General features: G+C 43.2%; 1 protein-coding gene across 6 annotated transcripts; it reads right to left on the bottom strand.

Moving 5' to 3' along the window:
- Nucleotides 1-9,451: 9,451 nt before the first annotated feature.
- Nucleotides 9,452-114,466, bottom strand: DENND5B (DENN domain containing 5B). 6 transcript variants are annotated; one of them, XM_039708166.1, is made up of 24 exons: nucleotides 114,314-114,466; nucleotides 70,158-70,223; nucleotides 65,863-65,972; nucleotides 60,146-60,812; nucleotides 49,593-49,780; nucleotides 45,878-46,411; nucleotides 44,322-44,553; nucleotides 43,421-43,507; nucleotides 42,107-42,257; nucleotides 33,298-33,391; nucleotides 32,181-32,291; nucleotides 29,890-30,021; nucleotides 28,760-28,912; nucleotides 28,213-28,291; nucleotides 26,940-27,021; nucleotides 22,201-22,329; nucleotides 21,436-21,557; nucleotides 19,324-19,469; nucleotides 17,551-17,669; nucleotides 16,312-16,499; nucleotides 15,576-15,658; nucleotides 15,305-15,431; nucleotides 14,216-14,390; nucleotides 9,452-13,368 (listed from the first exon to the last, which is right to left on the bottom strand). In XM_039708166.1, exons 1-24 carry the CDS (start codon nucleotides 114,423-114,425, stop codon nucleotides 13,185-13,187), a joined length of 4,071 nt encoding a protein of 1,356 aa, XP_039564100.1. In that variant the 5' UTR covers nucleotides 114,426-114,466; the 3' UTR covers nucleotides 9,452-13,184. The 6 variants fall into 6 exon arrangements, with proteins under 6 accessions (XP_039564100.1, XP_039564101.1, XP_039564102.1 ...); XM_039708167.1 differs by lacking the exon at nucleotides 70,158-70,223; XM_039708168.1 differs by lacking the exon at nucleotides 43,421-43,507.
- Between the last annotated feature and the right edge of the window lie 12,947 nt (nucleotides 114,467-127,413).

Below are 127,413 nucleotides of genomic sequence, written 5' to 3' on the forward strand. Positions count from 1 at the left end.
AGTTTGAATGGACTAAATTCCTCCTGCTTGGACGAAATGCTTCATGGTGAGCAAAAGAGTTTGAGGTCCCAGGTAATTTCCTCTGTGCCACCTTGTACCAGCCACAGTCCCAGACAGACCCCAGACTGCAGGTCTGGCCAGGAAATTGTTCCTTCTACTTCTAGACCCTCAAGCTCTTCCAAAACAGAGAATCTTGACAATTCAGCCACACAAAAAAGGCAAGGAGGGACTCAGCTGCCACCCTCAGGAGCAAGGGTGCCCATCTAGCAGATGTGTGCGAGGTGGGAATGTCCAGGTCTTTCCCACTTGTGTGTGTAAGTGTTCAAATGCTTCTCACTTACACATTCAGGCCAAACTCACCCTCTTATAAAACCCATCCTGTGGTAAATTAGAATAAGTAGCCATTCATAGAAGGTCTGCAAAACAGGAGGGGTTTTGTTTGTGCCATTCTTCAAGGCAGCAGCAGCCCCTTAAAGCCTCTTTTATAAGCTGTGGTAAATGGGCTCCCAGCATGCTCCTTACACTGAGTCAGCATGTAAATCCTGACTGGGGCACTGGAAACAACATTCTCAGGGTGTCCTGGCAGAGAGATACCAATGACTAAGCTCAGAAGTCAACTTCAAATCAATGGCACTTATTTATCTATCCCTATACAGACTAAAATGTCTGATGTGTACCTGGTGCAGGCACTCAGCTTCTTGGGGGCTGAGTGAAACAGGTCAGTGCCACAGCCCCCTTTCCTTAGGAACCCTCTGCACAGGTGCCCTGCCCATAGCAGCAGAGCCCTGAGCTCTGGCAAACATGGTGTGGGTTTGCAATCTGTGTGCTGTGACAGTCCCCTCCATGGCCATGACTCCCAAGAACCCTCTGCACAGGTGCCCTGCCCATGGCAGCAGAGCCCTGAGCTCTGGCAATCTGTGTGCTGTGACAGTCCCCTCCATGGCCATGACTCCCAACACTCCTTGCCTTGAGCCTGAGGTGCTCCTGTGCTGGCTTCTGCTTCCATCCCACCTCTGGGGACAGCAGGACCCAGTGATGCCTGCACTGCTGTTTCCTTCCAGGTATTTTGGTGTGTCTTCACGCTGGCCAGTTTCTGCTCTGCAACAGCAGCCCTCCCTGCTAGGTTTTTGTAATCTGCCATCCTCACTGCTTCCTGCTCCACCGTTTTTAATACTTTGAAGGCAGAGGAAGACTCAAGACTTCCCTCCAACAGGTAGCTGCAGTCATGCTTCAGGCAAGTCATTCTCTAAATGATCCAGGACCATTTTGAGGCAGCAGTTATCATAGCAGTTACTCATTTTCCATTCACCAAGACTGTAGTGGTTGGTAGACCATCTGCGTGTGTGAAATTCACATACAGCCCTCACAAAAACACTGAGAGTAGCTGGCTGTAGCATCTTAACTACATTTCTCAGAGAAATTTAGGCTGAGTGGCTGGAGTGCAACCTGTTACCATCAATGGGGGAAGCCCTGCTAAGGAATTAGTTGGATGTGGTGGGGTGTGACAGCTGCTTTAGACTTGAAAACATCCAAAAACTTCTTGAGGAAGCATGACATGTTCCCTTCAGTGCTAGTTCTCTGCTGGCACTAAGGGCTTATAAAACTCACCTGTTCTATGTGTGGTCCTGGCACTTCCCTCTCCTTAAACAGGAAATGAGAGTAACTAATTTCTTTGAGGTAGTCAATAACCTGTTGCTGGAAATCTCGTGTTTCTCTCAGCTAGGATCAATAATGCCCAGAACAGCAGTCACAGCCCCTCAGCACTCAGCATTAACCAGTTGCAAAGTACAGGTACCATAAAGTGATCTTACAACAAAGGACCATCCAAAGTGTTCATCAAGAGACAGCATCCATTCCACACAGATGTCTCAAAAAGACACAGGGCTACCCATGGTGTGTGAAGCAGAGTGGAGTCTTCTGTCCTGGGAAAATAAACTGCACCACTGTGTCCAGCTAAGAAATTAATCTAGTCTCTTACCAGAAAGCTGGGGCTGGCACAGAGACCATCCCTTGTCCTCAGGTTATGAGGTGTCTCTGACCAGCATGAACACATCTAGGGGGCCAAAGGCAACAGGGATTAGCTTCTGGAAGGCAGAAGGAAGCAGTACCTGGATGTGCAGACTGGCTCTAGTGCACAGCTAGCCAAACATACTCCAGTTATTCTCTTTTCAGGAAGTGGAGGCTGCTGTGACTGGATAAAAACCACCTGATCTAGATTGTATCAGATGAACCTTAGTAAGAAGGTCATAAAAAAACCTGTCAGCTTTCATGTCTCATACTGCTCACCAACACAGGATGCCCAGGGTGAGACAGAAAGTGAGAGTGATAGAAAGAATAAATCAAACTGGTAACTACTACCTGATAATTTCTTCCAGACTGTGCAGCTTGTAGGTCCAAGAGCAGTTTAGTCTGTATGGACCCGTGTTAGCTGCGCAAATTCTGGGTACTAAACAAGGCTGGATTCTGACATAAAGCAACATCTTGGAACAAAGTTTTTCACTAGACACAGAGACACAATCTTCTCCCAAAACTAAAACAAGAGAGGAACTGTGATTTTTGGTTTGAACAAAGCCTACAATGATATTTTTGATCCTAGTCTGCTTGCAAGATGGCAAACATTGACTCAGTGGGGCATTTGTGCCTGTAGATCTGGTTCTTTGGGACAAGTAACTTAAACTGAGATTACAGAATGAGATGAACTCCTACACAATTCAAAGAAAATACATTTTCAAACCTCCGTTCTCATCTGGAACTTTTACAAACCCTTTATGTATTGTTTCTAAAGCCCTGCTAACTCTACTATAATAGTGGTGGCAGGACCTTTTAGTGAATGGGAAATGTTTTGTTTCTGCATTAAGGCAGAAGCACTTCTCCAAATGTCTCCATATTTCAAGAAACAGGTATTTAGGATGGCTCATTCTGTCTGCTTTGCAAGGCTACAATATGCACTTGGTTTTACATGCTCTTGTAATCCCAGAGGTCTTAGTTTAGTTGTCTTTAGAGGTTTTATATATTCAGATTAGAGTGCTCAAAAATTGGATCAAATTCTTTCAAGCTAGTCTGGCATTGGCACAGCTGAAGAATTAAATCAGGTCTGTTCCATAGCATCTTTATCAGGTGCAAGGAGCAAGTAAGGAGTTTCATTTACTCACTTTTGCATCAAGGGTTCATTCTGTGAATGAAATATGCTTGGATTTTGATAGAAATGTGCATACACAGGAGCTGTGTCTAATATTGGACTTGACTTTATTCCTGGCTACACACAAGGAGTTTCCCTCATTTGCTTTTGCACCAAGAGTTCATTCTGGTTCATTCTGTGAATGAAATACGCTTGGATTTTGATAGAAATGTGAATACACAGGAGCTGTGTCTAATATTGGACTTGACTTTATTCCTGGCTACACATTCGTGGGTTTTTCCCCTTTATTTTACACTACAGCAGATCTGCTGTAGCAGAGATTCAAGAACACTCTCTTGTCTCATCAAAACTTTTTTCTCCTGCTTTGATGTATGGGTTTTTCCCCTTTATTTTACATTACAGCAGATCTGCTCTTGAACAGGCATTGTGCATTTAGACAGAGATTCAAGAACACTCTCTTGTCTCATCAAAACTTTTTTCTCCTGCTTTGATGTGTTTTGCCTTCCTGTTACCTTGCTCCTTGTGCTAAGAACACAATGCCCTTGGAGAAATCTTGTTTCACTGCATATTCCACACTCTGTATATCTGTGCTAACTCTAGAGATGGGCAAAGCACAATGCAAAGGTGTTCAGAGTGCTTTGGCCCCTGCCTGCTGTTTGCCCTCTGAATTTCATGCATTTTTAATTATACACACTTCTGTCTCCAGATTAATGCTTTCATGAAGAAAGCCTGGTATTCACTTGATTTGCAGCTATCCACTTCTTCACAAGCAAAGTCCTGTTTCATAACAGCCTTTCTGTAACTTGGGTGCTGGTTATACCACAGAACAATGTTTTAATAAATGTTATTTACATTTTTCAGGGTAGCTAGAGGGGTTTTGGTTTTAATTAGCTGAGTAAGAGAGTCATGAGTTGTTATACAGACACAAAAAGAGCTGCTACCATCATCTCCTTACCCATGGCTCCTGTGCCAACAAAGGGAAAAACAGTACAGGCCCTTGCAGGCAAGTATTTTTTGGGAAGAGGGGGAAAGGGGAAATTGATGAAGATATTACAGTGGTATTGTGCCTGGAGTCCTCAGTAGTTTTCCCTTACCTGATTAACTGCCTAAGCCAGAAGTAGAAAGTCACTTCGACATTTGGGAGGAGCAAAGGGAGTGCAAGCCCTCCTGCCATCCTCCCCCACGCAGTGCTTTGCTGGGGGGAAGTCAGAGAGGTGCTTGCATGGGAACACTGCCTGCTGAGAATGAATTCAAATGAATTATGGACTCCCTCCTCCCCCCTCTTGCTGCTGCTTCCTTCTCTTTCCTTCTCCTTCCCTTCCTTATCCTCAGCACAAAAGTCTCTCAGAATCCCCCTGCTTATGAAACTTGGAAGGAGCAAGGTCCAAGGGACAGAGGGGCATCCCAGGGGTCCTGTAAGGAGGATCTTGCTCAGCAGCTCAGCTTATGATATCTCCAGGAACATGGCCAGCTTGGATGATGAACCAGACAAGGCATGAGGCTTACAGTACTTGGCAAAATGCACTGCACTTTGGTAGCCCTGCACCAATTTTTGATGAAAACTTCCCAACACTTTGGATGCTTGCAGGAGCTGATCCCATTACAAACAGATTTAATTTCCAACGTCAAAAGAAAACTTAATTTTGTTACAGGCCAAGTGCAGGTGAAAGATGTGTGCATCCTGCTGAAAAACGTTCCTGAAAACAAGAGCCTGGAGAGGCTGTGGAGGGGACAAAAGGGACATGCCTGTCCTCTACGGCCAGTCCCTGCTCTGCCCCGGGGAATGAGGGCTCAGATTTGCCCCCACTTGCTGAGGGGGATCTATCTAGAACATCCTGCACTTTGTGATAAGACAAACCATGCTGCTCACGGCTCTGCCCAGAGTCCACACCAGCAGCCTTCACCGTCAGTGTCCTGCTTGTCACACCCTGTGTCCTGCCACTGCTCTCTCCCGGGCTCTCTGAACTGCAGAGATCAACACGAGGCTGTACAATATCTTCCTTAGCACAAGCCTGGCCCTTCACAGAGATAACTATTTGTGCTTAAAATGCTGAGATCACCCAGAAGCCAACTCTTACGTGGAAGGCTGGGACTGTGCTAATAAACATTGTGCATTGAAAGCAGCAGCAACAACAGTCATTTTTTAATTTTCCCAAAAGAGGGTCGCTTCCCTTCTGTGCACAAACTAATAGGTTTTTCAGACTACATTGTTCATGAATGCCTGTCTAAACTCATCAGTTTTAGGAACTTTGACTTCAGCAAGCCATGGTGGATCAGCTTGTATTTGCACTTCCAGGACACACATTTGAATTGAAGATCAGCTAGTTCATTCCTCACTTTTTAGCATTGTGCCAGTTAAACACAAATGACTAAGCCCAGAGCAGCTATCCTATTTCTCACTGAACACAGCTACCCACACTACCCCTGTCTAGCACAAATTCCTGCTGACATCTGAAATTCTCTTCTAACAAAGTCCATCCCGAGGATGAACGAAATAGCTTCTCTGGCCTGCAAGTTTTTCCTAGTTCTCTCGTATTCCTGTTACCATGAATGGAAACTTTTCCCACAGCTTTAGGAACATGAAAGCTGGGCAGAGGCATAGGGTGATGTTTCCACTTACATTCCCTGAATGCAGTTTTTCTTTAAGCCATTTTATGGGTTGGGGGAGAATATCCTGTGCACCACACCCACTTCTAGCCAGCTTCACACTATTTATACAGTCAGGAACCACAAACCATCTGCAAGAAGTTCAGATCTCAGGCAAGCCAGCAGCCACACTGATTCTGAGCTGGAGGGCTCATATTGCATGGTCCAGCTTAGAGCACATTCTGTTGATCTCATGGGGTAATGACAATCCAAAAGCTGAACGTGTGCAAGCAGACAAACTCAGGTGAGAGCACTGAGCATGAGAAACAGGCTAAGGAGACTTCATGGAAGAGTTCACACTAGCTCAGGTACAGAAGCACAGAGTCTTTGGGACGACTTCCCAGTTCATTTGAAATTGGATCCACGCCTTTAAAAAAACCTCACAACCAAACAACAGCACCAAAGATGGTTCTGTCATACTGACCACTTCTGATTGGAAATTTCTCCCTAGCACTTCACAGCCCTTGCACCTTGCATTTTCTGGTACGGGTGTGGGGGACCTGGTATGATCTATTTGGGCTTGCAATGAGCAGGGACAGGCTGTGGGGCAGAGAGAGGACAAGATTAACTCGATGTTAATGAATGTCTGTACCTCCTACAAGAGCTATGGACTCAAGATGAAAAGCCATGGAAAGGTTCTTTTGCAATATATTTTTCCTCCCTTTTGGTAGGTAATCACTGCCATCCCCACACAACAGCCAAGTAAGGATTTTCATGAATTTCTGCAGTGCTTAATCACATTGCTGATAGCAACCATAATTCCTGTATGGTAGCTAAGTAGGAAGAAAGCCTATTCTTCTGTCTGGACAACTACAAAACTTTCCAACCACACACAGCCTGACAGACTTGCAAGCCCAGAACACCACGAATCAACAGGTTTCACCAATGCCTTTAAACTGGATTTAACCACAGGTGAGACCTCAGGGCACTTCTGTCACAGCAGCACTGAAAAGCAGCTCTCAGTCACACACCAGTGGATGCTGCAGGGGCAGCTGCTGACCCCAAGCATGAACAATCTTTCTTGGTGAGGCAGAACTGCCTGCAAGAAAGTCCCCCCACTCTGTACATCAGCTCCCTACCTGCAAGATGGGATATGACACAAGCAAATTGCTTAAAGCTCTTGGGGCAAGTCAGGGAGACTTAGAAATCAAAGCCACATTTTCTGGTCTCTACTGTGTGCCTCTGTAAGAAAAATAAGGAATTTGTCTTCTAAAATTGATATCTAAATTATCAATATATTGTAAAAAAACCCCAAACTGCCCGAGTCCATCACATCTAGATTTCACTCTTGCAAACAGTTTATTTTTGCGATGTGTAAATGTATCACAATGTATCACTTGGGTGCCTTTGAAGGAATGAACTCTGTATGGGAGGACAGAGCTGGTGGCAAGATTCATAAAGATTAATGCTTGCACAGCCTCCAAGGGCAAGCTGCCTCTGTTGGACTTCTTTAGGCGTAATTAAAAGCAGCTAGGTGAGGTTTCTCCTTGCAAGGCCTGCTGAAGGAGCCCATCTCTTCCCACTGGCTGCAGGGACAGGGTAAGGCAAATGGCTTTCCCAGGCTAGCACCAACCTTTTTGGAAACCTCTCTTTGAAAGCAGGAGAATGCAAGGATAGCAGAGCACCAAATACAACATCTCGCTGCTATTGAGTTTAATTTTAGTTTAGACTTGTATAAGCTGGCCATGGGAGCAGGTGAAACTGAATGTCCTGTGTGAAGCTGGGGACATCTCTTACAGATTATTCTACTACTCAGTGACTGGTGTGAACACCTGAGTCTCTCTTATACAAACCACAGCTATTTTACATTTATGGACCCCACTGAATCCATTACTGAATGGTGACAAGGTTGTCATTAGACCATCTAGCAGTGAGCTCCTTTTCAGCATGAAAAATACACCGTGGGTAAAGATCAGGGGTGCTGGCTGTGTTCCCTCCTAAGGCTTTTCCCTCCCTCCCTCCCTCCCTGCCTCCCTGCCTCCCCTCAGGACTAATTGAGGCTTGGTTCAAGGCAAAAATAATTGGCCTGGTCACATTCTGACAGAGGAAGTTCGTTCAGAGGATCTGAGATGCCCTGTGAGGTCTCCAGGGAATGCAGATGGGCCCTGTGGAGTGTCAAGCCTTCCTGCAGAGCCACTGCAGCTCCCCACTGACAAATCAGCTCTGCAGCAGCTTCAGCAGAGAGTTTACCACAACCAGCCACCAGATAGCAGACCCGTACAGGAATTTCCCCATTCCCCTCACACCCTGTGCTGGGCTCCAAACAGCTCATGATAGATGGCTGACAGAATAGCAGGAGAGAGATCAGGAATGTCAGCAATGAAATGCTCCCTGACTGCAGCCACAGGAACCTCAGCCTCTGGAGCTGATGGGGTGACAGACAGAGAAGCAGTTTCACACACCATTTCACTGAACACTATTTATTTTTTTTTAATTGAACAGGCTTACCCGAAATGCTGGAAAGGAACAAACCAGGCTGACGAGCTACTTCAACTCCTAGCCATGTCTGTTTTCTCAGTTTTCTTCTATTCCTCCTTTGCAGAAAACACTGCAGTGCTCCCAGACTGCATCAATGACAGCACAGTGGAGAGCAAGTTATTTGCACTTGCTCACCTGGACGAGCTCAGTTCTGCCCTACTTAAGTACTGACTGCCTTTAAGATGTCAGACCTCAATATCTCTAATTTACACACATTTAGTAAGGAGGTGTAAAGGTATGGCCACCCACTGATATTTGGCAATAAGCAGCTCTATAGATTTTATTCACATCTATAATGTTGATAAGCACCAGTATCTCACACAATATATTTTAGGATTCACACATATATGGTCCCAAGCTCTGAGACTTTCAGTCCTTTCCAGAGATTCTCTGCCTCTCTAAACAAAGTTCAAGCAAATGAACAGACATGCTGCACCTCAGACACACCATGTACACACTCATGCAAGGCTCTGCATTTCAAACTACCAAAGGTTCCAAAAATTCTCCTATTCTTGCCAATTCCAGCATATCTGAAGCTGGGAGGGACATGGGGAAAATTTCTGAAAATCTAGTCCAACTTAGAATAGAGGGAATGTCACTATTTTTTCTTTTTTTTTTTTTTTTTTAATTTGCACCTTTTTTGTTGTAGGCACCCATCTCTCTCTCATCCATCAACCCTCCACCTTCCACAACATGCTGCCTGACAGACTGGAGAGCACGAGCTTCATCCCAGCATTGTAACCCTGAGTTCAAATATCAGAGCAACTCAGGCCAAGAGAGGAAAGAGACCCTTTGCTACAAGTTAATCCCATCCTCCTTCTCCCCACTCCTCCAGATACCGAGGGCAAAGCAATCCCAGTTGCCAAGCAAACGCCACCCTGGTAAGAGCTAGGCTTCACTGTGATCCCATTTCTTCCCAGTCACATTTTCCACCCAAGCCTTGGAAAAAAGAGCTTCTTGGGCTCAGCATGGCCTCTGCCTCCCGTTGTGTCGGGGAGGCAGAAGGGCTGGTTTTGGGAACAGTCCCTCACACCCCCTTCTCCCCAGCTTTGCTCCAGCAAGTTCCCAGTACCAGAGTCACCACCAGCTGGATCATTGTTTGGTTTGCTCCCTCCAGGTTCAGATCAGCTCCTCAGCTTGAGACCCAAATCTCTTGGTTCCTCTGCAAGGAGAAAGTGACACCAACCATTATTCTCACAGTTTTATTTGTAAAGGACATAGCATGAAAAGCTGTATTTCAATGTACTTCAAAACCTGAAAAACCCATGTCGGTCTGTGGTGTGTATGTTAAAGTGCTTGATATAACAATACTATTACTAATGTTGTCTTGAAAATAATCCAGTTCTTATTCCGTTAGTAGTAATGTAAAGACAAAATATACTTAATGGAGACATTTAGGGATCATTTTTAAGCTATACAGGGTACATTTGTACATTTCAAGTGTAACACACAACGTTTCCCCCTCACGATGCGCACCTTCATTTGATTGAAAGAAGGAATTCTCCCAAACCTGCCGCGCAACTACCCTAAAAACACGTTTTTGAACAATGATAGCTAATTTCACAAACCAACTTGGAATAAACATGAGTAGATTATTCACTAAACAGTACAACTTCATTTATTTCAGAGAATTATAAATACACATTTTGTACACAGTGAGGCATTAGATTCCCTGACTCCCTCAAGTTATCATGCTGGCTGTTAGTACAACTGGACTATGCAAACTCAGACATCTGCAGATGGGCATTGGATAGGAATTTTTTTGTTTTTTTACAAAGCAGATACCAGAGAGCTTTGGTCTTTTCCAAGATTCCCTTTCTCAACCAAAGAAGGTGCTTTAACACTGAAGTAAAAGCTGTGTTAGCTTAGAAGAATCCTGATGAGCTTCTCACCATTCTAGTGGGTAGAATGATTTCTGTAAACCTTACAGAAAAAAACCTCACAGTTTCCAATCAACAAAAGTAGTCTACTAAAAAAAACCAAAACATACATGGTAGAATAAAAATTCACTATGAAGAACCATTCTCCCAAGGTTGTCAAATAACTACTCTAGGAATCTGAGGCACTCAGCTGTGCCCCTTTCAACATATCTTGGGGTGGTTTATTGCCTACAAGGAAACATGAGACATACATAATTTTTAATGTATTATTATTAATATGATGTGAAACCTGACAAAACCAAACAAGTCAACACTTGCTGAAAAAGCTGAGGTGAAGTTGTGTTAAGTGCTAAAGGTTTCTTAATGTAGTCTGATATGGGGAAAGGCCCTGATCTGAATTTCAAAAATTCTCACGTTTTGACTCCTTTTAACTTAAGAAAGACTTAATGTAGTTATTGCCTTTTTTCTCTGTATGTGGTTTATTCATTTAAATGAATGACATTTCTCCTTTATCCTGCTTGCACTTAACCCTTGCCATGTCAGATGAATGCTACAACTGTGCCAGACATACGTAGCCTTTGGAGAAGTCTGCAGCAATGTACTTTGGGAAGCATCCATCCTGCAAATGCAGATGATGCTGTGAAGAAATCTAAGGACTAAAGAGGTGGTTATTTCAGTAAAATGAAAGCCACTTAGACTGGGCTGGGCGTGAAAAAATCCTGTACAGCAGTCATTAGACATGAAAGGCCTGAGCTGTAATAGAAATCAAAACATCCTAAGCAGTCATTACCAAATAATGCTGCCACATGGTTTCTGGTGCTAAATGTATAATTCATTGATAGAGTTAAGTACAGGGACACATTTTCAATTGCTGCTGAAGGGCTGTCATGCTTCGTCTGCTGACTTTAAGCAGACACGCCTGGCCACACAGAAAATCCTAACACCCCAAATTTCACATTTCTGGAAATGTAAGAGATGTCACACAACTGTGGGCTCTAGCTACTAACTCCAGACAACATTCACAGCCTTTACATTAATTATTCACACCCACAGCAGAGACATGGCAGTGGTGCCTGCAGTATTTGGGATGAGTTCAGTCAGCTTAAGGAAGCACAAGCTCAGGAGGAAAGAATGGTTACTGAAAGCTGGAACCCTCATTAAAAGTGGAAGGCTCCTTGACAGTGTTATTTTACTTCTTTCCTAGAAACAAAACAACTTCTATAACATAAAACTCTCCAATGAAACAAAGTTACACGACGAGTTTTCTTCTGGCTGGGAGTCTGACATGAAAGTTTGACACTGAAGTGAGTCCTGTTCTAAAAATCGAGCAGCAGAAGGACCACAGGAAAGTAGAGAAGCTTGACAAAAGGCAGGTGAGAAAGCAAATCCTAATTTTCATCCTCTTTCTTTGTCCTTATCTCCCATCCCTCTTTCCACCATGTGCACGCTATGCCAAGACCCGGCCACCATTGCCAAGCCCCACTTGAGAGCACAAGGTGCAAGGCAACACTTACAGAACCAGTCAGAGGCCCTTCCCAACCTCAGCTGACAGTGAGACTCCAAAGAATCCACTGACCAAAGGCCCAAGATTGTGGGGAATAAACAAGTGAAAACAAAAACCTGTATTTAAACTAACTTCCAAAAATTAAAATCAGGTGAAGCTAACTGCGTCATCAGACCCTTCCAACTCCTATCCACAACAATGGAAAATACACTCTGTACTTGCTGCATGGCATTCACAAGGTGATTTTGATATAATCTCTTGTTCAATTTGTATCATACAGTTGCTTCCAGCTCCTCATCAAGAACTGTATCTCCATATATGCACTGTATTAGTAACATATTAACTGGAAAGTGTAGGAGAGAAGCCTCAAAATACCAACGTGAGATCATTTTTCCTCCTTTTGCTGAATTTCTTTAATTCCTTTTCTTTTTGTAGCTGGATAATTATTTAAAAAAAAAAAAAGTCATCCAAGATAAGATCCTGTACTCCCCTAGGAGCACTCATTCTGCAGGATAAAGGAAGACTCATAACCTGTCAGCATTTCAAAACCAGCTGATAGAGTTTGGTAGCACAGCAACAGCAGCGTCTGTTGCTCTACAGCAATGATTCTTCTCAAGTACAGCAAGAATTTGGCATAAACCAAATTCCTCATCAGGAGAAAAAAAAAAAAAGGTCATCCACAACACAAAGTGGCTGAGGGTGAGGGTGAATCATGAGAACATCTAGACAGGGAAGGGAGATGCTGAGCGAGCCAAGCAAGCCACCATTCCCCATCTCAGGCTGCAGCAGCAGGGCTTCAACAGGTGTCTCATCCTCTCAGGCTGACAGCAGTCCTTCTCTCCAGTGTTGAAGCATTCCAACACTTGTTTCCCCTTTTGGAAATCAACAGGAGTGACACAAAAGACCTTACAGGAAAAAAAAAAAGCAACTCACTACTTCCATGCATGGGAAGGTGAATCTTTGAACAATAAACTAAGAGAGACCATGTACAGCAGGGTAGACCAGCATATGCTTACAGCATTTCCAAGAGCGACACGATCACAATGGCTACATAAGGATATTTGCTGTATTAATTTGCAATACCTGAAAAAAGCCCTGCTGAGTTTGCGCTGTATTTACACGTTGATTGGCTTCTTCCTTGCAAGCAAGTAGAGACATCCCTTCCCACCTTGGTCCTTCCCTCCCTCCCCCAAGTCCTTCCCCTGGGTTTAAGCTACTCATAGTCAGAACAAGAACATTCACTCTAAGAAAAATTTCTTAGAGTAATATAATTTCTTAAAGAAAGATAGCATATTTACACACATCTAACACATGAAAATACTCTATTTTTTGTACTAAATTTCTGTTTCAAATAAACTACAATACTGCAGCTTTAGAGGCCAGTCCCCATCGGGCACAAACTGGGTTTCCCAATCCTGCTTTCACCAGCAGCTTTGCATTACAGTGGTGCACTACCATGGCATTCAAGTCCTGACAGGTCTCCAATTGTGGTTTGCTTGTTTGGGAAAGGAGTAATGAAGTTCTCAGCAAAGCCATGCTAAACATCCACTCCTTTAATGAGCGATCCTTCTAGGATGATGTTGAAGTCTTGCAATGTCTGCAGCACTCGGATAAGGGAGTTGACAGTCATGCGGTCCCGGAGGAGAGCGTTCTCCTCGTACATCCTCGTGATGGGCGGGCACTCCGCCAGCAGCGGGATCCACTGAGGCAGCAAGTGGTCCCTGAAAAGGGCAGGACAGGAACTGCTTTAGCACCAAGCACCACAGATATCACACTGGAATTCCTCCCCAAGAGCACAGCCCAAAACATGCAGCCCCTTTTGGTGAGCGGTGGGTGTTGTTTGCACGTACAAGTTTGCTGTGCAATCGCAACCATTGATTTGGTTATTAAAATACTACCTACTGTAGAAATGAAAATTTAAAGGTATTAGCAGAATTGGACATTTGTAAGAATTCAGGAACATTTTCAGATCAGGAACAGGGAAAGTAAAACTCAAGGAAAATCTGACAGACTATTTGCCAACTGGTTTTCCAAGTACCCAGACAGATAAAGACAAAAAAGGTACTTACTTCTAGATATACCAACTTCTACCCTCCAAAATAAAACTAGGTCCCACCCCCATCCCCAAGTGCAAGACAGAAAGCACCCTATTAGGAAAGAAAGGTTCATTTTGAACAGCTCTGTCAAAATTATAACAGGCACCCCATTTTCACAAGTAATTGAATGAGGATTTAGAAATTCATCAGCTCCTGAAAAGGAACTCTGCATTCTCAAAGTCAGTACTTCATCAAAAATAGCATTTCAAGACAGATTTCATACACATGACTGTCAAGCTAACAGCTATAAAAAAGCTCAAAACATTTTTAGCAGTTTAGACACTAGCCATGTATTATTAGTGCTTCTTTGCTCCAATTTTTGACATAGTACTAAAGCTGCCTAAAATAGGCACTGGATAATAGATAGGTGTGAGATGTCTTAAAATGGAAAACTAAAGGTAATAACAACGGTGGAAAAATATTCTTCTAGTCTATTGCCAGAGGACACACATAATGAAGAGCAGTTGGGTACCTTGTTCCCAGGCAAACCAGGATTTGGAATTTGCCATCCTTTCCAATGTTCCTAGGAGCTGTATTGATGGCACTGACATAATGACAGAAGGTTTTGCATGAAGATCTCTGAAGCAAAAGGGCCTCCTCGTTGTCTCCAATCTGATCACTGGTTTCAAAGTAAGCAACAGCTTTCTCTGTGGTAGGGAGAACATCAGAACCCAGTGAGAAGAAGCACTCCATTGTGACATGGAATCACACAAGGGAATCCTTAAAAAACCAACCTGCTGAGAGCTATTCCACAGTTTATCTATGAATTCCCGACTCTGAAGACCACAGGTAGGTGGTCACCTCCACCTTTGCCATGGCATAGCACTGGTCAGTCTGGTTGATGTCTAACACAGGCAACACCAAGCAGCAGCACTAGAGCACCCTCAATGGTTTCACTCTAAGTGATACCATCAGCATTGATTTTTCATGTTTTCCAACTAAGCACGTCCCTTCAGGCTGAGCATCTCTGCCTGCAAGCCTGTTTTAAGGGAGGAAGTACATCTTAAATACAGGCAACACCAAGGAGCAGCACCAGAGCACCCCTCAATGGTTTCACTGGAAGTGATACCATCAGCATTGATTTTTCACAGTTTCCAAGTAAGCACTTTCCCTCAGGCTGAGCATCTCTGCCTGCAAGCCTGTTTTAAGGGAGGAAGTACATCTTAAATTACCCCTACACAGCCTACAGGTTAGGATCACCAGTGCAATGACTAGGAGAGTTCTCATAAACCAGGAATCCAAACCTTTCACTCCCTGCCCTTTCGTAGTTCTCCCCCTAACACTGATTGTGCTCCTTTACTCCAACATCCATCTTACCTTGTTTCTCTCAGAAAAGCAGCTGTTTGGACTAGGAACTCTTAAATTTCTGTGCAGACTTACACTCTTCTCTTACACAGAGTTTAGTACTTCTCATCTGCCATCAGGTTTCTCATTGACTTTAAGCAACCTGGAGTAGGTGCTTGGCAAGAGAAATGGCACCCTAGCTGATGAGGATCCAATGTCTGCATGTGAGGAGTTATTTTGCCCTAAACCACCTCCTCCTAATCATCTACCAGCTTACCTATGAAATCCCAGATGAAGACATTCTTATGAAAAATGCGAGCTGATTTGAATCCATGGTGGAAGACCTGCTCCAGTGCTGCAACCAGACCATTCTCTCCACACAACAGAATGGTAAGGCTCCCTCTCTGTGGGAAAGAGGAGCAGGTAAGTACAACTCGCCTTGTTTGGATGCCAGAAACTTCAGATCTAAAGGCAGTACATCTACTGGTACTTCAGTGCCATTTCTGTTTATAAAAATTTGCAGGCAAGTAATGAAAAGTAGGAATTACCTCTTTCTCTGGCTTGTGGAAGTGTTTCACAATGTTGTTCACAGCTTCCCCGATTCCCTCTTGGATCTGCCCCGCATTAGGCTCTGTGAAATGATGGAGAGCAGACTAGCTGAAGGTTAATCTTTGCTTGCTTGACACGTCAGCACTCATGTCCTCTAATTTTACAGGAGCTGGACAGATGTATGAACAGGACCTACACTGTCCCATCTCTGTGCTTTAGCAGAGAATGCCCCCTGTGACCCTCACAGTCCCGTGTCCTGTTGCAGCCAAGTGCAGTTACTCATAAAAGCTAATTTTAGGGATGTGAGGTCGATGTGCCCTAGGGTCCCTGCAGAGATAAGCTTTGCCAGAAGGCAGCTCACAGCAGCCACACCAAGCTCTGAGCTGCCCTCAGAGAGGCCTGTCTTCCCACAGACTGCAAAGTGAGCTGGGAGGCTGAGCAGCATCAGCTACTGCAAATTCTGCTGCCTCCTCCTCCCTCATCTCATATCTCCATGCTCCAAAGAAAGAGATTATTATCTCTCAACAGTCAAAAGGGGACATTGAAAGAGGCAACATGTACGTCACAGAGCAAACACCAACCAGGGAAGGCAGGAAAAGCTCATCGGCTTGCAGCTGCTGCTCTGCACCAAACCCTGCTTCAGGATGAACACATCCTGCTCACAGAAGCATTTTTCCCCAGCAGTTGGCAGCTGACCCCTTCCCTACAGCCCTGGGGAGGAAGGCAAGGACTTACTGGTGTTCCTCCCTGTGAGGGAAGTGATGCTCAGGCGCCGAGTCACAGTGGGAGACTTCTGCTGGGGCGGGGTGCGGCACTGCTTCCCCAGCTCCTCGTCAGAGGTGGAGGACACCAGCTCTCCAATGAGGATTCGCTCCAGACTGCCATCATCCACGCCTTTTCCCAGCCACCGCCCACAGGGGAACCTGCAGCGCACCCAGGACAAGCACAGCTCAGCCACACACACAGCACAGCCTGGTCTCAAAGCTGGGGGACAGCTGGCACCCAACCAACACTGCTAACAGGCAGGGAATACTTGGCTCCCAGAAAATTCTCACCAAGCAGAGCTCTGCGGGAGCAGCCCCTGCATCACAACTGAGCATCCTTAGAAATAGGGAAATATGCGAAGCTTGTGTTACATGTGTTTTATGGTCTGCATCTTGTTTTCTGCAGAGTTATTTTGCACTTGCAGCCACAACTATATGCAGCCTTTAAGAGCATTGTGATGATTAACAACCAAATCCCCACAGAATTTCCACCCAGCTGAGGCTGTGACATCTCCTCATACTCAGACCTCACCTCACATTTTACTGCTGTACCTTGGGATCCCATACACAACCCTAATGAAATCCACGCACACATCCATACCCAGTCATTATATCCCATGTTCTCCTACTTTCCCTTATACACCGTGGCCACTTTGAGATCTGGAGCTCACCTCTCTGAATTGCAGCTTTCTGAGTCCACATTTTTTAAAAAAAACTTTGTCTGCTTAGCCACGTTTTGTAAAACCAGTGGTGAATTAGGAGACCATTTTGACACATAGGAATGTGCTCAATGTAAGATTAAGAAATCATCAAAACTTATTTTCTTAATATTTCCCCCAGACCGTCATTTCAGTTCTTGGAGTTTCAAGAGTTAATTTGTGCACAAATTTACCACACTACTTTAAATCAAGAGATCTAATTATTAGACACAAACACACAAATCACTTCAAAAGTATCCATACTATCTGTCCTGTCTCAGAAAGAGGCAAAGAAAATCCTGCATTCAAATCTCATTAAATATTTATCCAGATTATCTGACTTCAACTAGGGCTACTGAAATGACAGAAGCAGGGGGGTGGGGGAGACCAACCCAACCCTATCAGGGACCCAAATCAGCTGCAATCAGAGTTAGGGAGAAGGTGAATGCCTTCTTGCTTCCTCTAAACTCAACAGGAATTTCAGACAAGGAAAATTACGACTTGTTGCTTACTTGTACGTGTGTCCTGTTATTTCATTCCTGACCATGACACAATCAACTAGCCACTTGGCCAGCAGCCCTGAGTTGTCATGACCAATCTGAACAGTCGTCAGCTTCCCCAAGTTCTGGCACTGAAATGAGTAACAGTTTTTGCTTCATTTAAAAAAGAACAGACAACACACACCCCCACCACATGCACACAATATGGTCAAATATAGGCTTTTATTCAGTTTTCTAGTTCTTTGATTTATAGAACAAGTATTTTCAACCAAACACACACAGTATTTGCAAAAGCAGCATAATTATTTTAAGACAAGAGAAAAGAAATAAAACTGTTAAAAGCTTGTGGAGAGATTACATTCTTTGTTGGGAGCACTCACTCTGGATATTTCTGAGAAGTATTAATTACACATTTCTGAGTAAGGTGATAAAAAGGTGTGTGTTTGCAGAAGAAATAGGTCTTCAATACAAACAGCTTTTCAAAAATCCATTTGGAGCATACTGACCTCCAGCTGACTCACTCCACACTACGCAGCAGTCCCTAGATACTTTATTATTTTCTAAGAATGATTTGCTTATTGTTGGCCCAAACAAAAATCACTAACATGAGACTCAGCATCACAAAGACAGAGAAGAAGGCACTGTGAATTCCAGTGCAAGATACAATTGTAGGTGGGGCTGGCAACAACATCTGTTAACTTCACCTAAACCCTTCCCTTGAAATACCTTGGTTTTCACTGCTTCAGATGCTGCCAAACAAGCAGCTTGGGCTGACATTTTCTACGAGTGGGTGGCTACCCAAGTTGGTATTTTAGGAAAGCTTCAGCCAAAGGAATAATCCAGAACAGAATCAATATGGTGCTTAGAAATATCTAAATATGTCATTTTGCCTGTTAGAAGCCTGGAGATCTTTTCTATAAAACAGTAATATCTGAATGAGACGTGGGCATTTATCTCAAAAATATCCTCTCTTTGTCAAAACTGACCTGCATTTGGTAAGAGGCTTTTTTTTTGCTATTGCTGTTGAAGATCAGTCTGCATATGCCCAGTGGATGCAACCTCAATTTCAGTAGCAGATTTTCCTACAAAATGACTTCTTAATGGATGTGGTACAGCCCAGAGCTAGAGGAGCTTGATGGGGCTTTCCCTGCAATTCCCTCCACCAGCTGCTTTGGCATGGCACCGAGCCAGCCTGTAATTGCTGGGTGGGAAAGCAGAGGGGAAAGCAAAGAGAAAACCCCAGCAAGCCCAGGGGAGAGAGCCCAGTGGGGATAGCAGCTCCTGGTGTGCCATGGACAGCACCTGAGGCTGGGATGTTGAAGAGCAATGCCAGAAAATGGTCTCAGAAGAAATTTGGGACTGGCCAGAGGTCAAAAGGGACCTGGGTGGTGGTTAGTGGAAAGACAGAGTGAAAGAAGGGAAAAGAAACTTGGAAGGGAGATGAGGAGTTGGAAATAATAGCACTGAAATAGCATTGAAAGGGAAAATTAGGCAAGGAGGTGTGGAAGGGAATGAGATGTAGGAATAAATAGGCAAGGTGAGGAATTCTGGGCTGGACAAAGACAGCAGTAAGGTCTGTGGTTAAAAGCAGTGCGTGCTCACAGGAAACCTTCATGTCACACAAGGAGGGGCAGGCTATTTTCCTGTACATATTTGAACCTACAGTGATGCTGAAAATCAGGACAGAATCTGAAATGCTGTGCTCTTAAAAACCTCTTAACAAATAAATATTAATTTGGAAGCATGTTTCAAATTGTAAGGAAAATGCGAAGAGCACGTACTCACCTCAAACGTCATTTCTAGGTGGTTTTTAGGAATCTGCATGACGCCACTGTCTCCCAGTTCTCCTGACACACATATCCACGGGTTTGATGTGGTTATTGCATTGCTGAGTTTTTTGATGGGAATTATCACTGACCTGTAAGGGATCACTGAGAACAGGCAGAGGGGGAAGCGCGTTAGTCTTGACATATATATATATATATTTTTATTTTTTTTTCCTTCCAGTAATCGCAAATTCTGGGGTAAACTGTGCCTTTCCCTCGCAGGCCAGGGCTGCGGGCGGGCGGGGGCAGCGGAGCCGCACGGTGGAGCTGCAGCCCCGCGGCACAGCCGGCACGGAGCCGCCCACGGGAGGACGGGGCAGGGCACGGCAAAGGAGGGGCACAGCCGTTCAACAGCTGCTCTGGAAGGAGCCTTTAGAGGCCATCTAGTCCTGCAGTGAGCAGGACCATCTTCAACCAGAGCAGGACCATCTTCAACCAGAGCCCTGTCCAAGCCGACTGTGAACACTCCCAGGGATGGGGCATCCCACCCCATCCCCTCCAACAGCATCTCACTACCCAAAACGTAAAAACAACCCTTATATCTAGCCTAAATTGACCCCCTTTTACTGCTCGCAGCACCGTCCAAGCTGACTGTGAACACTCCCAGGGATGGGGCATCCCACCCCATCCCCTCCGACAGCATCTCACTACCCAAAACGTAAAAACAACCCTTGTATCCAGCCTGAATTGACCCCCTTTTAGTTTAAAAGAATGACTCCATGTCCTACCGCAACAGGTAAAATGTTTGTTCCCATCTTTTATATAGGCCCCTTCAAGTACTGAAAGGCTGCAACAGGAAATGCTGGCATGGCTGATATCTAGCCTAAATTGACCCCCTTTTAGTTTAAAAGAATCACCCCATATCCTACTGCATTTTATCATTTATCTACAGGTAAATGATAAAATGTTTGTTCCCACCTTTTATATAGGCCCCTTCAAGTACTGAAAGGCTGCAACAGGAAATGCTGGCATGGCTGCTAACACCACAGCCAGTCTCTCAGGTCTGGTCTGTCCCTGTGGACATCGCCTTCTTTATTTGTATTCCTGTTCTTATTCTCTTACTCTTCTGCTTTTCAATCTGTACCACCCATCCATGCTGAAGACAAGGACTGCCACCCAGCCCAATTTCGATTTGACTCTGACACTGCACCTCCAGCACTGCAAGACCCACTCTTCACGTATGTTTCACAAGCTGCCTTTTGGACTGGGGAAGCTAAGCCAGCCTCTTTTACTTTTGTGTGCCAGCCAATCATACTGAACTCAAAAAATACCCTCAAATTCCAAGCACTTGTCCTACAGAAGAAAGCTGTAAAGCTGGATGCCCCACAGAAATAAGGTAATCAAGGATGAATAAATCTCTTTGTGCTGTGGTAGTTATGAGGGATTTTTTGCTTTAAGAGGAGAAAAAGTAGAATGAGTGCCTGTTTTGACAGCCATGTAAAACTTGCTTCACTTCACTCTGAACAGGCAGGAAAATTAAAAATAATGGCTGCCCAGGTGAATCCAAATAATTAGGTCATCTAATGGGATTTTGCTTTTTCTGCATTGTCTAGTACTGGAGAGACAAAGACTAATTTCCAGATATCAATCCAATCTCTGCTCTTCTCCTTAGAAGAGAGAGTGAGAAAGGGAATCCTTCTGGCATTTAAGAAGAGACAAAAAGAGATTTAAGATACAAAGAAGAGCACAAAGTATTTCATCCTCCAATCTTCCATCTCCTCCTCAGTCTGAGGAGAGCAGACTGCTAGGATGCACACTTAATGAGGGCCAGAAAGAAGCATTAGGAGACAGAGAACTTGTCTGGGAGGGAAGCTGAAAGGAACTGCACAGAGAGCAGCACTCCCTGCTGATTATTCTCCTTTGTGCAATGCTCTTATCCAGAGCACTCCCACACAACCTTGGCTCCCCAGCTGGTTTCCCAGAGCAACACCCAGCACCCAGGAGCCCTGCAGCAACAACCAAGGCTCCAGATAAGGGCTCAGCTACTCAGGCACCAGCAACATCATCTCTTACAAACCATGACAGCAACTAATTTTTAGTCAGGGGGAAAAAAATTGATTCTCCAACTCACTGATTGTAGTGAAGACACTTGTGAAGCAGAAGTAATCCACAGCATTGAGTGAGAGCAGGTGATACAGAAACTGCTCCCGTTCCTCTTCACAGCGCAGGAAAGCGTAACGCTTGTAAAGTTTCCTGGGAGAAACAAGCACATGGCATTTTTGTTGTTGCTGTTGAAAAAGCACCAAGTATCTTAAAATATGTTTGAATCTCAAAACACCAAATGAAGGCTCTTAATGGGAGGTATGACTCCCCAACAACAGAAGCCACTGGAAACCCACAGAGGACATGTAAATGTGCTACAGATGTTTTACAGAGCACTCTTGGCTCCACACTCCCACAGCAAGGCTGCTGAGTTAATCTCAGTTTGGGATTTGCTGCAAAGCACAGGTAAAAACTAACACTACTCACAGCAGCAGATCTGAACCAACATACAGCAACCTCATTTCTTCCCCATACCTTCTCACTGTGGAATGGTCTCATCTAATAACCACATCTTCCTGCTGCTCCCTACTGTGACAGAAAACCAGCAGAATGTACCAAGCAGCAGCTCCCACCACTCTGTCAGCTCAAGATCTGCAGGGCTGCAGTGTGGCTTGGATCAGTGCAGGGATCTGACCAAGATCTGCCTCCTTCCCGAAATCTGTGACGTGCTTCCATGCAGGTGAGCAGACTTCTGCCCTGCTGGGTGGACAGTGCACCTCTCCCAAGCAGCAGCACCTTGAGACACCACCTTCAGAACATGAAAGTGAAGGTTTGAAGAAATGAGCTGGCTTACTTTGCAAGTGCCTGGTTGGAAAGCAGCTGCTTCAGGTGCTGAGACAAAAGCTTCTTCTCCAGAGAAAGTCTTATCCAGGCTCGGGCGCGCCCCACATCAGTCTTTATCTCACTCATGTTCTGAACGTGCCTGAAATGTGTGGGGAAGAAAATAAATAGATGAATCATAAAAATTCTGCATGCTTCAAATGGCAACACCCAGTGTGATGATGCAAAAAAGTGAACTGAAAATGTCTTCTGACATAATTTCTGGAGAGCTCCCCAGCAGGGCCCCCAGAACCCTGCACTGAGATCCCTGGCAGCCCCAGGCTGGCACGAGCACACGTGGCAGCTTTTCCTGGGCATGTCCAGTGTGATGATGAAAAAAAGTGAACCGGAAAATGTCTTCTGACAAAATTTCTGGAGAGCTCCCCAGCAGGGCCCCCAGAACCCTGCACTGAGATCCCTGGCAGCCCCAGGCTGGCACGAGCACACGTGGCAGCTTTTCCTGGGCATGGCAGCCCATAGGAGCTGCTCTGTGGCTGCCTGGCCAAGGTGAGGAGGGGTAAACCTGTTTACCCCTGCATTGCCTGTGGTAGGACTTAAAAAAAGCAGGCACCTTGTGAGACCCAGTTACATCTCAGCTGCCACCTCAAGCTGCTGACTTGAACGAGTGTGTCTGGGAGGGCAGAGGACAAACACTTGTCCTGAGAGTTTCTCCAAGCCACAGTGGCTCTGAAGGTTCTAACAAAACCCCTTGAGAGCAGCAGCAATGGCACAACTGAGAAAAGGAGGACTGCTGAGACAAAAACAGCAGCAGGAAGCTGCAAGCAGAATCACATTTTTAGGGATATAAGAAGCCTTCCTGTAAGTGATAATTTGAACAGCCCTCCATATGTTTCATCTGTAGGAAAGTAGAACTGTTCCATAGGGGCTTTCTTCTACAGTTATGCTTTTCTTTTTTTCTTTTTAAGCTTCACACATTTCAGTTTGGAGAATGCCAAAAACTCTAGCTTCAGAGCACAGGGAGTTTTAGAAGAGGAAGAGAACTGCCATGGCAGGACAAAGTTGCTTCCAAAAACTCCCCACTTGGTTGAAAAAAAAAAACCCCAAGAAAAATTAGTAACAGTTTTCAGCAAGGGAAAGAAAAGGCTCAAATTTCTTAATTTTCATGCATTCTGCATGTTAAGTGCACAGGCAATTCAGCCCTCCGAATCTCCATGGCAGGCTCCAATCAGCTGAAGTCTGAACTAATCCCAGTTGCAATTTACTGTCCAACTCCTGCAACTTCCTTGACAGCCCTCCACGCATTGCTGAGTGTTGTGGAATATTTACTCCAAAGGAAATCCAACAAAGTCGTGCTGTGACTGATGCTTTTTACATTGACTGCTATAGTCTCGTGCTTTCCCCCATCTGTTACACCCAAGTGTGTGCTTTGTGTTATATTTAGTCCCTGCACTATTTGAGAAAATTACTCTCTTGTTTACAGAGCCTCTAAAGGAGCAGGCCCAGGACCTTTAGGGCAAATTTGCAAAGAACAACTTGGAGCTGTCCAGAAATCGGAGTTTTCTCTGCACAAATGAAAAGCATACAGAGCCCAGCAGCCCTGCTCTGTGCCAGGCTGACCTGCAAGGCTGAAGCCCTGCTCCTGGCACAGGAAAACCCTTCCTGGCTCAGAGCATGGCAGCTGGCATTAGACTTTCCAGCAGAGTGCTGGGCACGTGATCTGTAGTCCTTGAGAAACAGGATGCATGCTACAGTCATCTACATCATGTTGAGACACTCTCCTCAGACATTTCAAGCCTTTTGAGATGGGAAGATCAAAGCACAGACTATCATCTCCCTCCCCTTCCCCCAAGTGCTCAGCTTGAATTACATCTAATATAAAACACCGAGCAGAATATGTTATTTCACTGTGAGAAGATTCAAGTACAGATGGACTCAACCTCATTCCATGCACGCTCTGTGCCTCTTCATTACCTGTATCTGGTTCAGACTAGATAAGCATTAATTGTGCATTTGGGAAAAAAAATAACTATCTGCAAGCATGCAGCTTGCCAGAGATATTAAAAAGATTCAGTAATCGGTCTTGGTGTCAGCAAAAGCAGAACATAACAGAACAGAGCATGCAGGAACTCAAATTTATTTCACTGTCAGTTGTGAGAGTCAGAACAGCTCTATTTTTATCAGTGACCTAAGTGTAAGCACCGTATGCTCACCACTGCACAGCAAATTCTTCTTGTCATAGCACTGAACAGCCATTTAGATGCAACTCCCCTGGTTTGGACTTGCTTTTAATCCCATCAGTAATAAAGAAAAATCTATTTGCCCTGTCAAATGTAAGCCTGAGGTATGGTGAGACAAACCCTGTGCAAACAGCTGTGCTGACAGCAGAGGTTACAGCTCCCAGCACCGCCGTGCCCCGGGGATGCTGGGCACGCTCCCATGGCAGCACAGTCAGGAAGGAGCCTATAGCTCATCCCAGACAGGCAGCAGGTCTTTGCTCAGCCTTCTTTTTGAACACAGCAGGTTAAGCATCCCTGCTGAGGGCCCAGTGGCCAGCTCACATCCTCCAGTGCAAGCTCCCTGAGGAGAGAGGCATGACATGGGCATGAGAGCAAGTGCTGATAGCAAGGAAGAGCTTGCCCAAAGAGGAAGGATCAGAAACTTGAAATCCAGCTGGACCAAAGGTTTTGGGGAGGTCTTGATGTTGACTGGCTTGGTTGGATGCTCAGCAATACCTGAAGGGTGAGACCATGCTGGAAGCAGGCTCCAGCTGGAAGAGGGGTTGGAGAGATGAGGCAGATCTGTGCCAGGGGAAAGGCTGGAGGGATAACCCCCAGGCTGCCTTGTGCCACTGAGATTCCATGCACAGGACCAAAACAAACAGCCTGAGCATCTTCCTGACCACATCTGTGATGCCTGGCTTTTGGTGGGGGGGCAGAGGACACACCACCTGTAGCACGTGGAGCACTCAGAGCATGACTGTGACTCAGCCTGCTTTTAAGTTGTTTACATAACTTGCATGAGCCATCAGAAACAAGCCCTGCTTAAGGCAATGCTTAATCCTCCAGCCATTAGCTCAGTCAGCACCACAAGCCCTGCAATTTAACAATTACCCATCCTTCAACTTCAGCCTGGTGTGCAAACGCATATTAGGTAGCATTCTTTCCAAGCAGGAGAAAGTATGCCTCCAGATTGCAGATGACAAATTCAACTCTGCCCAGCATTATTCTACGACCAGACATGTTTGTGGACAATCACAAATACCCAAAATATTACAAAAGGTAACGTTCTGCTTCTGTACTTTTCCTCTGAAGAGCAGCAAGACAGACTGTTGTGATTCAAACAAGAGAGCTCAGATCTGTGCTGGGCTTTCATTACTCCAGTGGAAGCTCGTGGAAGACAGAACCCATGCACGCAGCAGTGAGCACACAGAGCCTCCTCTGTCAGCAACCCCCCCAGCACAGGAGTTTCCGCTCCAGATCCTCCTTCATCCTTCCCTCAGACTGACCCTCTACACGCCTGTCAGTCTCCCAGGACTGAATTAAGGACAGAGCTGCCACATCCCATGAGAGGGATGCTAAAATGGCAGACACATGTTCAAAATGACCTCTTGCCACTACGCCCCTGATTACACTGTATGTATTCTCTCTCCCTCTTTTACATGTTGTTTTAGCAGTACGTGGCATGTCATGCTCTTTGAAATCAGAACAAAAGACTCAAACCACAAAGCAGCAAACTAAAAGGTTGCACACTGCAGGTGGGGAGTACAGTGATTTTTTTTCCCCCAGAAATATCTGACTAATCTATCAACCCACATAGTAAAAATCACATCACTCTAATCAGGGTTTTGTGAACTAACTACAATACATCTTATTTTTTACCCTAAGGTTCTTTTGCCATATTTTTAGGTGTAAGAAGAACGTAAGAAACAGTATTCATGTTGTCTTACATGTTTAATTGCTCTCAGTTCTTTACAGATGAGCATTACTGCATTACTCCTCCCTTTTCATGGCATGTTTATCCCACTGCAATCCTTAGCCCTGGCAAGACAAGTGTCAAAAGAGTGGCCTGACCTGGCAGTGGCCTAATCAAGGAGATGTCCTGAAGAACTTCTGCCTGCTGTTGCCACGCCAGCCTCCACCTCTTCTGACTCTCTAATCCTTCTGGTTCCAAACAAACGCTGCTTGAAAAGGTCTCCAGAGCCAGGCTGTGGTCCACTGGAGAGAACCTGCCCTAACTTCACATCCCAGCTGTAAACTCATACAAATTCTAGGTCAGATTGAACTTCTAAACTTTTACATTTATTATTTTCTGCCATGAAATGCTAGTTGAAAAGAAATAATATTGCTCAGGCATTGTGAACCGGTTTTTATGTCCCTTCACTTTGCCTATCAACTGTACTTGCTGGGTCAGTAATTAAAAAATGAACTGAAAGAAACAAACTGGAAATACCAAGGAATTTAACTTATTTGCTGTTATTTGTAGAAGCTGGTTTTATTACTGAAGAACTCCCTCAGGAATACAGAAATTACAGAAATATATGTGTGGTTTTCATTCTCTGTTCGCTAAAAAAGATCAAGTGAACACACAACAAAGTTTTTCAAAACAGAAAGGCAACATGTTATAGATTTGAATGTGGGCTGAACAGAAGGTTTAATTCTCCTTAGCCTTTGTAAACCCAAAACCAGTGAGGATCTTTACTTTATGCTACACAATTAAACACACAATTCATGTTTTAGGAACCAAATTGCATACCTCATATCTTGTATCAGGGAAACCCTCAATGTAGGCAGAGTAATTCCTGTATCAGACTTTCGTCTTTCTGTTCCACCACCAACTACAGTGGAGAAAATACACAGTTAACACAACACTACAGTAATAGTCTGCAATGCATTTGTTCTACATACAGCTGAAAACAATCTTAAGTGGCTGGTAACTGCACTGTTTCTATGCATTGTCATTAACTCTATCCTGGAAATGTAGAAGTAGACAAAATGAAAATTCTGAATATATATTACCTATTCCTTCCTTAACTCAGCAATGCACTTGGGAGATCTAGCTTCCTTTTTTGTATGTGAAATACCTTAAATCTGTACAGCAGTGAGTTTTATTAGTAAGAAGCTTCTGTGGAAAGCTCACAATTGAGAACAACTCAAATAAAATCAAGCTACAGTAACAAATTCAATGCAAAGAATGCTATGCATTTCTGTGCTCTGCTCTGATCAAACCACTTTGTGGTGACACATTCTGCTCTCAGGAATTTGTGCCTGCCAGCCAGATTGTTTAGTGCATTACTCACATAAGCTTATTAAAAAGTCCTTTCATGGGAGACACTAGTTTGTCCATAAATGCCTCTTTGAGGACTGATCGTACAAGTTTCCATCTGTAGGATCTGAATTGGAGAGTCCTTGTAAGATTACCCACTGAAGTTCAGAGACTTTTACTGCAATATCCCAGCCAATGGGCAGGGACATCTCAAGGTTATCAGAAGTAATTTAGTGATTGTAAAGGGCCAAGCCAATGCATAAATTGAGCACCTAGACTGACGGACAGAGATCAAGTACACAATTTCTGAACTGTACCACCCACCAGTATAAAGATTTGCTGAACATGGAGTTATTGGGATTTGAGAGACAGATTATGCTCACTGAAATAAAAATGTCAGCTCTCTTATTCCCAGCTCCACACTTTCAGCTTCTTCAGAAATTATCTCTCATGGAGACACCGATTCTCATACTTCACTCCATGCTCATTAAAAGGGAATGAAGGTAGTGCACATACACCAAGTGATTTTCCAGACAAGGATGGAAACTATGTTTCTTTGCCTCCAGTGACTTCAATCCATTTTGTCCAGATATCAAGACACCCCCCACAATGATTACGAGAAATCTCAAAATGTAAATGTGGTATTTGCAAGCAAATACACTGAAAATCCTGCACGGGGTTTCATGTGGTTGCACTGTTCTTCCCATGGCTGAGTTCATTTGGTGTGATGGACTTCTCATGGAATCACATGCCAAGTACTCACCTGGGGACTCTGCACTGTGCTCCTGCTTCTCTTCTCTCTCCTGATACTGAAGCAAATGGGACCACAATGCAGATTTCCCCTGAAAATGGAATAGATACTACATTGCTTTAAATAAACCAGGCAAAAAAAAATAACCAGCAATGGCCAATAAACATGGCAGAATAATGGAATGGCATTTGAATGGGTAAAATGGTCAGTATTGAAAGCCAATCCTTCTCTTTTGGGCCATCAAACCTCACAAAGAGAACCACCCCACTGATTCAGCAGTCACAACACCTATCTTGTTTGTTTGTCCTCCCCCGGGTTTCCTTTGTGAAGGTTGAAAGGGAACAAACCAAACACGTACTTGACAACATCACTGCAATTTCCAGAGGGGAAAACCCCAAAACAATCCCCCCTCAAAAAACCCAAACACCCAAAACTCCTGAAAACTTTGCAAAATATGAACCAGGGACACTGATCCCAAAGACATCGCCTGCTTTATCTTGGGAGTTACACCATTGAGTAGCAGCTTAGGAAGCAGAGATGACTTTGAGTATTTACCAACCTGCTTGACCTGCAGACCATGGCTCCAGATTCTTTCTAGCAGATCACAGAGACTGGCAATCAGTGTATTTTCCTCCAGACCTGTTATGTTGGCTTCTCCATGTCCCAGCTCAACTGCTTCATGGCCCATTTTTTCTACCAACATGCGTTTAGTCTATCAAAAAACAAAAAAAAATCTCAACAGTTTCTAAGAATGTTATCCTACAAGGAACAGAATTTACAGATAAGTTTACTAACACGCTTAATCTAGAGACCATGGCTAATAGAGAGAAACTTCAAATCTATTTGCAGAGACCGTAAATTAACAAAAATAATTATATGTATATATATGTAAAAAAATTTGCTTAATTACTTTGAATCACAGAATACCCAGCAAGACCGCGTTCAGCTCCTGTGCCTGCACAAGACAGCCCCGAGAGTCACACCATGTGTCTGAGAGCATTGTCCAAATACATCTTGAACTCTGGCAGACTTGGTGCTGTGACCGCTTCCCTGGGGAGCCTGTTCCAGCTGTCCTACTTCTATACCCTTTATCCATTGTCCTATTTCCATGCTGGTGATTTATTACCAAGCAGAGTTCAGAATACATGTTCCGTCTTACTTAGCTTCTGTTTTAATTCTTGTCACAGCTAGTAAAGTTTAACACTCAGGTAAAGGAGTATGCTACCAACTGCAACAGACATAAAGAAGTTGTATGTTCATGGCTATGAAAGTTTCTTTAATACCAGGAACTTTACTCTTAATTTGCTCTACATAAACAACATGCACAAGCCACACATGCTGAATTCTTCCCTTTTGACCATAGATCTCCAGGCCATTCTGTTTAGGCTACATGTAAATATGAACAATTAAAGGAAATCCTCCAGAAGATGTCTGGTCATGCTGAATCTCCTTCCTGTCCTTTCTACTTCCATCAACTTCAACTGCATAAACAGAAGAGCAAAAACACGTTCCTGTGAAAACATGTTCCTTTCTCTTCCAGCTGTCGAAAAACACTACAGGGCTATCCATCCTGCAGTAACCAGGTATTCCAAAAGAGCCATGCCATTCCAGCTGTAAACCAGGAGAACATCTACAGGTGCTCTTTGAGCTCACTGCAGTCCAGGGGAGAGCACCCAGGGGATGACCTACCTTCATGCGACATTCCTTCAGTAGTCCTTCCACAAATTTCCAGTTGGTCTGTGCAATCACAGCTGGAGAGAGGTCTGATAGTTTGGGCTGCCTTAAATTTTTACCTAAACTCCTTGCCTCCTGCATGTATTTCTAAAAATAAAGAGAATAATTTTAGATATTACAGGTCAGAGTGACTCTCCTCATCCTAGGCAAGCAAGGTGATGAAAACAAATGAACTAGTATTAATCTAGAAACAGTGTCTTAATTTGTCTGATGTTTAGGTGTCAGGCTGGAGAAGGGAAATGATCCATTTTGACAACAGAAAAAGCAAGATATTTCCCTGGATTGGTACAGAATCAGTCAATATTAGCCAGTGAACTGTGCTGTTAGTCACTAGCATGAAGTTAGGTACAAGTGCGTACAGTGTAATACCTTCATTCAGCAATAAAGCCAAAACACCAAGAAAGTTTCTTTCCACTGTTATTTTCCACTTTTAAAAAAAAATTCCTAATTTTCAGGCTACACATGAATAGAAAAAACCTCCTGAAAATAAATTATAAGATGCAGAAATACATTTAGTGAATGAGAAAGATTTCATCCATTACTTTTAATCTAGATCGTTTATGCAGGAAAAATGAGACTTGATCTTATTCTCAATTAACTTCTTGATTACAAGTGAAGCTCATTTTAAACAGAATTGACACTTGGGATCATTCATGTTCTTAGTATGGTAATTGTAAAGTATCGACAAAAATCAGCATACTCTTTTAGAAAAAGATCCAAGCGATAACTGAAGACTTTCAAACTTTCCTGTTCCACTGCCTTATCTTCAGGGGTAGGGTATTTTTTTCTTTGGTCTGTTTTTTGTTTGGTTGTTTTTGTTTTTTTTCTGTGAAGCCAAAATCCACAAACCAATCAGCACATGACCTCTGACCCCAGCATCAGCCAGAGAGTTACATCCTGAGCAAGGCTGAGAAGTTGGCCACAACTAGCAAAATGTTGTTTGAGCATTATTCGTAATTTTGTCTTAAAAAGAGCATGATAGTAGAATATGGCCAAATAAAAGTCTTGAAAAACAGGATTCATAGCCTGGTGTGGGAATGCTCTGTTTCCACTGTGAGTTTTTGTCCTGTTAATGATGCCTCTCTGGGGGATGGTATGCGACAATGACCAGTCTTTCCTGGAAGCAGCAGATCACATCCCTCCAGGGATTTCTTGCTGCTGCTGGCTGGGTTTTCTGGGGAACTGAGAGGTCACTATGGCTGCTGCATCCTTAAAGCTTTCTGTCTGGGCAGAAAATTTATTCCATAGAAAAACAGAATGGTTTGGGTTGGAAGGGACCTTAAACATCACATAGTTCCAAACTTTCTGCCGTGGCCATGGACACCTTCCAGTAGATAAGGAAAAGCACAACCAATATCTTAACACATTGAAGTTAATTGAAATAGCAAATAGCTCCCCACCGCCTTTTTTTTTTTCAAATAGGAGTACAGTTTTTCTGATGCAATCAGAAAGTTGGACAAGAACCACTTAGCATCACCCTAACAGGCCAGACAAGAATGTAGGGTTCTGCCATGAAAAAGCTGTGTTCCACTGAAATCCTCAGTTAGGTAACTACAGTTTCAAAAATACAGTAAGGATTTTATAATAGATCAAAAACTACTGGTGGGAATAAATGAAAAAAAGTTACAGACAATGAAAGCATGCTGTTCAGCAAGCAAACTCATAAGTGACTTCCATCGCAATGCAAAAATTAACAGCAAAATAAGTAAAAAGTAATATAGGGAATACATAACTAGAAAAATTATTCGTTCTTTCTAAATGTGAAGGGATAAAAAGTGTGGTTATAGTCTGAAGAGTACAAAACACAGATAACCTTATTCATTATATAGCTCCTTACTATATTCAAATTTTTAAAAAAACCCAAAAAACTCTAAGGTTCCAGAAAAAACTAAGGGTGGGCTGACAGAATCAGCTGATTGCCCTTTGTCTGTTCCAGCATCCATAAAGCAATGCTCTTGGGATGGGACACCCTAAACTGAATTGCCAGGTGAGCAACATGGGGGGGAAAAAAATCTCAAAGCTAAACAAATTCTTGTCTTTTAGCCTTGGAACCAATATGTTTTCCAGGGAGCTGGTGTGGAAGCTCCTTTCCAGCTACTTTTCCGATTATAACCACACTTCCAAGCGCTACAGGGACGTGCTCATCTCTACAAGAAAGGAGCAGGTTTGAGACGCAGCAAAGACACAGGTTCCTCATGCTAACAACATCTCAAAAGCAGCTTTCAACAAGAAAAACTACAACATACCAGGCAGCATTCAGAGAAGGATTTTTTAGGAGGCCGTGCAGGAGGGGGTGGTCCCTGATCCCACTCCCAGAAGGCCATTGAGTTCTGACGAAGCAAAAGCTCCTCCGATGGCTAAGAGGAGGCAGATGCCCCAATGGCAGAACAGCCAGAAAGAAAGAGGAGACAAAGCAAAAGAAGCATGCATATGATCCACAGCCAAAAAAAAAGAAGAAAGTAAATACGTGACAAAGTACTGAGAAGGCTCTGCTGCCATATACACGCCAGAGGCACTGCTTAAAATATACTTGCAAAGCCATGTTAGCAAAAATAGCAACAAACAGGTACAAGTGCTGTTTTGCTGTGTTTCCATGAAACATCATTCAAAGCTATGGTTGAAGAGTCCTCTCATCCACTCAGGTTCTTTTGGAGAGCAAACTCCAACGCAGCCCAGCTTTACTGAGCGAGTTTTACCACAAAACAGCATGAGTGTTATATTTTTGCTAGTGACATACAATAGAAGCATATGGACATCAATGGAAAAATGTGGCAGAAAACATTTCATGAAGGATGAGGAACTGAAAAGATGGGAAAGAAACACATGTATGTGACTGACATTTACAAGATGCATGGGAGTTTCCAAGCTTCAGGCATAAAAAGGCCCCAAAGTCTTAACCTTTCAAACAGGCATACTCATGTCAGAAATCTACGTAAGAGAAAGGGGAAAAAAAAAGTTCCTTTAAAAAAAAAAGGAAGAATCCTGCATTATTCACTTCTATATGGCTGACATTTATTCAAGGACTTGACTTTTCCAGAGACTTCCACCCTGGCCAGAGTTTGGCAGATGCATTGCCAGGCTCTGCTGTCTGTGTGCAGTAACACAGCCAGGGTCTAAATCAGCAAATCATTTCCCTGATGACAAAGGGGCTGTCTTGTTCCAAAATAATAAAAGCACTTCATTTATGTTGGTGCTTTGAAGTTGTACAGCATCAGTGACAAGCGGAGCGGCATCCAAACGGCTACAGAGACCCAACCAAACCACACAGTAGCCACAAAACTGCCCCAAGTAACCAGCACATTGCTGTCCAAACCTCCACCTCCTGGATCACAGCTCGTGCTGCCCTCAGACGAGGCCACCCACCTCCCTCATGTCGTTGTCCAGCCCGATGTGCTCCGAGTGCTGCCGCAGGCGGTCCTTCCTGCGCTGCGTGGTGGCGCTGCGGCTGGCCCAGCGGCTGGGAAAACACAGAGGGAAGAGACACGTGAGCAGAAGAAAAGCAGCAGGGAAAGCCACGAGCTGAAGGACTTCCAAAGGGTCTGCAGCAAAAGAAGGGGAAGCCCAAGCTTGGACCTTGCAGTAAACACGGGTGTGAGCTGGTGCCCGGCCTCCCCATGGGAAAGCACCGGGAGGTGACAGACCAGCACCTGGCCAAGGGACAAAAATCCCAATGGAAACGTGCCCAGCTGCCTGCCAGGGTCTCCAGGGAGAGCTCCTGGTACCTGAAGTGTAGGCCATGCCACAGCATTGATGCCATCACTAGGCAAATCACTGTGCTTAGTTACCCAACACCACTGCTGCATTTGATGAGGTCTGACAAGAACAGCACCTTTAGCAAAAAACAAAATACAATTATTTATTTTGAGTAGCTATTTCTATGATTTTGCTTTTCTGTGAGAAGTGCTACTTCTCCTTTCTCCACTTTCTGTGGTACTTCCAGCAATTATTTGAGACAAACTTCTCTTTGCAATTCTAACAACTGTTACTGGGTGCACCTATATCTAAAGGTTATAAACAATACTGATGTTCCTGGGATTAGTCATGTTGCTATTTTCACCTTGTCTTTTTTTTTTTTTATTTGGTTTCTAAGTACCACAGAAAGCCTGGGGTTTTTCCACCTGTTCATGTACGCCCAGTTGAACTTTTCCTCTCCCCACACAGGTGAGGCATTGGTGAGGACAGCAGTCTCCAGATCCCAACCCATGTATTTCTGTGTGCACTCCAAACAAAACTATATACAAATAAAATCTGGGATCTAACAGTTTGGGCAAGGAGTTTCAGCAGGCAACACATGCAGATGAATGCCTGGGGAGGAAACTCTTGCACAGAGCTGGACTTGGAGGTTCTGACATGCTGGGCAAAACACTGGGGATGTGCAGGGAGGGGAATCTGACCCAAGAGTAGCTCAGGGATGTGGCCCCTGGTGACCACAAAAAGGCGTCTGTTTCCAGAGAGAAGGACTTTGCAAATGTGTACATAACTATCTTCATCAGTTCCTTCAGAGAGTCAACCAAAGACTGAATTTTGGCACACCACACAGATACAAAGGGGAAAAAAACCACAGGAACTGTTGTTTAAAAAGTCAAACTGAAGTCCCATCGTACCTCACAAATAACATCAAGAATACAAGTACAAAGGAAGAAATCTGGGTCTGCATGTAATTATGGTTCATCACCTCAGTATCCCATATGACAACACATTCATTTTTAAAGCAATTTTTTTTTTGTGGCGTCAAGTCTCTGCTAACAAAATGAAACAGCCCAATAGGTGTCTGCACAGCAAATGCTGATACCTTCTCAGAGGAACACATCACTGACATAAGTGTCTTTGCACCTCCACAGACATCTTAAAAACATACAGCCTGAGTTTAATAAGTCACCTTTTTTTTTTCAGAAGCAACAGCCACAGCCTCGTAAGATGACAAAGAGGGGAAAAATAATCCCTTACATTTTAATAATATCAACAAGATATTATTATAAATGTCACAGAAAAACTCTGTTGAACAGAGGATAGTAGATATTAATGTGACTTCAGCCACTTGGCTCTGGAGACCTTCCATTTATTGCAAACCATGACCATGTTTATGTTTCACACAACAGAATCAACAGAATGCCAGTAACACACTGGAAATTTAAGTTGTAGATCAAATATCACCCCATAAATAGTTTTTCTGGTCCAATTTATATGGTTATTTTCCGAATTCTAGACAGAGCTTGGATCCATCTCCACCTGAATTTCTGCATTTAGTGGAAGATGAAAGAATTGCTTTAAGCGTCCTTTGAGGGAAAACATCTCACCAAAGGTGAAAGCAGAATGAAAGCCACAGAATAATTACAAAATACACCACCATTAAAACATTTTCAGTTCATTCCAGAGCTGTACTTCATCTGGGAGACAGCACAGACCATTTTCCAGGTTATTAACCAGAACTATTTGAACGTTTTAATCATGCAAAAGTAAAGATTGTTGGATGTTTACGAAAAAAAAAAAAGACTGCTGCTCATTAGTTGGAGCAATTACATACAGTGAGCTGCACAGTCCCTCTTTTCCAAACTCCAAGTTGAGAAAGAGGAGCTGTTGAGTCACTGGGTGAGGTCTGAACATTCAGATGCTGCTCTGAATCTCTCTAGGAGGTTTTGTGAAGATCTAACAGCAGATAAACAGGATTAAGCAGCTAAATCTTTTAAAGCCTTTTCTTTACTGGGTCACCTAGAATTTTCCCTAAACAATGCTCCAGTATTACAATAACCATTCCCTTTCCTCAGCAGTGACTGCATTTTACATTGCTCTTCCTCTCCCTGCAACCACTTCAAGTGATTTTAAGGGAGATGAAAGCCCCAGTGGTCACATGGCTGCTGAAATCCCATGTGGGTACCTCTGCTGGCCCTGTCATCAGCTGCTGCTCTATTCACACCTCAGCCCAGGTGCTGCCAAAGCAGCAGGGAAAGCTGTTCTCCCTCCAGCAGCCCTTAGACTTGGGCTTTTCAGATAACCACTGCTGCCTGTGTCCCTCCTCTCTTTGTCCTGAGGGATGAAGCCCTCCTGCTGCTCAGCCTGGATGCTGCCCAAGGACTCCCTGACCCCCAAAATGCCTTCTCCCTTTTAGTTTTTTGCTGGCAGGGCCATGAGCATGGACTACTGGCACGTTTCATTTATTTCTCACAGTGTGGAGGCATTGCTACAAGCACCAGGTCTCGGGCTGGAGCAGCCACAGCTCGGGTGCGGTGCTGCAGGGAGCCCAGGGACAAGCTGCCTCCATGGAGAAATGAGGAAAGGCTCATTTCAGTGTGTCTATCTGTATCTAACTCCCATATGCACAGATGAATGTTCTTCATCTCCAGGGACTGTGGAAAAGCAGTGATATTTCAGAGCAGGGACCAGGGAAGACTGTGCTCAGTTCAACATATGGAAATGAAGTAAGGCACCTCCAACTAAGACCTTTGTAATATAAAAGCAGTCAAGTCAGCATCATTTAGTATCAAATTAGACCCAACAAGCAGAGGAATAGGCTTGCAAAGTTTGGAGGGAATGTAATGGCAACATTTGAAACATCCCGTGTTAAGTACCATCTTTTACATTTCTATAATAAAAGAGGTAGGGCAGTCAGCAGCAAAGCTGCACTGTCAGAAACCATCAGCACCTCACAGCAGGGACTGGTCATGCTGTACTGTGACCATGTGTACATATCTCCTTCTTCCCATACCTTCTCCCTGGCCCCCCTTTTTAAGTTCCCTGGAGAAATGAAGAAATTATGCCTCCCTAAATCAGACATGGGTGCAGCAGGCAAGATTTAGACTGCAAAACAAGAACATGTTGCTAGAGAACTTCTTTCTCAGGTGGATTTTACCAATATTACCATCACCATGAAAATCACTATTGTAATTTACAATCCATTTACAGAGATAACAGAGAGAAGGAAAGAGACAAATGCACTTGTCTACAGGACAGAACATAAATCTCCTCATGTACACCATCCCATGAGGCAGGCTGCTATTTAGGTCTGCTAATCATGACAATACCCATTCTATCTATATAGGTTCAGCAAAGGAGTTACCCGAGTTCTGCATTCACAAATTAGCACACAGCTACAGTACAGCCTCCCGCAAACCCCCCTGAAACATGCACATATTAAACACACACAGCCTGCACATGCAAACTCCTCAGAGGGCTCACATGTGTGGGACTGTACACAGAGATTCCAAGTCAAGCACGTGTCAGACCAAACAAGAAAAGGAACGTTGAAATTAAGCTCCATCTGATCATGGATGGGCTGACAGAGGAGGGGATCCATTTGTGGAATCTGCTCCACAAACACTGCTCCATGTTAAGGAAAATAAAGGCTTAGATGGAAACTTAGGCACCTTTTCCATCTCTGCCATAGGGTGAAATAGGAAAGCTCTGAAACTGCCTGTTGGATGGACAAAAATTAGTGAATGCCTTAAAGAGAGTGGCCTTGCACTGACAGGCTCTTCCATCAGCTCATAGGAAAAGAAGGGATTTTAAAGGGTGGCACACACAACTGTCATCCTCTGTAAGGAAGAGCTGCACTGAATTGGCAGCATCACCTGCCCTGAGGAACCACTGTCCTATGAGATATTTAATTTGCAAGTCCCTTGAGACAGCAGTACTATTCAGAGGAGAGCAAATGGAATAGTGGATGCAAGGATTTCAATGCCCATTTTTCCCTGTCAGCTTCAATTCTGCACAGCTATGTTAAAATGATATATTAACTCAAAGAGGTTAATTGCACTTTTCCTGCCTTGCACCAGTTGAGCAGAGGATCAGTAGCTCAGGAAACTCACCCATCAGGTTCCAAGTCACCACAACACATATCTCCTACCTCAGAAACCATCTTTAAGCACAGATTGTCAGTCACACTTCATTCCTGAAAATGAATGTATTGGAGTACAAGTGGTTCATATTTTCATTGCACCCATCAGTGGTTTGCTACATTAGGTTACCTAAAGCATAGTAACTGCTTGTTTCAGATCTTCTTATGTAAAAGGTTAGCTTTTACTACTCACAAAATTTAAATAACCTCAGTGCTGTGTGTGGATGGCTCACTGCTGACTCATTTTGTGCCCACCTAGATGCACTGCAGAGATGCCACTCTATATTACTTGCAATTGTTTGGCTTGATTAAAAAAAGATGGTATCTTCATTTAACACAGCCTTAAAACAGTACCCAACAGACAGGGGAGTAGTAAAAGGCCATATAATATGAAGCACTCATTAAAAGAAAAAGACCATTTGGCTTACAAAAAATAATTTAGTTAAAACCAGAACAAATTCTGTCATCACACAGACACATCAACCCCTTTGTGTCATATTTCCTTTAAAATCATTACCTGATGTTAAATGCCAGCAACAAACAAAAAAGAGCCCTGTTTAAAAATGAGGAGGACCATAGCCCCAGCCAGATAAACCTTGCACAGTTCCCACCTTGAAGGAGGAGGCTGAAGATGAAGGTCACAGTGCCCACCAAGTCATGTCAAAAATGGAGCACAAAAATGAACCAATTCTGTACACTCCTACTGCATGGGTTTTGTAAATAAATACTGACACAGTGGTCAGATCAGCAAAACACAGCTAGGGAACAAACGCCTGTGGAAAGCAAACAACTTCTGAAATCTGCTTCATGGGTAAGAGCAACGCATCACCCAGCAAAAGCCTGAGGTTAGAGGCCAACAACAATGGGATCTGTGCTTGGAGACCTGCACTGTGCCCTCCTTTGGGGACTGCTGCAGGAAAGGCAGGACACAGAAGACAGACCAAGGCTCACAGGAAGCTGGGATGCAAGTGAGAGGGCTCAGGTGATAGAACTGGCCAGGGCAGGAAAGAGAAACCAAGCTGGGCAGGACAGTAAGCAAGGAGGAAAGCAGGGCTCCAATAAAGAAGTGGGAGGGAAAGAAGGCCTAAACAGATATGAAGGCAAAAAAAGGGGTAATTAAAGCCATTTTGTAAATGAGTAACAAAGCAAACCCTTCATTTGAAAACCAAAAGAAAGAAGAAAAAAATGCATTCAGTTGTTCTTTGAAGGCATTCAATACAAATTGCCAGAATGCAAATATATTCCCATGCTTGAGAATCACTGTTTTCCTCTGCAATATTTAATCTCATTTATCAAGCTTCTTAGTACAAATTAAGTTACAAGGTAATCAATTAGATTGAAAACACAGCTTGTTTCATTGTTTTAATTTTGCACTGTAAGCATATCCCCCCTAATTTAACAATTAGCTAATCAAAAACCATGAAGTGTTTATGTAGCTTGGCTTTTTGTCATTCAAATTCCACTCCTGCAAATGCATCAGCCAGTGGAGTTCCAGCTACAATTTTAAAGCCTGGCAGAAAATGCACACAGGGAAGAAGGGAACACATAGAAACCACAGTGTGGTGCTGGGGTTTGAGAAAGGAAATGAGGGCTCTGGAAACCACAGCTCTTCTCCAGAATAACAGACAAATAGCCTGAGGGACTGCAGTCTGTTTGCTCCTGGGATGCTTTCTAGGAGGACTTCTGCAGAAGCCACTGCTTTACATGGTTAGAGCAGCGTGGTGGGGATGCTTTTGTACCCAGAGGAAGCTGCAGCTGCTCCCTGTAGATTCAGAAGGTTTTCCCGTGATGTGGGAGATGTATCAAAGGCAAGCAGCACAGAGGGAGCCCAAGTGGGATGCTGCTGCCTGATGGGGAGGAGGACAGAACTGGGGGATTGTTTTGGTTTGGGTTTAGTTTAAGTTGTTTAAATCACATAAAGGATCTAGAACTGAAAGTAGAAGTGTTTGTTGTCTGCATTGTGTTTGTGATTTAGATACAACATATTACACATGTAACAGCCCAGTAACTGACAGAGGTATTTTCAGTGCTCCTCCTGCTTACAGGAAGGGAACAGCTAGATAACATTATGAGCTCTGGTTATATATTTGTTAGTTTATCAGCCCAGAAAGGGAAGCAATAAATTCCTGATTGCTGGCCACTGAGGACATGTTTTCATTAAAACAGCTTTGAATTGGTTTATTTGCTACTGTCCAGCAACAATTGACTGCAACATGGGAATTATTCCCCATTTCCCATACACTTCCATACAAAATTCAGGACAAAATCTGCCATGTAAAACTGAAGCCTGCAAAAATAATTCTCATCTACACAGCAATATTCTTTGCATTAATTTTATAATATAAACACACAATAGCTACACCTGAAGAGTCTGGAAACGTAGCTGGAATGTTCTCTTAGTCCATGCCCATAGGCAAAGCTCCAGCCCTGTAAGTAAAACCTACCTCCAAGAATCATACACTGGGAAATTCAAATTAATGGAAGGCTATACTTCAATTGATTTTGTGGTCAGAAGAGTCACACTGCATTTGCAGAAGGCAAGGAAAAGCTGTTCTATACATGGGTGTAAAATCAGCACAATTACATGTCCTAAATGGGAGAGAAAGAGTCTTCTCAGCTGCTCACATGAAAACCAGGCAGAAGAAAGATATAAACAGATGGTCTTGAAATTTTCCAATTACAAGCTTTTTTGGCAACATACAACTGGAGAAATTCCAAACATTTGTCACTTTGACATCACTTTGTGGAAAGTAATGGGATTTTGGTACTTACAAATTCTGAAACATGCTGCGATCTAAATCAAAATCACCACTCAAGGAGTTAAAGTCATTTTAGAGCAGGTACCAATCTAACAGAAGCTAATTTCAAAAAGCATAAGGAAAACCATTTTTAAGTGATGCTTATTCATAGATTCACTATGATTTTGCATTAGAGACAGAAGATTTAAGCAACTTTAAGCAGGCTGGGCACACTCACACTGTTGCTGACACTGTGAAACTGAAACCCACCCATAAGGATAAGAGGCAGACTCTTAAATACAGCATCTCACAAGATGAAGAAATCCTCCATTCCTCAGAGGACCATTACCCATACAATTCTGGCTCCATTTGTAGGAAGCCTGAAAGCAAAGGAACTTTGAAATATGCATTCCTGCTTTTTGATTGGTTCTGGGGTTTTAAAAATTTCTTTTCAAGAATTCCATTTCTTTAAAAATTCAATGCTTAAGGATCTCTTATATTATCATTTGCAATTATTATTCCTAGCAGGTTATTCAAAAGGGCTTAGCTAGCATTGGTATGCACAAAAGGTGTTTAAATAGAACTGAGTGGGCACCTCAGGCAGAAGCACAGAGTAGTGTGTGTGCATGAACATGTCTAAAACAAGAGGTAGCTTTAACATTTGGACAACTGTAGCCTTTGAAGCTCTTGGATTTACCTGTGCTCCCACATTTTGACTACCAGAAGCTGAAACTGAGGGCTTCAGCTGATAATTTAATGTGTTTGTAATCAGTGGTGCACAAATATTTCACTTTTGAAGAGGGAGAAACCCCTCATTCATGGGTTTTGCAGGAAGAAAGATTAAAAATAAAGGAACTCACAGCACTTACTTTGTATTATAACCATACAGATGTAAAGTGTATCCGTGCTCCAGGTTCCCATTTTGCATTAGGTAAATGAACCACGTAATGGCATGCTCAATTTCACAGCTATAGGTACCACTACCCTCTTATCAAAGTGCACCAGAGAACCTTACCAGACTCAAAAAAGAAACCCAGGTACAGAATCACATACTTTCCACCCTCACCAAGTTATTATTCCAGGGTATTCCAATGTGGCAACTGAAAGAGCTACAAAAATCTCTGGGTCATGTAATAACAGCTAAAGAAAAGAAAGGAACAGAGTGGACACTAATTCCATTCCACATTATGGTGTGAAGTTTTCAACACCGGCATTTCTTTCAGAAGCTCAGTTTTGGCTTGAGTTGCCAAATTACTGTATTCAGTGCAAAACAGTCAAAAAATTCATTTGAAACTCATAAGACCAATTACAAAACAACAACTATGTATGAGAAGACAGAGTAGTAGTTACCACTCAACAGGAAGCAGCAATGAGGAATCTTCCCCAACAGCCAATGCTTCCTGACATAACCCAAACTATGGTTACATTTTCAAAAGTCACAGCCCATGAAACGGGCTGAAAAAAACCTGAAATGGAAACAGCTGTTAGTTTTCCATTCATTAGACTGGCTATATGCCATCCAAATTAGGACTTCTGTCCAGTGATGTGAAGCATTTGTACAAGAAACCTGTTTTTAAATCCAGAAAATAAAACCTGCGCTTACTTGTTATTGGTGGGTCCTGTTGCCAAGACATCTGATTGCAGCTTTGGGAAAAATCCTTGTTCATACTTCCCTTGGCCAATCTTCATGTCGAGCAGGTGAGGGTGTATGGCCGTGTGGTCAATCTTCATCAGCCGCTGCTCGATGGACTGGGCTGCAGGTGACAGTCACAGGTGAACAACTGCGTCACGACCCATCATAACAGCAGTGGTCATGCTCAGACCCCTGGAAACCCACTAGAGAGTTAAATGGTGATCTTGGACACAGAAATCTGCCACTCACAGAGGTGAGGAGACACTTGTGCTGTAGGTTTTTAAATTTTGCTTTTAGTTTCTTTACCCAACACAGCGAGCACTAGTGCAAGCAAGTTAGCTGTTAAGCAAGCAGGTATTTACAGGAGCCTACGAGATGCATTCGGAACTGGCAACAGCAATGCAATCTTTCCCTGAAATTCCTTGTTCAATTTTAAGGCTTCTTCAGCAGAACAGACCTCCAAGGCCAGCTGCAACCCCTGTGGGACTGAGCACCTTGCTTAGCTCCAGACACGCTCCCTGGGCAGATGCTTGCAGAGGGACACCTGAGTTTTGCAAACATCTGGGACTATAATTATCCTCCTCCTGGATGACAGGCCTTCAAAAAGCTAACTGTAGTAAGACCTGAGCATGATCAGGAGGATGAGCAGATTCTTGGAAACAGGGAAAGCTATGGTAAGATAGTTTAGGTGTGATTATATATATGGTAAGATAAGGGAGAGGGCTCCCCAGGAATCTCGGCTCCACTGAAACTAAAGCGGTTCAATCCTTTGCTTCAAGGACTTGAGGTTTTCAATCTCAAACCTCAAACAGAATGAAAATTAAACCTGTCACCCTCTTAACTTGTGAAGAACTTAGGAAAGGAGGTGTATGGGTGAATTCAGCATTTAATTAGCAACTTTAATATTCTAGCCCATCTATTAACGGGCAGGCCTGTTCTTTCAGCGTATCATAGCTACAGAATACATATGCAAAATGTGGAAGCTAAATCTGTTTTCCATTTGTTAAGAACAACATAAAACTCATTTCCTATTTTATAAAACTGTGATGGGAAAGAAGCTGTCACAAGATTTACATATATTATCATTAGAAACTCAGCAAGCATTTTTTCCTCTCTGAAAAAAATAAAAATCACTTTGTATGGTTCCATTTTGGCGAAAAGGAGTGGGTAGTGTGGGGTCAGAGGATTTGAAGGGTTCCAAAAATAGTTAAACAAACAGGTGCTGGATCAGTGCTGGGGTCACATATACTGTGAATGGTAAATATGAAAGAAAATTGGTTTTACTATCAGTTTGCTGCTTTTCACAAGACAGAAAATGAGGTTCTGGTGCCACAATATCTGCCAAAACTAGACGCTGAATAGACAGCTGACCTGCAAATTAGAATTGGGTTTAGACAGAATAAATTTAAACAGACACAGATTTCTATTTCTGACATGTTTACAGCAAGTAAAACACTGAAGGGGTTAAACAAAAAAAAATCCCATGAAAAATATGTTTGCCCTATCTTACTAATACGTGCCCTAACAAATTTAAGAGTATAATTTCCCTGTATTACTTAGAAATTAAATAAATACTTGCACAAGCATTAAGTAAGAAATTAAAATATAATTTGGAAAAGCATCCTCTGACAGTAACAGAAAAAAATTCCAATCCTTCAGTACAGAGTATTGTTCATTAACAATGAACGCCTACTGCTGGAGGTACTAAATATGCCACACAGGATTACCTCCCTGTTAGAGCAGCATCCCCTGCTGCTCTAACCAAATGGTGTAAGGCAAAACAATGTCTTTTTATGGGAAGGGGGAGACAAGGCCAGTGGAGCAGACACCGGGGCTCATCTCCTCAGTGTGGCTGGCACTGGTCCCACCACCAGGGTGAAGGAAAGCTCTCCTGGCAAAGGAACAGGAGTTGCCTGAAATGAGCAACTGTGCGCCAGTTCCATTTGACTTTGGCTTGATTTTATTAAAGGTACCAGCCCAGGAGAGCTCAAAGAGCAGGTCAGGCCTCCTGCTGTTTCTGGTGTTTAACAGCACGCTAAAGTTGCTGCTGAGATAAGGACACTGCTGAGTTCTCCTCAGGTAGCTCTGGACTTCATCAACTGCAACACTCAGATGACTGAGAACCTATATTTCTTGGTGGCTGACACTGTAATTTTGAATATTTTACCACCCCCTCTGAACGTACCTGCTTCTTTCAAAGTGCTGCATTTCTGGTAGTTGGACGTCCGCAGTGCGGGGGCCCTGACATTATATAGCCTTATTTTCTCAATTCGGGAGTCAAAAACTCGTAGAAAAGGGTCCTTCTCTTCCCACTGGGACATTATCTTATTGTCTATGAAGGTTGCAAACATCTGTGTTTCGATGAAGTGTGAAAGGAATGGGAGGTAAGGCTCGGGTTGGTCCGAAAGGAAGGAAGCCTGAAATACAGAACAGCTCATTAGTGCCACGTTCATGCCTAGCACTGGTGTGCCCAGCCATCCTTCAGCAGAGAATCAGCAGGAAGGCTTGCACAAGGCTTTCCCCACTGCAGAAACACCTCTCAGAGAGCTGTGAATCCATCTACAAAGGGGCTTGGTTCACAAGTGTAAGAAATAAGCAGTCAGGGAGGCTTTGAGGCAGCTGGAACAAGGGGATATCGAGTTACTGAAGTAGTGCTCATGCTGCCTGCTTTTTCAAAGCACCTAGCAGCTCTCACCCCCAGGAATGAACTCTGTGAAATGCATGGCAGATCATCACACGTGCCCCTCTGGGACCTCTGGTCTGGGCATTGTTGCCTGGGACCATATCACTTAAGGTGTCATACATATCAAGGGGTGAACAGTGTTATTCAGGAACATTACACAGGGCAATTAATCACAAATTTCCAATTAAAATTGACTGTGTGTCTAAACCTCTAACTGAGCTTTGAAACCCTAAAATTAACAGCCCATTTTATTGCAGAAGCACTAACAGAGATTGAAAAGGATGGATTGTTTAGGCAATGCTGCACTGTTTAATGCCCAAAAACAAACCAATAAAAGGCATGGCGGCAATTTTTTTTAATCAAAAACTGACTCAGATCAGTATTTAGTCTGCTCCTCACTGTTCATCCTCTTAACCTTTTCCTTAGAGAACGACTTGGACCTAAAAAAGATGATGGCTAAGAACACTATCTGCTTTGTAGGGTAACTCAGCAGCTGTGCAAGCTTCCTAGCATTTCCCATTCCTTTTGCTATCCTACCATCTCTTTATAGCCCCATTTCTAATCTCAAGGGATTCTTTTTCCCTCTTGTGCATACACGACAATGGAGTTGTAACAATACTGTTTAAGTGACAATCTTCTTCAAAACATTACCCATTACCAAAACCTCTACCATGAGATTAGGAAAAATAAAAGACTAGATTTGTTTTTTTTATCTCAAGTGTGCACCTCTCCTCCCAACAATCAAAAATAAGAAAGACAGAAAAAGAAGTCACTTTGCATTGCTACCCTTCCACCAAGCCCACAGGAGCAGCCCCATGAGCTGGGCAGAAGCCTGCCAGCTTGGTTTGTACAAGCCAGGATGGCTCTGAACAGCTCAGTGGATGTGCTCCGATTCACTCTGGCAGGAGATCTGGCCCTGTGTAATGGAAATGGACAAATCTTGCAGTGAGGCAGATGAGGAACGGCAGATGAAAGAGAACCCAGGCTATATATACACAAACACAGCTATCCCTCCCTCCCCCTTTTAGATGGGGACACGAATACATGGCTATCTTTACTTTGTCAAAGTTTTGCATTTGTTCCCTGTTTGTCAGCCACGACTCCATGTCGGGGGAAGCCTGGATGACGAAAGCCTCGTAGTCTGCGAACATCTGCGTGAAGCGGTTGGCGAAAACCTCGCGGAGCTGCACGTTCAGTTTGTAGTCCCTCAGCTCCAGCTCCTCACACGACAACTTCCCATCCTTCTCCTCTGTGAGGGGGGTGGTGATGGTCATTTTCTCCATGGTCACGCCTGTTCTCTTGGCCAGGGCTTGCAGGCGGGCGATCGTCTCGTTGCCCTTCAGCAGCTCGTACATGTTGAGGGCATTGCTGGGGATGTTCCCGTTCTTCTTGTCATTCACCAGGTCACTAAGAACCAAGTTCTTGAGTTTGGTGGCACTGTCACTGCAATGCAGGTTGCCTTCTGGAGGGATCCCAAACTGCAGGAGAACCTCAGAGATTTCCTGGATAAACTCCAGCTTGTTGGGGAACTGTGGGAATTCCTCCGGCAGTTCGATGAAATGGTTATCGATGTCTACAAAGCACAAGTTTGCCTGAAATACAAACAAAAGTTTCAAAATGGACACTCGGCACTGAACTGGTTCCCCTGTGACGTAGCCCTTTCTCCCAGGGTGCTTCCAGACAGAAGGATAAGTGCACACATATGCAGGACACTTCAGCTGTGCTGTCTAGCCTGTGACATTTCAGACTTCAGTAAAGCTGAGGGTCAACTGCATGACAAAGGCTCCAGCATTCTCCTGTTTCCCCAGGGCATGCAGAACCCCAAACTTTCCACCACAAAGATTTCATATACCCTCCTGGAGCTGGCAAGGACACATCACCAAGCTGGAAGTGCAGCACCACTTCTCAGCCCATGCAAATACCCTTTGTGAATTACTGCATCTCACAGGCAGATTTATTATACCAGGATCCAACTGCAAGAAGCCTCTGCAGCTGTGTTACCAGGGAATGAGATGTTCAGTGAGAAAGATGATGCTGCTTCAAGCAAAACTACAAAAGAGGGTCCCACAGAAATCCTTTGGGGTTATGTCTGAGTACAGCTTGTTCACTAGAGGCCACGTCTCATCTCCCCACTCCCCTGACCCCCTGTTTCCATGGAGGCTTTTAATAGTGGCAATTCCTCTGCCTGAGATTTAAAGAGAGTGCTCTTAGCTTTGCTATGAATGGAGATAGATCTCAGCCTGTAAGATTAAAGTGAAGACATTAATCTAGCAGAGCAGATACTTTTACTAGGTAAGTGTCGATGGAGGGACAGAAGAACCCCACATAAAAATTAATTACATTGCAAATGCACCCTCAGGAATAATAGTAGAATGAAAAACAGTAATTGATCTCCTGAATGGTGGCTTACATATGAAATTCGCTGTCTGAGTGCACTGTGCTGAGTAAAATCTTAAACCAGGTCAGATTGCCGAGGTGCTGAGCTCTGATGTGTTTTATCCTGGCATAAAACTACAGAACAGGAGATGCAGAAAATCCACAGGACAGCAGCAGGTCTTTGTTAGCCTGATTTGGTCATTACCACAGCTTCTCTACCTCCTTCCAGACACTTTTAGTGTTCTTTACTTCTTAACAAACACCCTAGACTGATCTTATATGAAGACGAATTATTTATTTTCCTTCATTTTTGAGAAGTTAATCTTCAGCTAGACAATACATTCCACAGCAAATATGTTTATAATATATTGGATATTTCAGGGACATGTTTATTAACATTAATCACCTTTCACATAGATACTTTAAAGCATATTAGGATTCAACTAGTAAAGGATAAGTGTCCCTTCAGCTTTTTCATATTAAATGTAGTCTGTACAAAGAAATGCATTTCTTCATACAAAACAATTTGCTTTATTTAACTATGTAGCTATTACACAGTGGTGGTATGCATCAGTACTGTTCTTTAGCTCAGGGACTGCCTTCTTATCTATCAATATTTCATTTCAAAGGCTTTTTAATTTCAGCTCTGCATATCATTTACAAAATTTGAAAAATGAGATTTATATTCAGAAAACCCTTGGGGAATTGGTCTCACTTCTCTCTTCAAAAACATCTGATGATTAAAGTTAATGCAGGGAGATTAGTAACCTTAAGACAGCATGATGGCCAGTTGTTAGAATTTTTATCTCTAACAAACAAATGGTTTATATTTAGAGCAAGAGCTTGAAAAGCTAGCCCCTGGCCTGAACAATAAAGGAATGCTGATGTGAACAGCATTTCATCGCTGCTCGCATGCTGAGGGGTTTTTTATATTTTATTGTCTAGAAGAATTTGAGATTCGAGATCTTCCCTGTTCAATATGTCTTTTCTTTCCCTCTCTCACAGTTACTGGACCTGCGGTATTCATAAATGCTGGTATCTTTCATTCATTCAAAATATCATGGAGGGGGCAGATTCCGCCCCACTCTTACTCTTCTCTCCCTGGTGATATTTGTTATTCCAATGATACTGCACTACTAAGTACCGTCACATTAAATTTTTAATTTAAGGAAAATGACAGCTTAATCTGCTAACCAAAAGCATGTGACTAATAATTTTAAAAATCACGGTAATTATGTAATATTAGCACGGTTTTACTGAGGAGCATAGCTAGATAGCAGCCTTGCTTCCACACCAGTGCAGATTTCATCTGCTTCAGTCACTGTATCCATGAGGTAAAACTTGATTTGGCCACCAAGACTGACTCAGCCACCTTCATGCAGTATGTAAAATAGACCTTTATTAAAAATTGTATTACCCCTGCCCTGTGTTTATCCCTCCACTTCCACACAAAAACTCTCCCATGTATTCTCCTCTGCTGCTGTTCCCATCTGCCTTCTCAGTGCAGGTATTTGGAATCCTTAAGGACTCTGCCTCCAGGAGAGTGCCCCCAGCACAGCCACTGGCAGGAGATATTACTGCTGTACGAACAGGTACTTTTGGGGCTCCCACTGATTTTAAGAAGAAACTTAAGTTTAAAAGCACATGGCATGCTGTGGTTCCAGTCACCCTCTGGAATGGAGGCAGGTAAGCCATTTCCCAAAGACTTTGCTGTGTGGCCAGGTTAAAATGTGAAGCAGTTTTAATCACCTTCACCAAATTTTGAGGAGGAAAATCTCCATTTCACTCTCCACCACTCCCAAGGATTTAACCCTGAGATTAAGAGGATGACCTCTCCTTCCTTTTCTTTTCTCACTAAGTGGTTCATAGGCACGGTATTAATGCAAGCCTGGCTTGCCTGAGATCAGGACAGTGGTGTAGTAAGAGACCAGGAACACACGGGCTCAGCCATGGGATGGGGCTGGCAGGACATGGCACGCTCCTCAGCAGCAGGGGGACAGGTTCACACCACCCAGCAACTGCACCTGAGACCCAGAGCCATTGAGATCCTCCCCAGTGAAATGCTCTTTAGCCCTCTCTCAGTAGGACTGTGACACTGATGGAGTAATGAAACCTGGTGGAGCATGTGGTGTAGAGAAAGCCAACAAAATTTCAGCTTTGTCACCACAAACAGGAGAAAGAGAAGCATTTAGAAATCAAAACAGTAAGTGGTACTCATTAAATTCAGAAATGGACCAAGAAGGGCTGTGGAGACCTCCCTACTATCTCACTGCTGCTGGCAATCAGTATCCACAGTGCCAGAGAAGCCTCCTAGCAGCAGGCATCACTTCCCAGCAGTAATTCACACGTGTATTAGTCAGACATTTCAGGACAGCAGCCCCCAAGGTGGACACTGACCTCCTGAGGCAGCTCCAGCTTGGAGCGGTCGGTTCCCTCCTTAGACTGCAGCCCCATCAGGTAGGGAACAGGAGCATCCAGAAAATGCAGGAGAGAGGCAGGAAGGATGGGGACATACACGTGCTGCCACTGAAACGGGAACAGCAGCGTTGTGATTCCCTCTGCCACCGTCATCAGCCGCTGATAATCTAGACATGGGAGAGAAAGACAGATATTGAATTATCTCCCTGTGTTCTGCTTTTGAGATCTGTTTGGTAAGGACATCTGTGACAGAAAAACAAGACAGAAACCATGTTTATATGATAGGGTGTTGCTTGGGAAATAAGACAGTAGTTAAAAACCTTCAACATTATTTAAATCTGTTAAAACTCATTCCTCCCATAAAGAAATAGCTGAGCATAGATATTCATACCTTATCTAGATCTAATCTGTCATTAATTTATTAAAAAGATACCAAAAGTTCTGTCTCTAGTTCAGGATAATAATACACTAATTCCATAATAAGCCTGTACTTTTACATGGCAAGAAGAGAAAGAAGTGAATTTCAGGAAACATTGCTGTTTCTTGCTTGCTCCTGCCTCCCTGCTTCTGCTCCACTTGCTACTATTTCCAAAGCTGAGTGTACTTTCCTGAAGACTTGGCTTGGCCACATACCAGCAGTAGTTTACAGTCCCTAAGTATATAAAAGCAGTGCTTTTAAGTTAAATCCAAACAGAAGCCCAATATAAATTTAGTTTTCAAATAAATTCTGCGCAGCCAGTGGATTTCTATTACGTTACTTTCCCAAATTTGTATTTAACCCACTAGTTCATTGCTTTGAAATATTTTGATTTTAGTAAGCACACTGCATATTACTTTTTAAATTAAAATTTATTTTGGTCCAGCTGAGCTGGATGTTTCAGAATTTGGGTGACAGCAAATTATTTATCAAATATCCAGCTGGCATGATGCAATACCACAAGATATTTATTAATATAAATGAGGGGATAAATTGAGCACAAATGTTTAATATAAATAAATCACATACTGGTCTTAAAGAGACAGTCATCCTTACAGCAAATCTCAAGCTGCAGACCATCCATCCATCTGGAAACAGGTAAAGACCCCTGAGTTTGTAAGCTCTATGGCAGAGTCCAAATGCAAACCTCATCAGAGCCAGGCAAGTTCCACAAGCTCTGGCTTGAACAACCACAAGATTCTCCCTCTCACGGAGGCCAGACCCAGATCCTGGGTAACACTTGGGTTGTTGCCCATCTCTCCTGATCCTCTCTGCTCCACTCCAGGAGATGAAAGATACATGTATGAACACCCTGGTTCTGAGTCAGGTGAGAAGGCTTTTTCCTACAGCCCCATTGACTACTTTTGCCTGGAGAGGAGCCCAGCTTTACCCTTCCCATTTCCTGAACATCCCAGCCCAAGACCTTGGCAGACACCAACAACAGCAAAAGCGCTGTCATCTGACACTGCTCAGCTATTAGGAGGTCACTGGGAAGATGTTCTTGAATAAATATGCAAATTACAACAACAAATTGCATCGCCTATTCTCCTTGCTAGCAGCTCTCTGTGGAAAACCAGCCACAATCTGCAGAAGGTCAGTTGACAGGGCAAAAACATTTTTCATCTTGTCTTACTAGCAGCTATTCAGTCAGTCTGCAAAATTATTGTCATGCATACAAGTCAGTCTCAAGGTTACACCTCCAAAACACTCCCAGCTACGGATCAGTTGCTTAGGAATCCCTGCCCATGCACTGGTCTACAACCACACACCTGCATTCCCTGTCTTGCTGAAGAGCACTTACACAAACTCAAGTCATAATACCTACTTGGAGAAGCTTAGGAGTCTCATAGCATTTCATAACTCTGAAAGCTTTTGAGATCAAAAAAATCAAATTGAACAATTGTATGTGCTTAGTATGTGAAACACCTTCAAAGCCTGTCCTGATCTACATAGCCACATGAAGAAACAGGTCTTGGCAGAAAAGTTGCAAGGATCATTTTGGATAAGGGCATTCAGCTCTGGAAATAAATGCTGATTTTTCTCTGGTGCTACTGTTAATATTTAACATGGTCACTACCATAAATTTCATAACCAATTTACTATGAGAAAAGCTAATTTAAAAAAAACCAAACTAGTGATGACTAAATGATTGGGCTGTTATCATCTAGCAATGCTTGTCAGTGATCAGCAGATAAAAAACATTTATGTACCCAGCAGTTTTGACTGAAGAGACGGGAGTTCCAGTTTCCTCCCGAAAAATAATATATAAAAATCTGTAAATATTTTTTGTTATCTGTTTAAAGCAGCCAAATTCTAATTACTTTTTACACACTTTCAAGCCTGTACAAGGTTAGACACCTATCATATAGAGCCTGAAATAATTTTTGATGGAGAGATTCTTATACCTATCATCATTTGAGGGAAGCTTACACGGTTATCGAGGACAACCTGGAAACAGTTGATTGAGGAAATGGCCTCAAGTTGTGCCTCGGGAGGTTTAGATTGGATATTAGGAAAAAATTTCTCCACTGACAGGGTTGCTGAGCATTGCAACAGGCTGTCCAGGGTTGAGTCACCATCCCTGGAGGCATCTAAAAGACACGTAAATATGGCAGTTAGAGACATGATTGAGTGGTGGGTTTGGCAGTGTTAGGTTTACAGCTGGAGTTGATCTTCAAGGCCTTTTCCAACCAAAATTATTCTAAGATTCCTCATGTTCCAAGTTCCATCTCTAATTTGTTCACAGAACAAAGTTTTCCAAGAGAAACTGCTCAAGGAGGGTCACCCCAGGGCAAAGTGGTCCCTGGGGCTTCTACTGCAGCCACTGCCTCCTAATATCTCAGCTGCATGTGGTGCAGTGATGTCTCTCACACGACTTTTTCACCAAGTGAAGGAGAGAGCAGCAGAGCTCAAAGGCTCTGGATCCACCTTCCTTTTCTGGCACCATCTGCCAGGGGACCCTGGCCAACCATCTCAATTCTCTCTGCAGGACATGCAAGGGCTGCAGGAACCTGCTCCACTGCAGTCTGGCAGTTCTGCTGCTCAAGCACCATCTTCAGCCACATTTTACCCAGCTCTGGTAACATTCACATGGCTCACAAGATATAGTGCTTAAAATGCACACCTTGAGATATTCCTGTAGAATTACCAATCACTGTTCTCTGCTGGAGATGGAAATGGTTTCAGCACTTGAACATCAACTCCCTACAAATGTTTTTCTGAGAGAGGACAAAGCTTGACAATTTTTTGTCTTGATGTTGATTCTTCATGACAGAATAACAGGACAATAACCAATAAGAAATATCTATCCCAAAGACCTTAAAGTTCAAACACAGGCAGTGACTAAAAAAACAAAGTAATCCTCACTTTATTATACATACTGGGGAAAGAATTGCTGAGATGTTAAGCAATTCACAAAGCTCAACATAAAAATTACTTTTTCTGCCACAAAAGTCTGATACCTCAAGATCCTTCCCACGCTGCAGCAGAGCAAAACCAAGATCTTTTGAGAAGGCAAAAAATCATCAGTGTTATCCCTGCTCCAAAGAGCTATGACCACACACAGGTTCTACCCTCAAAACAGATTCAAATCTTTGTCATAATCAAACAGAAGAGAATTTCACCTGGGACCTTCTCAGCAAATTCCCAATTACAGGAACTTTGTGTTTAAGGCATGTGTAGGAGCACACATGTTCATTCTCCCCAGAAACGGCGTTCCTGCTGGGAATAGTGCACTGTCACTCCAGTTTCAACACCTCCAGCCTTCCTGATGAAAGCACAACCTGGCCATATTCCAAGTCTCTGTTCCAGTCACCTACCAAAGGTAGGGCAGAAAGCTTACCACAGAGCTGGAGTCACAGCCTGGGTCCTCTAAATCCAGTCCAAGGCTTTAAAAATAGACTGCTTCTTTATTTTCCTTTTGAAGTCTCACTTCACACACATTTTGAAAGCACTTGGAAGCATTTGAAGAGATGAGTTACCTGGACACCACTTCCTTTGCTCTACTGCTTTTAGAACACACATAAAAGATAACTGCAGCTTTGCAAAGCCACATATTTAAAAAAGCATCCTGAAAGATGATAATCAGATGGTATTCTCAAAGAGCACCTTATCAATATGCATAAAACCATTGTCTTTAAACAAAATAAACCAAAACAATGAGAGAGGGAAAAAAAACCTGATAAATGAACCTGAATGAATAGAAGCTAATTCTTTAGAGGGAAACACCTGAACAGGCTTTAAAGCATTCTTGTGACCAATAGTTTTCCCACATGCTACCTTTTCAGTCCAAGTCTTGTTATGCAACTATTTTTTTTATTTTTTTTTTGTAACAAGATATAAGTTAGATAAGCCTGGTATATTGGAAAAAACTGAAAAATAAAATTATTTTGTTTTGAGCTCTGAGTATGAGTCAAGAATAGCTCCTAAACAGACCTGTCTTGGGTCTGGGTACCTTCAGATCTGTAATGTTTACATAAAGCACACTGCAGATGAAAAACTGAATCTGAAATTCACATCGGAGACAAAAATTGTTTATGAAAGCAAAGGTTTTCAAAACAGATCTCAATAGCTTCACAGAAGCAGCACAAACAAGTGCTGCAGACATTAAAGTGCCCTGGAAGCTTCCACCTTTCATCTGATTTGCCTGCTGGCAGCTGTGACAACTGACAAGCCAGTCTTGGTGACTTTCAACAGATGTTCAGATAAAACACACAAAATGGTGCAAGAAGTGTTTATTCACTACAGAAATCACCTTGCAGCAGTGCTGCATTCAGGGAACCTGGACAGGTGCCATGAGATGGGGCCGTAGGCAGCAGCCTGTCCTGAGGAAATGACCCCTGGCACCTCAGTGCCCTTCCATCCCCAAAGGAAAGGTGCATTTACCAGGGAGTGATGTAGCACATCAGTTATGTGATAAAAGCAGAGGGGCAATTCATGCAAATCTGAAAATACATATTTTCTTAAACACAAGGGTCAAGACAAGTCTGCATCTAATTGCCTGAAGAATTAGTCTCTCAAACTGGGGGTCAGCTCTGCCCCAAGGGAAATATCACAAGGCCAATATTCACCGAGGCCAGTTCTTACCCTTTTTCCTTGTTGGCCAATGCTTAATTTAAAAAGCTTCTGCTTCAATACATTTCCATTTATATAATTTAACTATGTCCCAGCCTGCCATCAGTGGTTCAACATGAATTAATTTATGATTAAGAGCCATCTCAAGAATTAGCTCCCATTACCAGCATGGTTAAGTCTCTGAGAAGAGGGCAGAAGTCTGTGACAAGGCTGACAAGTCTGTGCCAGCAGGACACATGAATGCTCCTGAGCACACAGGGAGCCCCTTGCTCTCTCCCATGGCTGCTGGGGCAGAACAGGCTCCCCAGCCAGCAGCTGGGGATGGACACAAGATGGGGAGGACACAAAGAGTCCAGCACGGAACAACTTTGGTCATGATCACTTTAGACTGCCATGTTATTTATCTGGCATTTGCCATAACTGCAATGTAAAGGCCTAATTTAAATTTCTTCCCCTCGTTCTGAAAAGGTAAAGATGTTTCATCATGGAAAAAAATGAGCTCCAAGTAAAAAAAAAAAAAAAAGGAGAGGTTGTGTTGTGCATGCACAGTGTTCACAAAGATGTTTCATCATGGAAAAAAATGAGATCCAAGTAAAAAAAAAAAAAGGAGAGGTTGTGGTGTGTGCATGCACAGTGTTCAAAGCTGTGGCCCTATCTCCCTTTACAGCTCATAGTGAACACAAACAGGAATGGGGCTGTGGCACAGACCTGAACCAGCTCCTCCTCCTTTTTTCCAGATGCTTCAAAAGCTTCACTTTTCAGGTCATACTGACAACAACTGAGCAACTTCTAACTAAAAAACAATTTTGCCATTTCACCTAACTTAAAAAGGAAGGCTATATGTCATTCCCTGATTTTTCTATCCAATTTTTTCCAGGGAAACATGCACTACAACCTCAGAGTATAGTTCTACTGAGGCCATAAACCCAGGTCTCTTCCACAGCACACAGATTTTGTCCCCATATAATTTGTTCTCTGCAACAACTTTCCACTGATTTGGATGAATATTAGCATGGAGGGCAACTGGTTAAATAATGAGTAGAAGAGCAAAGGTTACCCATGTAACTATTTGATGTAAAAATGCTTTAAAAGGCAAACACATTATGCATGTATTAGTTTTTAAAAATCTACCCCAAAACAGACCTCATAAGAAAGATCTGTCAGACACAACACTTTCTAGGCAATGACTTTATATATGCATAGCAATTTGTATTACAATTTCTAAGATCAAAAAAAAATAATGCAAAGAATATTTCAATGTTGGAGGAGCAATTACTCAAGCCCTTGGAAAAACAACTTGGAAAACGCTCAAAATTATAATGAGTAGAAACAGCCTAAGCTCTAAGAAGTTTATCTCTGTCTCATCCACACACTCCCTCTCATGCTTAAATCCCTTGAAAGGCAGACATACAAAATGGATTGCTGAGGTTTCCACAGAGCTCACAGTTTAATTCATCTCTCTCCAGCAGGAATCCCACACCAGTGATGTTCTGTTACTTGTCCTTTGGAAATTGTAGTAGCTATTGAAGAGTGGACATAAGCAAGACCTTACATCTGCACAGTTGCAAGGGAGAGCTGTGCTCTGAATAAAGGACACTCACAAGAGCACTGCAAAGATTGCACCCTGAAGAATTGCAGGGAAAGCATATCTAATCCCTCCCCTTGGCTTTCAAAGCTCAAATGTTGAAGACTTGCCCCATTTAATCTTAAAAATATTCTTTATATGCAGAAGGATGGAACCTGAAGCTGCAGGAATTAATGTACAGTGAAGGTGATTTCAGGTACAGGTTTCCACCTTTGCAGACCAAAGTCGGCACTTCCCACCAGCAGTTGTTGTGATTAACTCCCTGGAAGTCCACACAGTCTCCAGGAGCAGTAAGGGCTGATCTTTTCAGTCTTGCCACTGAGGTGCAAGCACAGGTCTCTCTGCCTGTTACTCAGCTGTGCAGTCCAAAATATATGGGAACAAAGCAGCTTAAAAAATGAGCTCATCATTCTTTGCTGCCAGTCTCTCTTCAGCCTCTGCTTGACCACCACAGCTGTAAAGTGAAGGTACAATCCACTACAATTCCCGCATTTTCCCAAGTGATGGGGTACCAGTCACCCCTAAGACACCATCAACAGTGCAGCTGGATACCCAAAGATGACTGTAGCAGCCATGGTACAAACAGCCACTCAGTGCTCCTGTCCCCAAGGCAGAGCTGTGCCAGACACTCTTATATCACACTGGGAACACATCCAGGGCAAGCTGCATAAAGTCACCCAACACCCTCACCTCTTCATTGACTTAGATGCCTTTGTTCAGGCTGCTGGAAACATTATGCCCCAGGGTTAAAAATAAACTTTTTCATCCTCAACTCCTAGTTCCCTTGAGAAAAACCACTTCAGAGAAGTCAGTACAGTCTCTGTGCAACCTTTGTGCCAGCCTTTCACTGCTGTTATTACCACCTAGGCTTCTTTGTATGGTCAGGGTTGTGCAACAATTTATATTTTCACTCTACTTTCCAAAAGAAGCCTTTATTCTATTGAAGAACTAAATTTTTGACAAGCTTAAATGAAAAGCTTCCTTCCAACAGATCTAGGAGAACCACAAAAAAGCCAGCTTACATATCCCATACGTGTTAACAGCAGCTCTCACTGAAATAGTTTAGTGAACTGAAGTAGGTTTTGCTCCAGCTCTGATTTCTTGAGTATTACATGATTATGTGAATTGTGATTTTTTGTAAATAATGCTATCTTGCTTGAAACTACAACCAGAGGATCTTCTGCTAATCTCTTACTGAGTTTGGGAAGGTTGCAGCAAGACCAGGCCTCTAAAGACACAGTCCAATGAGTTCACCCTCTTTAAAGCAGAAAGGCAAAGAAGGGTGAACTTGCAAAACACCTCTCTCATTTGTTACTTTGGAACAAGAGATATGTCAGCCAAAGTCTTTTCATCTTTTGCCTTGAAAGAACTAGGGAGTTAAAAAAAGTGTTTCTCCCCAGTGGATCTCAAAGCTGAAGAGAGCAGATTTTAGTACATTCTAGGCTGATTGTATTTCTAACTGGAAAATAGCTGCTGTTTTCTTTTTCAGGAATTGAAAGACTGACATTTAAAAGAAGCCTCTGCACAATTATCCAAGCACTCAGCTATCAGGGTATGCCAAAACTGAGGCTTTGCACTTGCCCTCCACTCCACATTCCTCACCTCTGGGAACCAGCATTACGCTGCTATTTACATAATCACAGAATTTCCCTAACACAGCTATATACTTTCCCCTATGCACCATCAAATTGTGTCTATGTTAGATAAGCAAGTAAAAGTCATGTCAAGGACATCCCTAGATTCACAAATAGAAGAGAAGAGAGGGCGAAGAAAAAGCTCTGAAATTTGAAAGGTAGAAAGGATTACTTCTCGTATCTCACTTTTCTTTAAAAAAACCCCACACAAGGAAACCAAACAAACCAAGTAAACCCTTAAATTATAACCAGTAATTGGAAGAACAACATTTATCTAACTTGGACAGGAAGGCTGAGTCAAAATTATTTAGTAGATACAAAGTATCTGTCTCAATGACTATTACAAAAGTAACACATGTAGAGGTTGCTCTGCACATGCACAAAATATTACTAAAATGTAACCTGACAAGCATGTTTTTCCTAATGCTGCTATCTTTCAATGAGAAAGAAAAAAGAAAAAAAATTTCTCAGTTCTAAGTGAGTCCATAAGCAGGGACCAGGGTGGGACTGATGAGCAGGGATGGGTGAGAGGCAATTCAGTGGTGCTGCTGTTTAATATCAAACCCCAGTGCAAAGTGGCAAAGGCAGCATGATTCAAACTGAGGAAGAAAGGGGATAACTGCATACACACACACAGAAGCAGGAGGGAGGGGAAAAGCAGCCTAATCAAAACTAACAGCAGGATTTCTGCTCACACTTCAAACTGAGAGAAGATAAAACCTTTCATTTTCAGTTCTTGAAAGCAAACCCCTGGAGTCCATGTGGAGAAGAGCTCTGCAAAGAACTATCAATCCTTTGAATTCAGTCATTTGCAGAAGAACTACCCTTTTTCCACCTCCCTGAACATTCTTCCCCATTCTCAATCATTTAGCTATTAGCATTACCATTAGACACTACATGACCTTTTCTTTTATATGACAAACCCAAGCGATCCCTTCTGGAGCCTGAAGGTTCATTATCCATACTCATTTTAGATGATTTCCCATCCTCTCTCCCCACTCCATTTCAAGCTATCTGCTGCTCAAACCACTTCTCTTGACAAGCCTAGGTATTCAGCATCTTTTCCTCTTTTCACTAAAAGGCTTCCTGGCTCCAGGTTTTTCATTCTCCTCTGATGAAACCACTCCCCTCACCCCCAAAAATTTTTCCCGGATGCACATTTTCCTAATTTAGGGTCAGCATCACAGACGCCATTTGGGAACTCAAATTACAGAGACAGGCTTCCAGTGAGACTTAGAGGAACACCCAAAAAGTCTGAACATCCCCTTGAAAGTCAGCAGGAAAACTTGACCATGACATGCTGGGCATCCGAATACCACCAGGGCCACACTCACAGGAACCAACATCCTAGAGGAGACAGTAATAGGAATGTAAAATGCCAAAGCATGCCCAGTGCTAAGTCAGGATTCCCCAAACCTGCAGCAGAGTGTTGCACTATTACAGAAAGATGCAACCATAAGGGAAAAGGTTTTCCAAACTAGATTTTCCAAAGCTTGCTGGCACACTTCAACATGGAACATGGACAGGCTCTGTACAAGCAACTTCTGCCAATGTCTGGCCAACTGCAATCTTAGCATTTTTATCAGCAACATTCCCAAATACCTCAAGAAGGACTAAAAAGGCTGGCACACTTCAACATGGACAGGCTCTGTACAAGCAACTTCTGCCAATGTCTGGCCAACTGCAATCTTAGCATTTTTATCAGCAACATTCCCAAATACCTCAAGGAGGACTAAAAAGGAATGACCAGTAGTTCCACTCAGTTTCAAAACCCATTAAATATTTAGCCTCCAAGTACTAAAACACTCAGTGTTTTAACAAGAACATATCCATTGTATTGGAGGCAGGAAATTATACTAGACTTCGATATGCTGCTGAAATTTGAAAACAAAATAGCAGCAAGAGTGTCTTCTCTAAGATGTATTACTTCCTCCTGGTATTTCTGAAGAAGACAAGATTAATTTCATGCTGTCTTGCATGATCAAGGGCAGTGTGAGGATAATAATCAAATGTATTCTATTGCTAGCTGCCACAAGTGATAAATACAATGCATAATTAAACAAGCAGCACCTAGACTGCCTGGAGGAAACAATTATTTAGTGCTTTCATTAGGACATACTCATTTCTCTCATTTTTTTCAATGCATTGTCACATTTCAAGAATCAACCTTAGCTCCATATAACATGAAATCCTACAAGCTCCTGTGGCTGCAGCTGCCCAGGCAGTGCCTGCTGGGAACAGACATTGCTGGATGAGTGCCCACCTTGTGAGTACAGAAGGATCTGCATCTCCAGAAGAACACAGGTGAAGACCTGGACCAGGTTCTCCAGGCCCAGCAGCTCAAAGACCTCCCTCAGAGGGTAGTCAGAGAGTGGCAGCTCGTTGGGGCCAGGTCTCTGGCAAATGATGGGCTCATAAACCCCATAAAACTTGAGCGACCTCCCCGGGGGTGGCAGGGGCACCTCGTAGAGGATGTTGTGGATGTAGCTCTCCAGGGGCAGAGGCGGTGGCTGCTGGGAGGTCACTGCCTTGTAGAGCTGGATCAGGAACTTCTTGCAGGCTTGCATGAAGGGCAGAGGGGTGATGAGGCAGATGCACTTGGAGACGTAGAGCGTGTCCCTGCTGATGTCGTAGGAGTTGTAGCGCTGGAGCTTGGCGAGGGACGTGGCGTCGCCCTCGTCGATGCTGCTGGCCAGGGAGTCCATGCTGCAGGAGGAGGAGGCGCAGACGCTGCTGTACTGCTCTGCGTTGTGCATCTGGTACAGCGTCTGCATGGCCGTGCAGATCTGCTTGCTCGTGACCTCCTCGTAGAAGGTGAGCACAAAGCCGTACGTGCGGGAGCCGTCCTCCCTGGTGATGATGAAGGAGTGCAGCTGCGGGTCTCTGTTGTCCGCCTGCGTCCTGAAAGACAGCCCCTTGGGCATGCACAGCTAAGAGAGGAGAAAAGAAATAGAGTTACCTAAGACACCATTTTACTTTGCTGTTTTTGCTGTACAGGCACATTCTTTTTATCCTCTGCATCACAACAAACCATTTACCTTCAGAAAAAAGTATCCAAGAACAAAACAACTGATGCTACTTAAGACGGAGACAGGACTGACGAATGGAAAGCACCCTCCAAAATAATCCATCTATTAAGTCATTACGACTCATTTTCATTACTTGCTGAGACTGTTTTCATTAATAAACAGTCTTTGTGCCATTTATTTAAGCATCATACAAAAACATCCAGCTCTCCTCTCATTTGCATACATATGCCCACAGTACTCTAAAATCAGAGAGTGAAGGAAGCATTTTATACCACTGGATTTAAATTACATAGACTTCTTGGAATTCTTTGATCTTCCCTAATTTTCTGGGGGAAAAAAAACAACAAACAAACCAAACCCCAGCTGACTGGCAGCTATTACATTTACTTTCTTCTCTAAGTGCTACCAAATAGCTTAGACTGGATAAAAGGAGGGGCAGGGAGGGAAACACCCAAAATCTATGAAAGCCTCATTTTTGATTTACCACTCAGCAAAGTCCCTTGCAGTGATTCTGCTACACTGGGTGTTTCTCTGAAGCATGGCCCTAGTGAAAAATCAAGGCATTTTTCCAGACATTCTTTGGGAATATTATCAAACATCTAATGCAAAATAACAAACATCCAGCAAAACTTATTTGAATTGTGCATCAGCAGGAAACTGCCCATGATCTAGCTAAATATTTATAAACAGAGGACTATAGCTTTATTTCTACCATCTGAAGAAATAAAAGGAAAGAAGAGAAGGAGAACCTTCAAAGTGTTCCTTTTCAAAAAAGGCAAGAGTAGAAGCCAACTTTACCACAGTATATGAACCTAGGCACAACTGAGGCGCATCCCCTAATGTCTCACCTTGAGCAGGAGTAAATTTTTCTGATGCTGGAAGAAGTCAGAAGAAATAACTATATATTTTCATCCTACCCTGAACTTCAGCAGTGCACCTTGCAGAGACCATTCAAGAGCGTGGTAAAGCTGGGAATTAGGCAAGTGGTCGAGACTCCACAACAGGCTATCAGACCCCTAAATTATCTAGGACAGCTCTTATGTATTGCTCAAAAGATGAGGTGTAGGGAAATAAGTAGCCTGGAGTTGGCAGAAGAATTTAATTCAATTGATGGGCTTTGCTGACACAACCCATGAAATTGCAGCTTGAACTATTTCTGAAGAGCAGCCACATTTTTATTCAAGAGCTTTATAGTTTTTATTGAGGCATTAACAGCAGTGCCATGGTTAATGCTCTCCAATAAAGAAGTAGTAAAAATCCTTGTTTCACACTTTATTTAAATTTATTCTCCACAATAAATATCTCTCTTAACCTAATTTTTTGGCAGGCTTGCTTAATAAAAATTTATTTCTAGAATGTGGGCTTTCAATGGTGGCTGTAAGCCTTATCAAAGCCAACCAGGCTGAAATCATAGGCTTAAATCTCAGTGCTATCAGAGACTAAATTTTCTTCATTTTACAGAAAAACACCTGGACAAGAAAATTATAATCAGACATAGATAGGCATCAGGGAAATTCAGATCAGCTGAGACTGTTTCAGAAAGCTGTTTAAATAAATTTCATCCAAGCCTTAATTATTATTCCCTTGTCCTTTATACACTGGGTAAGCACACACAAAGGGATGCTCATCTATTAAGTTTCAGCCACAACTTGACACATGCAGAATATTGACCTTTTAAGACCCTGACTGGAAACCTTGGCTCAGAGACTCCTGCTTTTGTCAGACCTATAAGAGGACACAGGAAAAAGAACCATGGCAGGAGGAATGACCAGGAGTCACTTAAGAAGCTAAGATCAAAAGGAAGAGCCTGTAATCATTTTGCAGCAATACAGAAAGCTTTGAATTTGTGGTTAATGCATGAAAACTTTCATCTTAGAGCCTTGGACATCAATCACTTCCCATCTCATCTGTGTCACACATGCCACAGGAGAGTGTTGGAGAGAAGCTTAGGATGTGCTAAGGCGGGGGTGTGAAATTTTAGCCTGCTGGAATGAATCTGGCTCACTAACACTGAGAACACAGTCAGTCACCTGCATTGCATCTTTGTATAAACACTGAAAACTACCCAAGATTATTGATCAAAAGACGGGATTTTGGTTTCACTTTACTATTCGTATTTAAAGGTACCCATCAGCAGAAAACTATGGAATTACACCAGCTTTGCAATAAGGCTTACAACCAAGATGGTTTGTAAAAACAAAAGGAAGCTGTACCAGGATAGATAAGGAGGTATCAGCTAATCCACAACCTGTCTCTGGAGTCCTGAGTAGGAGATACCCTTTCCCCAAGCACAGAGGCAGGACACACACACCCCCCATAATCCCTCCCTCCTTCTCCCAGCCATCATCATTTGCAGGTATTTCTGAACTGAAGGTCCCCTCTGGACCACTGCCCACTGCCACTGGTTCACCTCTTCTCCACTAGATCCTTCACTTCACTTTTTAAGCCTCTACATACTTCTCACGTGCACAACATGCTATGGCAGCAAGCTCCATATCCAGACTCCACTGTGGAGGAGGGGGTGGAGAGAAAGATGCTTTTGTTTGTGTTAAAGCCAGCTCCTTCAAATTCCACCAGGGAACCCTTAGTTCTTTTATTTCAGTACATGAGACATTAAACAGATAATGCTTCCCTGAGTTTCAGAAATACAGGCAAAGATTTATATACCTTGATGAATCAGAGGGCTAAAATAGGAAGCTCATATTCTAAAAATTTCTGTATCTCTTTACTGCGAACTTTAGTTTGGTACAACACTTACTTGCAGAATGGCCACAGAAGATGGTGTGTGAGGTTAGGCAGGGAAAACCACAAAAAGCAACAGGGGGAAAGACACAATTCCCTATTAAAGGGAACACTGTGCTTTGACATATACTTTGAAACAGAGAGAAAACATGACTCCTTTGCAGCTTGATTGCTTGGGACTTCAGGGGGCTATTTTTAAAACAACAGGATGGTTCCAGAAGGCAATTGAAATTCCTTAGGCATCCAGCAAAGCCAGAGTTCTCACAAGTTACCCTTCAAGGATTTATGCATTTTCTCCTCTGAGGAAAATTGTTTCTGGAAGCTCACATAAAGCAAACACATAGGCAGAACTAATACAGCAAGGCAAGATCAGAAAGGCCAATAATTGCCTCAAGAGATTCCGTGGAGGTGGATATTACTTTAAATGATGTTTCAGATCAAAACAATAAAGAAGTTTTCCAAAAGATAATTTAAAAGATCATTAAATACTGCTGCTGTTAGTAAATGCTTTTTTTTTTTCTCAAAGACACATTGCAAATGAAAGATGTATTCAAGGCAGCTCAGCTCAATTATTTTAATAGGTCTCTTGCTGGTTTTAGCATTCCATTTTGGTCCAATACTGTGATCACACTTCATGAATATTAGACATTCTCCACTGTAACGTGAGAGACAAATAACACAGCAATTCCAGCTGCTTTACTCCTGCTGCACACCCCTCATTACTTCATACTGGAACTCTCCCAATGCAAAGGCAGAACTAGAAGGCATAAATAACTTTGGCAGTTGAGCTATTACCATCTTAACTGCTGACAAAGCATTGCTGTGAGTCCTTCATGCCTTCTGTATCAGCACAGTGATGTGGAGACCAGCCCAAATACCACCCCAATTCCAGCAGTGCACATTTGGAAGCAGAAGACAGAAACCCCCAGCTGTAAGCAGGCAGGGGGAATGGCTGGGCTCATCTCTGCCCTTCTGTGCAAGTGCAGTGCCACAGTACCAGCTCTCTGTTACTGCTACTTCCAGCTTCTGTGCTTTCCTCTTGAATATTTGTCAGAACACTAAAAATAAAATTTGGTGGAAATTGAGATGAACTCCAGATTTCTACACCTTGATGACTGCAGGGAAGTTCCAACTGCATTTTTTGCATTTGTGAAAGCCAACTTCATGTGGGTTTTATGTATTCTCCACCTCTCCATCTGCTGGGTGAGAGCCAGGTGAGTCTCCTGACTTCTCTCTTGCACCACACAACGAGGTCAGCTCAGTTTTGAAGCAGGTGGTGTGCTGTCCTGCCTTCCTCAAATGCAAAGCTCATCTAACTTAGACTGGGGGAAGGGCCTTCCTCATTTTCCAATATTGACTGAGACCCAACTCACATTTTTGAAAACAGCTATAATATTGTGCAATATTACTGTCACAACAATTGATTATTTTTAAATTAAGAAACATATGGCATTTTCTGTACTGGGAAGCTCAAATACCAGTAACTGTTGTCTTTGTCAGGTTGTGTTCTTAACAAGTGCTTTGGTGATTTTGGAATCATCCTTTAATTACCAGTTCTTCAGAAAAATTCCCAGTGGATCATCAGTCTTTCAGTTGCCACTACCCCCACCCCAGGAACTGTTTTTCCCCCCCTTTCCCAGTCCATGGGACTCAGCCACACAGATGCTCACATCAAATACAACTGAGAGGAAAGAGATGTACAGGAGATGTACTGGTGCAGAGGTGCCATTAAACGTGATGACCCAGCAAAAGCTGTGGTTTAGCCAAGTTCCAGCTTCTGCGTAAAGATTCCTCTTCCCCTTGTCTGCAGAATCAACATGTTTTGTACTCCAAAACCTCACAAGGATATCAGTATCTTAAAAATTCCTTGGTGTGCCTCCTTCCTACCTGGGGACAGCATCCTAGGTGACCACACCCCTTCTCAGCCAGTCCCTGGGATGGTGCTTGGACTTGTTTTATCATGCAGCACACTCAAAACTAACGAGGGAACACAGCATTTTACTTTTGTTGTGCCTGAAAGTATTCTGTGTTTTCACAACACCTCTTCCTCTGCAGTTTTCATGCAGCATGCCCAGTGAGTGCTCTTGGTCCCAGCAGAAGCACCACAGCCTCAAGATCACAAGAGCATCACAAGGGCTGGCTGTAAACAACCCAGGAACATCTCAAGAGCTGACACAATCATTTGAGAAGAGAGTTTTTCTCTACCTACCATGTTGACAGCATCCTGGTCAAAAGGGTTCCACTCGATGTTCTGAGGATAGTGGGCCAAAACTTTGGACTTGAATGTTCTTCTTAGGGGACTCTGGTCAAAATTCTCTCCTGCAACAAAGGAAGAAATAATGACTCAAAACAGCAGTGAGGCTTCAGAGAGCTGACTTGGGTTTTCTTTTTTTTTACCAAATCTGATGGACATTTTGACTCTCAGAGGTACTACTTTTAAAACAGAAAAGATTCAGTCTGACCTTACCCTCCTCACAAAAACTTACTGCAGTTGCCATGCAGCTTCCATTTTAGTATTTACAGAATGGAAATACATTGTCAAGAGAAAAATCACTGCTGAAATTTTACAGAAAAATACCTTCCAATCAACTGGATTCTTGACCTTCTCCAACAGCTTGAATACCTAGAGACAGCTTTACTTAGAGAAAGAGCACTTTCCCTCAAATTTGTCAGAAGCTCTCTTTAAGGTCAATAACAAATATGAGCACCTCTTGGCTAGTATTAATTATTCAAGCATTCATTATAGATGGTATTTTTTATATTACAAGTCCTATGTGAAAATTAAACATTTATTTTTTCTACATCAAATTTCAAGGACATGCTTTCTCCACACAAAGAATCCAGCAAGTGCAAAGAGGAAGAGTGAAATTAGACTTCAAGCAGAAATGCATCCAGTTACCAGCATACAAATACTGTATTTCACAGTGATGTTGTTAATGGAGTTCTCCCCACTGGATTGTCTACAGCATGCAAAACAGTAATCAAAAAAAGGAGTTCTTAAAATTTATTCATTAAATGACCATCTATTACACTATCACACAAAACCAGTTCAAACAGCACTAATATGCAAGTGCATTCTGAGAAAAGGCTTTATATCTTTTCCTTCCCACGTAATCTCTAAGATTTTAAAGATATTGTTATTTTTATATAACATTTATTTTGAACACAGGATTTAGACACATTAATTCCATTAGCAGTGGAATCATCACCCTTGAAAGTGTTCAAAAAACATGTGGATGTGGCATGTAGGGACACGTTTTAGTAGCAAAAAGACAGTGCCAGGTTTAATGGTAGGATCTGATAATCTATGAAGATCCTCCACAAGCTCAGTTACAAACTCAGACCAAGGACACCAAAAACAGAGACCATTTCTCTATTTCAGAACATGGCAGTAGAATAACCTCTTATTTTGGTCCAAAAGTTCTTTGCAGAGCCATTAAAGACACAGTGTCATCCACCAATTTCCAAAATGTCACAAAATAAAGATCCTACCAAGCAAAGCCAGCAAAAATTCTCTCCAGGTATGTACTTAGACATACTCAGCAACATTTTTACCTCTTAGAATCAAACAGTAATTAACATGCTCGCATAATCAAACAAATATGCATGAGGTTATTTCCCAATTATCTCTTCAATCATTCTCACATCTGACAGAGTTTACCTTGCAACTGTGACTTGGCAGAAAGGCAGATGTTTGATGCTAAATTTATTTAGTTGCTTCTACTAAAAGTTAGAAGAGAACATCTGGATGACTTAATGAAGTTCTCTACTGCTAGCAGCAAGTGACTGCTGAAGTTTAAATTTCTTTAAAGGTTTCCTTTCTCATGACAAAAAAACAGAAAAAGTTTTTTTTATCAAGTATAAGCATTGCTTTAAGAAATCCATCTGCCCAAAACCAGAAGTTACAATGTCCCTGTAGGCTGACAACATGGATTCATTTTATCCAGGAAAATAAATGGCACAAACAACTTACCTTCATAGAGTCTCTGCAGTATTTGCATTTTACCACTCCAGTAGTTTAAGAAAAATATAAACTTTAGGTAAAACACAGAGAAAATGCTATTCTCTCAATCAGTGATCATGAGGGAAAAGCAAAGAGCCAAGACACCACACTGGAGTAAATCAACCTGTGATTAGCTTGAAAGGACATGACATTGCACCCTCCGTACAAAGCTGCCTCACAGAAAGACAAGCAGGGCAAGCTTTTGGAGGAGATACATAAATTAGGAAAAAAAAAAACAATACAAGGATGTGACAGGAGCAGCCTGTGTGTGAGGGTGAAATGCCATCATTTGCCCAAACTAGCAGGAAACATCCCAACTCTCACCAAAACCAAATGAGAAGCATGGACCACAACAGCCAACTCCACACTGACAAGCAGCTGGAAGAGAACCACAGGGAGCAGAATCTTCTTGGCAAACATGAGGGAAGGGATCTGGACTGAAAGGTGCCTGATACTATCAGCTCTCAGCCTTGGTAGTTCTGAGCTGCTGAGTCACACGTGGCACAGAGAATTTACTTAGCTGTTATTCTAGACGAACAGTGAATTTTCATTAAACCTCCCACATGCTTTTAAGTGCTTCTTTGCTAACTTTCCAAACAGGATTAGCAAGGCACATTTAAAGTGAACCAAGTATTAAATGCAAATTGAATCCATTTGCTAAAATACTAATGGCCAGATAACACTACTCTGTGGACAGGAACATTGTATTTGATGCATGCTGCCCATGTGAACAGTACAACTCTCAGAGGCAAATTTTTTAAAAATTGGGTTTGAAATCAATCCTTTTGCTTTCAGGATATTTAAAATTCAAGGACTTTTTAAAAATGTGCAAAACCTGTCAGATTCAGCTTCCATTTCATTTTGATACTACATCTTGTCAATGGTACTCTTAAACAACTTGTGCCTTCCTTTAAGGAGCTGGCTTTTAAAGGGACATTTAGTTTCAAATTAAAAGCAAATAGTGAAGCGATGGATGCTAGATCAAGAAAAAACTGTGCTAATTTAATTTCAAAACAAAAAGATTGCTCAAAATTAGAAAACAAACCTGATCCATGTATTGGATGAAAGATACAATTACTAGGGAAATCCAGCTACAGTCGTGAAGTTGTTAATCATGATGACTTTCATAAGAGTGATCCTACGTCAAAATTTAGTGATCTTCAAGTTTAAACAGATCTGTTTCAATTATTGTCACAGGGACAGAGGCACACAAAGCTTTGTACCAAATAGGCAGAGGCATCTTCCACCCTCTGGCCCAGGGAATGCCAGCTATCTGTCACTCCTTCCAAGCTCTGGAACAGAGACAGGAATGCCTGTGACTACAGAAACAAAAATATCTTTTATTCCTTTAGAGGAACGTACTGGGAGCACAGCTATGCACAGTGCTTGTGGTGACCACCTCTGTGACAGCCACCTCTAATTAAAAAGTGCTCAGCACACCCAGCTATGGCCTCTCCCTGCAGATGGAATTTTGTTAAGCTTATTTAATAACAGGATGACCCTGAACGAGAAGCAAATAATACACAATGTGTGAGTGAGAAAACAATGTGGGCACAGGAGTAACAGTGCTTGGCTGGGGAGCAAGCAAGCTGTTAATTGTCAGGCTCAGGAGCTGGTTAGTTTAAGTAGAGCAGAACTGCTCTGCTGCTTTTCTTCCATGCCTCCCCAGGATGCCAAGGGGGCAGTGAGGGGCTGATCAGAGTTCAAGGACATTGTAACCCAAAGTTCTTATTTCTGACCTCACATTCTCATAATCTCACAGCAGAGGATGGAGATGATGAGAAAGGGAGGACTGGGACAAGGTAGAAAAAACAATTTTCATTACAAAGTTTTAAAATCTGAATTGTCTGTAAGACAGTAGTGGATTTGGGGGTGCTGAGGAGGAGGGCAGTGTCTAACCTGCCTTTTGTATGCCAACATGTAAGGAATTAATGGATCATATTTAAGGAGGAAACCATAGGGGGATGTGTACCCTATCAATACATCTAAATTAGTTGGAATTTTTGGGGGGGTATGTGTCTATGTGAACCTCACCAGTATTGCTATTTAAATCTAGACTGCAAAATAAGCTTCCTTGAGGTGTCAGGAAACTGTGTGTCTCTGTAGCAGAACTTGGTGGAGCTGAACCTTCCAGTCCCCCTTATTCACAAATCCATATAACTAAGCCTTGTTAGATTTCTGGGTAAGTATCCTGTAAAATGGCCTCATGCAAGACATTTTTCAGTTTATTATGCACAGTCTCCTCTCCACCAATATATTGACAATATACTGACATCACTAGTGGGATTTTGCTGGAGAACCACATCTGCCAAGAGAGCTTCAAGAAATAGAACAGAATTTTCCAAATATTGATTTAAATTAGGTAAAAGAATTAAGAAGTCCAAGAGGTTTGATTTTGATTTGGATCTGTGATTTTCAATTTGATTCAAGGGGAGTTAGGAGACTGAAAATAAAGAAATAGAGAGGTCCTGATCATTGTTTTATCCTTAACCCCTCTTTACCTGAGGTTTTGTCTGCAGTGTCTGAGCTCTTGCCATGGAGATCTGCTTGTAGATATTGGTACAAGACTACACAACATAACAAACAGAAATAAAAAAAAAGCAAGTATGAACAAAATGAAAAGATATACAATGTACTGGGGAAGGGAAAAAACATGAAGCAGACATTAAATATTCCCCCTCACAATCTCACTTCCCCCCACTACTGGCAAAGGGTAAATCCACAGGATAAATAAAACCTTCCAGGACTGGATTACTGTAGAGGTGTTGAATGCAACGACAGACATGGCAGAAATACTTGTCAAAATTAGTAACAAGATTAAATTCTCAGTACTTCAAACAACACACTGCTTTACAGCTTCCCTATTATGAAAGGCATCTTTGTTCACATATTGAGCCCTTCAAGAGCCTGAGAAACTCAGGGGAAAAAACACATCAGTCCTTCAGCTAGTGTTGAACTAAACCCAAGAAGTTTTATACAGGATAATACTGTTAGCTGTGTTGTTACACCTTCAATCCTGTACTGCACACCATTTTCAGGACTTACTGAAGTTACCTAATAGCTCTATTCATAATTTCTGTCTCATAACTGGGTGTTTTTAGATTAAAATTTTAATAAATAAGCTATGTTTAGAACTTGGATGAAAAATTTTAATGTGTTCCAGCACCAGCTACCATTTCTAAAGGAAGAGCTTCCTGCTAGCATGTCTAACTGAGGCTTCTTCTAATTGGTTTGCTCATCTCCTTCAGACAAACAAAAATGTTTTCACAGATGCCTTGGCATTTCTGTGTCAAAAAAACCACTACACAAAGGCATCACACAATCCTCCTCAAGTTCAATCTTTTTACAGAGCTAGCACCTATGTTAAAGCTGCAATAGCAGTGACCTGTCTGGTGATTCACTCTCTAGGTGTAAATTTAGAGTAGTGTTTGCTACAACCTCCTACCTGAGTGTCAATCCAGACACCAGTACAGAGGACACCGATAGTTCTGCCAAGGCCAGATTTTTTGGGAAGACAACCCTCAGCAGAAGGCACAGGAGTTCTTCCAACAGAGATTTTTAGATGTGAGTATGTATTTCAGGATAATTTTCTCTCTTCTTCAGGAGGCACCTGAAGATAGCCCACAGTCAAATCTGCATGATGATGTTTCTCCACCCCGTATGTCTTAAGTAATTTCATTCTAATTTTGAGCTGTTTGAACTAAAACATTGCAGAAGTATTAAATTAAATGAAACAAAACAATTGTCAAAACTAGAGATATACCTCTTGCTAAATGGCCCATATCCACACTACCTTGACAAGTCTCTCTGCCAGGCTGTCCTTTCAGCTCTCCCCTAAATATTTTAATTCCAAGGAAATTTGGCACTGAGCTTCCACAGAGGTATCCAGCACCTCTGCAATAGGAAGAGTGAAAAGGAGCAACCTGTGAAACAATGTATAGCCAGATGATCTAGGACAGGCTCTGGTTTGATGCCCATTTCACTTCTTTGACCATTTATTATCATCAATCACATGGCTAAGCAGACACAGAAGTGAGTAAAAACCCCTGCACAGGAAGTCAAATTGCCAACAATGATAAAAACACAGAGCTATGGACACTCTCCTGGGTTGTACCACCTAATTCTTGACACAAACACAATGTAATGAAACACTGTTAGAGCCACAAATTAATTACACTTGGAAAAGGTACAGTATTTTAAAAATTCTATTAAAAAGATTTGTTCACATAAACAAGTCATTGTACACCTAAATAAAGAAGAAAAGGCTCTTGAAATGAGAAATTTAGTTTGCCATAATCTCTTCCTTCTGTCCTTGATTAAAATACTAAACTGTCTGCCTACTGAATAACACTATACAGCATCAACACTGTCAGTCTTAAAATAGCCCCAAGTCCCAGCTGCTAAGAGATCACAGGCATGTCACTACATTAGCAAGTAAAGTATGAATTACACCATCCCTTTTACACCAAAATTGCATTATAATCTTGCCAAATCCAAAACAAATCAAATTAGGTCAGTTTGGGTGATTTTTTGCAGTGGAGCAGGTGGAGTTTAACAAACAGGTGCCCTAGGCATGGTGCTCCTACACAATTACCTTGGAGTCTGTCTCCAAAGGCTGAAGGCATTAGCAGGCAACAGTGGAGCAGGTATAAAACCAGAACTGTACTTATAAGTACAGGGAATTGTTTATACATTGGGCCTTTATTTTCTCTAGAAATCAAGGTGTGAAATTCACTCATACCTTTCATACTGCCTTTACAAGTATGGGTTTCCAGTCTAGGGAAAACATGCTCCAGAGATCCTTGGCCTATCCTGTTCACATACAAGTGGCATCTTTTATTTTCTGTTACATGTTTATATTCAAACCTGCTGTATCTTTTGAACACTTGATATAAAATGGATGAGCATTTTTACTAATAGAGAAAACAATCCCAGCAACAATTAAAAGTTCATTTAAATTGAAGTTTCATACATCATAATTCTTAAAATGCTTGCTAAGTCTTTGTTTAGTTACATGGGACATGAGCAAGGTATGCAACTATATGAAATTGAAGAGTTTGAAATGCAGCTCTCAGTTCCCAAAAGAACATTAATGATGGCAGAGTAACAAATGCTCAAGCAGGAATAAGACCCTGGCTCAGGTCCTTAAACACAGCAGGATGCTAAAGCCTGTCCAGCAAGGGGATCCCTGGCTTTGGAGCAACAGGCACCTGACTACTGCAGTCTTGGGATGAATCACAACGAAAATGAAGGTATTTTAGATGCCATCACATTCCTGTGAAGTTTGAACAGCTTCCTACCCACTGCAATGCCAGTTTCCCACTCCTTGTTCCACGTGCTCATCTCCCTTCACAGACAGGACACAGGACCAGGTGCCCAATCAGGCCTTTTGCACAGCACATCTTTCATGCTTGTGCTTTCTACTTACTAACAGAAACAGGTTCAAGTTCAAATGCATCTAATTTATGTATTAGAATATGATGTTGCATTCTCAGACTGGTTTTGAAAACAGTCTCACCAATACAATTTCTGACTCACGACTCAAATCAGGTTTTGTTCTCTACTCCATTGTAGAGGTACACTACAGAGGTAGAACCAGAGTCTTGTCTCAAGACCTGCTTTGTTACAGTAGGCATTTCTGGAGGAAAGGTAAGGAAAAAACCCACCAAACCCCACAAACAAGTAGAACCTGTCATCTTGAAAATCCCTATACTACTACTGTTTAGGTTTGTGTGCAACCATGCAGGAAAGAAAGAGGAGTTTTTCAGTAAATTTTGCTTTGGGCCTTTTTTAACACAGGGACAAACAGCTTCATTTTTATAATTCCAGTCCATTCAGTTACCTTTTAAACTGGGCTGTTAAGTTAGGGGTTTTTTTTTAACCACTCTGCAATACACATACATCATACACCCATATTAGTCTCCACTCATCAGGATGGCAAGCTTCAGGTGTTTTATTACTTGAAGTCAGAAGCAATTTCACGAAAGCCACATTTATAGAACATCACCCAAATTAAGCTCAGCTTGCAAGTCAGTACAAGAAAAGAAAGAAGTTTAATTTGACCTGGACCATTTTCAGCACTAAATAACTTTGACATCAACAGAGCATGAAGATGTCCACACTGCAGCTAGAATACCCAGCTAAACTCAGGGGTTAAGCGTTCTTTTCACTACACAAGCTTGAGGCCTCAGTTCCCTGGACTCAGCAACCTTATGCTGGGATTTCCCCAGATTAAAGGAAGCCCTTCCTTGCTGATGTTGCTAAGAGTTATCCCTTGATGTGCTGAGCCACACCAAGATGCAAGAGACTCGTGGCTGGTTTTTACTCAGCACTGCCCATGTGCTGTTGGCACCAGAAGGAAGCTATCCCTAGTTTCTGAGGAAGATTCTTCTTCCAACAGTCCACAGTCCACAACCCAACACTGGCACACAAATGGATACTTAAAACACCTGTCCAGAGAAGGGACAGCCTCTTTGCAGCTCTTTGAAGAGCTGGCCCACACCTGTGAGGTTTACACAGCTGGTTTCCTTAGTGGGGCAAAAGGAAGATTCAGAAAGGTTGGCCCCAGGAGTGGCTCCCCACTGTAGCGAGTTATTTCTTTTGCACACCCTTTACAAGCACAGGGTTACAAGAAGGCAACTCACCTGTCAAATGCTGCAGCTGCTAGCTTCGTGAAAAATTAGTTAAATATGTGGACTTGGTGAGAAAAGGGTCAGGCAAAGAAAGAACTTTGCTACTTGAAGCCAACAAAGCTCTTTCACTGGAATAAAGTAGAAGCACTCCCTTGTGTAGCACAAACTTTATTTAGGGAGCTCTGAGCAACTGCTGTGTAAGTTGCTGCCAATAAGGAATTGGCCTTACAACAGTCTACAAGAACCAGTCTTCCAACAGTTTTCAACAAATGAATCCTTTTAGAAGACAAAAAACCTTCTGCACACTGAAAAGCCACAAGAACCCTCAGGCAAGGCTTGAAATTACCAGGGCTTCCGGATGGAGAAGGGTAGCAAGCAGGAATGGAGCTGCAGAGAGGATATGCAGCCCACACAGCCATATTCATCTTTAAAAGCTGATATATGGTATTTGTGGGGTTCCCAGATGAAGAAAGCCATGTTCTCAGAAGGCTACTTTATTATTTTAAGATCCCGTATTATATTAAAGAATACTATACTAAAGAATACTTAAAGGATACTTACAGAAGGCTAAAAGATAAAGAAGACTTGAGACTCTTTCTAGAGCCCTGACACAGCTTGACTGTAATTGGCCAATAAGGCAAAACAATTCACACGAAACACATGAAACCAATTAAACAATCACCAGTTGGATAAAGAATCCCCAACCACATTCCAAAGCAGCAAAATACAGGAGAAGCAAATGAGATAATATTGTTTTCCTTTTTCTCTGAGGCTTCTCAGCTTCCCAGGAGAGAAATCCTGGGCAAAGGGATGTTTTCCAGAAAATATGACTGCCACACTGATACTTCTACTTAAGAGCTACCTGAAAACCATTTCAGTTTGCAGACTACTCTCAGCTGCTTCAACGTGGCTGTACCACAGTAACTGGAGATGAGTATATTGCTGCAAATGCTTTAAAAGTGGGTAAAGCTGTCACCAAAGGAATAACGCATTTACACACCATGCTGGATGATGCAGTTGTTATTAGCTGGGAGGGGGAAATGGAATTTTATTAACAAGAAGTGTTAGAATATTGTTAAAAGGAAAAATATCATCTTGAAAGATAGATCAGTTGTAACTACTCCACAAACATCCCTACAGGTGTTAGACAACACCAGCTTAATTTACTATCTGAGGAATGCCAGTGAATTTACAGAAGGGATCATTAAGTGCATCAGTGCACAGTAATTGTGCATGTAAGCCACATGAAGAATATTCTTTATGCTTGTGTAAACCTTAAGTAAATCATTACTAGTTAGATTAGTTAGATACAGCTTTAGTTTTATTCATTGCCAGAGAGCTCTATTTCAGACAAAGCACAAACCCCCAGATTTAAGCTTTATCACTCCTGCCAATTTTGTGGGCAGTTTCCAAGTTTACTGAAAATACAGAAAGCTGACACCGGGACCGAATCACCAGGTCACTGTAAAGTTTCAGGATTCAAATCCAAAGGCTGGGACAAACATTAATTTCTGGATCCAAACTAAATTCCAGGTGGAAAACTCAAAACACAGCATCATTTCTACCATGACTCTAGATTTAGTTCAGATCCCTGCAAAGGCTGCCAGAACCAAAATCCTTTGGCGTCCCTTAATGCCTCGGGGAGTATTAAGCGCCAAAGCATCTGTGGAAAGAAGGATCTCATTTGAAAAGGTCAGAAGAGTAATTTTCTCTGGGAACAGCTCACCAATGCCCATGTGCCTCAAATCCTTTCTTCCACAGGGCCACTTGTCCCCACAGACAATTGTGCAAGTGCAGCCCTGACCCTTGTGCCTCAAAAACACTGTTTCAAGGCTTCTACTAGATTTTCTCTCAGGTGTATTTTGGGGTTGCTTGCTCTCCCAACAACCCAGCTTTAAACCCCAGGACACACCTTCCACTGCCATCAACAAGATCCCTTAAAGTGCAAGAAAAGCACAAAAGGCTCTCTGTCTTACAAGTACCCCCATTGCCAAAGCCCAGCAATGAAAACCAGTGTCGTCTCCTTTCTCCCCTCACATTTCTACAGCCACTCCAGTGAAAACCCTTCTATCAGCAGATATCCATTTAAGAATGGCATATGTTTCAGGAATGTTTTTAGACTCTAAAGCTAAAAATACTCACGAGAGCCACAAAAGGGAATAGGGAGCAATTCCTGGCCTGAAGATGGGTTGAAGAGAGCCAGGAGGACATAAAGAGGAGAGATACATAGAAGGGAGAGTAAAAAATTAAAGCCCACTTTCAACAAAAGTGCATGTCTTACCTATTATTCAGTGCCCTCTTAGCAGAGATGAAAGCAGCAGAGAAGAAAGATCTAAACAAACTGAAAATTACTTGGCATTTAAGCAAATGTTTCCTCTTCACCACTAATCCACTAATCTTTTGGTGCCTGGATCCCAGGTTGATTGGCATGCTAAAAATACATAGGTACAAGGCACGTAATTGCTGCTCTAATTTTTGCATAAGCATGAGTTGTCACCAACTACAGATCTACTTGAAAACCAAGGCTTTTAGAGCCACCTCAAACAGACACCAGAACCCTCCTGGCCATTGCACAAATCTCCTGTTATTCCTGCATGACATACATTACAGTATTTTACACCTTCCTTTGGCATAAAGTGGAATTTTATGGAGTTAAATAAAATGCTTCACCTAATGAGGCACACCATGCCATGCTGTTTTGGAGCCTCAGTCGCTGTTACAACATTACACATTAGAAACAGAGCATTTCACACTTGAGCAGATCAAGGCTGGATTAGCCACGGAGCATAGCTGAACACACTTTAGTACCTATGCTTTCTGTGACTGTACAAAGTCTGGAAGGTCTAATAAATGCAAGGAAGCACATACAAAAGGAGAGAGAACACACCTACGGGTGTAGCAACACAACTGAAAGAAAGTAGTGGTGTCTTGGCGTGACAATGTAGGACGGCTAAATCCGAACATCCTGTTTCAAAAAAAACAAAGACTATTGTCATTTTGCTTTGGAAAACTTGTTATTCCTTCAAATCAATGCAGAAGAGAGTAATTTTGGGTGCTTCAGGAAGGGTTTCAATAGTCCCCACTCAACATTCCCTATAAAACATAAGCCCACCAACTCAAGATCATCACTCTGTGTAAGAGAGCATGCATGCAGTGTAACCACACACATGTGCATGCTCCCTCCCCCCCAAAGAGGGGGGACTGGCAGGAACACTGCTCCAGGATAAAAGCTGCCCCTGCACCTGGGGTCTTCCACAAAATGGCCTGAGCAACAATAGAGACAGTCCCCAAACCTGGACACCAGCTGGCTCCTAATTCCGCACAGCAATGCAGTAGCGTCAGGAGCTCCTGTGGGATTAAAATTCCCATCTCAAATCAGGCAGCATACACACATGTCAGATTAAAGAGACGCAGGAATTTGCATACCTCTTCAGGGTTTGACAGATTTGTGGCGATTTATTCTGCAACCTGCAGAATACACACCAGGAGCATCCCTGATGGATGCCTCGTCAATGCAGAGGTTAACAGGTCTGTGTGCATCACATGAAATATTTACATTAAGGAAGCAATTTTTTTCATATTTAAATGGGAAGCACACACAAGAAGAAAGATCCAAACTAAAAAATATTTGTGACAACAAATGATACAGATTTCAACAGTTACGCAGTTGTTAGCAATAAGCTAAGCAGGGGATACCTGAGCACAAGTATTACTGGATATTTGCTAAAATAAACTCTGTAGTTTTACTATCAGAATGAAAAAAAACCCCAACTTTCTTGTTAAGGACTGTAAGATGATTCAGTAATATTAGATTACCACAGACTACAATGAATATTTCAATAGTTTCACATGCATACAGGCAATCAGTCCAAGGGGGCTGATCTCCAAGTTGTCACAAGAACAGGCGGTCCATGTGGGGAACAGAATTCCCCTTTGAAATTAAAACCACTATGTATGTATGAGATTAAAGGAACCTGAGCACTCACATACATCCTACAGCTGCAAATTCAAGGGTCATGAAAGAATTTCGAAACACTCAAACTTCTAGCTAAACTTATTTATGAGGCAAAACAACAAAGCTTCCAAAACATGCTTCTTTTGCCTCTGAAATAGGCTGCTTGCTAAAGTAGGACTTCACCCCAGGCTTTGAATTCAGCAAGGTTTATTCTCTGTTTGTACTGATATGACAGCCTGAATATGACTTATTTTAATGCAGAAATATGAAACTTCAACCTGAATCTGTATTTTGTAGCATCAGAGCATTCATTTATAAACAGCCTGAGGAACTCAGTGTTCTGGTGGTGCTTCTGGTTAACCCCTTCTCAAATTATTGCCTCCCTAAAGAAACATCCTTCTGCCACCCATCCTGGAGATCACAACTATTTGGTGTATTTATCCAGAGATGTTCCTTACCCTTCCTGCTTCCTTTCTTACACTGGTGCTTCCCAACAAAGCTGCTTTAGGCTGCAGATTAAGCAGTGAGCCCTGCTTCTTTCAGGTCAGGAACACTTTGATTTTACAGTGAAGGGGGAAGATGTAACAATCCTGCACTAAAGGCACTAATCCATATCACCTTCCCACCTCTCCACTGCTTTCTCCCTGCCTAAAGAGCTGACGGATTTTGATGCAGCCCACGGGAGGAGATCTTGAGCAGGTGAGATAATGGCAGCAAAACCTGAGCCCCACACAGGTACAGCTCCTCGCCAGGTCAGATCAAAGGGCAATTGCCTTACTCAAATGGAAACACACACACTCACATGACCCTGCAATAGTCATCCACATGGACTCTGACAGAGGTTTGCACTTTCTTAGACAAACATCAACACTGCTGCATCTCCCTGAACTGTCAGGTCATGTCAAAGAAGCCATGAAATCAGTATTGTCTAAAATAACTGATGTTTTCTAAGTCTTTATTTTCTGCTTTGAAAAGGCATTTAATTGCAACCATGTATTAGCCTGTAGAAACAAAAGCACTGACTTCTGTTCTGACCCAAGGTCAGTTTTTCCCTTTCCCTAACCTTTCTTTCATTTAATATTTTCAAAATGATGCTCTTTTAAGAAAGGTCATCGTTCAGTAAGGAAACTACAGTATTGTGTATTCCAAACAAAAAGTAACACAAAGCTTTGTGAAGATCCTCAACAGAAAACAAAACTCCAATGTCAGATCATGAACTTGGATATTGCTGCACCTCCAGACATTTCAAGTCCAAGCTGTCCCTTTTTTCATATCCCTGGGTATGCTAGCTGGGCATATACAGAACTTGAAACACAGGTGGTCTTTAAGATGGAGAAAGGAGCTGCACCAGCTCAAATGTACTGTGAAGGTGGGGAGGCACTGGCACAGGTTGCCTGCAGAAGTTGTGGATGACCCCTCCAACCCTCAAAGTGTTCAAGGTCAGGTTGGAAGGAGCTCTGAGCAACCTGTTCTAGTGAAAGGTGTCCCTGCCCATGGCAAGAGGGTTGGAATTAGATGATCTTTAAGGTCCCTTCCAAACTATTCTATCATTCTATGAATTTTTCCGAAAGGCCCTTCTACTTGAAGATGAAGAATTAATTCCCTGACAAGAGCAGCTCTGCACTTCTCACAGGAAGCCCTGAGGCAGAAGAGGCAGAGAGCCCAACACAGAAATCTGGACAGGAGGGGAGCCCTGGACACGATCAATCAGGAGACTGTAGGTAAGAAAGTAGGACCTCTGACCTCAGCACTGGCCATCACAGGGAGCATCAAACCCCTTCCACATTTGTCAGAGACACAGGATATGTTCAAACAGATTTGCAGAGTCTTGCCACTCTCTCCTGAAATCCAGTTTGTCATCACCAAGGTAGGAATGAAATCGTTCCAGCATCCCTTTAGCTGCCATCTGTGCCCCCACAGGGAGGGGGCCCAAACTTGTCAAATGCTCTGAATTAAAAAAAAAAAAAAAGAAAAGAAAACTGAAATAAAACCAAAACAACACCTCTTGCATAAGAAATGGCAAGAGGTGGCAATTTCAGGACAACAGCCTGAAGCCACTGGCCATCAGCAGAGCACACTGGCTATAACTGAGCATGAAAAATAGTTCCCTGCAGAAACCAAGTGAAACAACTGCATTAAGGAAAGCAATTTTTTAATATCTACACACTAACAGAAAGACTCTAAAACTTAAAGTGGTAAGTTGTTTAGGAACAAAAATACCAGTCTTGAAGGATAGAAGATAAAAGGGAATTTGGCTTACAGCCAATCTATTTTCTGTAACTGGCCCTACATCATTTAAACAGCCCAGTCCTCATACAAACCAGGATGTTCTCAGCTAGAAGTAGGGAAAAAAGAAAAATAACAATAACAATAATAATGCCAGAATTGGAGTGGTTCATACGTATTTTCCAACCATTTCAGTGGCTATTTGAGGATGTGCATTGGAGTTTCCTTCTAAAGCCCATCCAGCTCAGTATCCACCGGCAGGTTTTCAGAATATTGATGGTCTTTTTGTCTAGCTGGGATTTTTTTTTAACCTTTTACTCCCACTTAAGAGTATGCTCCAAACATTTCACCTCCCTCAAGGAAACCAGTGTTCCAGAAGGCACTCCTGGTAGCTAATATTCTTCTTCCTAATGAATAATCTCACACCCACTAAATGTTCCAGGCCATCAGACACTGCTGGAGGAGACCATATCATATATCAGTAAGTACAGAGCAAGGCTGGGCCTTTGGTCCTTTTTTCGTCACTAAGACCTGAAGGAGTTTTCTAGTGATGAAAGCATTCAGAAAGCTGCTCTGTTCCTGTGTCTCAGTTCACTCATCTCAAACAGGTTTGCCTCTGAAGATTTTTCCCTAAGAAGCAGGATTTCTTATGTTGCACAGCTTATAATTAATTGGGGCACCCCAGACCAGAAGGTCTGCTTGCTCCCCCTAAATCAGCTTTTGAAACAACAAAAACACGCTTAGCATGTGGCGGGGATACAGTTCAAAAGTTCATTTGGGCTTAGCTTTGTACAAGAAAACAGTTTTGACATGTAAATTTAGGCAGACTCATATTTAGCAGAGGTTCAGGAAGCCTAGAAGGCATCCAGAGCATGGCTGTGCCTGCTGTGGATAACACACGAGCCCATTTCAGGTTGTTCCCAAGGAACTCTCATAGCTGCAGTCAGAGAAGGGATGACTAACACTGAGCATATATACAAACAGACCCCTGACAGAGTCACAGAGGAAGCTGCAGAATTTCAGCTATAGAATCACCCAAAATATGTACTGTAAAAGCAGAGGGATCAGAATAACCACATCAGAAAGGTTATAACCAGATCTAGAGGTTATCTGGTCCATGCCCCTGTTTAAAGCAGGGCTGACTTCAAAACCTAAATCAGGAGCTCAGGAGCAAGACAAAAATAATTTTTGAGATTACAAACTGCAAGGACAATTCTATAGCTGTAAGGAGGGGAGAGCAAGTCAATATTTCAGCATCTTTGGAGCAAACAGTGTAGGACAGGTTTTTTGACTTAATGCTTGCAGTATAAACCAGGAGGCACTTGTGAACCTGCAAGGTAAATGCCAGGCAGCACAAGAGAGTTTGTGAGCCACTTGAGCTATGAATCAGCCCCTGCCAAGCCTCTGGTCTTTTCAGCATATTCCACCTCCTAGTCTTCATGTTGTTTAGTACTAACACATCTATTATGGTATAACATAGCAGCAGCAGCATCACTAACATCATCTCTTGGCTGGAGACCACACACTGAACTCATTTCATTGTCTGCTGCCTTGAGGCAAGGCAAGAGGGAAGCCCAGCATGCTCAAAGGCATCATGCATATCTCCCGGATATTACAGCTCTGTGGACACTGCACCTTCTCTGGCTTTTTTATCTATGGCCACATACGGTAAATCTTGCTGATTTCTCACTGGGAAACCACTTTTTTGGCAGTCTGCTGCTTGTTGTGAAAGCCCAAGAAAAATGCACTGCACAGTTTCAGTGCCTTTCCTAGCACAGCTGCATCCCAAGCAGGACTTAGGCTAATCCCTCCCAAACAGCCCTGTTGCTCCTGCCTTGCCACAGAACAGCCTGCTGCAGCCCCTCTGACATTGCTTTAATGCTGATTAGTCCCGACACAATTCTGGTTCAGGCTTCCTGCCAGGCAAGGGAATGAACAAAATTGGTTTGCACACAGACCAGACGACAGCTGCAGTCACTCCAGCTCAAATCTGTTGAATAAGGACCCTTTTCTTGTTTACCAAGATGAGGCTAAATTAGCCCAGCATGAGACAGAAGGACAGAGCAAATCCTAAAAGCCAGGGATGCCAACCTGGCTCTGAAAGTGTGAGATGAAACTTGGTCAGGCCCCATCACTTGGGCTCAAGGAAGCCACAGGGGAAGTGTATGCTTTGTGTCAAGCAAACCCCCAGTCCAGGGAAGAGCTGCAGTTTTAAAAAGAAAGTATTTTGTGGGTAAGATTACAAAAAGAATGCCCTCAGATTTTTTTCAGAGCCAGAGAGACAGTCAATGCATGCTCTCTTGGAGCATATTTTTCCCCATCTCTTTTTCCTCCAGTCGTAAGAGAAAAGCCTCCGGCCTCCACAAACCCCTCTAGCCTCACACTGCCCTTGTTCCTAAAATGCAGAGGAATATCCTGTTAGGAAGGTTTCCTGCTCAGGAATGACCTATTGATTTGATCTGGGGTATCACCGGTTTGCAGAACTACACACAGATCTCTTGACATGAATTACAGAATCCAACATCTTCCCAGAGGCAGCACATACACAAGAAGAAAAAGCTGCATGTGAACTTCTTGCACAAACTTACTGTCAGCAAGGCAGGTATTAGTCAGGCTTTTACAAGATAGAAAAGTAACACAGCTGAGCTTTCTGATCTTTGAAAAGTCTTTAAACCCGTCTCCAAAACTGAATACAGCACCATAGGATTTTCCTTCTATATTTAAGAAAACCCTGGCTTTTGGCACTTGCTGGGTTGGCTGCTCGCTGATTGGGGGCTTATGGATTTGTTAAGTAACTCTTCCTTGGCTGGGCACCTCAGCTCTGCAGGATGCTCCTTCCCATCACATTTCCCCCCTCAGCCATCAGAAACAAGGCTCCTGCCCATGTCACCTACAGCTGAGGCACCACTTTCCCTGGTTTCCAGTCCCTGCATAGCCTGATCCAGCAAGCAAATAAGCTTCAAGTGTTCTACAAGCATCCTCACAAAATGCAGCTACAGCTTTGTGATGGTTTTGGCTGGGGTAGAGTTAATTTTCCTCACAGCAGTGAGCTACGGCTTGGATTTGTCTTCCCAAGTCACCATCACATGTGCTGGAGCCCTGCTGTCCTGGGGATGGCTGAACACCTGCCTGCCCATGGGAGGCAGTGAATGAATTCCCTTTTTTTGGCTTTGCTTGCACAGGCTGTTTTTAGTTTACCCATTAAACTGTCTATCTCAACTCTCATTTTCTCATTTCTACTCTTCCAATTTTCTCCCCCATCCCACCAGGGGAGAGTGAGTGAGCAGCTGTGCAGGGCTGAGCTGCTGGTTGGGGCTAAACCATGACAAAGTTCTTTCTAAGGGGCTGCTCTAACACCAAATAAGAGGTAGAACACATGCCTTAAGGCATGAAAAATGTGTTCAATTTTCTGCTTACTGGAGTGAGGAGAGACTGCATCTAAATTTCCCTCTCCTGCTTCCCAAAAGAAAGTGATATCAACAAAAACCGGCTTGCTGCACAACAAAAGAACTGCACCATTAGTACACTGAAAGAAGACATGCAAGAAGAATCCCAGCCATTACCCAGCTGTATTTTCATTCAGTCCATGAATACATTTGGGATCTGCTCCCTGCCCACCTTCACGTGCACTGGGAACCTCCTAACCAGTCCTCATTTAACAGAAGGCTCTGTGTGGTATCTCTCAAGTGGTGTGTCTAGCCATCAAAGGAGATCCCAGCCACTAAAGGCATCTAAAGAAAGACATTAGTCATTTTAGGTTTACTTCATATGTCACCTACAACACTCCAAAACAGCAATATGCCCTCTTTTGTTAAAACAAAAAAACCAACCAAACAAAAAAAAAACCAAACAAAAAACCACCAAGCAAACAAACAAACAAAAAACACCAAAAAACCCCCAAACCACCAAAACAAAATAACAAAAGTAGTGGAGACCAAAGGAACTTTGCATTTAAAGCCACTTGGGGAACTATGCAGGACCTGGCCATGCAGAAAGTAGCCTTAGGTCACAATCTAAACACCTTTCTTTCCTTCCCAGTTGATCAATAGCTTTTATACAGAGGGAAAAGCAAAAGCCAGTCTTACTGATGACTTGAAAAGGAAAAAAAAGAAACTTTCTTAAAAGACAGAAATGGACACAGAAAGGGAGGGGAGTTACAAATTGAACTTTTATAGATCTATATATTGACAAGACAGAAGTGTTACTAATTTTAAATTCAGAATTTATTTGTGCAGTTAACAGTCTTTCTGAAGTTCCCCATTTTGCCACCAAGACTAGCTGTGTCTGCATAAACAGAACTGTTTCAAAGACTGAAGAAGACTTTAAGCATCTGAAGATGAGCACCAATAAAGCACCAGTTTCTGGAACAGTAGTTTCACTTCCCTGAAAGCAGCAGACAGGGCAGAAAGGTCTCTTAGCAGTCAGCAATCGTCAATAAACAGCTCAGTAAATTTACCATGGCAGAGTTATTTACTGCACCGGTGCTGGGAAGTCACTTCTGCTAAAAACATTATTACAGATGAAGCTTAGCAGAAGTCTCAGATCCAGCACAGGACAAGCAGTGCCTCCATCGACCCCTCAGAGAACAGGCACCCGAGTGAGTCTGTGCAAATAATCCCTTTGCTACACTATTTCCTGTGACCAAGCTGCACAAGTCACCTCTAAATGGGCCAGCACTTGGAGTGACTGATTAGAGCCTTTGCTGGTTTGAGTGAAACCTCAGAGCGTGCAAGGTGCATTGATCACTGCTACACCTCAGCTAGGTTTAAAAGATTTTATATGGAAAACTCCAGTGATTTGCCATCAGCCCTTCAGGACATAAGGCTTAGCCAGGTATCAGAGCAGCACAGAGCTGACTGGTTCTTCGGGAGATGGGTTAGAGGGATACAGGGATATCCAAAGCAGGGAGGTATAGTCAGCTGTTTGGCTAAGCAGGTGTCCAACAGAGCTCAGCTCTAGTTTTCCTTTCATCCCTGTTCACCTGTTTTTCTCAACTTTGCAACTGTATTTTCTGCATTTCAACCTCGTGATTTATTCAATAAAATAAGCTTTAAAAAATATCTTCTATGCTGCTCTCAAACTGCTTCCCATTAGAAAAGATTTCAGGTCAAGCTCTGGACATAAGATATTGTCTTTCTTTGGGGTGGCTATCCCAGAAATGACAGCACCAGAGCACCATCACTGTATGAAACCCTCTGTCCTCTGGCTATTTGGAGTAGCCAGCACAGCTCTGAGGTGTCTGTACCCAGGCTGTGCAAGGCAGGACACAGGGGAGCACACATAGGGCAGGGGGTGAGAGAACCCCAACCCTGGTGCCAGGTAATAACACAGGCTGGAATCAAGCAGCTGACTCAGAGAGGAGAGTCCACAACCAAAAGCAATTGAAGCATCACAAAGCCTGACTGCCAGATAGGAGTATATTGCTACAGCCTGTGGCTTTGCTGCATTCCCTCCCAATATCCCAGCAGCTTGTTGCTGTTCCTAACCCCACAGCCCCAGGTGCTCCCGACACATTACCAGCAATACAAAAACATGGATTACTTCAGTAGCACCATACCATGGGATACAACTTGAAATTATCCAGAACAGGAAGCAGAGCCCCAATTCCCAATTTGTAGTCCTCCTGCTTTCCCTTCAGTCCCTCCTAAAAAATCTCCATATTTCTTTACTCACACATGGTCTGAGTCACAAAGAGCATTAAAGAGAGCAGGAAAGCTTGCATTATGTCATTATAATCGGATTTTTTTGCTCCTTGTTTGCAATTACCTTCTATCCACCCTTTACAATAATGTAAAAAGCAAGGAAAACTCAGGCATCCAGAAAGAAGCTGGAATAAACATTGTTCTGTTTTAATGTGTCATCAACTGCTATTTGTATGCATGTCTAATTACCCTGAGTTTTTTGCAATACAAAAGCTGACTTGGCCTGCACTCATGCCACAGGCTTGGGGATGTTTTCACAAGGGCAAAGCTTCTGAACAGAAAGTGAAATCGGGGAGATCACTCTGCTGCAGCCCAAAGGTGGGTGTAGGAGTGGAAATGAGAGAGGGAGGAGGATACCACAGCTCCCACCTGCAGTGCCATGTGTTCCTTCCCCCAGGAGATGCGACACAAGGGAAACCCCACCAAATGCCCCAGCTGCGAGGAAATGCTTGTGCTCATTCTCAGATGGCAAAAATCAATCATGCACAAGGCAAATCCACAGGAGACCTGGGTTCCATTTGTTCCAGCACTCAAGGAGCTGATGGTTGTTTGCTTTAAATATGTATTATTTCCACACAATAGCAGTTAACATACCACTTATTACTCCCAGCATCTGATAGGATGGGGAACATTGATGTTGGCTCACAGTTCCCATGCAAGTCACCTACCAATAACACAGGATCTGTCTCAGAACTGCACACAAAGAGGGCCCTGCAATTTAAGTTAACTGGTAAAGGGGAAAATATAAACCCCCCTGCAAGCAGAACAAAAGCCTGTTCCCAGGGGGTGTGTCTCCATCATCTTCTAGCTACTGTTTTCCAACAGTACCAGTCACTAATCCTCACAAACACTTCCACTTAAAAATAAAATACTGCACAGGAAATTAAATAAGTTGGAAATTATAAACTTGCAATAATGACAGCAACTGCTACTAGATTTTGTCTGCCCTTCTGGCTCCTACTTAGCAGGTGTCTGTTCCAGTGTAACCATAGGAACAGCAGTGAAGAGTCATTTGAAAGCCTTCACTTCAGCTGGTAGGTTAAGTTATGAGACTGCAGTGGGCTTGAATATTAAAAACATTCAAATGGCTCTATAAAAAGCTCAATTTCTATTGCAGGAGAGACATCTGTGTTGTAAACAGACACAGTGCCCCAACAATAAACAGAACAAACCAACCCTACTGGATGTGACTAAAAATCAGGCCCAGTAAACAGGTTAAGAATACAAATAATTAATTAACACAATAAAACTGACACCATATGTTTCCTGTAGCTGTTTTTTTGTGTAACAGACCATAGCAAAACAACTGGATAAACAATGACAGTTCTCAGGAACATGACAACTTCACTGCAACATTCACCCAAACATGTAAATTAAATATTCTAAATTTTACTTAATCTTTGAAAGTCAAAAAGGACACAGTTCTGGCACATCATCTTTCCTTTGGGAAATACATAAAAACACAAGTCAGCTATCTTAGAAGAAAGCCACAGGAACCAAGCCAACCAAAGGCACAGCCCAAGGACATAGGGTTAAAGGGAACACAAATAAGAGAACACAGGTAAAATAAATAAATTATGAACCAAAAAGGGCTACCTTGGCACCTGGTATCTATGCACTTACACCTTTTTCCTTGCAAACTTTAGATAACCACCACCTTGAAGCATCTGTTACTTTTCACACAGTAGCAGTAAGACTCATCTGAAAACAGAGCTAGAGACACATTCAATTATTCAGCAACAGCTGTTTAAAACACTGTATCACAATAAACAACTGAAAAAAATAAAAACAGATGGGAATGTGTTCATGTTGTATTCACTACAAGGAACAGGCCTGTACATTATGGGAAAGCATTATGTCCATTTTTCATAGATTAGTGAATATAATAACCTTTAAATTATTATTATGCTTATAATTTTTTTTAAAAGTAACTAATCTTTTGGTACTTATCTGCTCAATTTACTGCCTCAATTTAGAAAGAGTACTGACATTTTTCAAACAGTTACGAAATGTATGTCGATGGTACTGATTTGAGGCAACAGGATGTGTGTCCTTACAGTGGCTGCAATCTTCTGCTTAATTTCTTATCCCTGCTCCTGCTCCACAGGCTCTGGCTGGGGAAGAGGCAGGAAGAGATGAATATTCTGTTCTCAGGGCTGTCTTAGCATCCCTTGTCAAGTACTTAGCAAGGATCAGACACATCTAGACACTTTTTCTTCTAACTCTACTCATTATAATTTCCCTGGCTTATTTACAATTTTCGGTCTATTGCTGCTGCTCAAACACAGCTCAAACTGCTGCTCTTCAGTCTGTCCTGCACACAGTCACTTTTAACTAATGCTGAGACTTTGCTCCCACAGGCCATCCTGCTTTGCCTGTAGCAATCAGATTTTCAGGAGTGTTTGGGATCACATGGATCCCTGCAAAAGTACAGCTGATAGGGTAAATAACATGGGAAATCTGCAGTATTTTTATGTTCTCTTGTATAATATTGGCCATCTCCAATCAGAGCTTCAGAACTATGACCTTTGTAGCATTAGAGAAACTCAATAAAACATACACATGTCACTGGGAGCTTTTCACAACTAACCCAGAGCTAGCAGCCTTTACTGGGTGGACTGTGGTCAGGAAATTACAGGTGTTCTACCAACAACATTTGTATTGGCTATAAAAAGGTACCACAAACTGTGCTTGTTAATTTTGGCTTTAATTTAAGAGAGAAATCAAAGTTTTCTGTTTCCTGCGTCCTTGTTCTAAACACCTGTGCAGCTGAGTCAATTCACTTGGTTATGAGTACCACAAAAACGTGGACATCTCTGTTCCTGGTTTTCACTTCTTTTTTTTTATTAACAAGTCTCATTATTATTGCAAAGCCCTGTGCCTGATTTATTTACGCAGGGTAAATTATGCTATGTTCAGATCCACAGATAAAATTTTCATGTTAAACATCTGCATGTTAATTATGATATAAAAATCTCCACAAGCTCCAATGGGTTCCATGGGAGGCTGTGATGCCTGGGAGGTGTTTTCAGCCTCTTCTGTTAAAAAGACACCTGGAGGATATGAAGAAAATAAAGCAAGCAACACCAGCTTTAAACAGTTCAGGGAAACTGTCTCTGGTTTTGCAGGCAAAAAAAAAAGTTTGAAATTCCTGAAGCATGGAAATTTTCTTTAAAGGAAAAATATTTCAATGAGCACTGGTTCAAAATATGGAAACAAAAGATACCCATACTTCTCTAGAACTTGAGGCCCCACACTTGTGCAAGAAAACTGCTAGGACACAGAAGAAGAAAGGAAGGTAAGAATGAAATAAGTGAAAACCAACCTGAAACGTGGAATGATGAAAAATATTTAATAACCTCTTTTTGAAAAGAGGTTCCCATAGCTACCTTACAAAAAGCTGGCTTATGAAGGAGGAATTGTGTAGCCAGCAACTCCCTCTTAAGAGGATACTGCTCATTTCCCCCCTCCCTCCCACACACTGCAAAGGCAGTCCACTCATATGCTGTTATTGGACATAACTGCTTTTATAATTTATACCAAGGCAACTACTACAGTGAGAGAAACCTGCACCTGAAGAGCCTGAGGGTCTTCACTGCTTTAGAACAGCCGTCCCTGTGACAAACTAGGGACATTTCCTTTTTTTTTTTTTAATTATTCATTATTGAATAATTGCTGCAACCAAGAAATAAAAGGCCCTCTTGGAGATGTATGAACAATGCTTGAGTTCTCCTTATGGATCATCCAGCTGCAAACAGGGTGCTCCAAAGCATTGCCAAGACAACCACTGCCCACAGTCCTTCATTAAGGATTAAGGAGTGCTTCAAATGGTGCCATGCCTTTGACAACACTTTAGCAAAGGAAAAACATCATGCCTGGCTAAGCCAGAAAGCCTGTAAAATGGCCACACAGGAAGACCTGTAAGGTGACTGTACCTCCACAGTTCCCTGGTGACACCACTCATCTCAATGGGATGAGCTCAGCATCGCCAGGTGAAATACCTGGCCCAGTCCTCAGCTGGGCAAAACATGGAGACATCCTGGGAGTGTGAACAGGGACTTCAATCTCATGTTGAACCTGTACCTGCATTACAGAATTAAAGTTCCTCTCGAGCTCTGCAACTTTCCTTAGATCACACAGATTTACGAGCCCCATTAAGAAGGTGATGAACAATTGCTTTTAACTTCCTAGAGGCAAGCTCTTCTCTGGATATGAACCTGGTGACTTAAATCATGCATGCTGCTGTAACTGGCACTGCTGATGTCACACTTCACTTTCTGACGCTTCCTCCCTACTATTCTGAAGAGGAAGGGCAGGGGAAATCCTGTTCACATGTATATTTCAGGATGATCTTTGCCTGCCTGAACTCACACACTGAACATCAAATTCTAACATTTTAATTCGGTGGCTCAGCCACATTTGTTGTAATTAAAGTTTAACAAGTTTTTAAAGCAAGATTTTTAGTTCTACATTAATATTTCACAACATGCTGCATTACCTTGTGCCATGCCCTACCAAATACTTTATGGAACTTGCAAAAGCCTTCTGCTCAGCCAGATACTGCAGTTTTCCAAGACACAGCAAAGCAGTGGCTCCTGCCCTAGGAGAATGCACTCCTTCACACAGCCCCTTGGAGCCTCTTCTGGCCTTATATTACAACCAAAAGGTTTGTCCTTGTAAACTGAAGCCTTGGAAAACAAACTACAGGATGACATTAAAAAGACACATCAACTTATGTTTTACACGATAAGGCTATTTAATCTTTTAATCAGTGGTGACTGGGCCAGGAGCTGCTTCTCAGAAATCATCCACAGCATCCAGACCCAGCCATGCCATGTGCTCACACAACTTCCACAGAGATTTCCCACCCACCTCTTTTCTTCCACAAGAGACTTGATGTAAACAACCACCACAGACAGTGGGACCTTAAACTTTACATAAATAGCCAAATTACTCCATATCCTCTTTGTGAGGACAGTTTTGGCAAGAGAACTTTCTGCCTCCTCGGTCCCACAGATACTGCGCACCAATCATGATGAGGAGGCAGTGTTTTAGTATCACTACCCATCTTGAGGGGCAGCTCAGGAATACTGCCTAGAAAGCAGAAGGGAAGGCAGGGAAGAGCACACAGCCTGGGAACAGGACTCTGGAGGGGAGTCTTGCCAAACCTTTGCCAGCCTCTGCTGCTCGGAGGTGAAGATCTGCTGAACCCTCAGCCAACCACAACACAAAACCACAAATTAAAATGGGACCTAGAGGCCCTTTTAGCTCTTCCCAGAAGGATTCTGGGGACCCTATGAGGAATTTTTTACAGGCAAGCCCAAATTAGAGGTCTATAAAAATCCACATGTATATTTCATTGGCAGACATGCAAAAAACACCAATCAAAACTAAGTTTTGCCATACCAAGCTGCTTCCTGTAAGACTGAGACTGTCTGTTGAGAAAAGCTGCATAACAAATGAATTGGATAAAATGAATACATCAAAGATCAACATATTGATGGACTCATTTGGAAATTAATTAAATCCATACTGATGAGTCCAGCATTTTGTTTCAGCCAGTTTTGTGGAGGAGGGCAGCTTTGATTAACGTAATAATTGCGCTGAACTTCAACCTGCTTAATATTTTATTTCTTCATATTCTTGCCTCTGTTTGAAGGACCATGGTTTGTTAATCATGAGTAACTATGCACTGAGGGACTGCTGTACCACTTGAGACAGGTTTCCAAGAGGGCAGGGTACACCAACTCCCTTTTGGGGCAATCCACACACTGCTGCTACAGTTTATTAGCCCACTGGAGAGTTCCAGCATCTTCCCAAACTGGAACAGTTTCCTAATATTGTGTAAAAGAGCCATAAGCATATACTTCAAAAATGCCAAATCTGCCTGCTTTAGGAATCTTCAGAAAGTTAATCTGGCAGTCTCAAGGAAGCAATCCAAATAACATCCTCCTCTCTCTCGCTTCCAAAAATACCATCAGCTCTGTTGTTTTCCTCCGCCTCTAAACTGACTAAACCATTTCCTAAAATAAGGCTACAACTTCCAATAGAGAGGTCATACAGTGATGGGGATAAACCTCCTCCATCAAACAAACTGAACAAAGTTATATATTCATTATTTCACATGCTGGAGATCATCAGGAAGAGAAGAACTCCGAGTACACAGAGGACAGCAAAACAAAACCTGACTGATTACAGCAGAGAATGAAAATCCATTGCCCATGTCTGTCGTCACAGCACACTGAGCTCAGCAGAGGGATGCACGTGCACACACACACACAAGCTCCCTACTATTTCAGTATGGAAATCAACTTTTCCAAAGGGTTACCATGAAGATGTGTTCCCTGCAGGGGAGTTATTTCATAACACTGTCCATGAATCACACTCCATAGCAACAGCACATACCAGCTATTTGACAAGATGGACAATGCACCTAACCAGGACAGGAATTCCCATGTAAGAGTTAGCCACCATTAGGGGATGACAGAAAGCACTTTGAACCATCTCTGGCATTAGGCTGACTCTTTGGCACAGACGTGGAGATGCAGCACAGAACAGCATCTGTAGCTCAAGCTACTTAATAAACACATGGGATTGCTTGAGTGAGACATCTTAGTTTTTAATTCAGCCTTCTAACAGAATTTAACCCAGTGATACAACACATGGCCACAACTGCAATGAGTTGTCTTGCATTAAATTGGTATGTGTCAAAAAGTAAATTACTTTTCTTCAGAGATGTAGAAAGGTAAAAGAGAAGGCAAAGAGAATGGTAAGACCTTTCTGGGTTAAGTATTGTGAACATGAATTTCACACAGAAGTTCTCTTCTGAAAAGTACCTACTGTCAGAGCAAGTCCTTGGAAGCCTCTTCCACCACACTTCTCCTTGCAAAACAAGCTTAGAGACCCTGAGATAAAAACTCCTTTTTGTTAATACTCCAATACAAGAGCCAAAGATTGCAGGATAAGAAACCTTCTTTTGAAAATTGTTTTTGAAAGAAAGAATTTCAGACACCAGTGAATGGACAAAGATTTTGAAAATTGTTAAAATCTGCTCCATGCTCACTGTGAGATTTTCAGCACGCTAGTTTGGCTAAGACTTTTTGTGCAGTTAAGTGTCCCCAGATAGGACAGTCACAATCAAGTCACACATCTCCCTAGAATTTGCCATGAACATTTGCAGCCCTCCTGTTCCTGCAGCCAGGGCTTGTCAGAGCTGCAGTAACCATCACCATTGCCAACTCAGTCCTCACTCACTGCTCCAGCAGCAGGACAGCTTGTGCAGCCTGCTTCAGAAGCCATCCATCACCTTGCAGAGCTGTGTGGTATCTGCATTGCAACGACGAAGATGATGCAGCCCTGAAAACCACCACCTTGGCTGACAAGACTCTGCCTGCTTGGAAGCTTCAAAGAGAAAGGAAAAAGCACTGCTGTCAGCCATGAGATGAGTTGCTTCTAATTTCAGTGAACCTTTTACAGAACTTGGATGTAACTGAGCTCATGCTTCCACAGCTTTCTGAATAAGCTTGGGGAAATGACTCCCCATCAGAACCATATCACAAGAAAAATGTAAATGCTGTACCCATTTAAGAAATACTGTGATTTTGTCTGTCAGAGGTTTAACATTAGTCCATCTTGTGGCACAAATATACATATATATATATGAGGTAATCCCTATGTGTCATCTATCTCAAATCCTCTTAGAAACATTTATCGAAAGCACTTCCCATTTATGTCTTTTTACTTCTTACCTCATAGATTTTGAGGTATGGATTTTATATTCAGAGCCTTAAGAAAGTTAAGAACATTATCTTGACTTATTAACACACGTAGAAACAGACAGACAGAAAAAGACCGATTTGTTGTTTCACATTTCCACAACTTTCTGTTAGTGGACCAAGAGACAGAGTGAGGGAAAAAGATGCCAAATTTTCTCCTATTAACATAAGTGAAAAGTTTGAAGAAATTTAGACGATCACTCCTGGTGGAACATTAGGACCTGTGGAATAATGAGGCTCTTCCACAAGCATTAGAATTGATTGCTATAAACAAAAAAGTGTCACTGCATATTCTTCATGTGCAAGAGCGCTGGCACCAAATGAAGCAAGCTCCTTCACTCAGATCACTGACTGGACACCTTATGCAAAAGATTACTACAGTTCTGTGATCTGGTGCAGAAAAAATGCACACAAGAAGCTATCAGGATTCCAGGATTCTTCTTGAAGCTGCCCCTATTGGCCATCAAGGTCATTGTCTCTCATCTAGGACAGTCAGAAATATTCAGTGAGTTGCCATTAGCGAGTGGAAAAGGGTCTTAGAGAGCTGGGAGCCTGCAGAAACTTCCTTTTCTAACAAACCAGGTTACCTGGGGCTCTTCTGTGATGGGAAAGAGTAACTTGGTCTGCACATGCATCTGTACACACACACACAGAGTTCCCCACTGACCTGGAGAAAGAACAGCCACCACCACCCTCAGCTTCCCAGGCACTGTGCATCTTGGCTTTGACGTTCAGCCCCCTGAACTCATTGCTTGTGTTTGATAATCTTTCTTGCCTTATAACCTAAAAAAAGCTATCAGGTCTCTTGCTGGTTTTGCTTATGTCTTAAGCTACAGACTTCTTCTCCACAAATTTCTGCAACTTAGCTTTTCCAAACAGTAGTCTGTATTCCAGCTTTAGTGTGCATTTTTACCTCAAGCTTTGTATCTGGGCTATTCTAGTGCAGAGTATCAAATAAAAGTGAAACTTACCTTAAGTTAAAAAAAGACTTTGCTCATTGCCTTCTCTATTCTCGCTTATGGCTTAAGCTACAGACTTCTCCACAAATTTCTGCAACTTAGCTTTTCCAAACAGTAGTCTGTATTCCAGCTTTAGTGTGCATTTTTACCTCAAGCTTTGTATCTGGGCTATTCTAGTGCAGAGTATCAAATAAAAGTGAAACTTACCTTAAGTTAAAAAAAGACTTCTGCTCATTGCCTTCTCTATTCTTCACGCACACACACCCCCAACACCATTCAATTCACTTTAAAGTCATTTCCTCTGTGTCCAACAGAAGCACACATCATCATCCTTAATCCAGGGCACAAATCTCACACACCCACAGGGGCACACCCACAACCACAGATAAGCTACATCACTCTTCCTCTTGCTGCATTAAATTCCTCCTTTTTGTTAGGACATCTTACTAATCACCATTTCAGCACAAACAGAAAGCTCTCATTCCAGGGCTGGGAAAACAAACCCAGCAGAGAGTCTGCCTGTTTTCTCAAGGAAGTGACACAGTCTTCTGTCTTGCTCAGCTGGTGGAAACCGAGCTTGCTTTTCAGAGGCATCTCAAATGTATTTGAGTATTATATTCAAATATACCTGAAAAACTGAGGTCTTGGCCTTTTTTACCTTAAGAACTTTGAAGAATTGGCATTTACCCTGAACCAGAGCAGCATGCATTTGACAAGGTTATTAAAACAATCTTCCTGCTCAGGCTTGAGCCTGTGCCCTCCAATTTCCTTCTCCACCTCAATTTATCTTCCTCCAATTGAAATCACTGTTACAGCAGATGAGGTTTATCAAGTTTATCAAACAAAAACAGCAGCTCCTACATCCAAATGAACTCAAATGGAAGGCATTCATTTGCACACCACTCCTTCCCAATTCAAGTAACAACTAATTTGGTAGGATGTGAGCTCCCCACTATCTCACCAGGCAGCCTGGGACTGCTCATCACTGAACTGGTTCAGAACCATCCATTTGTGTGTGCAAATGACTGCAGCCTCCATAGCCAATGCTTTCATTGCCTGTACAAATAACACATTTTTTCCAGTAGACTGCAGGAATGACAGAACAGAAAGCTCCTTAGGACCTACAGTCAGTGCCACATCAGGACTTAAATTTAGGATTTAGGCTCCTCCACTATAACCCTTATGCTTCCAGACAAAAGTAATGCTCCTTTGCAATGGTATGTAAAAACTCTGCTTTCCTCCTGCAGCTCCCAACTGATCTGAGTTTTCAAACTCCTCCACAGAGGCTTGCTCAGATCAGATGCACTCTCCAGAGCACAGCTTGTCTTGCACAGGCACCCTCCCAGGACAGCGCTGAGTGCACACACAGACCTCTGCAGGGAAGAGAATCCCTGCAGAACACAACTCATTTTTTTGTGTTGGACATATGCCAAATGTCCCAAATTGACTCAGGAGGAGGAAATGACCATCACCACCAGGTCAAGAAGGCATTTCAGTGCTGACTTTCCAGTTCACACAGCATTTGCTCAGCATTTTTCATCACTTCTCTGCAGCTCTGCATGCTGCTGACTAGCAAAGGCAGGGGTTGAAACTGCTATGCCAGGGCTTGTTCCAGCTTGGCAAATTCAATTAAGTACAGCAGAAAAAGTTCTCCTCTGATAGAGCCAAAGATTCTTTGGCTAAGCTGACTAAATCAACTGCTGTTTCTACAAATGACAATCCCACCATTTTCCCCTCACTCTTCAGAAGTTTATTCCCTGCAACTCCCTTTTTATTTTTTTTAAGGTGTAGAAAATACAAAGACTACACAAAAAAGATACTGATAGATACTATACCTACCACGTCAATAAATTTGATAGCTCCAAAGCTGCGGTATATACACATTGCCAAAAACCTGGAGTCCACAAATGGACTATAAGGAACTTCTTGGCTTCTCAAACTCAATACTCATTTTTAGATATGATCATAACACAGCTACCTAGAAGTACTTGGTGCAAATTTTTCTTAAACAAAACCCTTTCAATTTTTATCTGATCCTCTTAAGCTAATGACTGCACTTCTGTGAAGCTTCTGTGTCACTTTGTATTTTAGTGAGAATCAAGAAAGTCTCAGCTTTGGAAAATTAAAATTAACTGAATAAAAATCATGGGCTTCCTCAACCATATTTCAAGGGTCCCATATAGGTGTTGGGACTTGACACCATGGCACTCCTGCACCTAAAAGGAGACAGAAGTTTTTCTGCTGCTTGAAAGGAGTTTAGAGGTAGCTGGAGAGGCTCACTCCTGAAACATCTATTTGATGATTGAACTGTTGTCACATCTCCAGAGAAAACCATCAGCATCAGCTATTCAAAGCTGTCTAGATTGCATATCTGGACATGACAAGCCCTTCCTTGGCAAACTATTTAAATTCCATGAAACAGCCAGGTTGAGGACCTAAGAAGCCTGAATCAGTAGAAGCAGCCTGTGTTTAGACTGCCTACTGTGGATCAGCTCTCATCTTCATATAAGAGCTGGGTACCCCTCATTTAAATTAATCCTATTGACCAGGAATGCCATTTTTCTGGGCCTCAGGTCTTTGTCAGTAGCGTTTTCCACCCTTCAGAGGAAAATTGGCAGAGGGACAGGCTATCGGCTCCTGCAGCAGAAAGCTCAGCACAGAACCAGGCCACCACATCAAAGACAGTCATTTACTCCTTTAATTCCCTCCAAAAAAAAAAAAAAAGAAAAGAAATCCTCTTTTCACTGCTGCCTGCACAGCACTGGCTCAGGCACAGTGCTGTGAGGAGAGCCAGGGCAGGGAAGCAGAGCTGGTTGTGCTGCTTGCCAGCTTGATGACTGCGTTTCCTTCTGCCCAGCAGGGCAGGGAAGCCACCAAGCCCCTTCTCTCATGCCAGCCCCCAGCACCAAGCCACTTGCCAGGGCTGGGAGCAAGTCTGGAAAACAGGTTAATTCCAGGAACAGCCCAAAACACAGCACTTCAGCAGTAGGAGTGCCATGCAGCCGGCCAGCTCTCTGCCAGTGGCTGGCAAACGCTGGTTTGCTGGAGAGTGACAAGATGCCCAGGATGTCTGCAAAGGCAAGCCTTGGGCTGCTGTGTTTGGGGGCAAAGGGAAGGTGCTAGCTTCCTTTGGCTGCCACCACAGCCTTAATATGACATTCAGCAGCAGCATATTAACTCCCTTGTCACAATACAGCACTTGCAGCCCTATTTCTGGTGACGCTCCTGTATACCTACACAGCCACAGCAGCCACACCAGTCACTCCCCTTAATAAAATAGAAAAATGCACTGGAAGAGTGTTAGGAACACTAGGAGAGCAATGGGCTAAATAAATGGGCAGGACCAGAATCCAGGATCTCTTTATGGTGCTGGAGGACTTGTTCATCTCCAGCTATAAACAAGAAAGCAAATGTGACTAATAAAGCCTCTGCAGTTAAGTCCTACAGCAGGATGCCTTCCTGCCCTCCAGACCTGGATTGTGCAGCTCTGTGCTTCCTCCAGTAGTTATACATAGAAACAATCCACTAACAGGTTAACACACAGCACATAAATAGACCGCATTTGTCAGCGTGTCTAAGCCCTACAGGTCGGCTGGTCACTTTATTTAGGATACTGCAGCAGACTCACTGCAGGAAAGCAGGAATTTCCACTCTGGATTATAGGGGCAGAATATGGTCAGCTGTTTTTCTGCTGTTTTTAAGGGAGCATAAAACAAAACTTCAGCACAAGAGAAAAACCAAATGAAAGCTGAAAATTATTTCTTCTCCAATCTGTGCCTTATATGCTGATGTAGCAGAATAAAGGCAAACAACCTGAATGCAGCCAGATGTTGCATTTCAGAGTTTGGGTGGGGGCTGAAGAAAAGAATAGAACCCACTCCAGGGATCAGTGCATGCATTCTGAAATACAAATATTTTAGAAGACGCCAACACATCACTAATGCTACTTGGATGCTCAGCTTGCCTGAGGGAGGGTAAAAGGCAGTCCTGCTATTAATAAACTGTGTTTAGTTCTGAAATTTAAAGCTCAAAAGGACACAGCAGTTTTCAAGAAAAAGACCCCAACTTTTTCAGCATGCAAGCTGCATCACTTCTCCACCAAAACTTGCTTTTAGAAACAGATGGCAGCCTGCAAGACCTACAAATCCTTTGTCTGGAGTGGCAAACCAGGCCCTATTGCCCATCAAAGTCAACCGTCACATTGTGAAGCACTGACCCTAACAAATCCATTATGTTTCTTTCTACCACAACGCTAAACCAAACAAAATGAGTCAGACTTACTAAGAAAGGGTGAGGGATTTTAAATCCCTTTCCCCACCATCCCTGCAAAAATAAAGACAAAGGGGAGAGTCTGCATTGACCCTCCACTGATGAGCCCTGCCATGAGAGCTGCCCCTTTGGGCCAGGCTGCCCGAAGGAGGATGGATTTGGGGTTGGAGCATTTATACGGCAAAGTGCAATGGCTTTGGGATCAGCACGCTCTGTCAGTCAAACTACCCACACAGGCAAAAGTGAATACCCCAAGCAGGAAAGAAAAGCCTTTATGCTGGCTGAATAATTAGGTCTGATGTGCTTTGTAGTTTCTCAGCCCTCCCTATCCAGCTCTGCTGAAGTGCTGAGCAGATAGAGATGGGGAAAGCTCTTCACAGGTACTGCAGGGAAGAGAATATAATGTTTTTTCTTGTCTGCCAACTGAATTCAGGCAATGTGAAGACACAGGAGCTCATAACAAAAAACTGCTATCTTCAGTCAAAGGAGAAAACAAAAGAGAAGCCTACTGAGGTGGTGATGGATGAGGCGATGATGTGGAAAGGATAGAAAAGCCTTTTCCCTGCTATGGCTATTTGGTGCATCTTGACACACAAAAGGAAACACCCATCAATGGTACTCCCAGCAGACACCTCGCAGCAAGCAATACTTTTATCAAAGAAAAGATCTCTCTCAATAGCAGTGGGTCCAGTTTATGAACAATTCACTTTCAAATTTTCAAATCACTTTCATCTCACATATCAAAAAAACAAGAGGCAACGAGAAAGTCAGCATCCTCAGAGCAACAGTTTGGTTGGATTCTTCACACCCTCTTAAAAATTGCTCCCCATCCCCCTCCTTTACTGGTTTTCTTCAGCATAAAACAATCTCTCAAGGACATGGCAACAACGACACTGAAATTCAAAGCATTGAGATCAAACACATGAAGCTGACGCTCATTACGGCTAAATTATGTCACCTATCCAAAGGCTCAAGCTTATTATTTAAGACAATACAACAGTCATTAATCACAGCCATTGTGTACTGCTCGAAAGGCGTCTAGAAAGCTAAAGAATACAATGGAGATTTATTATGCTACAGCGCCAGATTTAATTACATGGTTTTCTCCTCAGCATCGCGCCACTTGTAGTTCACCACCTGTTTGCACCAGAGGGCCTGAAATAAAGACGTGCTGCCCTTGCAGCCAGGCACGCAAGAGAAGCTTGTGCTGCACTCTCCTGTGGCTGCTGTAGCAGAACAGACCATTCTGGGGGACGCTGGCAGCCAAATCACTTGTGCTGAGCTACTGTTTTCCTTTCAGAGTTTTAAATTTCCAGCTCCTTTTCATATACGTGCACATGCAGAAAAAGCACACCCTTGAGCCCATGAGCAAGGAGAAACAGGTTGCTGTCTTCTTCCTGAAGCTGCAGCGCGAAGATCCGTGCCCTCGCCACCACAACAATGTATTTAAGCAGTATGTCTGTCTGCTGGCAGCCCTCTGAGTTTGCATTTTCTGCTATAAATATTTAATGTAGAAGAACTGCTCATGTTACCCACTTCGACCAAAGTGTTTTGACAGCCATGCTCACCACATGACAATGATGCTCTATTTAACACTGCAGCTGCAGACAGCAGGATTTGGTTTCAGTTTTATACAATATCATGAAACTGATGACCTCCTACAAATAAACCACTTAATACATTTTTAAGGAGCCGAATTTAAATGCATTAGCAAGACAATTGTCAGTAAGCCACTACAAGAAAGAAAAACAGAAACTTAATTCCTGAATGTAAAAACCTGCTTAAAATTAACTGCAATTTCTTTCTTATTAAACCTATTCAGACAGTGAAAATTAAAGACAATCTAGTCTGCAAAAACTAAGTAGCTTCCTGAAACTGTTTCTCTTATAGCTAGAATAATTCCCAAACTTTCCAGACCACATCTTGTCATCAGCCCTCAGAGGCCTCTACACACTTTTACCAGGCAGTTAATTGAATACAGACAGAAGATGATGATGGCTCAGTAGATCCCCCAAGGGAGGTTTGGTCCCAGCCTCTCTCTAACATAAAAAGACTTAGCATGGTCTAGCAGCAACTAACCAGGAGTCAGTATTTCACATCTGAAGACAGTAACATGTTTTCAAGTAAAGAAAAGTCAGGGAAATAAAAAGGCTTAAGTAACCCAGCCAGACAAATAGCTCTGCTACTGTTAGTTATGCAGAAAGGCACTTCAACATGGAATCACCTAAGCACAGTTTGGAAAAAAAAAATGTAATATAACAGCGAGAAACTGAGTCAGCAATGTTTATCCTTCCCCACATCCCCTGGCCCCCAGGGGTCGTCTCAGTTACCCAGGGGCTCATTAATGCATTCATCTGTTACAAGCTTGCTGGAAGCATGGAGCAATGCCACTTTGGTGTGAGCAGATTAATCAAGAACAGATTGCCAACCTTCCACTGCAAGGCAATACCATCTCCTTCTAGGCTATTTCAGCAGGCAGATTCAGCTGGATATTGTCATTTACTTCCAAGATAACTCATAAATGCTAAGTGATTAGCCATCCCTTGCAGCATCTTTTATTGGAGTTACTCAAAATTTAATGCACTTAATACAGTTTTATGACTCCTAATGCATCATTAGCACTTTAATATATCAGACTACAGATTTTCATTCTTGACAACATCATCAGAAAGGTCAGAATAGCATTTTAGAACAATAAAGCATGAGGATGAGCTGGTTTGTTCTTGAATGTAGGAAGGGGGAAGATACAAAAAGAAAAAGATAGTAAAAAACTCTCTTCCCCAGCATGTTCTGCTTCTGCATCTCCCATTCAGTATATTCTGAAAAAATACAGAAGTGTTTTTCCATAGACACACCTCTGGATGCAATAGTACCAACATAGTCAAGCTCCTACATCCTTTCATTGAGGTTGAGGAAGGACTTGGACCCTCAAACAACCATCTGAGAACTGCTCTTTATTGCCAAACATAGCTTTGTTCCCAGAGCCTGTTATCACACTGTAGGAGCTGAGACTGAGCAAGGAGGACTAAGAATGATGGCTTTAGTACAGCTGTAGGTTTTCACAGGTATGGGTGAATAGCATTAGGAATTATGCAACAGGATAGCAGGACAGAAATCATGGTCCTCTCATCCGCAGCTCCTTTTGCTCACACAGACCTGCTAGCTTCAATAGTCCTTCCTTCCTTCCCCCTCAATACCAGGAGTTACCTCTGCTCCCCACCCCACCAGATGGGCAGGAGGCAGCACATGCTCAGCTGGGATCCCACTCTGGGGCTGCCAATTAGCCTGCCAGGACACCCTCATGGAGGGGCCTCCCTTGCTTTAGAAAGTGCTGTTGCTTTTCCTGCAGCCTTTGTACTATTGTCTTGCAGCATATGTCACAGTTGAGATGGCCCCACAACACACAGAGTATCACCAGACAGTTTCAGAAGGCTTTAAGCACTTGCCCAAACAGAGTAACACCATGTCACTGCAGAAGGCTGCAAGCATCCACCCTTCATGTTCTTTAGCCCAGCCTTTTACAGTCTTCATCTTACATGCTTTACACCTGTGTGCCATCTGTTCCCTTTGGTTGGTGGCTGGTCAGTGCACCTTGGCACTCCTTGTCTCATGACCTTCAATGCTGCTCACCTGTCCTGCACAGCTGTAGCCATTGGGGATGAGGCTCGGCTGCAGCCCCACTCCCAATTACCACAAACTGTGCACCTACACTATTGAAAGGTTAATTAGGATCCCTGCTCTAGCTGCAGGGACTTCACCAAAAAAATCCACTTTCTTTTCCATTCCATCTCTGACAAAATTAAATTGACATGTGCGCTCAGAAGTTGGTAGATAAGACTGGGGGGAGGATAAGATCAGTTGGGGGGGGTGGTATTTTAACTTTTTTTTTAATAAAAAGGAAACAAGCCTGGTGTGATCATGTTATCAATCACTCAAACTGAGTTTTGAGTGTGATAACACTGCACTATTAACAACACAGATGGTCTCCTGCTTAGTTAGCATCAGCTTCCCATTTGAGTTATTCAGTGCATCACAAGCAGTGCTGGGACACAGTCAGAAGTCATTGTCACAAAGTGCTGACAAAATATTAACCAATAACTGAAACCCAATACTGATTTTGAATTGGAGATAGCTTTCAGGTCATTATCACCATCATATTTGATCTGTATCTTGGACACGTCGTCGCTGCAATGACTGCTCTGAGTGATGCGCTCTCAGCTCTGGGACAGACCTAAATCTGTGCCTTTTCTCCCTGGTTCCTGGACAAATGGCTCTCCCAGTGCCAGCAGGGACCTGAAGGCAGGAGCATGAATACATCCAGGCCCCCGGACAAGATGTTTTGTCATTCTTATTCCCGCCGAAAGCACAAGAGCTGAACTAATTGGGGCCCCGAGCTCCTGGGTCACAGCCAGGGCACCCACGCCAGGGACCTCGGCTCTTTCTCACCTGCTGACAGGGACAAAGCAAGGCTGAGGGGCCTGAGCTCATTAAGGCATGGTTTTCATGGGAAGTTCAGCCCACATGAGGCTGGAAGGATATTTTTTTTTGGGGGGGGGGGTTTGTTTTGGTTGTTGTTTTTTCTTAACAGTGTGTTACGCTGAGCAAATTTCAACAGGGCTCTTTCTTTCCCCGCTCAACTCACCACCCTGTGGGCAGCTCCAAGGAGAAAGAAACGAAGACATGGGCATAGAAATGACAGTAAGTTATTACCCAGAACTGCTATTGTGAAAGTTAGTATCTCCCATCACCATTCCCCTTTTGCTAAGTGCAATAGCAGACCACGATTACAGATGCCTGAGCCCATGCAGATGTTCCTATTTATACAGGAAAAAAAATGATTACTTAATAGCATTCCCTAAACCAGGATTCCTTAATTCTTAGTCATTCCCAAATTTCAGACACAAACACTAGACAACACATCCCTGCTTGAATTAAGAGAGTCAAACAACATCTGCTATCATACTCACTAAAGCCAGAAAGAGTCAATATATTTGCAAATATGTTGTAAGAGAAACCTATCTTGAACAGCATCATCTTGGGAAAAGGCTAAACACCTAATCCATCCATGCTGAATAGCTGCTATCCTGATTTCCAGAGATAAATGTTCTCCCTTAATAGATTCATAGCAATAGTAGTTACAGACAAAGGCTGACAACCCCAAAAGGGGTGCATTAAAGACACTGTAATATCATTCTTCCTGGCCTTGATATTTCTGCAGTGCTTACAAGGCACCACATACAGCAAAATACACCCTTTACACACATCTACCATCAGTCATTTTTATAAAGCACCTGGCAGTTTTCAAACAATGTGAGTCATGACCAACTTTTAATCTTCACATCATCACAAAATTTTAGGGGGTTGGGTGTTTTTAGTGTTTCTGTTAGTTTTGTTTGGATTCTTTGGGTTTGGGGGTTTTTTTAAAAAAAGTGGGAATTCTTCCTCAAATATTTGGTGCTGTGTATTTTCATACAGCTATACTGGAAGAATAAAAGTGAGAAAGCTCAAAATCTACATTACAAAAAAGTCCCATTCCAGAAACAGTGCAGCAGCCCTTTATCTCTTCCACACCAGCCAGCATCACAGCTGAAAGAAAGTCTGTGTTAACAGAGCTGGTGTTTTGTTTTAAAGCATAAAATTGTTCTTCATTTTAAATTCACATCAGAGTATTGCACAGCATAAAACAAACAAGAATACCAAGTGGGAATGCTGATAGAAAAATAGTATTGTGTGAATAACTAACTCATCAGCAAATCCTCCCCTCCCTCAACAATGAAAAGCCAAATATTTATTCAATTGCATATTGCATTCTTTGCTCAAATACTTCATAATTTGAATTTAAAACAACAAATCTCAATTTTCTTTCCTGAGCATCTCAGGGGAGACCAGAGCGCCCAGCAGAAGGTATTTACACATATCTGACTGGATTAATCTCGGCAGCAATCTGGAGAAAAAGCAGGAGAGGGGGGCTCTTACATGATTTAGACCCTCCAGGCAGGCTCCAGGTCAGTGAGAACACAGACTGCAGAACCTGACAGACACCTGAAGTCAGTGTAAGCAATACCTATTTGGACCATGACAGCAGCATCCTCTTCCAGAAGGCTCCAGCTGATTCCAGATGCTGGTCAGCCCAAAGCAGGATGCTTGGCCCATCTAATCAATATTTCATTGAGGAATTGCCAGATAAGCGAGTTCTGGGTTTCATTGTTTCATTACTGAGAGCTCAGCCCTCTTGTGTTTCAGTCACAAGGGACTCAAAGCACCTCTGACACCTGGGCAGCCCCGTGTAAGGAGCAAACGTGGTGATAGTTGATTTTCCCTCGTAACTCCAGTTCCTGCTCCCACAGGTGACATGGCATGGCACCGCGTGCCACCGCATGCCAATCCGCTTGTACGTGCAAGCAGCTCTGCATGGAAATGAGCAGAGGTTTATAGAGATGCTGAGGGGAAAATGCAAATTTATACAAATAATTTCAGTCATCCGTGAAAAGCAGCAGCCACTACACACCCATGACAGTTGAGCTTGGCTCTTTTTTTGTTTAATCCTGTCATTGTTTACACAGAATGGTGTTTCAGATTAAGCCCCCTTACCCTTCCACATGTTAAGTCTTTAACATGACAAGAGAATACCAAGAAGGGGGTGGACAGAGGATACTTCTGGCTTTCATGCTGTGCAACTTACCACTCACACAGATTCAAAGCATGATTTGACTCCATATCAAGCTTGATATAAAGCTCACTAGGTTTTCTTTTAAGTGCTACTAGATCCCAGAATTATTATTGCAATTTGATGGTTAAAATGACTTTAAAGCAAACTCAAATTCATGCTCCAGGGTGAGGGGGGGTGCTTACTGTACAAGACTGACATATTTAAACATTGCCTCTAAACACAAACCAAGAACAGCTGACATGTTTGTACGAAATTATGAAGGCTGTTCTCCAGTGAGAGAACCAGATTTCTTTACAGATTCACTAAAACCAAACCCCTCACTCCAATATCATATTCTAGTAAGAGTTAATTTTTGTACCATCACTTGAAGCAGGTCACTGAGATCTGGCAAAGTACTTCAAACTACAGACTCTTCCCACTCCTATTCCTCTTTCCCATGGAATACTCTTCTCATTTCATTCTTCAAGCATCTGCTTGGATGTTTTGATGTTATTTTTCATGGCTTGGGTAGGCATGGAGGTAGAAGCAAAACCTCAGACCTCAAAGAAGAATGGCTTCATGTTTTCAGCCAGGCATCTCCACCAAGCCTAGGACACCCTAAGGAGAGAATCTTCAGCTGATCAGACAGCTGATTAAAAATTATCTTTGACTCCAAGCAACAAAGCACAAATGGAGTTGTTTATATTTTCATACTGGTAAGGTAACAATTTCTTCCAGCCATGCCTATATCCAACACCTCAGTGGTCTATCACACATTAGTCATCTCCCCTGAATGTTGCTTTTACTATGATGACCCATCACCATTTCTTCCCTAATTACTTTTGGGATTATCTACATGGTTAATGTGATCAAAAAACCACAGTGAAGGCTTACTGTTTCCTGACCAAATTTGGTTTTCCTCAATGCAATTTTTCCTACTGTATATATTTTTGCTATTCGCTGGTTAAGAGGTAGATAATGAAAAAAAAAAACCAAGAGAACAACAAAAATTGTGGGCTATTTATAGTCATGAGCTATATAGAGATTCATGTATTCCACACAGTTCCTCTCCATGCACACCAGAGATGGCTCAAGAACAAACTCTTTCCACATATATAAGTGGTCCTACATGATCTCAAACAGCACCAGCCAAAGATCACAGCATTAACTGCATAGAAGTGCACACAATGTTCGTTTTTTTTCCCCTTCATTCACATTTCTCCTTGACTCCAGCCCTCATTGCAACAGACCAGAACTGCAGCAGGAGTGTGCCAGCCACATACCCAGCGCCAGCCCATAGAGAGCCTTTGTGGGCTGTACACTTGCCAGCATGTTTTAGGGACGAGCTGGCATTAAGGACAACTTGATTAGCCCATGACAAGCAGGTGAAAGAAGGCAGGCAAGAGAGCCCTGACGGCTTACGTGCAGCTCAGCCTCTCCTGAAGCAGCTCATTTTGGAGTTATTCCTACATGGAGCTCTGCATTGGCACAGGCAGGCTGTAGGAAGGGTGTCAGGGCACTGGCACAGCTCCTGCAGCACTGGGAAATGGCTCTGGCGAGGACACGGGAAAACAGCTGAGCAGAGAAATCAATATTACAGTCACGCACCGCCCTGAGCAATTCTGACATATTTATGGTTACTGCTCTTCCATTTGCAGAGCGGTGGGCATCGCCTTCCCCCCGATGCCACCATCCTCCCCCTGAGGATCAGGACAGAAATGGACACCAACACAGGAGCTGCTCCTCCCCTGGGCAGGACCTTGACCTCAGGCTCACACCACCACGTCCATACCCTCCCCACCAACACACGGCCGTGCTGAGCGCGATCCGGCGCTGCCGTGCTCTCTGGGATGTGCCAGGTTTGTCTCCCAGAGCTCTGTGTCCCCGGCACGGGCTGTGGGCCACGTTTGTCTCCCAGGGCTCTGTACCCCAGGCACAGGCTGTGGGCCTGGGATCCCATCTCTCCACAGCCACTGCCCCACTAAGCCGCCAGGATGGGGCCAGCAGTGACTTCAGGCTGCTGCGCAGGAACAAGATTAGGGCAGGATTTAGGTCGTTCTTATAAAGGACAGCGGCTCAGCCATTCTGCCTGGCACTGCTTTGATTACTGCTGCAATTACAGTGCGGGAAGGAAAAGGGCTGCCTCCTGCAATACTGACAGGGCAGTTCCTGGGATGCTCACTGAAAAAGCCCCCTCACGTACACCATCACACCTTCTTCTTCTCTGCTACTGCAACAGCCAAGCAGCCTCCGAGCATGCAAGAGGCTTTAGTCTTTCTAAGTGGAAATCAAAACAGCAGCTTATCTGGCAAGCAAAGTACAAGAAATTCTCTTTCATTTAGCATTAGTGAGTCAGTGCTATTGATAGGAATAATGATGTTTTTCCAACCCAATCAGTACCTTATTTTCAAAGGAATACAGTAGAAAAAACTTAGATGAAGGCAAATGTATAGCAGCATAATCACATCAGGGCTGGGCGAGCATTTAAATCCAGCATTTCTCTGGCATATATACAGACAGAGAAGGAAAGTGCTATTGCTGAAACACAGCAATACATCACAGCCATCAGCAATTCCACAAATGGTGTGTTATCCAAGCCAGCAAGACAGTCACTCCTTATTAAAGGTTTATTGTAACTGGAGATCATACTTATCAATAATATTGACAGTTCTTTATAAAAAGCACTGATTCATTTGGCTGCAGAAATCCTCCTATAGGAACTAAGTCTTTAATGCATAATTCAGACTTTTTTAAAATAAAATTGAAATCTTTGTGGTATTACAGTTTCCCCCAATAGCAAAAAAAGAAGAATGAACCATTACAGCAATTATCCATGCCACCACCTTTGAAGATATAGAAGAGCGCAGAAACATTTCTGTTTCAGCATCCAATTTGGTTTCCCAAAAGCAGGGATTATCTCCATACTCCTTTAACTAGAAAAGCAACACTTCATATATGCAGAATAAGATCTTGTTTCACATGAACAAAATATTAACCCAGCTTAGATTTTTATCAAACAGGTTTCCCAAATGAATACACAGTATATCCCTATTATTATGACAGTTCACAAAAAATGACAGTTACTTCAATAAACCAGCTAGTCCATCCAATCCCTAATCTATGAGACTTGTGTTGTTTCAGCTATCATGTCAAAAGATTTAGTGCTGCATTTGAGCATCACTTCTTAAGGGGGGCGCCAGCTATGGACTTCAATAAGTCCATCCAATCCCTAATCTATGAGATGTGTTGTTTCAGCTATTATGTCAAAAGATTTAGTGCTGCATTTGAGCATCACTTCTTAAGGGGGGCTGGAGAAACACTTGAATTCCATTCCTCCCACAAGCCCTGCAAAGATGAGAAATCCTAAGCAATCAACCTCAACTGCTTCTGAGGAGCAAGTTAAGCTTTGTTAACTTCAACAGCATAAACCATCTCTGCCTCCACTTCACCATTCTCATCCACATCCAGGTTACTTAATCTGGACAATCCCTCCAAAAACGCTCTGTGCACACCTGAAAGTGAAAAGCAAAACTTCTGCAGCCTGTGTTTCATTTGCGTCAGTTGTGCAAGTCATGAACAGGAATCGCAACTGATCAGATATTCCTTGGTAAAGGGAAACTTAGTCTATTTCCAGCAAACCAGGAAAAAATCCAATTGCCTATTTTCAGAAAAGCCATGCACACAAGCAGTTGTATGACTGTAGTAATGCCGCTGCATTTTCTGGCAGCGCACTTCGCGCACAGACTTGGCACGGAGGAAGCGCGAAGGAGAACAGCGCAGGCGGTGGGGAGGCTCTGCGAGGCATGAGCACACAGGTGCCAAGCACACACAAGGACAAAAAAGTCTTTTAGTTTTCTAAAAATAAGAGCCTACGAGATAAGAAGCACAGTTAGCCAGACTGCAGCATGCCCTGTTTGAATTTTAACAATCATTGAAGGGAGATTAATTACCAATATGTGGATATCTTGTAGAGAAACAGTATGAGGTAGAAGAAATGTGCATTTTCCCGAAGACATTCAGCATTTTCAGTGAGCATGACCAGCATCCACTCTCTGCTTTGCTGGCCATTAAAATAAAGAACTTGATCTTAGCAGTAGAGTAATGAAGCTCCCTACAGTTTTCAAGCATACACTGAATAGGACAGTAAGACATTGAATCTTTATACAATGGCCAAAAGTAGACAGTGTAATGTAACATTTACAGTTCATGTGTGGAGAAAAACCCTATAAAAATCTTATAAATCTTTTCACACAGCAATCAGGCAGATGAAACTCCACCAATATTCACATCCTAAGACAGAGGAGGCACCATCCAAGTCCCAGTTCCCACGCTGGCTTACTGCACCTTCTCTTCCTCCAAACTGCACCCACAATGGACCCACCTTCCACTTCAGAACAAAACACCCATCCCTAATTATCTCCCTACTTCCCTTCAGAGCACTAAATTACTTCCCCAATGAAGTATATTTCATGTTCTTTTTAATTGAGTCACATGTGCTCTGGATTTTTCTAAATTGTATTTTGTGACACTCAAACAAGATACTACAAAATTTAACATGCTCCCCAAGCAAATGGTAAAAGCTGCTACAGCCAGAAAACCTTGTGCCCTGCACATAGAGCTCACTATATGAAATTCACATAGTATCACAAAACATATGATAGAAACAATTTAATGAACAATTAGGTCTTCTTGTTAAATGCAATGTTAAATATTGACTATAACAAATTCATTTGAGCACATGCAATTCCAAGGCTGATAGTCTCAAAATGGCTTTACCTGAAAGAAGCAGGCATGAAGAGGAAAGTGAACTGAAATTTGTTTTCCATCAGTCCTGAACATGACAGAAAAACTCCCTCCACCCTACTTTAGTGGAATTCAACAGAGCATTGAAACCAATACTGAAATTTTCATGCTATTTCACATCAAATACCCTGCTTTTATGACCTCTCCAACTATTAAATGCCAAGAAATCCTTAGACAGTTTCCTCCTTCAAATCCCTGGAAAGGGCCTGGAAAAGAGTCCCTGGGGAAAAACGAAAAGCTTGTGTTTTTCCTCTCCATCCTTGAGTGAAAGTTTTGTGATAAGGGCCACAAGTGTTTTGACAACATCATAATCTACACACAATTTTGCTGTGTGCCTGGATACACTACCAAGTTGAGCAATAGGTAAACAGCTTTTAGCTGTCCAAAATTAGTCCACTTAAAAACCCCAAATCAGCCATCTGAAGAGCCAGCTGTGGAGCAACGCATAAAAAAAAAAAACTGCACCAGAAAATATCGTACATGCAAAAGACAAAAAAAAATCTAAGCAAAATGAACTGTTTTCTTGGTGGAAAATTCTCATCTACCAAGCTTATTTTAAGCCCTGAGCATCCATTCAGTGGAAAAAGAACCATAAACCAGAATATTCTCCCCTAAAAGCATGTCAAAATGTTATACAACCATAAATGTTGATTTTATTTCATTTTCTGCACAAACCTATCAACACTACAAGAATCAGAAAAGCAGTTCTTTGCCCTGCTTTCAATGTTTTCACTGAAACATTTCACTTGTTCATCATCTTGCCTGATGCAGCAGATGAGGATTTTTTGGTGCTTTTTGCTGGTTTTAATTGAAGAGAGTTTTTGTTGAAGGAGATTTTGGGCTTAAGGCAAGGAAAGCCTCCACTCTGGGGAGAGTCCCGGGCTGTCCCCAGCCAAGGCAGGCACAGGTCAGGGAGCTCCAGGTGACGCCAGAGCTGACTCACAGGCAGCTCCTCAGCACACCCTGTACCACGGTGAGCTGCCTGCACATCTGCAGATCACCACCGGCTCCATCTCAAATCCTCAAAGATTTTCTAATTCCTGCTTCTCTCCTCGCAGGAGAGGCCCTGGGGCCTCCAAAGCAGCAGCAGAGCTCCTCTTGTCCCTTCTCCTGCTCTTTGCTCAGCCCCAAGGCAGCTCCATCATTCACACATGGGATGAGCAGGGCGCTTTGTGAACGCTGGCTGCCAAGGGATTCACGGGTTTGGAGATAAGCAGGTTCTTGATTACTTTTTTTCTGCTAAACTGGGGATGATCTGTGCAGCAGCTTAAGTCACAGCAACTTTTCATTGATGCCTTGTGAGTTACCTCAGCAAGCTCTTTAAGCACAAGGACAGCAAGAGGTAGCTATCACAGCTACATAACACTGAATGAACAGGGTCATTTACTTCTACAAAGAATTTTAAGAACATTTTTAGAAAGAATAGCCATTTGTGGGTTTCCTGAGATAGAACAGACTTTCTGCTCCCCCAAGCATCTTTCTCCCCACCCATTACAGCAGAGAATTCAGTTGTAGTACCTTGTTTTTTGAAACCTGTAACACAGACTTCTAGATGGGCTCCCACTACCACAGCAGCATTAGTACTCCCCAAGCTTTAACAGAAATGTGATTTCTCAGCTACATCTCAAAACAGAGTTAATTTTTCCATGGCTGTATTATATTTGTGGCTCACAGCACTCCCTGTTCCTCCCCAGCATTTCCCACTGCTGAGCTCCCAGCTGATAGCAGAAAGCTCGTGTCACGAGTCCCTAAAAATATAACATTGCTCAGTGGCAATGTTAAGTCCCATCATATTTCTGTTACTCCACTTCTTCCTTTATCACATCCCAACCCTCCTAAGGTACTAAGAATGCCTCCCAAACTGGTGTTACCAAAAGTGTTTGTATGTCCAAACCTTATTGCTGGACCTTGCCCAGTTGAAACCAGTTACAAAGACATGGCTTCAAAAATTACTACTTTTGTTAATTTCTCTTTGAAATTATTCACAGCTACATTGTATTTTCTAAATGGGTATATCCTGTATGTGCCAAAATGACTTTCTTTCACTGGAAAAATGAAGAGGGAGATTACTTTAGCTTTGAAATCTGCTTGGTGTTGCTGGAGCAGTTCAGCCAAACCTACTGAATGACCACAGAAGAGAAGCCCTGTAGTCAAGGCACTACACTTGCACAAACCCACCATACTCAGGCTGTCCTTGAGCAGCGCTCCCCAAGAACACAGCTGTGCACCTCCCTGGGAAACAGTGCAAAAACCAGCAAAAGACAACTTGGAAAGTCTGGGTCCATCAGGGAAAGCACAGCCTACCAGCCAACACAGCTTTAAAAATAGTTTCAGATAGATGACTCAAAGTTTAGGTAGCTGAAACCCCAATAGGTCTTACCATGCAAATCAAACCCTGTACACCATCAGCTGGGAGGTGGCTCCTGGGAGTCAGGAGTTTTCTACTAAAAGCAGCAAAACCGAAAACACACAGCTGTGGTCACAAGTACATGTGAAAAAACAAAGAGATGAAAGTACATTTAGCTAATGCTTCAACTTGGGAGTCCCCAGGGCTACCTCCATATAGTAGTGTGTGCTCACTGCCAAGGGTAGAGACTTAGTTACCCTGCCTTGAGATAAGGCTCCTTGGAAAGTTGTTCCTTGGAAACATACGTGCATCCACCCCTTTCACTGCTGACAAAAACATGAACTTCAACCAGTGTACATTGACCAGTGATATAGATCATCGTGTCTTTCTCTTACACAACCAGAAGGCAAGGTACTTCCTGATGCAATAGCTGCAGAGACCTCATTAGGATCCCATCCTCAGGATCCCGCTGCCAGGCAGAGGGGCTCACAGCTGCCTTCAACTCCAGCCACACACAGCTCCTTTGCCTGCAGTGAATGCACGGGAATGGGCAAACATTGGCACTTAAACACTTCCAAACTCGTAACTCCATTAGGAAACGCTTAGCTTCCATGCAATTAAGCCTGAAGTAAAATTTTATATGTAAAAACCTGACTTAGTTTCATTCACATAAACAAAAGTGACATTGAGGAAGAACTGCTGCCTTATGCCAACATAATCAGCTCATATCCAGTCATGAGCCCACCAAAAATAAACATTTTAGAAAATGCATTTGAACCTACAGCAATACTTTTGTTCCTTTTTTTCTATAGGGTTTCTGGGGTAGAGTGGGAAAGAAGAATGCGGGAAGACTATTTCTGAATAGACATAAGGTGCGAATAAACATAAGGAAGATGCGATTCCATTAATATATTCAGTTCTTCCCAGATCCCTCCCCCTCCTTTCCAGTGCAGAGACTGAAGAAAACGCATCTGCCCCGGCAGAAAGCTCGGTCATTCGGCTCTCTCCAATCCGTAACCCCGCGTTCCCTTCTCCTCCAGTGGCACCCCGCGGGTCGCTGCACCCACCCGCCGGGGCTGCCTGTCCCCGCACCGGGCCCGCGGGGACGGCGCATCCCGGCGCCCAAACGCTCCGCACCGCCCGGCGGGAGCTGCCCTCGGGGGGATGCTCCACCAGCCCCTCCGGAGGATGCTTTATCCTCCGAAGTCGCTCCCTCCCCGCGGCTCCCACCCCTCCTCCTCCCCTCCTCGGGGGGAGCAGACATTTTGAGGCAGCGCATCCCGAACGCCGCCGAGCCGCAGCGGTGCGGGCGCGGGCGAGGCCTCCGGGGCGCCGCTCACCTGCCAGCTCGTCGGGCTCCAGCCCGCTCTCCGCGTCGATGCCGCACAGCACGAAGTAGTGGGCGAAGCGGCAGGGCGCCGCGCCGGGCCCGGCGTTGCCGCTCCCGCTCATCCCGCCGGCGCTCCCGGCGCTCCCGGCGGCGGCTCCGTGCGGCGGCGCCGCTGTCAGCTGAGCGGGGCGGGGACGGGCGGGACGCGCCGCGCTGCCCGACCGCCCCCGCGGGGCATTTAAACCCTGCGCGGCCGCCCCCGCCTCGCTCCTGCGGGCCCGGCGTGTCGCCTTTGTCGCCCGTTGTGTGCGCGATCCTTGGCACACGCGATTAAAGCCTCACGCTGCCCCGCGTGCGAGCAGGAGAGGTTGGCTTTATTTAAATAAAGCTGCGGACGGTGCCACTTCCTATCGGGAATGTCTCTCCCCCCCGCCCCAGGAGGGAGCTCCCGGAGCCCCGCTGCCGGAACGGGCCGAGCCCCGCCCGGCGCCCGGGCTGCGCTGAGCGCTTCCTGCGGGAATCCTGCCGCGGGAAACGGCTTCTTCTCCTCCCCAGCCCATTGTGGAAGCAACGGCCACCACCCGCGGCGGATGGCTTTGTGCTGTCTCCATCCCCGCGCTGTGATGGATGGCACCCGTACCACGTTACGGGAGAGCTATTTCTTGGCTACTCGCACTCCGTTTCAAGGCAAAAATCTAAAATGTTGCTTCGTTCCTAGTTTACTTAAGATTTACTAGCCATTCTGCTGCGTCCAGAAATAAGTCAGCATTATTTTACCCCCGCTGCTAGAATCCTTCTCCTTGGGATCACCCGATGCCAAAATACTGGCAGCCCTGTCCGCGAGCGGCACCTACTTTTAAAGGGGCAGAGATTATTCTTTTGACGTTGTAACTTTTTCTTCTCCAAATTGACAAGATCCCCCCATATTTCGATAATTCTGACATCTGGATATCATAATGATATCATATCATTCAGTGTATTCCAGTATTCTGGATATGATATCATTCAGTATTTTCACTTTTATCCTTTTGTTTCATCTGGTTTTTACTCTTGGTCCATGCTACCTGAAATAATTACACTGTCATCATTTTCTTACTGTGGACTCCTATGACCCCTTTATTTTACCTCTTAGCAGTGTGAATCACATATTTTCTTTTTATGGTTTACATTTGTCCTTGTTCAACAAATGCCTTTGATAAGAAAATGCCTACAAGGAAACTGATAAACCATCTACCTTGTGTCATTTTATGGAGGTACATGGAGTAACTGTCTGACCTGGAAACCACCTAGGTCAGCATCTCTCTCTCTCTCTTCATCCCATCAAATTAACAAATTTTATTCCCTTTTACTTCTTAGCTTCCCCTAGTGTCCTAGTGAAAGCAGACAACAGCTAAGCTAATTTTTTTTCCTTCCCAATAACCCCATTTTCCAATATTTTTTTAATTATAAAGAAGACAATCCTCTCTCACAATCTCCAATTCTTGTAGCTGCAGCACTCAGTAACTACCTGAACATTTCTGGAGCTGCAGAGAAATTTTCTGTGAGACCAGTAAATTTCTCGACTTTGCACCAGAGCTAGGTTGTTTTATTTAGTTTGGTTTGTTTATTAACTTGTATGTCTTTGCTTATTCAGCTTTAGGTCAGATGGTAAGAGCTTGACAAGTCAGCCTCTGACTCTCATTCAAAACCAAGTGCTTATATTGTAGGTATGTTTGGTTTTTGAGGCCCAATGGCATGGATGTCTCCAGGAAGTCCAAGACAGAGGCTTCATCAGCCTCTCTAAAGGATGCATGAGTTAAGGCTGCTTCTAAAAATAACCCCAAAATTAACACAATGGTTCTGACCTCTTTACCTTAAGAAAAAAACAGCTGCTGGTTCTAGGTTGCTTTGGTTTAGCTGTCTTCTGTACAGGGCATTTTTTTCTTGCATGAAGTTCAGTGCATAGACACCTCAATCTCAGTAAAATCAGTACTGCATATAGCATTAAACAAGAGGAAAAAGCACAACACATGGGATTGAAGGTGTAAAATTAAAAAACTCATTATTCCTGGGTTAGCTGTGAGGTTGAGCTCCCACTCCCACTTCTATACATCCAGCTGCTGCAGACACTTTTTTGTGGGGGAATATTGTGGGGGCACTGATTTGTTCTCCTAAGATACCCGATCTTCTGGGCACAAAAGTCATCCTAATGAGGCCACTCAGATCTTTTGCCAAGCAGTGCCAGCAAATCCAGCTTGCCTGGGCTCTGGTAAACCATGTTACATCCCCAGGCCTGGATTTTCTCACCTAAACCCCTCCACCTAAGTTGTTCCAATATTTCCCTCCAAGCTGATCTAGCTTTACATACTGCACGCTGCCTTTGGGTATCTCTTTGTCACTCTCATGGGGTTTTTCCCACCTCCATCCTGAGTCTCATCCCAAGGAATCTGTAACTTTTATTACATTTTAGCAGAACCTAGGCGTTTTGGTTGTCCTTTCACCATCCAAAACCACCCTGTGCTGATCACCAGTGCCTCCTTAAAAAGGCTGCCCTGCTTTCAATACTTCTGCTCTACTTGCAACATCGAGTGCTTAAATTTTACAGAAGTCACAGCAGGTCCACAAAGGTGCTGTGGAGCTTCTTGCAAGAGTGAGAGAAAAACATCACAAAGTGCTGCACATACTAACTACATATATACTAACTAATCAGGCAAATACCATGAGAAAACATTTGTACAGCCTGGGAAGCAGCAGTGCCTGATAGGATTGTGCCCTGAGACATATCTAGGATGATCAGAGATAACTGGCTGGGATTATGAGTATTTTTTCCTTTCACCAACAAAAAGTGTTGAAGTTCCACAAGGGATTTGAATAGGATGGGTGTCCTCTAATCAAATTATATTAACAATAACCCCAGGCAGATGAGGTTTGTCCCTGGCACAGCAGAACACAAAGCAGTGTCAGAACTTCTTATGTGTTGCCCCGAGGAATGGGGATAAGTTAGGACTGAGGATTTCAGACTAGGACAGGCACAAAAAACTTACTGGCATAGACCAGATCTGCCTGTGACCTTTCACTTTGGTCTGTTCTCCCGTGGCAGCAGCTTTGTTCCTTTACCAGCTGGATTGCCACCTGTACAACAAAGTAAGGGAAGGTTTTTGGCTCGGCAGATTTGTTCTTATTCCTTAGGTACTTGTATCTCTAGTTGCCATGAATATTTCTCTCAATTCAATTTGGTTCAGGTTTCCCTCTCCGTAACCTCTCAGTGAGTTTTTGCTCCTCAGAACCTGTTAGTTTAAACTGGGTCAAATGCTAACAAGCATGTTAGCTCCTCCTGCCCTTAGGATCTGCCATAAAAGATCAGACCGTCAAGCTCTTTGTCCTACTTTTGCAAGAAGCCAATGCCGAATGCTTCTGAGAGGTGGAAGAACCTGCTATTTAAAGGTTACATCCCTTCCCCTTGCTGTGACACTGTTGCTTCACTTTCTATTTTCTTCATCATTCTTGCATGCATTGGAAATCATGCTGCTGTGATGGATTGCTCACTCTTCCACTTAGCCCCACAGTTCCCTCTCTAAGATCTTTCACAAGCTGCCAAGTCACATTGATTTTCCATTGAAAGACTCTCCTGTCTTTCTCTTGTATCTATGGGGTCATGAGATCCTGTAGGATGGAAGGAAGGAAAACCACTCAGATGCAACACAAATGTTGGTAATGCTCAGGACATTTCAACCCCTGGCTGACTTTCAGTGGAGCAGTGTTGTCCACTCCTTCACGAGGAGCTGGATGTGAGTAGTCATGGGATAAAGATGGGTTAAGGATGGACTGTAAGACTGAAATCCAAATCATTCTGGCACAAAGTGCAGAGTCTGTAGCAGAAGTTGAAAAAAAAAAAAACAAAACAACAGCAGAAGATTTTATAAAGAGGTTCATAAAGAATGCAATTTTCATTCTCTGAGCTTATGCAAGAAGACTGCTTAGAGCATGGGAGAAGTGGCTGCCTTAGGGTCTAAACCCAAATAAACCATAAGGCATAAAGCAAAGAACACTTCCTTCAGCTTAATCCATCATTGCTTGGAAAGCAGATACTGCAGGCACATATTCTAATATCTTATCAAATTATAATACTATTAAAGCAAGTAGCTCACCTTCTATAACTGCCTCATATCTATACAGATTAAACTTAAATAAAAGCACATGGTTTTCCTCTGCCACATTGTGTAATTATTATTCGTCCAGCAGACTTACAGATAAAGTAAAACATGATTACTTTCTGGAACCTCTGCCACAGACCTCTGAAGCTCCAGTGATTTAAAATTTGAAGGTTTTAAATCTCTAATTCCCTATTGTAGCCCATTGAATGTTATTAATTTTATGTACATTCATCATACACACGCCCTTGCATTGCAAACACATATAGATGCATTTAGATGCATTCCACTGTTATCTGCTTTCTGAGAATCCTTGGGGGAGAGGTTTCATGAGGCAACTGAAATTATGCAATAGTTTATTTCACCTTCTTCCCCCCTCCTTCCTGGGACTGGCTCTGTGCTCCCACTGCTTCCTTCACAAACAAATCTGTAGCCTTGTCTGCCTCTCCTGGGTGCATCCAGTTCACCATCAGCAAACAGATCCCAAAATACAGGCAGGGATGGAACTGTGTTTTCTGTTTTCATCCACATCACCATCATGCTGCAAGCCAGGCTTCTCAGCATGCAGCTCAGCCCTCTGCTGAGGAGGCAGCTCTGCTTCAGGGCTGGCCTCTCTGGCCTTTCAAACCTCCCCCCATCCTGAATCAGCCTCCTCAAGGGTTTGGTCTTGGAGGGGGGAAGTGACAGCAACCCCCCCAAGCAGATAGGGTACACAGAGGTCAGACTTCACACACCGTCTCAGAAACCACTCCTAGGCAAGTCCTGCGGTTGCCAAGCCTGGTTTCTGGAGGTTTGTGTCCTTCACCACCCAGCTCTTTCCTTTCCCTGTGTTCATTGGCATTGTATGGCAAAAATCTGTGGTGATTCCTGCCATTTTCCTCCACTTCTGCCTGTAATTCTATACTGAGCTTGTGAGATGCACCTTCTCCTGCCAAGCAGGTGAGGGCTTGCTCTAGTCCCTCACTCCATGAAGTCAGGAGAAAGATCATGTGTAACCATTACCTTTAGTATGGTTCACTGCCAAGATCCTTGGGTCAAAGACCTTGTTTTGCTCTGAGTAAGGTAAACTTCCTGCTCTTTGGATGTAGAAGACATACAGACCATTCTCACTGCTACTGAGATAAAACCTAATGAGCAAAGTACTGCTTGGATAAATCAGTAGCATGTCATGCACTAATGGAGGTGTTGTGCAGGGACCATCAAGCTGAAGCAGGAACACAGAGATTTCCATCTGTCTGTGACAGCATCACTCACTGGCTGCATGACCTTGGCCAAATTGCTTGTAACCTGACTTGCAGAAGCCGTTGTGCAAATCAGGTCACTGTGTCTCAACTGCCCTCAGGAAAAGAAAGCAAACACTGCCCGAACATCTGTCAGGCACAAAGCTTTATTGTTGCCCAGGCTGGACCGATGGCGTTGCACCAGGAGGCAGATGCACCTCTGCAGGGCAGCAGCCCGAGTCCCTCCAGCCACGCTTCCCAACACCATCATCAGCTGACAGATGCCTTTCACACCAGGCCTGGGATGAGGCAGGCATTCAGTGAGGACAGCAAACATCTGTGCTTCATTTCGAACTAATTTCTGCTCTCTGCTAAAGGTGTTTGTTTTCTTGCCTCTAAACTCTAGTTCCTGTGTTTTCACTGCTCCAGAACCCCAGTCCTTTACAAACTGTCTATTGAGAGACCTGAGAAGGTAAAAGAGTCTTGAAACATAATACAGCTGCCCACAAAAAAACATGAGGAAAAGGCTGTGTGCTTCTTATTAAAGCACTAGAGCTTCAAAGGCACATATTGTGGCAAGGAGAAAGGCATGAGGGGATCCTGGCAAGCTCCTTGGACCACATGCCCACAGCAATATTGTCTGCAGTGGCAGGGGTTCAGGCACAGCTGTGTCAGTGGTCTGTGCTCCCAGTTAGATGATCTCTGGCAATGGGAAGGCTTCCAGAGAAGATACATTCAAGCTGTCACATCTACCTGAGTAACACGGTTGTGTTCAAAGCCCAGCCACAAATATTGCCTGCCTTTGTCTCAGTTACCAAAAATCAGGTAATCCCATGTCTGCCAATACCAGTGGAAGCATGAACCAACCCCACGGTTTCAAGTGCTCTGGACAAAATCTGTCCATGAACAGCAGGTAATCCCTTTGTCAAAATGCCTTTGGCATTATTACAAATGTAATTAGAGTCTGATTCAAACTTCCCTTTGAAGCCTCATTCAGTAAGAAGTGCCAGACACCCTGCATCTACATTACAATGCATCCTAGCACACTCGAAAGCCCAAGGGCATGCTAAAGAAATCCAAAGCCATCGAGTCCATAGCCAATATACAACAGGCAATCAAGAACGGATGAAAAGTATTTCCTGCAATGAATATGCATTGTGAATTTTTATGTCATTTAGCAAGGACTGCCTTTGCTCTGTCCTCTGTGTTCACATCATTGCAGTGGTGTTGGTCTGAATGTAGAAGCAGTTCATAGTAATCAAGGGTCTGTTTCAATTTCCCTACTAGTGATTTTGGCAAAAATCTAAACATTTACACCCACAGGTTCAGCCATATCTCTCTGCCGCTTATTCCTCATGCCCAAGAACAGCACATATCCTTGCAGTATTTGCTACTTAGGAGAGTTACTACTGACAGCAGCCACACTGCAGCTTTTCTGTGCTGGCTGACTGTGCTGCTGGAAATCAGCTCCGAGCTCACACAGAGGAGCTCGACCAGAAGGACAGAGATCAAAGCAGTTTGCTTCTCCTTGAAGATCATATTTCTTAGTGACTTCCTTGCAAAGCAATAGTCACAATTTCTTTAAGCACAGATCCATGCTGAGCAATTCCAGCAGTTCCCATCAAGCACATCCTTTGGGGGTGGGAACATTTGACACTGCCTAATGTGGCAATGAGCTAGTTCAGTACCTCCCTCCAGGCTAAAATTCAGCTGTTACTGGGAAAACCCATAAAAAGTATTTTCCCAGCTGAATCAGAGCCATTGGCTTCCTGGTGCTCAACACTATGTGGCAGGGATGAAGGCAAGAGATGACCTTTGCTGCCAGGCACTGTCAGAGTGTCTGGCAACTCCAACTCTGATGTCAGCCCATGGGTGACATTGAAGGGAGCCAGACTGGAAACACAACCTTGGGATGGCCAAGGGGAGGGGGATGGCTTGCTGGGGGTCCATGAATGGACTGGGCAGGACTAGAGACCAGCCCTGCAGTGACATTACTTGGGCAAGGACTGAAAGCCCCAGGGGTTTGGAGATAGGGTCCTGGGCTGTGGGCAGTGTGTGGAGAGAACCAGGGCCAGTAGGACCCTTTAGTGCCTTCAAGGCCTTGGCTCTCAGCACACACAGCTGAGATGTGCTGATTTCAGTGGTGGAAGTGCTTACCTTCTTGCTGGAAGATAACAGAACCTGTATGCTTCATTATTCTTGGGCCATTTATTCATATTGAGCATTAGTTCACCTGCAGGTGCTCCTGTCCTGGCTCCCCCAGCACCAGTTTATGGTGCCACAGCTGAAGAGGGTAACAGCGACACTGCTGTCACAGTGACAGAGCTGTAGGGTCATGGTGACACTGCTGCCTCCATTCAATGCAGCTGCTTGCATTGGAGCTTGACACCTCAGCTGATAAAACCCAAGATGTGAGATTGCACAGCACTAAGTTGGGGGTTCTCTGGTTCCCTCACTCTTTGGAGCCCTGGGAGCTGTGACAAGGAGGTGTCCAAGCAGCTCCCCTGCAACCTGCCCAGCCTTGCAGGTCCAAGCTGCTGCCAACAAGCTATTTGGGTGTCACTGCACCATGTCTTCTGCTGCAGGGAACAAAATTGCAGTGTACTGCCAACACACGGAACTTGCAGAAGCTTGACTTAGACAATGACATTATATATGGGCTAATGTCAGCTTGAGTTGTTTTGCAACCAAGCCCATAGAATAGTTTAGGTTGGAAAAGACCTTTGAAATCCTCTAGCCCAACTACTTGTCTATTCACAAGTGTACTTGAAATCTATTGATACAAAAGTGACAGAGTTGCCTGTATCCTGAAGGAGAGGTATGCCAAACACCCCATTTTAGAGGATATGCTGCATAAGTATGGGTGAGAAAGCCAGTGGAGCTAACGCTTTGTAGGATACCAATGAAAATGTGAGAGGAATTTTAAAGCCTACATTTTTTCAGCTCCTTATGACTTTTCCGTGCCTCCATGTGCATTAACAGCAGCTATTCTGTCCTTGGTCACATCCAACTTCAGTTTCACCCTGTTCATCACGTGAGGGAGTTGGCTGATGTTGCAGGGGAGTTTTGTGTCCATTCCTTTCCTTGCAGTGGTATCACTTGATTTCCATGTCCTCTGGATATTACTGCAAAATAATGACACAATAGCAAACATCAGCCAAAAGAGGAAGCATATTGTGTCAGGTCCTTGGCAAAGAACTTCCTCTAGATGCTCTAGAGAGTAAGCACTGCCTGTCTGTCTTGTCTGTCTCAGACCTCCACTGTTTCCTCTGTCCCTGGGTCCAAATTTCTGGCAGACTAACATGTGGAAGGTGAAAGGAAAAGTTCTGCTGGTGCCAGGATCTGAACACCAGTGGAAAACTAGAAAACTTGAATGGTGAAAGCAAACCAGGTGCTGTGAACTGATGCAGCTCCTTGAAAATTTGATTTGCTTACCTTGCCCCTTGGCACCAACTGCTGTTAGCATGATCCTCAAAATCAGATGACCAAAGGTACTATGATTTCAGGAGTTGCATCTGGAGCAAGATGGAGCAATTACTCTACCTGGACAAAAGAGAATAAATTAGTCAGAAGAAGAATTTGTCAAAGACCAATTAGAGGTTTAAACACAGGAGTGAATCCAGCCTGCCTGGCAACACAGAGGGCCAACATTGGGAAGCATCACTTGCATTAGGGCCCCCGCTGGTGGTCATGATCTCATGCTCCAAACTAAGTGTTGGCTCAGCTCTGGTCTTTGACATTGTTTTTGCCTGTCTGGGAAAAGCTAAGGACCAATATATACACTGAAATGATGAGATTTGCATATCATCCTTGATGTATCACACATGGAGAGAATGTGGGACAAAGCCACAGGGAAGATAGATGGGATGGGTTTTACTGTCCCAGGAAGTCAGGAGAGATGAGGTCATGAAGAATGATTTTATATCATTCAGGAAAACTTAGCTATTTGTTGTCTGGAGACCAGAGACACTCCATGGTGCCTAAGCAACCTTTTCCCTGGCTGCCCATATTCACTCAGCTTCCATCATCTTTCAGGGCTTTGCAGGAGCCACACACACAAAAAATGCCTAAAACAATTACATAACCTGCAAACAAAGGCTCTGATGCCAGGCACAACCATTACTCAGCTGATTATCACAAAATATTGCTACGACCTGAAACTCTGGTGCCCAAGGGTTGGGTCATTACTGCATGAGATATATGAGAACAAAAGTCCCACTAGCTCAAGGAGACTTCAAAAAACAGGTTTGAAAATATGAGCCTTCTAGTTTTAATAGAAAAACAAGTATCCAAAAATGGACCAAAGAGAAGCACAAGCCACCTGACTCTGTGCATCTCTCTGATCTTCATTCATGCTAAAAATGTACTCTTGTGTCTGACTGCACATGAATAAATCCAGCCAGCAAAGGCCAAGAATACTTCAACCACAGACATGAACAAAAGACAAAATCAAGAATGAGCTCAGAGATAATAGTTTTCAATATCTCACTCCTAGCAACAAGGCTCTCACAGAGTAGAGATTTTCTGTGCCAGCAACCCTGAATCTACAGCAGCACAAGGGTCAGATTAATACAGTTTCTCCTCACTTCATCCCACCTCCACTCTGAAAAATAGCTGCACCTTACAAATTCCCCTTCTTGCCTCCACTGTTAGAAGGCACTTGATGCTTTCATCTCTGCTAGCTGCTGCTCCTTCCTGCTGCTAACCTAATGCAGCTGGCAAGGCAGTGGGGAAAGGTAATCCTATGAAACACACATGTAGTGGTTTCAAGACACATCACAGGTAATATGTGATTGTTTTTATGTTAAGATGCCTATTCTTCAACTACAAAAGATGTACTGTTATTCTAAAATGGGATTGTAGCTGAAGGCATGACAGAATAATTGAATTGCCTCTCCCTTACCTAGCTGGAGCTCTCACATTCAATTTTACCTTAGTTGCTTGCACCAGCTACATTCTGATAATGACTTGCTTCCACAGCCTCTGGGCAGCCACAAATTGAGCCTGATGTGCAAATCCTGACTGTTCATATTGAGTTGCTGGAATGCTTTTTACAAATCAACAGCATCCTGAATCCATCCATTTTCCCCCTGGTGAATTTCCACTGAGGTCTTTTCACCACAGCAAACTGGAGCAGCTGGCCTTGTCACCTGTACCAGCTGGAAGAGTGACCTGGGGAGGTCACCTGGCTGCTGAACCACTGCCTTCCTTTGAGTTTAACCTTTGTATCTGTGACGACTCATGAGTTGTGGGCTTGCTAACATGAAGGTAGCTCCTCTCTGCCTTGCCTTCCTCTCTGTCCTTGGGCAGCTCCATTTCTTTGTTATTAATTGGCTCAAACAAGATTTCCCCAGACACTTGGGCAGTTGTAGCATCAGCCAGTAATCCCCTAATTCCCTTGGACACCCGGGAGTCCCTTGTGTGCTACTCTACAGCTGCATTTTGCAAGGGTTGCACTCCTCCATGATACACCAAATCGATGCTGTGTGGTGATCAAAGACGTCCTTGTCCTCAGAGCAAATTCCAGCACACTTCTGGTACTTTGCACAGGATACCAGAAATTGTAGCTGAAATTCTTATGATGTCACCATCTAAAGAAAAAAGCCCTTGGAAATTAAACTCATTTTCTTATGGGTGGATGACAGGCTTTGATACTTTGCTGAAATAATCAGCACAAAGCTTGTCCTGAAAGGTTAACAGGTTCACCTAGACTCTCACAAGAGGCATAGCAGCTATTACTGCTACCAGGGCTTTCTCATGTCATGCTAGGAATTTGTACAATCACAACTAATTTCTTGTAGTTAAATGAGAAAAATTTCTGGTTCTAACATCCCTGCCAGTGTTACTGGGAAGCAAAGACTTTACCCCTCCTTTTTCACTTAAGAAATCTCTCAGCTGGGAGTTGCCAGACAACTTCTTTGAGAGGCTGGAACTAGATGATCTTTAAGGTCCCTTCCAACACAAGCCACTCTGTGGTTTTATGATTCTATCCTTTTTAACCCTTTCAAGTGTGATGTTGGTCTGTATCAGACAGCAGTGACTTCACAGAGGTTCACATAGCTACTAAGTAAAACCATGTATCAGAAGTTCAGAAAAACCAGATCTGAGAAGATACTTGTTAAAATGTCAATCAAAGGAGCTGGTGATCTAAGGGTAGCAGCTTCCCTGAGAACCATGTCAGGCATAAAATAAAATGTGCAAGGTAGAGTTGTATCATCACCTGTCAGCATCCTGGCACCATATCTTACATGGCATCCTGAGCTAATGTTGATAACATCGAGTTCTTTATTCCTAGCATGGTGGTAAGTATCTAGAGGGCACAAACCCCCATGTTTTATTCACAATTTTTATTTCACAAAATATTGCATGTTTTCTTCACAATCTTGGGTGATATTAGTGTTTTCAATATTTACCTTCTTGGAGAGGACCAGCAAGAGCTGCCAAAACATCACAGTTGCCCTAAGAGGCCCCAGTAAATAATGTCCACATTAAATAAATAATTTATTTGGTCCATACCAAATAAACCACAAAGGTCCACGTGCATACTATTTGAGAGATCATTTCTAAAAAGACAGAGTGTGGGTCCTGCTTCAGAAGAGTAAAAGGCACGCAAGTATCCCTGTCTGTGGATGTGGATTCCAAGCTCCTTCATGGTGGTGGTGGCAGGAGGACACTTCTCTGGGTCCCGGTCACTCTACAGCCCAGCAGGCAGGAGTTACCTTCCCTTGGAAGGCTACGGATATCCCACATTTAAAGCGCAGGTCCTGGTTTACAAGCAGCTTTCCGACGCTGGAGAGTACATTTTCATTGTAACAAGCTCGCAGATCACTAGATGGCCTCGTAACCTCAGAGATTTGGGCAGACCCTGGCTTGGGCTCAGGAATTGCTGTTTTAAATCTCTGGCACCCCAAGTGCTGCAGAATCATCACCTCGGGCAATGCACAAGAGCCCTTCAAAAACGCAGAGCGAGAAATTTGGTAGACACTGTCCCACCGGGAAGGCAGAGAACCTTTAGAAGCTGCTTGTATTCTCTAAATCCCAGCAGATGGGACTGGAGATGGAGCAGAGACTAGGTGGGAGCTGTTGAGAGCCACAGGGGTCTCAGAGGGAGGTGAGCCCTTTTGGGGAGATCTCTGCGAACCTCAGAAACTGGGGAATTGGAGGGGATGCAGGTGGGTTTGGTTCCTTGTCCTGCACCAAGGAGTCCCAGTCACTGCCACGTGAAAATGTGGCCGCTTCGAGGCCTGGGAGGAAACACCAGCGTTTGTAGGTCTAGCACCGAGCTGTGCCCTCCTGAGGGACACCAACAGCAAGGGAAGGCCCCTCGGGTGCAGGTGTGTCCTACCTGCCACCGAGCTGTGCCCTCCTGAGGGACACCAACAACACGGGAAGGCCCCTCTCTGCTGCCCACACCGGGCAGGGTGTGGGGAGAGAAGCGAAGGGATCTTTCGAGCAGCAGAAACACGAACGGGACGGATGGAGGAGCCGAGGAGCGGGCCGAGGTCCCGCTGCCCCAGGGGCAGAGCCGGCCCTGGGCGCTGCCTGCCGTAGCTGTGCTGTCCCCGACAGGCTGGAGAGCTTTCCCTGGGCCACACCGGACTGACAGCGCCCTTGAGCTGATGTGCGAAGGGGAAAAATCCCCCTCATTTTCCCTGCCGTTCGGCTGGGATGTGTGTTATCGCTCCTTTCCCGCGCGGGTTTTTATCAGCGTTTTTAAACACAGGACTGCTTCGCGTTGACGCACGCCTTTCAGAAAAGCC

This window comes from Passer montanus, unplaced genomic scaffold (assembly GCF_014805655.1).
Source record: "Passer montanus isolate IOZ18808 unplaced genomic scaffold, ASM1480565v1 scaffold20, whole genome shotgun sequence".
Lineage (NCBI taxonomy): Eukaryota > Metazoa > Chordata > Aves > Passeriformes > Passeridae > Passer > Passer montanus.

Excerpts from the sequence above, each read along its gene's own strand:
- DENND5B (XM_039708166.1), bottom strand. The coding sequence starts at position 114,425 with ATGAGCGGGAGCGGCAACGCCGGGCCCGGCGCGGCGCCCTGCCGCTTC. Across the intron at positions 46,412-49,592 it reads AGCTGGAGCTGCCTCAGGAG|GCAAACTTGTGCTTTGTAGA; the intron begins GTCAGTGTCCAC and ends TTTGTATTTCAG. Across the intron at positions 42,258-43,420 it reads TGAAAAGCAGCAAACTGATA|CCCAGTCCATCGAGCAGCGG; the intron begins GTAAAACCAATT and ends TGTCACCTGCAG.